Source organism: Meriones unguiculatus, chromosome 1 (genome assembly GCF_030254825.1).
Source record: "Meriones unguiculatus strain TT.TT164.6M chromosome 1, Bangor_MerUng_6.1, whole genome shotgun sequence".
NCBI classification, from domain to species: domain Eukaryota; kingdom Metazoa; phylum Chordata; class Mammalia; order Rodentia; family Muridae; genus Meriones; species Meriones unguiculatus.
Window position 1 is genome coordinate 29630676 of NC_083349.1, and position 143544 is coordinate 29774219.

At 40.5% G+C, this 143544-nt stretch overlaps 7 protein-coding genes and 1 pseudogene across 14 annotated transcripts; 2 read left to right on the plus strand and 6 right to left on the minus strand.

Moving 5' to 3' along the window:
* Positions 1 to 5791: 5791 nt before the first annotated feature.
* LOC110564603 (membrane-spanning 4-domains subfamily A member 4D-like) lies at positions 5792 to 38897 on the plus strand. 5 transcript variants are annotated; one of them, XM_060386819.1, is made up of 8 exons: positions 5792 to 5970; positions 8057 to 8116; positions 27704 to 27758; positions 30312 to 30437; positions 32902 to 32958; positions 34513 to 34635; positions 36609 to 36710; positions 37485 to 38283. In XM_060386819.1, the coding sequence occupies exons 3-8, from the start codon at positions 27720 to 27722 to the stop codon at positions 37671 to 37673; spliced, it is 636 nt and encodes a 211-aa protein (XP_060242802.1). In that variant the 5' UTR covers positions 5792 to 5970; positions 8057 to 8116; positions 27704 to 27719; the 3' UTR covers positions 37674 to 38283. The 5 variants fall into 5 exon arrangements, with proteins under 5 accessions (XP_060242802.1, XP_060242795.1, XP_060242808.1 ...); XM_060386812.1 differs by lacking the exon at positions 8057 to 8116 and having other exon boundaries at positions 5797 to 5970; positions 37485 to 38281; XM_060386821.1 differs by lacking the exons at positions 8057 to 8116; positions 37485 to 38283 and adding an exon at positions 38307 to 38897 and having other exon boundaries at positions 5818 to 5970.
* An 11791-nt stretch (positions 38898 to 50688) lies between these two features.
* Positions 50689 to 50814, minus strand: LOC132652017 (small nucleolar RNA SNORA17; annotated as a pseudogene).
* Positions 50815 to 54976: 4162 nt separating this feature from the next.
* Ms4a2 (membrane spanning 4-domains A2) lies at positions 54977 to 64587 on the minus strand. 3 transcript variants are annotated; one of them, XM_021662086.2, is made up of 7 exons: positions 64526 to 64587; positions 63593 to 63713; positions 62963 to 63097; positions 60745 to 60801; positions 59935 to 59979; positions 59488 to 59586; positions 54977 to 58654 (listed from the first exon to the last, which is right to left on the minus strand). In XM_021662086.2, exons 1-7 carry the CDS (start codon positions 64585 to 64587, stop codon positions 58556 to 58558), a joined length of 618 nt encoding a protein of 205 aa, XP_021517761.1. In that variant the 3' UTR covers positions 54977 to 58555. The 3 variants fall into 3 exon arrangements, with proteins under 3 accessions (XP_021517761.1, XP_021517760.1, XP_021517762.1); XM_021662085.2 differs by having other exon boundaries at positions 59935 to 60090; XM_021662087.2 differs by lacking the exon at positions 59488 to 59586 and having other exon boundaries at positions 63083 to 63097.
* Positions 64588 to 72453: 7866 nt separating this feature from the next.
* Positions 72454 to 82774, minus strand: Ms4a3 (membrane spanning 4-domains A3). 2 transcript variants are annotated; one of them, XM_021662098.2, is made up of 7 exons: positions 82645 to 82774; positions 81184 to 81327; positions 80192 to 80329; positions 77452 to 77508; positions 75741 to 75899; positions 74334 to 74435; positions 72454 to 72697 (listed from the first exon to the last, which is right to left on the minus strand). In XM_021662098.2, the coding sequence occupies exons 2-7, from the start codon at positions 81319 to 81321 to the stop codon at positions 72611 to 72613; spliced, it is 681 nt and encodes a 226-aa protein (XP_021517773.1). In that variant the 5' UTR covers positions 81322 to 81327; positions 82645 to 82774; the 3' UTR covers positions 72454 to 72610. The 2 variants fall into 2 exon arrangements, with proteins under 2 accessions (XP_021517773.1, XP_060248872.1); XM_060392889.1 differs by lacking the exon at positions 77452 to 77508.
* Positions 82775 to 86143: 3369 nt separating this feature from the next.
* Positions 86144 to 92039, minus strand: Oosp2 (oocyte secreted protein 2). The gene is made up of 4 exons (XM_060392936.1): positions 91976 to 92039; positions 89742 to 89923; positions 88331 to 88434; positions 86144 to 86365 (listed from the first exon to the last, which is right to left on the minus strand). Exons 1-4 carry the CDS (start codon positions 92037 to 92039, stop codon positions 86275 to 86277), a joined length of 441 nt encoding a protein of 146 aa, XP_060248919.1. The 3' UTR covers positions 86144 to 86274.
* Positions 92040 to 95873: 3834 nt separating this feature from the next.
* Positions 95874 to 100849, minus strand: Oosp4b (oocyte secreted protein family member 4B). Its single transcript, XM_060392985.1, has 4 exons — positions 100670 to 100849; positions 99713 to 99810; positions 96994 to 97138; positions 95874 to 96163 (listed from the first exon to the last, which is right to left on the minus strand). The coding sequence occupies exons 1-4, from the start codon at positions 100847 to 100849 to the stop codon at positions 96074 to 96076; spliced, it is 513 nt and encodes a 170-aa protein (XP_060248968.1). The 3' UTR covers positions 95874 to 96073.
* A 15689-nt stretch (positions 100850 to 116538) lies between these two features.
* On the minus strand, positions 116539 to 124595 carry Oosp1 (oocyte secreted protein 1). The gene is made up of 5 exons (XM_021662097.2): positions 124520 to 124595; positions 120991 to 121172; positions 119724 to 119821; positions 117438 to 117557; positions 116539 to 116995 (listed from the first exon to the last, which is right to left on the minus strand). Exons 1-5 carry the CDS (start codon positions 124593 to 124595, stop codon positions 116914 to 116916), a joined length of 558 nt encoding a protein of 185 aa, XP_021517772.2. The 3' UTR covers positions 116539 to 116913.
* A 5189-nt stretch (positions 124596 to 129784) lies between these two features.
* On the plus strand, positions 129785 to 138419 carry LOC110564600 (oocyte-secreted protein 3-like). Its single transcript, XM_021662095.1, has 4 exons — positions 129785 to 129863; positions 133652 to 133797; positions 136026 to 136123; positions 138326 to 138419. The coding sequence occupies exons 1-4, from the start codon at positions 129785 to 129787 to the stop codon at positions 138417 to 138419; spliced, it is 417 nt and encodes a 138-aa protein (XP_021517770.1).
* Positions 138420 to 143544: the final 5125 nt, after the last annotated feature.

Genomic DNA, 143544 nt, shown 5'->3' on the forward strand with positions numbered 1-143544 from the left:
ACAGAAATTGTGGTACATTTTCATAATGGAATACTACTCAGCAATTAAAAACAAGGAAATCATAAATCTGCAGGCAAATGGTGGGAACTAGAAAAGATCATCCTGAGTGAGATATCCCAGAAACAGAAAGATACAATGGCATATACTCACTTATAAGTGGATATTAGAAATATAGTATAGAATAGTCATACTAAAATCTGTACACATATGAAAGCTAATCAAGAAGGAGGACCCTGGGTAACATGATCAATCCTCATTCAGAAATGCAAACTGGATGGACATCAGAAGAGGGAGAAAACAGGGAACAGGACAGGAGCTTACCACAGAGGGCCTCTGAAAGACTCTACCCAGCAGGATATTAAAGTAGATGCCAAGACTCATAGCCAAACTTTGGGCAGAGTGCAGGGAATCTTACGAAAGAAGGGGTTGATGAAAGACCTGGAGGGGACAGGAGCTCCACAAGGAGAGCAACAGAACCAAAAATTCTGGGCACAGGGGTCTTTTCTGAGACTGATACTCCAACCAAGGACAACGCATGACGTAGACGTACCCCTGCAGAGACGTAACCCATGGCAGTTCAGTGTCCAAGCGGATTCCCTAGTAAGGGGAACAGGGATTGTCTCTGACATAAACTCAATGGCTGGCTCGTTGATCACCTCCCTCTAAGTGGGGAGCAATTTTAGCAGGCCACAGAGGAAAACAATGCAGCCAGTCCTGATAAGACCTGATAGGCTAGGGCCAGATGGAAGGGGAAGAGGACCGCCCCTATCAATGGACTGGGGGAGGAGCATGGGAAGAGAAGAAGGAGAGAGGGTGAAATTGGGAGGGGCGAGAGAGGGGACTACAGCTGGGATACAAAATGAATAAATTGTAATTAATAAAAATAAATTAATTTAAAAAATAAAACTTTATGGTTATCTTTAAAAAAAGAAAGAAGTCAACTATCACTATTCTCAGATGATATGATAGTAAACCTGTGACCCTCAAATTTCAACCAGAAAACTTCTACAGCTGATAAACACCTTTAGCAAAATGGCTGGATGTAAAATTAACCCCCCCCAAAAAAAGTAGGCCTCCTTTATACAAGTGATAAATGGACTGAGAAAGAAATTAAGGAAACAACAACCTTTTGTAATAGCCACAAACAATATAGACTATCTTGCTGTAACTCTAACCAAGCAAGTAAGAGTTGTATGAAAAGAACTTCAAAAAAAAAAAAAAAAAAAAGAACTTCAAGCCTCAGAAGAAAGAAATTGAAGTAGATATCAGAAGATGGAAACATCTCCCACGGTAATTGACATAGTAAAAGTGTCCATCTTACCAAAAACAATCTACAGACTCAAATGCAATTTCCATCAAAATTCCAACACAATTCTTTACAAATCATCAAAGAGCAATCCTTAACTTCATATGGAAAATTAAACACCCACGTTAGCTAAGACATTTCTGTACAATATAGGAACTTCTGGAGGTATCACCAACCCTGATTTGAAGCTGTACTACAGAATAATAGTAATAAAACCCACATAGTATTGTCATTAAAACAGACAGGTTTATCAATGGAATTGATAAATTCAATGGAATTGAATTGAAGACCTAGAAATAACCCTACACACTTCTGAACATCTGCTTTTTGACAAACAAGCCAAAACTCTACAATGGAAAAAAGAAAGCTGGTTTAACTGGATGCCCACATGTAGAAGAATGCAAATAGATCTATATTTATCACCCTGCACAAAACTCAAGTCCAAGTGGATCAAAGACCTCAACATAAAACCAAAATATTAAATCTAATAGAAGGGAAAGTGGGGAATAGCCTTGAACTCATGGAAGACAACTTTCTAAACAGAACACCAACAGCTCAGGAACTAAGATTAACAATTATAAATGGGACCTCATGAAATTGAAATGCTTCTGCAAGGCAAAGGACACGTTCAATAGACAGCCTACAGAAAGGGAAAAGATGTCTACCAACCTTACATCTGACAGAGGGATAATGTGCAAAATATATAGAGAACTCAAGAAATTAAATACCAAAAAAAGCAAAAACAAAACAAAACAAAAAAACAAAAACAAATAACCCAATTTTTAAAATGGGGTACAGAGTTAAATAGAGAATTATCTATAGAGGAATCTCTAATGGCTGAGTTCTTAAAGAAATGCTCAATATCCTTAGTAATCAGGGAATTACAAAACAAAATAACAGATAATCTATCTTACACCCATCAGAATGCCTAAGATCAAAAACTCCAGTGAAAATATATGCTGGAGAGGATTTGAAGCAAGGAGAACTCCATTGTTGGTGGGAGAACAAACTTGTACAACCATTGTGGAAATCAATGTAGAGTTTTTTGTTTCTTTTTTTTTTTTTTTCATAAAGCTGAATAGATTTACTTCAAGACCCAGCTATACCACTCCTGGTCATATACCCAAACGATATACCACCATACCAGAAGAACAATTGCTCAACTATGCTCATAGCAGCTTTATTCATAATACCCAGGAAATGAAAACAACCTAGATGTCCCTCAACTGAAGAATGGATAAAGAAAATGTTGAACATTTACACAATGGAATATTATTCAGCAATTAAAAACAACGAGATCATGAAATTATTGGCAAGTGGATAGAACTAGAAAAGTTCATCCTGAGGTAACTCAGACCCAAAAAGACAAACATGATATATACTCACTTATAAGTGGATACAAGCCATAAAGTACAGAATAACCTTGTTACAATCCAAAGACCCAAAGAAACCAAAGATGGTCCAAGGGAGGATTCTTGAATCTTACGCAGAAGAGGAAATAAAATAGATATCTAAAGTAGATGGAGGAAGAAAACTGGTTGGGACAGGGGCTGAAGAAGCTATTGGGTGGAGAAGGGGAATCTGGTGTGAGGACATCAGAGTGTGGGAGAAGAGGACTGGAAAAGAGAATGGAAATTAAGGGTGAAGTACCTCTGGGACTGAGGAGGCTCCTTGGAGTCTATGGGGGTGACCCTGAGACTCCTAGCAGGGGGGGTTAAAGAGCCTGAAGTTGCCATCTCCTGTAGCCATGTGGGACTTCCACTGGAGGAAGAGGGACAGCAACCCACCCATAAAACCTTTGACCCAAAATTTGTCTTGACCTCAAGAAGTGTAGGCATAAAGATGCAGCAGAGATTGATGGAATGGCAAACCAAAGACTGACCCAACTTGGGATCCACCCCATGGGAGAAGTCAACCCCTGACACTATTAATAATACTTTGTTATGATTACAGACAAAAACCTAGCACAACTGTCTTCTGAGAGGCTTCATCCAGCGGCTGATGGAAACAAATACAGAAACCCATAGCCAAACAATAGGCCACGCTAAGGGAATTTTGGGAAAGAGTGGGAGGAAGGACTGAAGGAGCCAGAGGGGTCAAGGACAGCACAAGAAGACCTACAGAGTCAACTAACTTGGGCCCATGTTGCTCACAGAACGTGAACCAACAACCATGGTTGTTGGACCTAAACCCAGCATGGGCTGGACCTAAACCCTCTACATATTTATACCAGATACACAGTTTGGTAAAATGTAGGGCCCCTAACAATGGGAGCAGGGGCTGTCTCTGACTGTTTTCTGCCTTTAGATTCCTTTCCCCTAGCTGGGCTGACTTGCCTGGCTTCCGTGGGAGAGGATGTGCTTAGTGCTGCTGCAATTTGAGGAGGAGGCTGGAATCAGGTTGTAAAATGAATGAATGAATGAATGAATGAATGAATGAATGCATAAATAAAAGAATCACAAATCTAAACTTTTTAAAATGTTTTTATTTCTTTATATTAATTACAGTTTATTCATTTTGTATCCCAGCTGTAGTCCCCACCCTCATTCCCTCCCAGTCTCACCCTCCCTCTATCATCTCTTCCCATGTACCTCTCCAAGTCCACTGATAGGGAAGGTCCTCTCCCCTTCCATCTGACCCTAGGCTATCAGGTCTCATCAGGACTGGCTGCATTGTCTTCCTCTGTGGCCAGGCTAGGCTACTCCCCCTTCAGGGAGAGATGATCGAAGATCCAGCCATTGAGTTCATGTCAGAGACAGTCCCTATTCCCCTTACCAGGGAACCCACTTGGATACTGAGCTGCCATGGGCTACATCTGCACAGGGGTTCTAGGTTATATCCATGAATGGTCCTTGGTTGGAGTATCAGTCTTAGAAAAGATCCCTGTGCCCAGAATTTTTGGCTCTGATGCTCTCCTTGTGGAGCTCCTGTCCTCTCCAGGTCTTTCTATCTCCCCCTTCTTTCATATGATTTCCTGCACTCTGCCCAAAATTTGGTTATGAGTCTCAGCATCTGATTTGATACAATGCTGGGTGGAGACTTTCAAAGGCCCTCTGTGGCTCCTGTCAGCTATACCACTCCCAGACATATATCCCAAATATGTTCAAGTGCCCCATAAGGACATTTGCTCAACCATGTTCATAGCAGCTTTATTTGTAATAGCCAGAACCTGGAAACAACCCAGATGTCCCTCATCTGAGGAGTGGATGCAGAAATTGTGGTACATTTACACAATGGAATACTACTCAGCAATTAATGCCACGGACCAGCCCAGTCGGGCTCCCGGCATCCTCAGGAGAACAAGGCTTTAGACAGGAAGACACAGATTCGGCGAATTGACAGAGACAAGTTGAGGCTTTGGAATCTGTTGCAATTTTACTGAAGTCAAGCTAGTATTTTTATAGTGATCTCACAAGGAAGCACCTTAAAATTGGCATGCTTTCCAGAACATTCAGACTTTTACCAAGGATACAAAGTTTATGTTTTAACATAGGGCAGTGCCCACAAGAAATCTTTGCCTAGAAACTTTGTGATCAACGCAAACAAGAAACAAAAACCTCAAACTATGGTTTCATTATCACTGACTAGTGAAGAGGAAAGTCAGGAGCTGTAATAGTCCTCTGAGCCAAGTCGAATACCTGCCAAAGTCTAAACACACCTTTGTCAACCATCCTCCCTTATGTCCTGCTAGAGATTTATGATCTTCCCTAGGAACAAGATGCTGAAGGGAGGGGTAAACTCGTGCCAGCTGTACTTCTCATGTTATTTTTTCTTAAGAAGGAGCCCATTATTTCTTTTACTATTCCTATAATGCCTTTTGATACTGAATCTAATTTATTACTTTTCTTAAATTTATTCTTTTTACATTTTATTTTTATTAAAGCCTTTAATAATTTACTAATGATAAATTTCTTTATAAAATTAGTTGTACTGTTTCAGGAGGAGTCACAGAGAAAGATCAAAAAACTCATTAATCCAGCCCCAGAACCGCAACTGTAAAAGTGTAAAAATCTCAGAATGTGTCTCTTTGCCAAACGGGGGGGGGGGGGGTCTGCCAGGGACCATCCAGGGAGCGAATTTCCGAAGAAAGTGTGTCTCCCACCCTGTAGCACATGCTACTATGGCGACACTGGTGTGGATGCAGCAAATTAAAAACAAGGAAATCCGGAGATCTGCAGGCAAATGGTAGGAACTAGAAAAGATCATCCTGCGTGAGGTATCCCAGAAGCAGAAAGACACACAGGGCATATACTCATGTATAAGTGGATTTTAGACATATAATATAGGATAAACATACTAAAATCTGTACACATATGAAAGCTAATCAAGAAGGAGGACCCTGGGTAAGATGCTGAATCCTCATTCAGAAAGGCAAACCGGATGGACATTGGAAGATAGAGGAAACGGGGGAAAAAATCTAAACTTTTATATAAAGCAGTCATTTCTACTTTAAATCCTTGGAATGCATGTCCACTCATTAAGCTGGCTGAAGTGGAGGGGGAGGGAGAAAGAGGAAGAATCGAAACTCTCTGCCTCCAGGTCAGTGAGGGAAATCCTGTCACTATCAACTAACTGGTCTGGCAACCACAAAGCTGGATCAGCGTCCAGTGGAAATGCAAGCAAAGCTTCTCCTGGAGTAAAACATCGGGTCCTTTCCACTGCTGGTTAGTAGGTCTTTTTATTTTATTAGAGGTTTAAAAGTAAATTTTATTTTTAAATGTTTTTAAAGGACTTATACTTTGTTCTGTGATATATGATTGATAGCATTAATTATGGTTTAAAATATGACGAGGAGATGAATATTTATAATCTTTACTTTGTAGGTTAAATATTTGAGTCTTTAAAGTTTGATGTGCTCTCTCTACAATTGCTTTTCCTTGGGGATTACAGAGCATGACAGTGGACTGTGAGATATTGAAAGACAAACACCATCTTCTTTAAAAAGCCTCAGTGGTTTTTTAAACCCAGCACTAAGCGAGGCAGAGGCAGAAGGATCTCTGTGAGTTTGAGGTTAGCCTGGTGTACAAAGGCTACACAGAGAAACCCGGTCTTGAAAAACCAAAATTAAACAAACAAACAAAAAGCGTTAGTGGTATAAACAGGAGCATTGTCTGTTTTTCAAAGCCCTTGTAAACTTGTAAAACAAATATTCTACCACATCCTTGAAAGTTTCTCCGGATCTAGCAGAAGCACAGACGACATGAGAACAAGTACGAATCACAGGGGATGAAGTGGCATGGGGAGAGCACACACTGGGGCTGGAAACGCTGAGCAGTTCCACAGGAGCACAGGAGCAGCTCTGAGGGGAAGATGAAACTGAAAACAGAGCTCAGCAGGAGTGGAGTGATGTAATGTGTAGCTCTGCTGAGCTGCCTGCAGAGAGAAGGCAACAGCCCTTGTCAAGGAATCAAGTTCACTCTTTTCTTCATGCACAGGACCAGGAGGCATAGAAAGAGCTGGAGCAGGCCCCACAGAGAAAGGGTGACTCCTAGACTGAAGCCAGGCTTACAGCTCTGGGGGCTAGGCAAGTAGAGCGAAATGAGCAGAAAGAAATTGTGCAGTTTTAGTATGAAGAAAAACCAGGACTACATATAGTGAGTTAGTACGCAGAGTAAAAGGCTTACTGTTTAGTCTCTTAAAGACAGTAATTAATGCCATCAGCTCCACCCACTGTTTAGAGGTTTCTTGCATGGGGAAAGAGTCTTAATGACCATCAGTGTTTAAAGCAGCCAGACCTGAGGTAGAGCCAACTATAAACAGCAGCACTGCAGGAGAACAGGACTGATCTGGTTCTGGGAGGGTTAAAGAAGCCTTAGTTTCAGGGTCAATTCTCTCAAGGACTTTGGATCAGCTTTCCTAGGAGGTTGGCAAATTATAAAGACTATAATTAAGTTGCGGTTATTTTTCCAAAGAGATGAATCTAATTTACATCTCCAAGGAGTTTTTGAAAATCACTTAGGGTTTTTAAAACCCCAGTAATCCACCCTGAGAGCACAGCACAACATAGGTCCCTTTCTTTTCACATTTTTCAGGATGCATTAGGATGGCCAAAGAGGCCAGTCAGAAGTATGATACTTTGCTGCCTTCTCCTCCAAGTTAAACTCTTCTCCAAAAGTCAGTTTCTCGTCTCCTGCTCCATCACTATCCTGTCCTGAGCTATCTTCACTGGGAGCCTTTATCAAATGAACAATATGATTTTTAGATCCTGAGGAAGGGGGACAGCAAGGAAGTTCCCTCATGGGCAGCAGGAGCAGAAGCTGGCACCGGCTGCTTATCACTTGCCAGTGCTGTGTAAGCACACTCCAATAGCAAATGCAGCAGGAGGCATGACTTTACCTCCATGCTTAGTGTACTAATCTTTAAAATCTATTCCTATTGTATCCTATATTTCTACATCTAAACTTCTTTGGTCTGGGAACCAGGGGCTGGCTGACTGCACAAAATGGAGAAAATCTGAAAGCTGACTAGTATTTGCCTTAATTCCTCCTTTTGTAAGTACATACTGGATGATCCCAATAACCATTTTTCTGTCCTTAGATTCACTTTGTTCCATACTGAGGGAAATGGCAGCACACAATCACACAAGAATCAACTTAGATTACTCACTTGTCCTAACCTGGCACTCAGTGTGTGTGTGTGTGTGTGTGTGTGTGTGTGTGTGTGTGTGTGTTGTGGGGGGAGGGTTGTCCTGCCACACCTGAGGTGTAAAAATAGTCTCCGTGCCCTGAATAAGGAGCTTACTTTCCTCAGGTCTCTGTTGCAGGAACCAGATGCCAAATATCAGCCTTGACATCCACAGGGTAAACTAAGGTAGGACATGATGTTGGCACTGATCACTCGCCAGACTTTTTCTCTGAGGAAAGAAAGCTTGATTCTCTGGGGCCTGTGAAGTACGTCCCAGGGCTGGTGTAAACCTCTCTTTGGGGACTGAAAAGACTCCCTGGGGCTACAAGAAAGACCCAGGGACCAGAGAAACTTTCTGGGACAGATGAGAAAAAAAAAAGGCGGGGTGGGGGGGGGGAGATTTATAAACACACACACACTTTGTGGAAGAAGGTTATGAGTCTCAGCATCTGCTTTTATACATTGCTAGGTAGAGTCTTTCAGAGGCCTTCTGTGGTAGGCTCCTATCTTATACACACATATATGCATGCATTTGGTGGATGGAGCAAAGAGCCAACAATATTCATTATATACATATATACATACACATTGGGTGCATGGAACAAATTTCCAACAACTTCACACACACACACATATACGTTTGGTGGATGGTGGAGAGAGCAAAGCTCCAACAACTTTGTTCTTTTCTCCCACATCTTATATATCCCAGCATATTCCAGCAAACCTTTCAAGCAGTATCAAACTTACAATATGGTTACATTCTATTTGCCTTTAAGTGAACAATCACAATGAGTATAGTTAGGCAAAAACATGTTTCCCAATACCCTCACCTGATTAAAAGTAGTACATGTTATGGGTGAAAAACAAATTATTCCAGGGACTCACATACATTTGTAACTAAGGAACTTATTATACAGTAACAAAATATAAGCAAGCAAGGTAATTTTTCTCAAGCAGTTTCTCTTACTAACAGTCTACTATTCCTGGTTACAAAGTAGTACTTAATTGTTTTATTATTTATCTTAAAAGTTAATCTTTTAAAAGCCTTAAAAGAATCACAACTGTACTCTTTTTTTCCCCCATCCCCTCTCAATCGCACCCTCCCTCCCTCTTCTTCTCCCATGCCCCTCCCCCAGTCCAAAGATAGGGGAGGTCCTCCTCCCCTTCCATCTGACCATAGTCTATCAGGTCTCATCAGGACTGGCTTCTTTGTCTTCCTCTGTGAACTGGTAAGGCTGCTCCCCCTCAGGTGGAGGTGATCAAAGAGCCAGCCCAGGAGTTCATGTCAGAGACAGTCCCTGTTCCTATTATTGGGAACCCTCTTGGATATTGAGCTACCTTGGGCTACTTCTGTGCAGGGGTTCTAAGTTATCTCCATGCATGGTCCTTGGTTAGAGTATCAGTCTCAGAAAAGACCCCTGTGACCAGATTTTTTGGTTCTGTTGCTCTCCTTGTGGAACTCCTGTTCCCTCCAGTTCTTTCTATCACAATTGTACTCTTATAAAAAACAGTCATTTTTACTTTAACTCCTCAGAGGGCACATTCACCCATTAATGATGGCTGAGGTGGGAGGGGAGGAAGTGGCAGAAGCAAAAGTCTCTGCCTCTGAGACAGTGGGAAAATCCTGCCACAGTCAACTGGTCTGGCAACCACGAAGGTGGACAAGTATCCTGTGGAAACACACGAGCAAACCTGCAGCTAGAATAAAACAGCCCTTTCCACTGTCTACTTAGTAGGTCTTTTTATTTTATTAGAGGTTTAGGGGTAATTCTTCTCTCCTTTTTTATTCTCTTTATATTAATCACTGGTTATTTACTTTGTATCCCAGCCATAGCCCCCTCCTCCTCCAATCCACCTTCTCTCACTCCCTTATCTCCTCCCTGCCCCTTTCTGCCACACCCACGCCAGTGTCGCCATAGTAGCATAAGCTACAGGGCGGGGGATATGATTTCCCCGGAAATAATGCCCCCTGGAAGGTCCCTGGCAAACTCATCCCACTTGGAAAAGAGACGTGTTCTGAGATTTCTACGCTTCTTCAGTTGTGGCTCTGGGGCTGGAATAATGAATTCTTTGATCTTTCCCTGTGACACCTGAAACAGCACAACTAACTTTATAAAGAAATTTATTATTAGTAGATTGTTAAAGGCTTTAATAAAAATAAGTTTAAGGAAAGTAATGAATTAGATTTAGTATTAATAGGCATTAAGAATAGTAAAATAATAATAGGCTCCTTCTTAAGAAATAATAGCATGAGAGGTGCAGCGGGCGGGAGTTTCCCCCTCCCTTCAGTGCCTTGTTCCTAAAAAAGATCATAAATCTTGGGCAGGACATATGGGAGGAGGGTTAACAAAGGTGTAGTTAGATTTTGATATAGAGAAGGACTTTGGCAGGCATCTGACTTAGCTCCTGACTTTCCTCTTCATTGGTTAGCAATAATGAAACTATATTTGAGGTTTCTTTTCCTTTGTTTGCTCTGATCAAAAAGTTTTTAGGCCGAGATTATTTGTGGGTCCTGCTTTATGTTTGATTGCATTTTGAGTTAAAATGTAAACTTTGTATTCTTGGTAAAAGTCTGAATGTTCTGGGAAGTATGCCAATTTTAAGGTGCCTTTTGTGAAATCATTATAAAAATACTAGCTTGATTTCAGTAAAGTTGCAGCAGAGTCAAAACCATCAAGGTGTCTCTGTCTGTCAATTCTTCGACGAAACCGTGTCTTCCTGTCTAAAGCCTTGTTCTCCCGCGGACGACGGGAGCCCGACTGGGCCGGTCCATGGCAGGTGGCGCCCGAACAGGGACCTGGGACAGGTAACTTTCTCTTCTCTTTCTTTTCTTTTATCAAGGCACGGTAAGGCTCTTGTCAGGATACTGCAGGTCCGCTGACAAGGAGGTCAGTTATAGACGAGTAATCAAACATGGGGCAGTCCAAATCAAAGCAAGAAAAAATGTTCCTTTCGGTTTCAAAGCATATGTTAGCAAGTCGAGGCTTTAGAGTTTCAGAAAAAGTCTTAAAGGACTTTCTTGATTTTATTAAGAAGGTCAGCTCTTGGTTCCCGGCGGAAGGCTCCCTGACCTTAGCTGATTGAAAACGAGTGGGTAAAGACATGAGAAAATATGTACAAAAACATGGAGAAGGGGAACTCCCCAGTCATGCTTATCCTCTTTGGCTACAAATGAGAGAATTATTAACTGATAAAACAGATTTTGAAGGTCTGGTTCATAAAACCTCGTCTCTGTCTCTAGATCAGACGAATGAGATGAAACCTATTAATCAGCCCACTAAATCTTATGAAACAAAAAGTAAGCCATCTTTAAAATTTGATTATATTAAACATGAATCCTCCTCCTCGTCTAGTGAAAATGAAAATGATGATTCTTCTGATGGTGATGATCTGGAGGATGAGGCAGCTAAATATGAGCCCTTTGAGGAAAAGGATCATTTTCATGATCAAGACCCTCCTCTGGTGGCTCTGGCCTCTAAAAAGCAAAGAAGGGATAAAGTTAGCAGGAGGAGAAAACCTCTGGCACCTGTTGGTTTTCAGGGAGCGGTGAAAAAAGCTAAAAGAAAAGGAGATCTAACATTCACCTTCCCAGTAGTGGAAGGAATAGATGATGAAAAATCTATTTGGAAACCTCTCTCCTTAAAAATTTTAAAAGAGTTACAAACTACAGTGAAGACTTTAGGGGTCTCCGCTCCTTATACTTTACAGGTGTTGGAGATGGTTGCAAGTAATTGGTTAACCCCACATGACTGGCATCAGACTGCAAAGGCTACCCTGAGTCCTGGAGACTATGTTCTCTGGAGAACTAATTATGAGGATAGATCAAAAATTACTGTTACCCAATTTACAAAGAAAAAAGGGCCAAAACCTGGGCTGGATATGCTGCTGGGTATGGGAAAATATACTACTCCCCAATCTCAAGTAAAAATACCAAAAGAGATCTTGGAGACAATTACATTAAATGCTGTCCAAGCATGGAAAAAGTTGCCACCTCCTGAAACCAAGGGAACTACTTTATCAGAAATTAAGCAGGCAAATGAGGAATCATATCAAGATTTTGTGTCTCGACTTGAGGAAGCAATTAATAGGATGCTACCTCCATCCAAAGGAACAGAAATGCTATTAAAGCAGTTAGCATGGGAAAATGCAAATTCCCTATGCCAGGATCTGATTAGGCCTCTAAAAGGGATGGGGACTATTCAAGATTACGTAAAAGCTTGTGTGGATGCCTCACCAGCAGTCGTGCAAGGCATGGCATATGCTGCAGCTATAAAGGGTCAGACGTATAGCGCCTATGTTAAGAAAACTTATGGAGGAGGGAAAAGAGACTCCTCCAAACCCACATGTTTTAAATGTGAAAGGACAGGGCACATACAAAAGATGTGTCGAGGAGAAGATAAACAGAAGAGGTCAAGGAAAGGTCCTACTCCTGGTATCTGTCCCCGATGTGAGAAGGGGAGACATTCAAAAAGCAAATGCAGATCCAAGTTCCATAAGGATGGAACTGCTCTGACAGAAATAAAGGAGAAAAAGTCAGAGAATGAGACAAAAAACTAAATGAGGGGCAACCTCTCAGCCCCGAAGCAAAAAGAGAGGAAGAAAATTGTGAATCAAAAGGTTCACTTAATCCTGAGGCTCCAGAATTTACTATTCATGATTTGCCTAGGGCCACTCCAGGAAGTGCTGGTCTGGATCTCTCAGTAAATAAAGATACAATCCTCTCATCATGGGATGGAGTATCTCTAATCTCCACCTCTGTTTTAGGGACTTTACCTCAAGGCACAGTTGGGTTAATTATTGGCCGAAGTTCAAATTACAAAAAAAATTTTGAGGTTTTGCCTGGGGTAATAAAATCAAATTTTCAAGGAGAAATAAAAATAATGGTAAAGCCGTTAAAGGAAACTATACAGCTACATAAAGGACAAAAAATAGCTCAATTGTTGTTGTTGCCATATTTAAATTTACCAAATTTAATATTAAAACAGGAAAGACAGCAAGGTCAGTTTGGCTCCTCTGATGTCGTGGCCTGGGTGCAAGACATAGGTTGTGAAAGACCATTTATGACAGTTAAAATAAATGAAAAAATCTACAAGGCCTTATGGATACAGGGGCAAATAAAACTTGTATAGCAGGGAAGGATTGGCCTTCCTCTTGGCCCTGTAAAAGGACTTCTTCCTCTTTACTAGGGCTGGGGTTGGCATCTAATGTGGCTCAAAGTTCTCAAATGTTAAAGTGGAAACTAGAGGGAAAATCAGAAATGATTCAGCCCTATGTTATACCATCCTTGCCATTTTCTTTATGGGGCAGAGATATGATACAAAAGATGAATGTAAAATTGGTTACCTCAGATAATTTAAGCGATCAGCATTTTTCATAGGGGCCACTGAGAGCTCACTTTATGCAGATAAAATTGATTGAAAGTCAAAAGAGCCTGTATGGCTCAATCAGTGGCCCCTAACGGAAAAAAAAATACAGGCTATAAAACAATTGGTAAAAGAACAGCTAGATAAAGGACATATAAAAGAGAACAATAGTCCTTAGAATACTCCAATATTTGTTATTAAAAAGAAATCAGAAAAATGGAGACTTTTACAAGACCTTAGAACTGTTAATGCTACAATGATTAATATGGGGGCATTACAACCTGGCCTCCCCTCTCCTGTAGCAGTCCCTAAGGGATGGGAGATAATAGTAATAGATTTGCAGGATTGTTTTTTCACAATTAAGTTACATCCAGAAGATTGTAAAAGATTTGCTTTTAGTGTTCCATCAGTAAATTTAAAACGTCCATATAGGAGGTATCACTGGAAAGTTTTACCTCAAGGGATAAAAAATAGTCCAACTTTATGTCAAAAGTTTGTAAATAGAGCTTTAAAGAAAGTCAGAAAAAAATATAAAGATGCATATATCATTCATTAAATGGATGATATATTGTTGGCCCATTTCTCCAGGGAAGTTATACAAGAGCTTCTCGCTTATACTATTGAGCAATTTACTAAATTTGGTTTAATTATAGCTCCAGATAAGGTTCAAAAGAATAGGCCATTAAGTTATTTGGGTCAATTAATTTATGATGATTATATAAGTTCTCAAAAGATATCAGGCTGGATAAGTTACAAACATTAAATGACTTCCAAAAATTATTAGGCAATATTAATTGGGTTAGGCCTTATTTAAAATTGACCACAGGAGAACTGAGTCCTTTGTTTCAGTTGTTACAGGGGGACTCCAATCCAAAGTCTCCCAGAAATTTGACTCCTGAGGCTATTAAAGCCTTGGCTTTGGTGAAAGAACAATTAAATAAAACAAAGGTTAAACAAATAGCTTATAATCAAGAATGGGATTTAATTATTTTCAAAACACCATATACTCCTACAGGATGTTTATGGCAAAATGGAATTTTAGAATGGGTGCATTTACCCCATACTCAAGCAAAAATGCTTGCTTCCTATCCATATATGTGTTCCTTAATTATAAGCAAAGAAAGGATGAGATCAAAAAAATTTTTTAAAAAAATACATAATATAATTGTTCCATATAATAAAAAACAAACAGATATATTATTAATAAAAGATAAAGACTGGGGAATAGCGTTGCAGGGCTATTCAGGACAAATTAAATATCATTACCCCCGACATCCCTTAATAGAATTTTTTAAAGAAACAGAGGTAATTTTTCCAAGAAAATGTTCTTTACAGCCTATAGATTGCGCTCTTTGCATTTTCATAGATGGTTCCTCTAACGGAAGGTTTACAGTTTATGTCCCAGGCAGAGAACCGCTAATAAGACAAGATGTACAGACTTCTGCTCAAAATGCAGAGATTAAAGCGGTTATTTTGGCTTTTCAAACCTTCTCAGAAAAATTTAATCTTTATACAGATTCAAGATATGTAGCTAGCCTTTTTCCCGTAATAGAAAGTGCTCTTTTGTCGGGGCATTCTCAAATTATTCATTTGCTTCAAGATTTACAAATTTGAATTAAAAATAAGACAGAAAAAATTTTTATAGGCCACATTAGAGGGCACTCAAAATTACCTGGTCCATTAAGTCAAGAAAACTATATGGCAGATGCCTTAACAAGAGGAATAGTAATAAATATATTAGAAGCTCAAGAAAGCCATGCTTTACATCATCAAAATGCATTAGCCCTTAAAAGGCTATTTCATATTACAAGAGAACAGGCAAGACAAATTGTAAAAAATTGTGGTGATTGTCCTCAGGTGTACCATCCATTAAAAATGGGGGTTAATCCTAGAGGACTTAAAGCTCTATCATTATGGCAGATGGATGTTACTCATGTTCCAGAGTTTAAAAAATTAGCATATGTCCACGTTACTGTGGACACATATTCTCATATGATATTTGCCTCAGCAAGAACAGGAGAGACAGTTAAGGACGTCATTCAACATCTAATCCAATGCTTTACAACTATGGGATGTCCAAAAAAAAAATAAAAACTAATAATGCTCCAGCATATACATCAAAAGCCCTTACAGTATTCTTACAGAGCTGGAACATAAAGCATGTGACAGGTATATTATATAATCCCCGAGGACAGGCAATTATTGAAAGAACACATCAAACATTAAAAAATCAAATTATCAGACTTAAACAAGCTCACACTTATTTCTCGCCTGGTCATTTGCTGAGCCATTCATTGTTTGTATTAAACCATTTAAATACTGATGAGCAGGGCAATACTCCTGCTATAAAACATTGGTCTGGGCTTAAAAATAAACAACTTCCACAAGTATATTGGAAGGATTTGTTATCCGGATCCTGGAAGGGACCGGATGCTCTAATTTCCTCTGGAAGGGGATATGCATGTGTGTTTCCACAGGATGCCGACTCCCCCATCTGGATCCCAGATAGACTCATCCAGCCGGCTAATATCGAGACGGCAACAAAAAAGACAAAAACAAAAAAGAAAAAAAATAAAAGCGAAGCTACAAAAACTCTCGTTGATGCCCAAAAAAATGACAACATGGACACAACTAAAACACCTGATAAAAAAAGCAGAGAAATTGGTAAAGGCTCAACAAAAGCCTAAAACCCCTAAATTTATATTTCTGGCTGTATTGTCATTACTTATGTGTCAAAATGCTGTTGTGCATAGTAAAAGTTATTGGGCTTATGTACCAAAACCACCCCTTATACACGCTGTGGGTTAAATGGATCCAGATTATATAAAAGTACTAACTAATGATACTAAACTTCTCGGAGGTTTCCAGAATTATGAGGAAAGAATAAATAGCTCAGCTTATTTAAATTTTGAGGACAAAACTGATTCGCTCCCCATTTGCATTGCCCTAAAAGGATCTCCACCATATGATTGTCTGCCTATAAATTATCAAACTTTTCTTACAAATGCTCCTGATTTGACAGTTAAAGGCAAAAAAAAAAAAAAATGATAAAAGATTAATGTGGGAGCTTCAAATTTCTACTTTGGGGTACCTTAATTATAATGTAACTTTTAAAAAGGCTCCTTTTATGCCTCTCCCTCTTTGTGCAGAGAAATTTAGAGATAAAGATGAATTTTAAAAAAGTAGCCTTACAGGTGCCCCTAAATGGTTAAACTGTGGCTTCCCTCAGGCTACAGCTAAATATGTGCCTGTAGGGACCCATATGGAGGTTTGAGATTTTTCAATTGTTTCAGGTAATTATGATTATACTGAATATTTAAAGAATAATTCAGATAAGTTCAATGGATATATCCCTCCAGGATTGGGACAAAAAGTACAAAGATGGTTTTCACCTGGTTATGTGGAACCTATTTGGGTCTCTAGAGATCCTAAGACCAATGCTACAGTTTCACATCATGAGTTGTTTAGATTGGCAGCTAGTGCCAATATGATTTTACAAAAAAGGCCTAAAAGAAAAAATTCTGTGCCTTTGGCAACCAGGGCATGTGTTGCTTATCCTTTTGCTCTTCTTATGGGATATACTTCTCAAATTAATATAATTCATGTTAAAAATTCTTATAAAATTCATTATATAGCTTACAGGGTTACTAATTGTATTGATTCTAGTTTGGATAAGAACATTGCTGTTATGATTTTAGTTAAGAGACCTGCTTATGTTATGCTTCCTGTTGATTTACAAAAAAAAAAAAATGGTATAAAAATACTGCTTTAAAGACTTTAAAAAAGCTAAGTAAATTGATTAGGCCTAAGAGATTTGTTGCAACACTTATATTAGGGATTTCAACATTAATTGCAATTTTGACCACCTTTGCTGTTGCTACTACAGCGTTAGTTCAAGAGATACATACAACAAATTTTATTAATGAGATAAATAAAAATATTTCTTTAGCCCTTTTAAAACAATTTATTATAGATAAAAAGTTAAAATCCAAGATAAATGCGCTGGAGAAAGCAGTTTTAGCCTTGGGACAAGATATGGTTAATATTAGGACGAGGATGGAAACTCGATGCCATGCTGCCTTCTCATATATTTGTGTTACACCTTTACCATACAATGCTTCTGACCAATAAAAAAAGGTAAAAAATCATTTACAAGGAGTTTAAAAAGATACGAATATTACTCATAATTTAGATAGTTTGCAAAAAAATATAACAGCTATTAGCAAGGCTCATTTGGATGAAGCAAGTTTGAGTTCCTTAGCTTTTGATTTAGAGTCAGAAATTAAAAATTTAAATCCTTTAAATTGGATTCATTATTTAGTGATGATAGGGGCCCTGATTTTATTATTTTTATTGGTTGTGCTCCTGTTTCCTTGTCTTTTTAAATTACTGCTCCACTCCATCCGCACTGTAGAGCGAAATTTGTTTAAATTGCGTCTTAAAAACAAAAAAGGGGGAGATGCCACACCCACGCCAGTGTCGCCATAGTAGCATAAGCTACAGGGCAGGGGATATGATTTCCCTGAAAATAATGCCCCCTGGAAGGTCCCTGGCAAACTCATCCCACTTGGAAAAGAGACATGTTCTGAGATTTCTACGCTTCTTCAGTTGTGGCTCTAGGGCTGAAATAATAAATTCTTTGATCTTTCCCTGTGACACCTAAAACAGCACAACTAACTTTATAAAGAAATTTATTATTAGTAGATTGTTAAAGGCTTTAATAAAAATAAGTTTTAAAAAAGTAATAAATTAGATTTAGTATTAATAGACATTAAAAATAGTAAAATAATAATAGGCTCCTTCTTAAAAAATAATAACATGAGAGGTACAGCTGGCGGGAGTTTTCCCCTCCCTTCAGTGCCTTGTTCCTAAAAAAGATCATAAATCTTGGGCAGGACATATGGGAGGAGGGTTAACAAAGGTGTAGTTAGATTTTGATATAGAGAAGGACTTTGGCAGACATCTGACTTAGCTCCTGACTTTCCTCTTCATTGGTTAGCAATAATAAAACTATATTTGAGGATTCTTTTCCTTTGTTTGCTCTAATCAAAAAGTTTTTAGGCCAAGATTATTTGTGGGTACTGCTTTATGTTTGATTGCATTTTGAGTTAAAATGTAAACTTTATATTCTTGGTAAAAGTCTAAATGTTCTGGAAAATATGCAAATTTTAAGGTGCCTTTTGTAAAATCATTATAAAATACTAGCTTGATTTCAGTAAAGTTGCAGCAGAGTCAAAACCATCAAGGTGTCTCTGTCTGTCAATTCTTCGCCAAAACCGTGTCTTCCTGTCTAAAGCCTTGTTCTCCCGCGGACGACGGGAGCCCGACTGGGCCGGTCCGTGACACCTTTCCAAGTCCACTGATAGGGGAAGTCCTCATCTTCTTCTTTCTGACCCTAGTTTATCAGGTGTCTTCATGACTGGCTGCCATGTCCTCCTCTGTGGCCTAGCAAGGCCACTTTTCCCTCAGTGCGGGGGTAGGGGGAGGAGGTCAAAGAGCCAGCCATTGAGCTCATGTCAGAAATAGTCTCTGTTCCCCTTATTAGGGAAACCCACTTAGATACTGAGCTACCATGGGCTACATCTGAGCAGGAGTTCTAGGTTATATCCATACATGGTCCTTGGTCAGAGAAACAGTCTCATAGAGGACTCCTGTGTCCTGATATATTTGGTCCTTGTGGAGCTCCTGTCCTCTCTGAGTCATACTAACTCCCCTTTCTTTCATTTGATTCCCTGTACTCTGCCCAAGGTTTGGTTATGAGTCTCAGCATCTGCTTTTATACACTGCTAGGTAGAGTCTTTCAGAGGCCTTCTGTGGTAGGCTCCTGTCTTATTTCTTGTTTTCTCCTACTTCCAATGTCCATCCCATTTGACTTTGACCTTCTAAGTTAGGATTGATCATCTTACCCTGGGTCCTCCTTCTTGTTTAGCTTTTTTAAGTGTATAGATTTTAGTATGTTTATCCTATCTTATAGGTCTAGTACCCACTTATAAGTGAGTATATATTGTGTGTGTCTTTCTGCTTCTGAGATACCTCACTCAGGATGATCTTTTCTAGTTCCCACCATTTGCCTGCAGATTTCATGATTTCCTTGTTTTTAATTGCTGAGTAGTATTCCATTGTGTAAAAGTACTACAATTTCTATACCCATTCCTCCGTTGACGAACATCTGGGTTGTTTCCAGGTTCTGGATATTAGAGTAAAGCTGCTACAAACATGGTTGAGCAAAAGTCCTTGTTGTGTACTTGAGCACCTTTTGGATATATGACTAGGAGTGGTATAGCTGGATCTTGAGGAAGCAGTAAACCACACAAAGACCCAACAAAAAAGAGAACTTCAGACCTATCTCTCTTATGAACATTGGCGCAAAAATACTCAATAAAATACTTGCAAACCAAATACAAGAACACATAAAAGATATCATCCACCATGACCAAGTAGGCTTCATCCCAGGCATGCAGGGGTGGTTCAATATATGGAAATCCATCAATATAATCCACCATATAAACAAACTGAAGGAGAAAAACCACATGATCATCTCCTTATATGCCAAAAAAGCATTTGACAAAATCCAACACCCATTCATGTTTAAAGTCTTGGAGAAATCAGGGATACAAGCCACATACCTAAACATAATAAAGGCAATATAAAGGAAGCTTTATAGCCAACATCAAACTCAATAGAGAGAAACTTAAATCAACTCCACTGAAATCAGGGACAAGGCAAGGCTGCCCACTGTCTCCATATCTATTCAACATAGTACTTGAAGTCTTAGCTAGAGCAATAAGACAAGTAAAGGAGATCAAGGGCATACAAATCAGAAAGGAAGAGGTCAAAGTGTCACTATTCGAAGATGATATGATAGTATACCTGAGTGATCCCAAAAAAATCAACCAGAGAATCCCTTCAGTTGATAAACACCTTCAGCAAAGTGGCTGGATACAAAATCAACTCAAAAATATCAGAAGCCCTCTTGTATACCAAAGACAAAAGTGTTGAGAAAGAAATCAGGGAAATAACATGCTTCATAATAGCCACTAATAACATAAAGTACCTTGTGGTGACTCTAACCAAGCAGGTGAAAGACCTGTTTGTAAATTTTATTTTTAATTTTTTTTTAATTTAAAACATTTTTTATTTTTTTAATTTTTTTTATTAATTACACTTTATGCACTTTGTATCCCTCCCCTGTGAACACCTCCCTCCTCCCCTCCCAATCCTACCCTCTCTTCCCCTTCTCCACCCATGCCCCTCCCCAAGTCCACTGATAGGGGAGGTCTTGCTCTGCTTCCTTCTGATCCTAGTCTATCAGGTCTCTTCAGGACTGGCTGCATTGTCTTCCTCTGTGGCCTGGTAAGACAGCCCCCCCCCCCTTAGGAGGAGGTGATCAAAGAGCAGGCCAATCATTTCAGAAAAGATCATCCTGAGTGAGGTATCCCAGAAGCAGAAAGACACACATGGTATATACTCACTCATAAGTGGATATTAGACATATAATATAGGATAAACCTACTAAAATCTGTACACCTAAAGAAACTAATCAAGAAGGAGGACTCTGGCTAAAATGCTCAATCCCTGTCCAGAAAGGGAAAGAGGATGGACATCAGAGGAAGGGGAAAACGGGGAACAGGACAGGAGCCTGACACAGAAGACCTCTGAAAGGCTCTGCCCTGTAGTGTATCAAAGCAGATGCTGAGAGTTATGGTCAACCTTTGAGCAGAGTGCAGGGAATCTTATGAAAGAAGTGGGAAATAGTAAGACCTGGATAGGACAGGAGCTCCACAAAGATAGTAACAGAACCAAAAAAATCCTGGGCAGAGGGGTCTTTTCTGAGACTGATACTCCAACCAAGGACCATTCATGGAGATAACCTAGAACCCCTGCACAGACGTAGCCCATGACAGTTCAGTGTCCAAGTGGGTTCCATCGTAATGGGAACAGGGACTATCTCTGACCTGAACTATTTTTAATTTTTTTAAAAAGACTTATACTTTTTCCTGTTACATTTTATGATTATTAACATATAAAGCATGATTTAAAATATGATGAGATAAATATTTGTAACCTTTATTTTGTAACTTAAATATTTGAGTCCTTAAAGTTAGATATACTCTCTACAATAGCCTGTGCTTGGGGAATATAGGGACTATTAATGGAGTATGAGGCATTGAAACCCAAACACCGTTTTTTAAAAGCCTTAGAGTGATAAACAGGATCATTGTTTGTTTGTTTTTTTTTTAAGCCGTTGGCATTCCCCAAATTGTAAAACAAACATTCTACCACATCTTTGAAAGCTTCTCCAGATCTAGCAGAAGCACCAAGGACAGGAGAAGTGTGAATCTCAGGGGAGAGCATGCACTGGGGTGGGTCACGCTGAGCTGAGCAGTTCCTCAGGATCACACAAGCTGACTTACGGGGAAGAGGAAACTGAAAGCAGATTGCAGGCTGCCAGTCTTCATATTCCCTGACCTCAAAAAAATCCCTCCCTCAGTTATCAAGAGTGTGACTTTATGAATTTTCAAATTTAATAACTTTTTAACAACTTTTCAAATTGTTCTCCAGGATTCCCTAAGTCAAGGCTACTAAACAAAAACATTTTAACCTAACTTTACTAACAATCCACATCCCCAAATTCCTTTTCTTTTCCGGATTTGCTGGTTTTTTGGAGACGATGTTTCTCTGTGTAACAACCCTGGCTCTCACAGACTCAGTTTTTAGATTTTTTTAGGTCTGGAACTCAAAAGATCCTCCTCCCTCTGCCTCCAAAGTGCTGGTATGAAAGGAGTTCCCCTCCACACCTGGCTCTAAATTCTTTCTAAGGGTGTTGGTTGGATTATTAATCTGCTCCAGCAGTAATACTTAAAAAAGATCAGTCACTACGATTGTAAGTGCAATGACACTGCCCAGTGAGGGGCTGGAAGCCCCTTTAGAGTTTTCATACAACCCATGGATTATGAGAGAACTTAATGACCACAAAGGTAATGAGCAGAGCAAAACTCCACAACAGCATAAAGTCCTCAGGACAAGTAGTACTTGGAGCTTTGCCTTTTCAAGGTTCACCCATCACAGTTCTGCTATCAGTTGGGCCACATTCCAAGAGTTCTAAAGCTGTTCCTCTTGAAGGGTCCCCAACACTGTTTGTAGCTTTTTGTTTTATGTCTGTTTGTTTTAAATAGTTTAAGAAGGATTGATGGGCTGTAGCTCTTCTTCAAAAGTCTGGTATAACTATGTTGTGAATTCATCTGTCCTGGATATTTTTTTTAAGTTAGGTGGCATTTTATTACCATTTTAATCCACTCATATAGATGATATATTTGTGTGCAGAAATGAAATGTTGGTCACACCAAAAGTCACATTTCCTAGATTGAGATGGCATGGTGTTCTGTCACTCAGAGAAATGGCAGTCTTCTTCCTAGGGCTGTGCGAATTTGGCATTGCACATTGGATTCTTAATTCTTAATTTTCTTGCCTTGCAGAAAAGGCAAGTCACGAGTCTCTGAAAGTATGTGAACGAGAGATAGCCTTGACTGAAGCAAAAAGTTGCTCCTTCAAGGACTTGTTCTGACATAGCTTTTACTTCTGAAAAGCTGGAATTTGGCTGATATGTGTGACGCTACTCTCTAGACCAGACTACAAGGGCTTCCTGCCTTGCTGCCACCAGAATAGTCTCGTGGGCTCTCTGTTACAGAGTACTCTGCTTCCCCAGTGTGTGGAGACATTTCTGAACCCCTCCCTGCCTCTAGGCCCAGCTAACACAAGCTCCAGGGTCATTGCTGAGTGGTGTTTCAACAACTGGGTCTCCAGCTGACTCCATGCCCTGTGAGATCCAGAACCTAAATTACAATTTCATCCATCTCTCCGTGGATCCTGCCTCTGCTTCCATAGGCATGCTTGGATCTGATATTTCAGCCAATGTCAGAGTTATAGCACTACTCTTCCCCCAAACAACTGGGCACCTGGCATTCTCCAGAGTCTCATACTGTGTGTGCAGACCAGACTGTATCACCCTGGAGAAAGAACAGAATCTAAATTCCAGATAAGAATAGCTTGATGGATTCCAGACCCTGAACTTGGTTCCCTGGCTCTGCAGCTGCTCTGGAAACCTGTGCTTTGGAAGTCAGCACAGCTGTGATGACTATTAGGATAAATTGTGATATCAAGGGAACCTTGGGCCTTGCTCACTCTCTCTCTTTGCCATGCAGTAGTAACCTCTCTCATTTCCAGCATTTGACCTTTTACATTGTGACTCAGCCAGATAACCCTCACAAGAGCTGTCAGTTTCTGTGGTCATGCTTTTGGTTATGCCCCCACATAATGAGTTAAATAAATCCCCTTTCTTTATAATCACTCAGCATCAAAGAGTTCATCAAAGTAATAGGAAGACTTTTGATTTTATGTGAGGAAACTTAGACTAACAAGAACATGCAATAAATGACTATGGTTGAGTTTGTTTTAGAGGATAGGCCTTTTCTAGATGCTTCCGAGACCCAGAAAAGCACTGTATTCATCGTTGCTATGCAAGGATGATGCTCTCATGGTGAGTCTCCAAGAGCGGAGTTTCATGCATACTTAACACATTTAAACTCTCTATATACAGTTCTCTAGAAAACAAAACAAAACACTTGTGTAGATATACCACAATTTGTGCATCCATTCCTCCACTTAGGGGCATCTGGGCTGTTTCCAGCTTCTGGCTATTACAAATAAGGCTGCTACAAACATGGACAGAACCAAAAAATCTGAGCACAGGGGTCTTTCCTGAGAATGATACTCCAACCAAGGACTATGCATGGAGATAACCTAAGACCCCTGCACAGATGTAGCCCATGGCAGTTCAGTATCCAACTGGGTTCCATAGTAATGGGAACAGGGACTGTCTCTGACATGAACTGATTGGCCTGCTCTTTAATTACCTCCCTCTGAGGGGGGAGCAGCCTTACCAGGCCACAGAAGACAATACAGCCACTCCTGATGAGACCTAATTGACTAGAATCAGAAGGAAGGAGAGGAAGACCTTCCCTATCAGTGGACTTGGGGAGGGGCATGCAGGCAGAGGGTGGAGGAAGGGAGGGATTGGGATGGGAGGAGGGAGGGAACCACAAAAGGGAAACAAAGTGAATAAAGTGTAATTAATAAAGAATTTTTTAAAAAAATAAAAAAACAATTAACAGCAATGTGTAAATTTTGCAAACAGATTTTGAAAGGCCATGTAAATTAAATTAGTCAGAGTGTATTGTCTTTAAAATTGTATATTTTGGTATGTCTTCTTTGTTTGGTTTTGATTTTGCTTTTATTAATAGTTACTATACAAAATAATGGGTCATACATGTTTATATAGTATAGAATTTTGTTTATATTCCTTTGACAGAGTTTTCCAAAAGTAAATCTTCAAACTTATCACCACAATAAACAATATTATTTTCTTGTGAAAAAAAAAAAAACCTATTATTGAGTGCCACCTTTTTTGAGTATATTTCACAATAAATATATACACTCTGGTTGAGGAATCGAAAGTTAGTTAAGTCTTTCCATAAAAAATAGGAAGTAGCTGTTTTTTTTTCAGAAGTTGATACCACAGCCTTTATAATCTACAGAGATGCTAGGAGAAACATGCACATTTAAGCCGAGTGAGGTGCTGGGTGTGGGGTGGTCTCTAGCGCTGAACAAACACTCTGAGGTGCCTTCCCAGAGCCTGGCCCTCCGCAGACACCGACAGCAGCACTGCAGCCTGGAAGGAGGTAGGTGCAGGGATTTGCCTCTCTAGCCTTTCAGCATGATGGGTTTTAATTTACTAGACAAATATAGGACATCCAGATGGAAAAAATGAGAACAAGGAAATCACCTTTCCTTATACACACTAGTGTTCTGGATTGGGGTAGTGTACACATTTAAATGCACCTTAAGAGGCAGATTTTGATGCAAAGAATAAGACAAGGAAAAGACAAAAGGTTGGCAAAGTGGCAGCAATATATTTTCCTCCAGGGTCTATGACCTCACCAGCCACAGGCAGGTGGTTAGATGTACGGTACCAGGAATAAATATTCTCTTATTAAATATTGTTATAGATCATTTAGGCAATTCTTGGTTACCTCCAAGATATAAGTGCCACTATTGTATTCTTGAGCGTATCTTGCCATGTTCACCCTTAGATTGAAAAAAAAAAAAAAAACTATAGGCAATTACTGGTTACTAGAGAGGAAGAAACAGTCTTCTCCAGCAACAAGCTCCCTGATGAATTATCCAATCCTAAGAGCTCATCCTTAAACACATATACATATGAGCAAAATATGTATATGGAGCCAACTGTGTATGTGTAATCATATGCATATATACCAATAATAATTAAATAAAAAGGGGTCATGATTATGAAAGGGAGTGTGAGAAGAGGGGAAAAGTTGATGGGAGAGGAGGCTGGGGTGAAAATGATGTAAATACAGTACTCAGGTATTAAATTGTCAACAGTAAAATAAACAACATATGTAAAAGAAAAGAAGAGATAAAGGCTTTAAGAAGGCCCCAACTGGGCATCATATGAAGTTATTTTAATTTCTATTTTTTCTCTACTCCCTGGGTATCAAAAACCTGAAAGCAATATTTAAATTATTGACTAATCATTTCAAACACACTCTTAAAATCTTCTGTCATAATATTAATCTTCGTCTCCTACATATTATTTCAACAATCCACCAGTTAAGACAATCTCTGCTCCATGCATATTTGGTGGAGATGCATAGGATGGAGGCTGAGCCCCCAGCCTAACATGCTTAGTCTGCTCCTGAGATGGACTGCGATCTGGACTAGGTCCCAAAGCATTGTTGGCTTTATTGGGAGACACACAGGCCAGGAGCTGAAGCTGCTGATGCAGATGTTCATGAGAGAAGATATGGGAAAGACTCTCAGCAGCGTGAAGATCAGACAGAAGTTTGGGGACAGTTGTGCCCAACGCACTCTTTCTAAGGCGAAGCCCCAGTAATCCAGAGAATGCTAATAACCAGAAATTTACCCCTTAATAAAAACTTTAGAAAGACATCCAGATATTGGACCTTTTATGTGTACAGGTGTTTTGTCTGCATGTATGTGTTTGGGCCACATTCATGCCTGGTCCCCAATGACACCAGAGGGCTGTAGGATACCCAGGAATTAGGGTTATAGATGGTCTTGAGCTGCCATGTAAGGGCCACGAATTGAACCTGGGTCTTCTGGTTCAAGTTCTTCAACACTGAAGAGCCATCTCTTCAGCCCCCAGATTATCGGATCTTAGGCCATGCTCTTCCCTGTTCAAATTTTATTTTTGTATCATCATTAATTACCAACAAACCGTTGGGATTTAGCTTTTTACTGTCTGTATTTTCAGTTTGAAAAAAAAGACTCACTCTTTGTCCTCTAGACTCCTCTTTTTATGTTTCCTCTGTAAAAGCATATTTTCCTTCGACACTCCAGCCCCTGAAAACAACAACTCTGAGGCTTAAATATATTGACAAATGCCTAGCCGGATATAGCTGGGCCTGTTCCCTGACTTGCTCATATATCCCGTTTGACCTATCCTAAGTTCTGCTATGTGGCTGGCTACATCTGCTCAGTTTCATAAGTCCACCTTTTTCAGAATCACAGGTCGACTCCTCTACCCATGACTAACTCCCAGAAATCTCCTCCCTCTCTCCAGAACCCCTACCTCGTTTCCTGTCTCGGCTAACAGGACATTATCTTTTTATTGACAGGCGATGCTTCCATACAGACACAAGAGAATTGCTTCTACCTTCCTCTTTAGTAATTGTGACTCAGGAGGGGAAGGATAGTAGACAACTGAGGATGTCAGATTATCACAGAGGTCTAAAGGTATTTCTGAGATGCATGGCAGAGGCTCTTTGTAAAAAGAATAATAATATTAATCATAAGTTGTGCTTTCCAGTGGACTAAACCCTTTGCCTTGGGTTTCCTTAAGAATACCTTTGCCTTCTGGGACATGAAAGGAAAGAAATAGAGACTGATTGAATCCTCCCTTGCATTGTAGGTGGAGTAGTTCACAGGCAGGAGAGAGTTGTATCTGCTGGAAGCCAGAGACTGTGGGAGGAGAGTTCCCAGATGTGATGGGTTTCTTCGTTGTGGGAGCAGATAAAGAAGTGGGGGAACACCTCGCGAAAATGAAGCCAACTTGTGCAAATGCTCCAACTACTGATTTGAAAAAATGAAGTCCAAAATATTTGTGGCTGTAGAAAGAAAAGTGTGAGCATTCAAAATAAGGCTGAGGAAATAGAAATGGAAGAGCTTCTCTTACCAAGGGTTTGAAACTGTTTTTGTATCTTATCTAAGCTAGATGATGATGATGATGATGACGATGATGCCACAGGAATCAGGAGCCTAGCACTGAGCCATTTCCAGGAGTTGATCCAAATTTTCATTTATATTTCAGCACTGTTTCTGCTGCCATGGAGGAATTCTTGAAGGGGGAACCCAAAGTCCTTGGGGTAAGACATCTTTGAATCTTAGAGAGAATGATACTATAAATATCTAAATGATTTTTTTAAAAAAGCTGTGTTCCACTAGCCTCGTGGTACATGAACACCTCCCAGGGGCACTAGCATTCGATTTTCTAATATATCATTTGAAAATCGGTATGTTTGTCTATCACATCAGACCTGCAGTTTATTTTTAAAACAGAGATGTCAGGTATGTTCTAGGCTGTGGATCATCCAAGATGATCATATCTAACTCATGGCAAAGAAAAAGCTGTGCAAGCCGCACTGTGGTCCAGCCCCAGGCCTGCCCCTGGGACAAACCCATAGTGCTCCTGCACATTTCCAGTGCCTTTCTTTAGCCTGCTACTGTGATGATGAGAAATCCTCTATCCCCCATTTACCTCTGTCTGCAGGAGAATGCTCCCAAGCAATAGAGAACTTCAAAGAGTAACATCCTAGGCAGGTTAAAGGTCACCAAATGCAGAAGATACTAACGGGGCCAAGCTTCTAACCACTGGGAGGTTGTCATCAGACAGACATGTTTCTTTTCTACCTCACAGTTCTAAATCTTACAAATTGTGAAGAGTGGTCATTTTTCATGACCATTTTTAACATGGAATATGTGTATCTTAGATATATCAATAAGAATTTTTAAATTGAGAGCAGTTTTACACGTACAGTCAAATTGAAGGGAAGATAAAGGTATACACACTCTCCAGTCTTCAGGCTTAGTTCATTGTGGCCTATTAATCCCTTTAAATATTAATTAAGAAAAATCATAATAACAAGCAATATCAATTCCTCTCAAATTATTCTAGCTTAAGACATAAGACTATTCACAGTGGTATTTCTTTTTCTGAGGTTTGCTACATGGTCTTCTCAGGCATTTCTGTCTTTCCTCTGTTGTTGAATTGGTTGGCCTCTTCTCGGGTTTCCCACAAGTGCTATCCCCTGAATGATTTTTGGTAGAATTAACTACTTGTCTTCTCAGTGAGCTTGGCTAGCAAGTAATAGATTTTTATCTATCTTTTCCCATTAATTTATTTATTTATTCACTTTCCATTCTTATCGCAGCACTCCCTCTCTCCTCTTCCCCCAGTGTTACCCTCACTACCCCTCACCCCAGTTTTTCCTCTGCGGAGACGGGGAGGCTCCAACGTGGCACCAACCCACCCTGGCACATCAAGTAGCAGCAGGGCTAAGCATGTCCTCTCTCACTGACAAGGCAGCCCAACTAGGAAAAAGGGATCCAAAGGCAGGTGACAGAATCAGAGGCAGCTCTACTGCAATAGTCAGGGAACCCACAAGAAAAACAAGGTACGCATCTGCTACATCTGTATAGGGGTCCTAGGTCCAGCCCATGCATGCTCACTGGTGGTGGGTCAGTCTCTGTGAACCTTCGTGGGCCCAGGTTAGTGGACACTGTAGGTCTTCTTGTAAGGTCCCTGACCCTCCCAGCTCCCTCAATCCTTCCCCCAATTCTTCTGTAAGATTCCTGGAGCTCAGCCTAATGTTCGGCTGTGGGTCTCTGCATCTGCTTCCATCAGCTGCTAGATGAATCCTCTCAGAGACAGTTACGTTAGGCTCCTATATGCAAGCATGGCAGAGTATCAGAAGAAATAAGCCTTAGGTTTTGTAGTTTATTTTTTTTCCCAGTGACTCTGTTTTCAATTCTAGTGATTTTCATTGCATATTTGTTTTTTCCTCGGGAGCAAATTCTTGACATTTTTTGTTCCCACCAAATGAAAAGTATAGGGAACTAACTCATCTGAGATGTCATTTTTCATTTTAAGAAATTAATTAATATGTGGCTACACCTTTTCCCTCCTCCTTTTCCTTCCACTAGCCCACCGTGTTTTAACTCTTTCTTTCAAATTCATGAAGATTTTCTTTAAATGTTATCCTTACATATACACACATATGAAAATAAATATGTAAATGTGTCTTTTCCAATATTTCCGTATAGCCCTATTCCTTCTACCTCTATGCACTGCTCTTATTTCTTCCCATACATCTTCATAATTTGTTCTCATTTTGTTTGAGCCTTTATTATAGGGGTAATTATAATAGAATTTCACCATTTTTTTTTTTACTCACCATATTCACAGTGCTTGCTCATACGCCAAGCCCCCAAAGAAGATTATGTATGCTGTTCATTTTTTCCTTGTTCTGAATATAATTATATTTCTCCAAATTGTTTCTTGCTGGAATAATTTTTTCCTAATTCCTGAGTCTTTCTTATGTGAGCATGTGACAAAGGATGACAACAGTGGTAAAGATGCACCATGGGTATCGTAAAAGCACCTCTGGAAAGAATCTCACAAATTCCACTAACTGTGAAATTACTGAAGTGTGTGTGTGTGTGTGTGTGTGTGTGTTTCCAAGGGATGAATTATAAGTTAGTGCATGCTATCTGTATATGTATGAAGACAATTGACAAAAAAGTATTTCAAAAGTTATCTGTTAATATTAAACGTGGAGGCGGAGGTAACTTAGTGCTTTGATAGGACTTTCCATGGACATAGTTTTGTGGTGGATAATGCTTTACTTTCTGGTGTCTAGGCTGTACAAGTTATGATTGCTCTCATAAACCTGAGCATAGGAATAATAATGATCAACATACCATTCGATCATCGTGAACCAGCCATTTCATTGATCTTAGCGGCCCCAGCTTGGGGGCCACTGATGGTGAGTAACATACCAACTTATGTGACTGGAGGTAATAACACCCTGTTGAGACTATACTAACTCTGGGTGGAACCTTCTCTCAATGCTTTCAAGCAGTCTATGAGGTTGAGCACAACATACTTAAACCTTATTCGGCTTTTCCTTGTTCATGCTGCAATATCAACATACCATTCATGTAAATGAGGTGGACTGATTATTTAAAATGTCACTTAGGATATATTGTGACAGCATGTAGTCATGCACTCCCCCAAGAGTTACTTAAACCTTGACACAACTGATTTCCTCGGGAGTCTATGGCTAGTCATTCTTAGGAATGGTTATTTGGTGGTACAAGAATGTCACCACATCTTCATGACAGCAATTTGACTTGTTGACATATCTGTTTCACTGCTCCTAAGACTTTCACAAGCATATTCTCAAACCAAGGATAATTGTCTTGCTGTCCTTAACTTGAAGAATTGAAATTCACTTCTCCAGCTGGGAAGGGATCACTAAACTTTGAAGCTCATAAAAAAATTAATGAAATGAGGGAGGGTGTTGTTAGCAATTACAAGGAGACAAAGCTGAGTAGGTGACTAAGAGCATCTAGCTAACCAATCTCAATAAATGCTTAAGAGAATAGGAAACTGTAGACAAGTTTTGTTTCAATTTTTTAATAAAATAACTAGCCAAAAAAATTAAATAAGAATTTTTAAAAGTTAAAAAAGTTTTCTCTATAATAAAAGCTAAGAGGGTTATTTTTTTAATTCAGAGTGTCAATTAAGTATAAAATGTCAAATATTTTCTTACCTATGTATTATGAACTGACAAGTAGAAAATAAAATGCACAAACCTGGCTATTTTACACTTGAGAGTCCCATTCAAGTGTTGTAAGGTTTCCATTTAATGATAAACTTGATAATGAGAAAATTTAGTTATTTTGTAGACCTGGTCCTTTAATTTTTCCTTCCTATTTTATAACAGGTGTTTAAGATTTGAAGACATGCCAATAACAATACCAATGATGATGATGATGATAATGATGATACCGCCAGTAATACCAGTAATAGCTTCCACTGCATTATAATCTGAGCACATTACTAATTGTTTTGTATGTAATGTTCCACCTCAACCAATCATGACAACTCCTGAGAGATTTTGCCTTCATCATTGTATCACTGAAGAAAAAAAAAATGAGACTAGGGAAGGTTAATTTACTCAGGATGCATTCAGTCCATGAATGAAGACTCCAAATCTCATATATTTCCTCATTGTGGCTTTCTGCTTCAATAACTATTTACTACTCAATAGCATCCTGGAAAATAACACCCATAGTTCATGATGGAGGGTGGAACTGAAGGGCTCAGGCATGCATGGGAAGCAATCTACTTGCACCCTTCTCCCCAGACTTACATCTACATCTTCATTTTAGTTTCAGTGATGTGATCCTACTGATGTCACCATTACCTTTTAAACCTCCTAAAATAAAATTTAGGAAGCAAATACTGGCATCCATGTCTTTAGCTGGATAGTGTGAAGAGTTCAATTAAATCTAGTTGATGGCGGTTGTTTAGAATAAAATGAAAATATTTCCCAAATTGGTAGACCCAAATGAGCTACAATAATCTAGTCATCATCTACTGTAGAAATTAATTTTTTCACTAATTTATTTATAGTTTCCAATATGCATTTTTCAACAAGGATATTTTTTTTCTGTTTTTGTTTGGTTAACTTCTTCAGTTTAGGGTCATGTGGGCAAAATCTTGTCAAAAGGATTGGGGCGCTTTAGTCTTCATTGCTCTTAAACAATTTTGGTAGGTTGACAGTTGCATCTTTTTCTTTAAAAAACTTCGATAAAAGTATGCAAAAGAAACTGATAACCTAAAATTCAAAAAGTTCTCAATTTGTCTTCAGGTCTATGAAATCTAATCTCAATTCAAAATAGCCTGACTATAAAATAAACTTCCCTGGAATAGGAGATGTCAGACAGCTTTATCAGTGTTGTTAGAAAGATTAGCATTCGAGCCATCGATCTTTAAGAAGTAAAATTACACCAAAGAGGGACATGACTTATTCCTCTACACTAAAGGCATAGAAGAAATATTACAATTTTGAGCCATACTCGGGGGCTCCCACCTGTAATCCCTTTCCTCGGAGGCATGAGCAGGAGAATCACTTCAAGAACAAGCCTAGCCTGACTTATGTAGCTAGCTTCCAGCCAACCAGAATCTTGTCTGAAAAATCCAAAATAAATGAATCAATAATCTGTTACAAACAAGCCTTAATGATTCCTCCATGGGCTCACTTTACTTTTACTCTCTGCTCTGGTGGCTGAGGGGAAAGTAGATGACAACTGAATAGGGCAGGTTTTTAGACGATTGCTCCCTTTCAGAGACTCGGTTGATTTAGAAGTAAGTTTTGGTATGCTGTGATTTATAATAACTGTTTAAAGATTTTTAACGTGGATGCTTTCTCTTATGACCAGTTCATAATTTCAGGATCCCTGTCAATTTCAGCAGGAATGAAACCTACAAAGCGCCTGGTATGTATTTTGTCTTATTTTGCTATCAAAAGAGAACAATTTTATCAAATATGCATACTGCTAGAATGTAAAGGGGGTTCATTCTATTTTTCTGAAGCCGCGGCTATTAGTTTGAAAAGACCTGACTTTCAAAAGTGTATCTGAGCTACTGGCTCATAGTGGGTTTCATCGCAACTGACTAGATACCATGTCAAGGCAGTTGCTGGGAGAATCTTGGAGCTGGTGCAGTGAATTCTGGGAAAGAAATATCAAGTGGACTTTACATAGAAGAACCTTGAAGCTACAGATCAAGCCCGTGATAATGACACCCAAATATATGCTGTGGCAAAAAAGAGAAAAATCATTGACTTACAGATTACAATAGCTTCTACAGATGTATTCAAAATAATAGATTTAAAAAAAATTTGTTTACAGAGGCTAGAGAGATCTCTCAGAGGTTACAAGCACTTGTCGCTGTTACAGAGGACCCAGACTTTGCCCCAAGCACCCACTTGGTGTCTCACAGACATCCATAACTTCAGTTCCATGGGATCTGAAGTGCTCTTCTGACTTAGGCAGGCACCAGGCACGCACATGCTACATATACATGCAGACAAAACATTCATACACATAAAGCAATAAACAATTTAAAAAAGACATTTACAACAAGATCTCTGTCACAAATCTGATGAAAGGCAATAACCAAGAATTCAACAATTATTTCATTAACTAAAAATTCATTTAAATTTCACTAATGGCAACAGGCAAACATCAACTTCTGTAGCACCATCAAGATGACCTTTCTCAACCCAGAATCCTGTCTGCCTCCTCAGCATCTTTAACCAACTCTGACCCCTACAATGTACCTCATGCTTTAGATGAGGCAAACTTTCAGTTTCCTGAGTATTTTCACTTCTCACAATAAAGTCTTCTTTTTGATCACTTTGCTCGGGCCGGGCTACCTCACCAGTCCACAGGGAAAGAGGAAGCACTCAGTCCTCATGCAACTTCATATGCTGGCATGGGTAGGTAGGTGGGTCTCCTTCTCTGAGGAGCAGAGGAGAAGGGATAGTGGAAACAAGGAGGGAGGGGACTTTGATTGGGATGTAAAATGAATAAATACTTTTAAAAAAAAGCTTATTTAAGTGAACCATGAGAAGAAAATTGGGAAGCCAGATCTATCACATGGAGGGAAATAGGCAAGAGGGTCATGGCCATGAGTGGCTCCAGCATTTACACAAGGGGAACAATCAAGCATTTGAAGCAGAGTTTGGTGGAAAGCGACTGATGGGACTTTACAGATAATGTGTCAAAGATTTTGAAATTTTTTTCCAGGAAATTTGAAGAGCATCATGTGGCCTTGAGATTTATCTGGAGAATTTAGTCTTAGGAATAACAGTACTGTGTTTTTATGTTGGCAAGGGATTAGAAATAAAGCTACTGTAAGGGAAGACATAGAGTCTACTTTTGGCAAAAAGAGGAAGAATTGCATTAATAAGGTCATCATGTGCTTTGAATATTGGAGGGGCTATACCAAGGATGCTGTGGAATTCATTGACTCCCATTCCTTTCTAGGTCACCATCAGTCTAGTTTTCAACACCATCAGCGCTGTGCTGGCTGCAGCCGCAAGCATAATGGGTGTCATCAGTGTGATTTTGGGTTTGCGTTCTCCCTTTCTTAAAAATGAAGTTGAAACAGTAAGTGCTTCCTCTGCTGATGGGATGCCCTGGTGGGGGCAAGGGCTCATGGGCTCTTGCAAAAGCAACAATCGACACTCTGATTCTAGAATCACTTCGGGAAGTTGGAAAAAGTAAAGAAGTAGGGTAGTATTTACTTAGGGATCAGGTGACATCTCATTGAAAACCACTAATGTGGCTAGTTCTCAAATATAGGGGCCAGTATACCATGTCAGATCTTAAGTAGGTACCCTAGGGAGACCGAAAATAAAGCCAAGTTCCTAACGGTGGGAGGCTCCAATCCTCTTGGGAGAAAAAGATATACTGTGTAGCATATCATTTTACAAAACAGGTTTAAAAGAGTGCACTCTTTGTAACAAAGAACAAATTAGAGTGCCTGCTACCTGGAACCATCAGAACAAGCCACATGAAATTGCCAAAGATCAGCCAAAGTGACCTAGAAAAAGAACAATTCCTACAGGTTAAAGTAGTATATATAATACATATACATATATACACACACATATATATATGCTTCTTAGGTCAAAACTCTACCTTTGTTTTGCTTTTGTTGCTATTTTCACTTTGGATGTTTGTTTGATATTTCTGGAGACGGGAGTGTTGGCTACCCTTAGATTAAAAACCACTCTCTCCTCTCAATGTTGGGATAATGGTTGTAAACTACCATTTGGCTCAGCCTGTACTGATTTATGTAAGTTAAATGATATGTTCTGTGTTGCTTATGGATCATGGAGAGTGATTGGATGCTTGTAAGGGGGAAGATGAAGCGTGCAGACCTAACATCAGTACCCTCTAATCCTCAGAGGATCTCAACCTACCTATCTAGATGGTCACATTGCTCAGATTAAGACTACCATATCTTCTACTTGCTGTTCTCTATTTGTGCCTGACACAACACCTGCACAGAGACACTATTGGATCTGTTGAGGCAGGAGCAAGGATAGCAACAACAAATTCAAATATTCCCAGGGCCTATGAACTAGTATGTCTCATGTGCCCAGCTCCCGGTCATTTGACTAATTCACAGCAGAGGGATCATCTCTGATCCCTGAAAGAAAAAACACAGGATATTTAAACCAGCAATTCTAGGCACCATCAAGAAGGAAGAATTTAGAACAATGTGCCCTTTGTTCCTCTGTTTTGGTCTGTGGTTTGGTGAAGATACAGGCAAACCCACATGCTCTGAACACTACTAAAGAGCGTGGTACTCAGCACTCCAGTGCTATGCCATATCTGTGACAATCGCTACCAAGTTAGTGCACAATCCAGATGTATTTTATTGCAGGGTGACAGAAGATCAAAACCAGTCTCACTGCATAAAATCAAAATGTTGGCAGAGCTGTTGTCCTCCCTGGGCGATTTAGGGGAAAGTAATTCTCTTGGCTTTTGTGTTTCCACTTTCTGTCTACTTTTCTTGGCTCATCATTCTGTCCTCTGTTTTCAAGGCAAATACTGAAGCACCCCCATTCTCTTGGACTTTGATTACTCATCATCTTGTGAAAATGTTACAATAACTTAGAGTCCCTGCACAGGCCAAGATATTCTGCTTATATTACCTAATAAACAACCTTTGTTCCCACAGCAAACTAGGATCTCCCCGTTCTGGGGCTTGGTTAGAAACACAACCTCTTTACATATGCAGTAGTGCTATTGTTTTCTCCACATGAGATGTCAAGCACCAGAGCACGGTGACCCCTTGGGGCAAGGGGTCACTGATCATTTTTTATTAGTAAAACAGTGAGAAAATAAGTGACCTTTAGGAGACCAATAAATTGTATAAGGGCTGGACTGTATCAAAAGCTGATTTCCAAACCCCTTGCCAGAGCCTTTTTTTTCTCTTTGACATGTTAGCCTTGGTTGTGTGTGTGTGTGTGTGTGTGTGTGTGTGTGTGTGTGTGTGTACGTGCATGTGTGTGCATATTTCAAACTTGTAATATCCATCTCTCACATTCCTTGTATGAATCTGTTTCTAGGGTATAGATTCCTTGATGCTCGTTTTAAATTTGCTAGAATTCTGCATTGCGGTGTCTGTCTCGGCCTTTGGATGTAAAGTAACCTGTTGTAACAGCAGGGAGGTGAGTGGCACTCCCTTCAGGAGGATGTCAGTAGGTCTATTGCCCCAGAACCAGTTGCAGGAATCTAGTAGGTTATAAGGACACATTTTCATTGTCTCCTTTAACTTTCTCAAGTCAAGACCATCAACAGCTTAGCTGGGTCCTCTGCTCAGCTCTGTTACCAGGGAAACTGAGGTTCCCTTTGGGGTTCATGATTTTATTAATAAAAGAGTTTAGAAACAGACTCAGAAGGAAGCTCAGGGACACGGTTATGTCAGTTTGTGAAAGAGGAAAAAAATAGGACAGACAATCTGAAAATACCTGCAGCCTCCATGCAGAGCAGAGGTGGAGAGAAAGTTGGGGAAATACTTTCAGGAGTGCCAAGCCACAGCTCTGAGTTCAGAGGTTCCCGAATTCCAGATCCCTGTGCTGAAGAGCAAAGGACCCAGAGACCCAGCGTTAGAAGCAGAGACAGTGTATGAAGAAAAGAACAGCATTTCCAAGACAAGAAGTGGGCTGGGGAGGTTTAGAAAGAGCGTGAAAAGGTGTGCAGCCACAGAAGGTAGCACCCTCTTTAGGATCCTGCATACCCTGCCTCTTTTGTTTGTGCCTGGAAGACTCACTGCCCCAGATCCCTACGCAGCATGCTGTTTTTCAGGTGAAGACCAGGTGTAGAAGGATTTAGACTCTTCCTCCATGTGCTGGTTTCTTTCATGTGCTAACCTCTTTTATTGTTTGAGAATGCCATACCTGCATATAATGTGTTTTAATCAAATCCAGCCTCATTTTCCCCAGTCCATTCCTCCATTCCAGCCCCCATTCTCCTGCCTAAACCGTGCTCATGGAGGTGACAGGGCCACTGTTTATCAGAAACTTTCAGTGGAGGACTGCTTGAAGATGCTCCTGAAAAGCGAGGAGGAAGGTCAGGTAGATATAAAAAGTGACAGACTTAGGCAGATAAAAAGGCCAGGCAGGAGACCATGAGAACGATATGGCAGGTGTGTCCTCAACGCTGCAAGCAGGGAAAGAAGCTAGTGAGAGCTGTCACCTGCTCCCCAGAACTGAGCAATGCTGTTCCTGCCGACCTCCTGTGTTAACCGGGAAAGCAGCGCTTTGGTGCATGTGTTGCTCGTGTATCACATCGTCATTCTCCTGCTGCCCCACGTCACCTGAGTTTGGGAAGAAAGAATGTTCCCAAGTATTACGATACTTCTGCCATTCTGGGCCACCGTCCTATATGCAGAATTTGTTCACGGCCTCCATGACAAGGTCTGGATGTGCTGCTATCAGCAGGAACAAACTAGTTGGAAGGAATATCATTGTCATTTTTTTCCCATAACTCCTTTGTTCAAGTAATTCTCATGGAAGACTGATGCTCTAAGATGCAGCTGCAGATATCAGCTCCTCTGGTCAAGCTCTGCCACAGAATGAGTGTCCTAGGAGTACAATGCCTGATCCAAGCAGCTCCCGAGACACTCATCTTCCCCCACCCCACGGTGATATGTGGTTCAACTCAGTAAAGACAATGTAGACACTAGTAAAAGTGACATTATGGTATAAGGAAAAGAAGCTCTGAGTATACTGGGTAACTCAATGATATTTGGATTCATTTCACAGGTTGTTGTAATTCAATCACCAAATCCTGGTATGACAACAATGCTACCTTAACCATTGGCACCACCAGAATACTGAGGAAAAACGGCTCCAGAAAATCTATACAAGAACCCCACCGGAGAACGAGTCTAATTTCGACTGTGTGTGTGTGATTTCAGAATCATGTTCTCATTATTTGTTTCTCTGGAAAATTAGCGCTTCTTTGCACTGGCTTTTGGACAGAATAACAGACATGCTATTAATAGATACATTAAGCATTTACTAGGTCAATAACACTTTACCATATTCCACTCATTGTATGAGCAAGGGGTATTGAATTGGCAAAGATTTTGAATACAAACTGAAAAAAAAAATGTGTTAGTGAAATAAGCTCTCCAAAGAGTGAAGACTGCAGTTCATATTTTTTTTGAGGCTTTTACTAAATAAGTAGATTTAGCTGCTCATGCTCATAAAAAGATGCATTATTATGTAAGACAATAGGTATGTTAAGTTACTATGGCAGCCTATGATCTCTTGTGCATGTGTGTTACATAACAACACAGTGTGTACTTTAATTGATGTGGTGAAAATTACAATAAAGAGAAGTAACTGAAATCTGAGTACTGATCCCTAAGTACCCACATATACATACATATATACTATACTTATATATACAAAGGCATATATCTACATCTATATCTATATCTATAGTGCATCTCTGTGTATGTAGAGTTTATGTGTAGTATAGATATAAAGAGTATAGAGAATATACATACACATATACATGTGCATAATATATATGACCTAAAAAAGCAATTCCTTCTTGCTGTGGATTGAATCTGCCGTGTCCCCTACAAGCTCACATGTTTGAACACTTAGTTCCCAAGCGGTGCCATCTTTTTGAGAGATTGCCGAGCCCTTTCATATACGAGGCCTGACTTGTATAACCAAGTCACTAAAGGTTGGCTTTGAAGGTTACACCAACTTCCAGTTGAAAGTTCACGTCACCTTTCTGATTAAAGAAAATTCAAAGACGTTGCTATCAGGCTAAATTTCCCAGAAAAAAAAAATTGTCAGTAAATTTTTAGATAAATTTATTCTAAACATGTGTTCATAGTTATTGTACATTACAGAATAAGTCTAGATCCCGCGTTGGTTTGACATGACACGGTTTAGATTATTTGCGTATTACCAAGCAGCCATGTGACATCTACAGGTATTGATGTCTTTCCGCCCCATGGCCCTTCCCACAGTCCATTTCTCAGGCCTTAGCTGAGCTTTGCTCAGCTCACTTCACTCCCTTCACCTCACACATGTACTCAGAATAACACTCCTTTCCCATCCCCTACCCATGGACGCCTCAACCACACAGAAAACGTGGGTGGAGAACTTCATTCCTTACACACTACCTCTCTCAGAATCTCATACACCCAAAGGTGAGTGTGGAGGCCTTGTTCTCGGGGTCAGGTAGGCTTTGGTGTCTGGAAGTTCTTATGGTTGACTATAACTAGGACTATGTGGAGATGGTGGTAGACAGGATTCTAGACATGTGACTATGGATATTGTCATTTGGGGAAACAGGGTGAGGCAGAAAGAAACAGAGTGGGACTAGATGTTGGTAACTTGAGGCCTCAGTGCCAGAGGTCCTTGGCCTCTCATTGTTCTTGATTACTCAACTGCAATATTCACGTGGGATTGTATCTCTATGACATTATGGTATTAGAAAAATGATAAACTTTTCTCAATAGTAGATTTCTTTCTTCTTCAACTTATAGAAAATGAAAATTGAGCTAAGACCTGTCTGAAAACTATGGTGATAGGTAGGCATTTCCAGGGTGCACCTGTATTGCTCTGACTGGGATTTAATTTCAGGCCACTTATATTTTAGACAGATTGTATAACTCACTCAGAGCTTGGAGCTTTTGGATGCCACTTTCCACAAATTGACTAAAATCAATTTCTTGGATGCTTTGAACAACAGTTGCAATCAGGATGCTGACAGTATGTCTGCTCTTAGAACAAACTAGGTTTACTCTAGCTGGCATTCTTTTATAGTCTCCAGTCACTGTATAAAAAGAACCTTCTTCAGCATAGGGTAAGCATCTTTCATGAGCCTTATGGTATTTAGAGAATATGTATATTCTCAGTTAATTTTAGTCATGGTATTGTACCACAACAATGGAAAAATAATTAATACTCTTGTGTATTTGGGGGACTGGCTCAGTCAGCTCTTACTAACCAAATCCCTAAACTCTGGCATTACATTGCATTCTCTCCCATGACTTCCTGAATCAACACTTCGAGGAACGTGAGTTGACTGAGGACTGGGAGAATCTTTACAGATTTTAAAAGCTTCTTTCTGTAGTCCATCTTTCTTCTCCCCATGACTTCAGATTTCTTTTGAAAAAAAAAAAAAGTTATAAATAGGTAAAGAGGTATTCTTAGCTAAAACAACTACTGAGACTTTTAGAATTCAAATATTCTGCTTCTCAGTTGAAAAATGTATACTCAGTTCCAGCAGAAACGTTACATTTACAGAGACACAGATGAATGATGATTCTCACATGATCATTTTTGTATGGGAATTCTCACAGCTTTTAAGTGGTGAGATTATGTAGTATATTCACAACAAACACAACTCCTTAACAATAAGGACATTAGCCTCACTACCAAAGAGTAAAATTTGAAAGCTTTTATGTTATACTTTCTGCTGCCATGACAAAATCCCTCACACAAACAACTCAAGCAAAAAAATATATATATTTGGCTCAGTTTCAGAGGTTCAGCCAGCCATTTAGGGACACATGTGGCAGAGCAGAGCAGCTCACAACATGGTGGTCAGGAAGCCTAGTGAGAGGATATCTGTTGTTAGGCACATTTCGTTTTTTCCTTTTTATTCCACCTGGGTCTTTATCTTAGAAAATAGAGCCAAATCATTTTGAAAGTAGAACAGCTCCAGTGGTATGTTTTATTAGTCAGGTAGGTGCTTCTCAATCCAGTCAAGCTGATGATCAAGATTAATCATCAAAAACTGTTGCCTATGCATTGGCATCATAAGAAAGCAGTATTTTTACATAAGATTCCTTGTCACTCTTCTCAGGATCAGGCACACTATGATTTTGATCACTGTGATAGGAAGAATTTACTCTCTACAGGGATAAGAAGAACCCAGAATCAGCTTACAAATAGAACAAGTAATCACTGTAAGCTTAGCTTGTAACTTTCAATATGGAACGCTTAGCCCTGACTTGTCTGCTCTGGGTCTCATGTTCATCAGTTCTGGGTTATGGCTCTTGTACTCGCCAATGCCTTTGTTGACTTGTCTCTGTGATTATGGACAGAATTCCAGATGATAAACTGCTCAGACAAGAGGAACGCATGGTCAGGTCAAGGTGGACACAGTTTACTCTCTAGTATTTATGACAAAGTCCCATGGAACTAATGACACATCAGCTTACAGAGGTGTCTCTTTGTACTATTCAGAAAACACAAGAAAAGGTAGATAAGAACAGAAATCTATCCCATTAAATTTCATAAAGACTTAAAGAAATAGCAAAACCATATTTTGTTAATTGGAAAAGAAAATCATTTGTAACAAGATGATTTTACTGCCTCAAGCATTGTTTTCCTGAGAGAAAGAATGTAAAATAGCTATGGGAGGGGATTCAAGAGGGCGGCGACCAGCACACACCATATCTGAGAGGCAGAGGATCTGAAACTCCAAAATTGGTGAGTGGAGGGGCAACTGAAGCCAGAAAATTGACACTGAGGCTTCCTGAATGAGAGGGGACATCACATGAGCTGAGACCATTTAGATTCAGGTCACCCACGGACTTCTCTGGGGACTAGAGTGGTGAACGTTTGAACAGCTTGCACTTCCCCTTTTCAAGCCTCCCGCCTCCTCAGCAGAGCCAGCCTACAGTGCCAGAGAATCACAGTAAGACCACCAACTCCACAACAAAAGGAACTAACATTCATTGGTCACTATTATCTATCAACATCAATGGACTCAACTCTCCAATAAAAAGACAGAGACTAACAGAAGGGTTGCATAAACAGGATCCAACATTCTGCTGCATCCAAGAAATACACCTCTGCAACTAAGATAAACACTACCTCAGAGTAAAGGGCTGGAAAAAATGTTTTTCAAGTAAATGGACTCAGAAAATAACCTAGGGTAGCTATCCTAAAATCTAATAAAATAAACTTTCAACCAAAATTAATCAAAAAAGATGAGGAGGGACACTTCATTCTCGTCAAAGGAAACAGGAGGACATCACAATTTTGAATATATATGCCCCAAATACAAAAAAGCCTACATTTGTAAATGAAACATTATTAAACCTGAAATCACACATCAATTCCAACACCTTAATAGTGAGAGACTTCAACACTCCATTCTCACCAAGGGACATACCATGCAGACAGAAGCTAAACAGGAAAATAAGAGCACTTACAGAGACCCAAAATCAAATGGACCTAATAGAGGTCTACAAAACTTTTCACCCAAATTCAAAAGAGTATACCTTCTTGTCAGCACCTCATAGAACATTCTCCAAAATAGAGCATATAGCTGGTTACAAAGCAAGCCTCAGCAGATACAAGATTGAAATAATCCCTTGTATCCTATCTGGACCTCAACAACCACAGAAATAGCAAAAGTCCTACACATACATGGAAACTGAACAACTTGCTACTCAATGACAGCTGGGTTAGGGAAGAAATAAAGAAATTAAAGATTTCCTAGAATTCAACGAAAATGAAGGCACAACATACCCAAACTTATGGGACACAATGAAAGCAGTGAAAAGAGGAAAGTTTGTAGCACTAAGTGCCCTCAAGAAGAAATTTGAAATATCTCATACATGCAACTTAATAGCTTACCTGAAAGCCCTGGGGGGGGGGGGGAAAGAAGCAGACACACCCAAGAGGAGTAGACGGCTGGAAATATTCAAGCTCAGGGCAGAAATCAATAAATTAGAAACAAATAAAACAGTTCAAAGAATCAATGAAACCAAGAACTGGTTCTTTTCGAAAATCAACAAGATAGACAAGCCCTTAGCCAAACTAACAAAAGGGCAGAGAGAAACTGTCCAAATCAGCAAAATCAGAAATGAAAAGGGGGACATAACAACAGACACAGAGGAAATCCAAACAATCATTAGGTCTTACTACAAAAGCCTATATGCCACAAAATTTGAAAATTTAAATGAAATGGGAAATTTCCTTGATAGATTCCACTTACCAAAATTAAATCCAGATCAGGTAGAAAGACTGAATAGTCCTATATCCCCCAAGGAAATTTAAGCAGTCATCAAAAGTCTCCCTTCCAAAAACAACCCAAGGCAAGATGGTTTCAGTGCAAAATTCTACCAGACGTTCAAAGAAGAGCTAACTCCAATTCTCTTCAAACTATTCCACAAAATAGAAACAGAAGGAACATTACCAAACTTATTCTATGAAGCCACAGTCCTTTGATACCTAAACCACACAAAGACCCAACCAAAAAAAAAAAGAGAACTTCAGATCTATCTCTCTTATGAACACTGATGCAAAAATACTCAATAAAATACTTGCAAACCAAATACAAGAACACATAAAAGATATCATCCACCATGACCAAGTAGGCTTCATCCCAGGCATGCAGGGGTGGTTCAATATATGGAAATCCTTCAATGTAATCCACCATATAAACAAACTGAAGGAGAAAAGCCACATGATCATCTCCTTAGATTCCAAAAAAGCATTTGAGAAAATCCAACATCCATTCATGTTTAAAGTCTTAGAGAGATCAGGGATACAAGCCACATACCTAAACATAGTAAAGACAATATACAGCAAGCCTATAGCCAACATCAAACTCAATGGAGAGAAACTTAAATCAATCCCACTGAAATCAGGGACAAGGCAAGGCTGCCCGCTGTTTCCATATCTCTTCAACAAAATTCTTGAAGTCCTCACTAGAGCAATAAGACAACTAAAGGAGATCAGGGGACAAAAACCAAAAAGGAAGAAGTCAAAGTATAACTATTTGCAGATGATATGATAGTATACATGAGCAACCCCAAAAATTGATCCAGAGAACTCCTTCAACTGATAACACCTTCAGCAAAGTGGCTGGATACAAAATTAACTCAAAAAACAAAAACAAAAACAAAACAAACAAACAAACAAAAAAAAAAAAAACAGAAGCCCTCCTGTATGCCAAAGACAAAAGGGCCAAGAAAGAAATTAGGGAAACTACACCCTTCACAATAGACACTAATAACATAAAGTAACGTGGTGTGACTCTAACCAAGCAAGTCCAAGACCTGTTTGGAAAAAACTTCTAGTCTCTGAAGAAAGAAATTGAAGAAGATAACAGAAGATGGCAAGATCTCCCGTGCTTGTGGATTGGTAGGATTAACATAGTGAAAATGGCCATCCTGCCAAAAGCAATCTACAGATTCAAAGAAATTCCCATCAAAATACCAACACAATTCTTTACAGACCTTGAAAGAAAATTTCTCAACTTCACATGGAATAACAAAAAACCCAGAATTTCCAAAATGATCCTGTACAACAACAGATCATCTGGAGGTCTCTCCATCCCTGATCTCAAGCTGTACTAAAGAGTAATAGTAAGAAAAACTGCATGCTACTGTCATAGAAACAGAATGGTGGATCAGTGGAACCAAACAGAAGACCCAGAAATAAACCCACATACCTAAGAATACTTGATTTTTGACAAAGAAGCCAAAACCATTCAATGGAAAAAAGACAGCATCTTCAACAAATGGTGCTGGTCCAACTGGATGTCTACATGTAGAAAAATGAAAATAGATCCATATTCATCACCCTGTACAAAACTAAAGTCCAAGTGGATCAAAGTCCTCAATATAAAACCAGATACACTAAATCGTATAGAAGAAAAAGTGGGAGAGCCTAGAACTCATTAGCAAAGGAGACAACTTCCTGAATAGAACACCAACAGCACAGGCTCTAAGATCAACAATCAATAAATGGGACCTCATTAAACTGAAAAGCTTCTGTAAAGCAAAGGACACTGTCATCAGAACAAAACAACAGCCTACAGACTGGGAAAGGATCTTCATCAACCCTATATCTGACAGATATCCTATATCTGACAGAGGGCTAATATCCAGTATATATAAAGAACTCAAGAAGTTAAAAAGCAACAAATCAAGTAATCCAATTAAAAAATGGGGTACAAAGCTAAACAGAGAATTCTCTGTAGAGGATTATAGAATGGCAGAGAAACATTTAAAGTAATGCTCCACATCCTTAGTCATCAGGGAAATGCAAATCAAAACAACCCTGAGATTTCACCTGACACCCATCAAAATGGCTAAGATCAAAAACTCAAGTGACAACACATGCTGCAGAGGATGTGGAGAAGGGGGAACTCTCCTCCACTGCTGATGGGAATGTAAACTTGTACAACCACTCTGGAAATCAATCTGACACTTTCTCAAACAATTAGGAATAGTGCTTCCACAAAATCCAGCTATACCACTCCTAGGCATATATCCAAAAGAGGCTCAAGTACACAACAAGGACATTTGCTCAGTCATGTTCATAGCAGCTTTATTTGTTTTTTTTTTTAACTTAAAGATAGATTTCATTAATCAATTAAAAATATCCATAGATAATTTGCACTCCTCCAACAGTGTGTGATGGTTTCCTAGTCCCACATTCATGCCAGCATTTGCTGTCTTTTTCTTTTTTAACTTTTATTAGTTACACTTTATTCACTTTGTATCCCCCCCGTAAACCCTACCCTCCTCCCCTCCTAATCCCACCTTTCCTCCTCGTTCTTCATGCATGCCCCTCCCCAAGTCCACTGATAGGGGAGGTCCCCCTCTCCTTCCTTCTGATCCTAGTCTATCAGATCTCATCAAGAGTGGCTGCATTGTCATCTTCTGTGGCCTGGTAAGGCTGCTCCCCCCTCAGGGGGAGGTGATCAAAGAGCAGACCAATCAGATTATGTCAGAGGCAGTTCCTCTTCCCATTACTATGGAACCCACTTGGACACTGAACTGCCATGGGCTACATCTGTGCAGGGTTCTAGGTTATCTCCATGCATGGTACTTGGCTGGAGTATGAGTCCCTGGAAGGACCCCTGTGTTCAAATTTTCTGGTTCTGTTGCTCTCCTTGTGGAGTTCCTGTCCTCTCCAGATCTTACTATTTCCCACTTCTTTCATAAGATTCCATGCACTCTTCCCAACAGTTGGCCATAAGTCTGAGCTGGAAACAACACAGATGTCTCTCATCTGAGGAATGGATACAGAAACTGTGGTACATTTATAACAATGGAATACTGATCAGCAATTAAAAACAAGGAAATCATGAAATTTGCAGGCAAATGGTAGAATCTAGAAAAGATCATCCTGGGTGAGGTATCCCAGAAGCAGAAAGATACACACGGTATATACCCACTTATAAGTGGATAGTAGACATAAAAGATAGAGGATAAACATACTAAAATCTGTACACCTAAAGAAGCTAAACAAGAAGGAGGACCCAGGGTAAGATTATCAATCCTCACTTAGAAAGACAAATGGGATGGACATTGGAAGTAGGAGAAAACAAGAAATAGGACAAGAGCCTACCAAAGAGGGCCTCTGAATGACTCTACCTAGCAGTGTGTCAAAGCAGATGCTGAGACTCATAACCAAACCTTTGGCAGAGTGTAGGGAATCATGTGAAAGAAGGGGGAGTTAGTAAGACCTGGAGAGACAGGAGCTCCACAAGGACCAAATATATCTGGGCACAGGGGTCTTTTCTGAGACTGATTCTCCAACCAAGGACCACACATGAATATAACCTAGAACTCTTGATCAGACCTAGCCCATGGCAACTCAGTATCCCAGTGGGTTCCTAGTAAGGGGAACAAGGACTGTATCTGATATTAGCTCAGTAGCTAGCTCTTTGACCTCCCCCCACTGCCCCAAGGGAGGAGCAGCCTTGCTAGGCCACAGAGGAGAACATTGCAGCCAGTCCTGATTAGACCTGATAAGCTAGGGTCAGATGGAAGAAGAGGAGGATCTCCCCTATCAGTGGACTTAGAGAGGAGCAGGGAGGAGATGAGGGAGGGAGGGTAGGATTGGGAGGGAATGAGGGAAGGGACTACAGCTGGGATACAAAATAAAGTAACTTTCATTAATATAAAAAAATAAATTTAATTAGAAAAAAATAAAAATAGCTATGGGGTTTTTGTCTTTCCTTTCATTAACAGAGTTATGGCACTCTGATTTGCATATATAAACCATGCAAACTTCATTGGCATTAGAATATGAGACTTTAAGGTGAGGGTGGACATCAGGTAGGAAAACATTCTCTGTCACCACAGAGCCTTGGGATCTACAGAATGGGAACCCAGAGTGAAGAGCCTGGGGAGCAGGCTGGAGATCCTGGTTCTGTGTTGTGGTTGGCGGACTTGGAGAAACGTAGAAAGAAGTTTCCACATTCAAGTGCTCGAGAGTTGAAGGGAGGGGCTGAGATGCCTTCTGTTTCTACAAGAGAGAGCAGGAGACCTGCTGACCATGGCCTCACAGCCACCGCTGGCCAGGAGCAGTGAGAAAGGGTCTTGAGCATCCTGGGGCTTCAGAGACAGAAATACCTGAAGTTGGCCAAAGATGTGGCAGAACCACACCTCCTCAGAATAAACTTTCCTCTTTCTCACTGGAGAGCTTTTACGGTGTCTGTGAGCTCCCAGCAACAAATGTACACATAAAACTTGTAGAAGTGAGCTTTCAAAATGGCTCAGCAGGCCAAGGCACTTGACTTCAAACTTGGGCCTGAGTTCAATCTGGATCCACAAAGTGGAAGGAGAGGCATATTGCAAGCTATCTGTAACCTGCAGTTTTGCTTTGACACATATACACATACATGCATACACACAAGTAACTGTAATAAAAAGACTTCTGAAATATAGCATTCTTCATTTCCATGGTCCTATTGTGTTCAAGCGCACTGGCCCTTATTTTGATGAGTTTTAGCTTCAAGTCGCTCTACCAGTCTTGAGATATGATTAAGATTCCATCTTTTCTTTTCTCTAATTCACACTGCATACTACTCAAACTACTAAAAATTCTTTGTTCAATTTTTTTGCCTAATAGTAATATTTTTAGCATTTGCCCAAAATATTTTATTATATTTTAGAACCCTCACAGTAATTCTGTTAGTAAAGTCTTAATCAGGAATGAATTTCAAAGTTAAAACTATGTGTGGAGATAACGCATGGTTTTATAATAACATAGACTTGGTGTCAAATAAATATTTAAATTCTCGTTATTTGCCAGTCGCCTACACACTGTTGGGTGCTGCACCCCAGCTGTCTCTGACTCGGGTTTCTCTCCTTGTTTTTCCACCTGCCAATGGCAGCCTGTGCCTGAGTCACTTCATTGTGGAGAAGCAGCTGAATGCAGTTGTGTGTGAAGTCCTGGAGTCATAACCTGAGGTTCAAGGTCAGAACTGTGTCCTTGTGAGTTGGAAGGAGCGAGTTGCTTGTGGAACCGGTTTCTGAGCTCAGCTTGGCTCTTTCTCTTCTGTGCCACTCTCGGTCCTTAGGCTTCCCATTTAGTGAACACCCTGAGAGCCTTTGCAGGGATAAGAGCTCTGCTCCTGTTAATCACGTGACCTTAGGTCAGCGACCACCAAGATCATGCAGGTAGAAACAGCAGGGACAGAGGTAAGCCGGATGCCCCATCCCTTTGCCCATTTAGTTCTGAAGTGCCTCGGTGTCTCCATTGCTTTCATGAACATAACCAAAATGTTAAGAAAAACTACAAAGGTGTCCTTCCCGGCTGGTTTGTTTCTGCTACTGACAGCATCGCCTCCAGGTCCTGACTTCGCGCCCTTGAAGGGGGCTCTATACCATGCTGGCCCACAATGGTACAATATCAAAAAACTAAGAAAAAAAAATTGTTCTTCCCAAACTCGGGTGTCAGGAAACTGGTTGTGTTACAGAACTCTTATGGAGTCAAACAGGATGTCCGCAGGAGCAGCATTTCTCAGCTCTGTAACTACTCCAAGGCAGAGGAATCGTGCATGGGCTTAAATACTAAGATTTACAGGGAAATAAGGAGTATTCTACATATTCAAATGCTTTGATCAATGAATTTACAAAATATTTAATTATTTCTGAGCTCAAAAACCTAGGCACTATTAGAATATGGTTGACTAAGTCTTTCTATGGTGGTTAGGGAGTTATCAGAAAACACCTCCAATAAACAAAAGGAACAACAACAACAAAAAAGACATGAACACCCAATGGTCTTATGACACTGTTGTTTTTTTTTAACTTGTTATTGGTTCTTTGTGAATTTCATCTATGCCCCTGCCATAGATGGCAAGGGGCGCTCCCTCACCCATGCTGCTGTGCACCAGACAAGGTGCAGGGCTAGCTCTCTCTCTATTCCATGCAATACCTCAGGGCCAGCTCACCACCACCACTACCGTCAGCTCCACTGTGCTGCCCAGGAGAGGTGTAGGGCCCACTCTCCTGAGTTCTGCAGCTGGTGAGGGGCAGGGTCAGTTCTCATGTTCTCCTGACCTCAGGGTCAGGTCTCCAGCCTGCCGCAGGTGGTGAGGAGAGAAATGGGAGGAAGATATCTCTCCCTTGTTCACACAATGCACAGGAGATGGGTGGTAGGGCTCTCGCGGGTGCAGCTCACCAGCAACTCCAACAATGTATCAGTGGCTCTCCCAAGTACTGCGGCTGACTAGTGGCAGGGTTGGTGCTCCCGCTCTCATGCCCCCGGGGCCAGTTTTCCCATGATTCCCAGGTAAGAGGAGGGGCCAGTTCTACACAGCCCTCAGACATCAACGTGTCCTCTGGCGACAGCTCAGACCAGATCTATCTGCCTGTCCTTTGGTGGTAACAGACCCCTGCCATTTCAGAGCTATAGACCCAGATGCGGTCCCTCATGGCAGCACAGGCCTGGACCCCACCATGGTCCCAGGTACTCACATCAGGCTGTTCCTCACTACCCTGGAGTCTCCAGTTCTGCCTCTCTCCATTGTGTCCACATCCTTCTCCTTCTCTTTCTCTTCCATTTCTCTGCCACTTACTTGCTCCTCTTAGTGGTGCCCAGGGTCTCTGAGTGTCTCAGGTCATCCCAGGAGTGGTCTCAGGAGTGCTAACCCCACTCATGCATTATGCCACCAGGCAGAGGTCATCTTGGTCATGGTCTGCCCCTCCAGGTGCTGGACTGATGGTCATCTCATGACACCTGTCTCATGGCTCCTTGAGAGGGTCATTTGTCTCAGGCTCACTCCTGCCCAGGGCCCAAGGTCCCAGGCAAGGTTCTTCTAGTCTCTATCCTGCTCCCCATCCTGGGAGCCCATCTGGACATGCCTAGCACCGGACTGGAGGTCATCTCAAGCTCACTTTTTTCATGAAATATGAGGCTATTAATCATTCAGATGTCCATAGGACAGAACACTCAGATAGCATCTCTCCTCTCTGCCTACAACTGATGCACCTGTGACACAGTAGACACTGTTATTGTATTATTGGTTGTGAGCCATGTCTGTCTGTCCCTGGATTTGGGGGTAATAAAGTTAGTGAGCAGCTCTGGGGCTTACTAGCCACTTCACTCAGGAACCATCAAATCATATAGGACACAACCACCATACTTTTTCCACAGTCTACTTCCTGCCGTTTCCTGCTTCCTTGTCTCTCTCGGTGACCTTCTTCCTGCTTATCAGCCAGGAGGATCCTCTGCAGGGTTCACAGTAAAACGATGGCCAGATGAGCCAAGACTGAAAGAGAACTTGGATTACTGCTGTTTCTTTCAGTATCCCAGAGAAATTTATTGCAACAAGACATTGGAGTACTATCTAGAAACCTCTGGGATTCTCACCATCATGGAATGTTCATGTCTTTTGAAGGGGAGTTATGGAAAGAGCATCTTTTTGTTAGCCATTGTGCCACCATTCATGTCAAGATGACACTTAGTAATCCACACTAATATTTTCTCTTCATTTGTGTGGGGCAGGCTTGTATATAAAATGTGATACCACTTCTATGAGATGGTCAATGTCTTAGTCATAATTCTCTAGAGGATCAGAACTGGGAGAATGGATACATTTTATGAAGAGAATTTGTTAGATTGATTTACGTGATATGGGATTGGTGGTTGAATAATGCTAGAGAGACTGCTTGGCCCAGGAAACTGGTTGTCGCTACAATTCCAATATGGCACAGAGAGCTTGGGGGATTCCTGGAGAAATGCTGGTCTTTAGTCTGTGGTAGAAGGCTAAAGAAGTTGGGTTCTGTTGGTAGTCAATACTGGGAGAAGCAGCAACGACAACAGAACAGATGCACAAAAGCATACCAGCAGGTAGCACAACCCTTTCCTGGGACCCCTCCATTTCTGGATTGATGAGGGAAGGTATTTCCTATGGACAATCAGGAAGGGTCTTCTCTCTCCGATCCCAATTTGAAATCCCCTGGAAGACTGCCCTCCAGTATCTCTCTAAGTTGGATCCAGATCTGATTAAGTTGATGAAAAGATTAATCATCAACCTGATCAGTTGAGTTTGATTCTATCATAAACGATATTATTATACATGAACTCAGAATAACTATGTGAGCCAATTCAAAAAAAAACAAGCTCTGCCACTTATTTGCTCCTCTTAGTGGTGCCCAGGTTCTCTGAGTGTCTCGGGCCATCCCAGGAGTGGTCTCAGGAGTGCTAGCCCCACTCATGCATTATGTCACCAAGCTAAAATCAGTCTTATGAAACATACAACTTTATTTATAAAAGCCTCAAAACACTTGACATTTTTGCTTCTCTATTGTCTCAAAAAAAAAAAAAAGCACTGTCATCCATCCTAAACCAGAAAAGAAATGAACTCTGCCATGTGAACATTTATGAGGGCCAGAATCTCCCTAGGATACCACAGTCCAGCCAAAGATATAAGCACAGCCTAAGACTCAGAAGCCAGGACTCAACCAAACTGTGTCCCTACATTGACACATGGAATCTTCCAATGCAGGCTACTATTTACCCTACTAGGGTTCCAATGGGTCACTTTGAACCCAAGGACAGAGGGAGATCAGCAACACAGGACTCCAACAGATTTTAAATAGCCGCAAAGAATCCCTATCTTTAAAATAAATTCATGCAAAGGCATGTGATAAATGCAGTCACCAGGCTCAAAGAGAAAAAGCCCTGCCCAGGGTCTGGATTTGACTCTTGACATAGCCCAACTCCTAGCCAGTTTTGGCCTCTTGAGTGTCACTTGTTCTTTCACTTTTTCACAGATCCCTGACCACAAGCTCCCCATGCTCTTATGCCGACAGAGAAACTGAATATGAGAGTGCTGTAAACTTGGAGATGGAAGCCAGCTCCCTGCAAGTGGTTGTCATATTGACTCTTATGGGACCTGAAATTCTACATAGCTGAAGCAATATGATTTAACTGACTGTAGAAAAAGAAGAATCTCTCAAGTGACCCTTCCATCCAAGCCCAGAACATGGGCTGTGGTGCTCCGGTTGCACAGTGTAGGATGTTCTAATTTGCAGATGAAATGAAGGCTTGTTTGTTTGTTTGTTTGTTTAGTTGGTTATGATTTATTTGTTTTGTTTTGTTTTTTAACGGCTGGCATGGGCAGATTATCTTGGCCAGTTCAGAGGGTTCAAGTACCTAGAACATTGTCATCAGTGGAAGCAAGATGCTGACAAGTCAAAGTGCAAGAAGCTGAGGATCCTGCAGTGCTGGACTTGGAACTAGAGGACAGATTGATGAGCCATGATGGAGCTGCTCCCTCTGTTGTGAAAAAGCTAGTAAATCAAGACCTCGGCTCCTGAGAGCATCTTGGGAAAACTTCTACTCATCTTTTTGCTTTCTCTATTCTTCCCTCCAATAGATTGAGAGCTATAGTGTTTCAGGCATGATTGCAGGACCAGAACCATAAGATAATTCCCTAGCCTTGGCGACCTGTCACCTGAACAGATAGGTGATGAGCTGGCAAAATTTCTTTAAACAGCAGATGGGCTACATGCTAGGTCTATAGTCTCATGTTTCTAATTGCAGCTATTTGATTCTGCTGTCATAAGCTAAAATCAGTCTTATGAAACATACAACTTTATTTATAAAAAGAAGTGCAAAATAAGCATGGTGGCTCATTCTTGTAATCCCAACATTCAGGAGGCTGTGGAACAAGATTGTCATGAATTTTAAGCAAGCCATGGCTACATAGCAAGTCCCAGTGGTAAACAAACAAATATATGAGAAAAATAGACTAGATTTGCAACAAAATTAGTACATGCACACACACAATATTAGTTTAAGCTGTATGAAGCTGCTATCTTTCTAGTTCAAATTCACGTTGATTATAGGTAATGCACTCTCTGATTGTTTGTTCCTGTAAGGAAATCACTTTTGCAAAGCCTCTTTTTATAACTATAAACTATATATCTTTAACATCTCCAGGCTAAGAAGCTACTTTCCAATCATGCAACCCTAAGACTTGACAAAATATGGGCTTCCATGTCTGTGAAATAAGTGTACCGGGTCCAGCTAGGAATCAACCTGGTATTTTTTATAAGGCAAGAGGCCCTTATGGGGTCCTCTGCTGTAAGTACCAGAAAGAAAATAAATATCCACAGAATTGAGGGAATGGGTTGTTCTATGATTATGGCCTCAGGGAGGGGTGAAGCTGGAGATGGAAGAAAACAGCTGGATATTTTATGATGCTTCATGTTTAAAATCATTCTTGGCATTTTTAAGACCTCAGCCACAGAACACGAAATTAAGCATAGGGCTTTTCCAATCAGGAAGGTCTGTCAGAATGTGCAGATCTCAGAATCATATAGTCACCCTATGAATCCGGGCCCTCTCAGAGATGAGTGAGTGTCACCATAGCCCTGAAGTCTAGAAGAGAACAATTCTTCAGAGACAAAAATCAAGGTCTTTTCAGCCACATCGAGAAAAAATGACAAGTGGCAAAGAAAGAGGCAGAGAGTTCTAGAAGCTAGTCTTGCATTTTCCATGCTGAGTGATTTTAGAAAACTGAGATTCACAGAAGGCAGTGTTTGTTTTATTTGAATGGTTCGCATAAAGGCAATTAATTTAAAATTGTTAAAAAATATCAAGCTGAGTAGTTAAGTCAGCTATTTGGGTGTTGGTGGTTTGAATGAGAATGTCATCCCCCATAGGCTCAGATATTCTAATTCTTGGTCCCCAGTTGGTAGCACTATTTGAGAAGGCTTAGGAGGTATGGCATTATTGCATAAAATATAAGTCATTGTAGATGGGCTTTGAGATTCACACTATTTTTAGTTCACACTCTATTTCATTCTTATTGTTCAAGATATGAGCCCTCAGTTTTCTGCCTCTGCCACCATGCCTTTGCTCTATCATCATGGACTCTAATTCTCCACTACGATAAGCCCAAATAAACTCTTCCTTCTATAAATTGCCTTGGTAATGGTGTTTTGTTACAGTAATAGGGAAAATAACTAATACCGTTGTGAGTAAATAGCTCCCAAACTTGGATGGGATTAACATAAGAATGAGTAAAGCAATACAGTTTACTCTAGGAAATGTTATTTTCTTATTTATTTACTATAATTTATTCACTTTATATTCAGATTGTAGCCCTTCCCTCATCTCCTCCCAATCCCACCTCCCTCCCTCTTCCCCCATCCCTATCCCCTAGACCACAGAAAGGGCTCCCTCCTCCCCTACCATCTGACCCTGGCCTATCAGGTCTCCTCAAGACTACCTGGATCCTCTTCTGTTGCTCTCCTTGTGGAGCTCCTGTCCCCTCCAGGTCCTTCTATCCCCTGATTCTTTCACAAGACTCCCTGCACTCTTGGTATACACTCACTTATAAACAGATATTAGCCATATACTACAGGACAATCATACTAAAATCCACAGATCTAAAAAAGCTAAATAACAAGGAGGAACCTAGAGAGAATGCTTAATTCTCATTCAGAGGACAAACAGAATAGACATCAGAAGTGGTTGAAGAGAGGGAACAACAGGATGGGAGCCTACCATAGATGTCCTCTGCAAGACTCCACCCCATAGGGGATTGAAGCAGATGCTGAGACTCACAGCCAATCTTTGGGCAGAGCACAGGGAGTCTTGTGGAAGAAGGGGGTCATCGATGGTTTGTGTTCCAACAGGTGAGAGAAGACAGCAAAGTTAGTAACTTAAGAGCAAACCTGGAAGCCCCTGCAGAGGGAACACGACAGCCAGTGTGTCAGCGGTGACCATGGCTGGTCGATGTATTGGGCAGATTTAGTTTTGTTTTGGTCTTCTTTGGTGTGCTATGGTGACTCATGTCCTTACACTTAGACAAAGCCTAAATTCAAGATGCTTTACTGCCTACTAGATCTTGGGCGATAGAGCAAATAGAATAGCATCTAAATTGGGACTGAAGCATAAAAAGAATAGTAAAGTACAGGGTGGGAGGTTGAAAATGCATCATGTGACAGACATCAAGGTTTGCTGACCTTGCAAGAACACCTGGAAACGATGAGAAAGGCAGAGGGCTACTTACAACTTCTGGGGTAAAGTTCAAGCTATAATTTCTTTTTTCCTTAAGCTTGTGGGCTGAAGAGATGGCTCAGTGAGTAAAGTGCTTGCCACGTGAAGACATGAGTTCAGATTCCCAGGATCCATGTGGAATCAGATACCACTGTGCCTATGGAAAGACGGGAAGAGGAGAAAAGCAAGAGGCTTCCTAGAAGCTCATGAGTTTGCCAGCATCGTACAGGTAGTGACAAACAAGAATCCCTCCCTCAAAGTGAAGAATGACACATGCTATAGCATCTGTGTGCTTGTGTGCACACATACACCATACACTCACAGTTTTTTTTAAGACAGATCCTCCTAAGAAGCACTCACAAGAGGTTGAGATATTAAACTACTGAAAAAAAAATCCACCATTTCATTGTCATAAAATAAAAAGAGAAAGGCTGGAGAGATAACTCAGTGCTTAAAAGTGCTTCCAGTTCTTTGAGAGGACCTGAGTTTTGTTCCCAGGACTCACTTTAGGAATCTCACAACTGCCTGCAACTCTAGCTCCAGGACATCCAATACCCTCTTCTGATCTTCTTGAGCATTCTCACATATGACACATAATCACTGACACATATAAAAAAATTAAATCAATAAAAAAATAGGATGATCCTCACTGACATCATTTCTCCAAATGATGTAAATATAGAAAAGTGGAGAAATGAAGTTTTAAGGAGAAATGTAAACACTATAGAAATACTAGCAAACGCTGCAGAAGCACAAGTTCAGTATCAGAAACTAGATGTAACTGGATAATGCATAATAGCCCCTGGCAAGAGGTGAGGTCATTTACTTTTAAAAGTGTGTTGGATAAAGTTAGCTGTCTCATTCTCTTCAAGAAAGCAATAAGAAGGCATTTTATTCTGACACCAAAATGTCAGAACTGTTTCCACAAGAGATTTGCAGCCCTGTCCCAGGTGAGTACACAGGACATGGAATCTGGAGCTGAGTAAAAAGCAGGCAAGAGCCTGAGGAAAAGTCAATCCGAATAATAGACTGAGGAGTAGAGGGAGGGAAAGCTGTAGTCAGGATATATTGTATGAGAAAATAACTTATTTTAATAAAAGGGAAATGGAAAAAGAAAAGAAGGAAAGAAAGAGAGAGAAAGAAAGAAGGAAGGAAAGAGTAGAAAGTAATTGTGGAATTCATTTCTAAAAGATAGTCCACAGTTTACCCTCCTGATCTAGGATTCTGTGGAGGAAGACCAAACAGGGAGAAAGAAGCAAGTGCCTTTCTCCCAGAGGACAGAGACCTCAGGTCCTCAATCCCTGTCTATAGTTCCTCACTGTCCCAGATGTGGGCTCACATAACATACCATACAAGACAAAAAGAAAAAAGAAAAAACAAGAAATTATGAAATATGCTCAACTACGCAACAAGGACATTTGCTCAACCATGTTCATAACAGCTCAATTTGTAATTACCAGAAGCTGGATACAAGCCAGATGTCCCTCAACAGAGGAATGGATGCAGAAATTGTGTTACATTTACACAATGGAAAACTATTCAGCAATTAAAAACAAGGAAATCATGAAATTTGCAGGCAAATGGTAGGAACTAGAAAAGGTCATCTAGAGTGATGTAACCCAAAAGCAGAAATAGACACATGGTATACACTCACTCGTAAGTGGCTATTAGACATATAATATAGGATAAACATACTAAAATCTATACTCCTAAAGAAGTTAAACAAAAAGGAAGACCCTAGGGAAGATGCTAAATCCTCATTCAGAAGGGCAAACATGATAGACATCAGAAGCAGGAGAAGACAGGGAACAGGACAGGAGCCTACCATAGAAGGCCCCTTGAAAGACTCCACTGATTGAGGTATTGAAGCCGAGGCTGAGACTCATAGCACAACTTTCGGCAGAATGTATGGAATTTTATGGAAGAAGTGGGTGTTAGAAAGACATGGAGGGTACAGGAGCTCCAAAAGGAAACCAACAGAGCAAAACAAACAAACAAACAAACAAACAAAATGGGCCCCGGGGGCCCTGCAGAGACTGATACCCCAACCAAAGACCATGCATGGAGAGGACCTAAAATCCCTGCTCCGATGTAGCCATAGACTCAGTCTTCAAGTGGATTTCCTAGTAAGGGGAACAGGGGCTTTTTCTGGCATGAACTCAGCTGGCCACAGAGGAAGACAATGCAGCCAGTTCTGATGAGACCTGATAGGCTAGAGTCAGATAGAAGGGGAGGAGGACCATAGGGAGAGAAGAAGGAGGGAGGGTGGAATTGGGAGGAGATGAGGGAGGGGACCACAGCAGGGATACAAAGCGAATAACTTGTAATAAATAGTAATAATTAATAAAAATGCAAAAAAAGAAATTCCATGGGGAAGTGTAAGCAGATATCTAACATTTAAGGAAACTAACACCATAAAGACAAAAAAACCAAATTATTGAATCAAGGATTTTCATTTTTAACATATTTTTGTGACCACTCTACATGCTCCTATTCCCATTTTTGCACTGTTTTTCAAGTGACTGAGTTTTTAAGTATGTTTCAGTGTTTCACTTTGTGTTGAGCTGCTTGTGAATGAATGAAGTTCATGTGTACCAAATGGATGCTGTAGGAAGCAGCTAACTCAGAGATGCTTTTTTTAAAAACCTAATTGTATGACCGGCAGAATGTGGAGCAAATGGAAATTTTGCCATAATGCTGTGCAAGTCATTTAGCAATTGACTCTCAGGATTCAACAGATGATTCTGGTCCTTTGATTCTTATGCATCAACAGGAGAAAGTGTCTCCCCTTTGTCCTCCAACTCGCTGTAAATGGGTGAATAAACATTTAATTCTTCATAAAGACGCTCATCTGTGGCCTGATAAGGAAAAAAAAATCCTATATCAATTATCCAGAACTTTCCAATTCTAGAAGTCTTGTCACAGATCTATCTCTTCTTCTGTCTTTTGAATTTCACCTTCCTCTCACAACACTCCAATTATTCCCTTAAGGTCCAGAAACCAAATGAGATGTCCAGTGGGGGCTAACAGAAACTGTAGGAGACAATTTACTGAGGTTCTGCTGTGTCTGAAGTGTTGTTTTACTCTGTGACTTGGGACAGTGGTCATAAGAAGTGGAGAGACTGGGGTGTCTGAAAGTGAACATAGAAGGTGGTGGTGGGCTCCATTTTTAAGATGTAAGTTAGTAATAGCAGGTGATAATATAACAAATACGCGCAGCAGGTGAAAATGCAGTTGCCACCATAAATCAAGAGGAAAAGAAACTTCAAGGCTTATGTAGAGCAGTTAAAAAGTGGAAAGAAAAAATATTTTTTTTTAATAAAAAGAAAGGGAGAGAGCAGAAGAAAATATAACACGCTCTTTGGGGATAAAAAAGGAAAGTCTAACCTCTGAGTGTTTCTGTTGAACGCTGCTGATAACTCACTTCCCACATGCAACCCCTTTAAAGCACCCACAATTTCTGTAGTTATAAAGATTCCATTTGTCTAACCTTCACAGGACTGTGCTGTGACCATGTGTCATTTCAGCGTGTAAAACAAGATTTGCAATATAAGATATGAAAGCCAGTTTTCTTTTTTTTTTTTGAGAAATAGGTTTTCAGGGAAAAATAATAATAATTCCAGAAAATTCAGGCCATGTTTTAAAAGAATGAAAGCACAAAATAGCACACTAGTCAGGATTTCCTACTGACCTTTTTCCTTTCAAATTCTTCTCCAACCTTATAGATAGTGAGCAACACAGCACTGAAAAATGCCAGGACAGTCAGAAACAGCATCATCAACACCATTTCCTGTCGAACAACAACCATCCAAAAGGCAAAATTGCAGACAGATGAACTCCCTTACAGGAGCCCCTCCTTTCACCCCCGTTCCCAGAAGCATACATTATAAACTGACACACACACAGGACACCAGGAAGTGGCTCCTTGGAGGTGATGACTCCAAGCTTAAGAAATGTGGCCAGGAGTAAGGCCATCACCACCCACCCAGCCAGCCACCCCCGGAAAGTACAGAACTGTATGATACGAGACGGAGATTTCAAAGGGAGGGATTGGGCCTCTGGGAAAACAAAAGAAGGGATGAGTGGGTCATAATAAGTCAGGAACCAGAGCGTTAGCGTTTTCACTAGAAATACATACTGTGATAAAAGAGGCCACAAAACATCCGTCGTCCTCATTTATATCCTTACAGTAGTTCATATAAGCGGAGCTGTTGCTCAGATTGAGGATCAGTATGACCATCCCTGCCCCTGCGACGATGCTGCTGAGGGTGTTTGCTCCCAGGCTTCCTCTCACCTGATGGCGAAGAACATTCAGCCTTAGGGTTGCATGTGGCAGCAGGCTATCAGCTGCTCTGGCCTTCAGAGCTGGCCCTGTACAGTAACTCAAAGCTGGTTCAAAACTCTAGTTAAATAGGGAACTCTTGCAAAGGTGCTCACCATCTGGCAAGCATCTGTTTCCCTCTGAGATTAGTTTTCCTCTGAAAAGCATGTAGCTCAGCAGTGGACCGCAGGGTTAAGCATTGCAGAGGGTCAGAGGCTCAGTCCCCAGCATCTCTCTCTCTCTCTCTCTCTCTCTCTCTCTCTCTCTTTCACACACAGACACACACATGACTCAATCACGCGTAGTCTGCACTCAAGTCATCGCTGTTGGAAACTGATTACATAACTAATCATAAGACTCTATTTAAATGCACACAAGGACAATATCAGTTTCTGCCTCTTTTAAACAATGTCAAAGTGATCAAATTTCACTGTTTATCCACACAATTCATGTTTCTAACGATTTTATCCAACTTTTGCTTCAAAAAGCCTTTCAGCACAAAGGGATTGAGAAACCCACATATCTACACTCTATTATAGAGCTGATACTGATGTGCCTCTCTTAACAGCCCTAAAATTCCACTTTTCTTGCCTTGGAAGAATGAATGAAAATGTAACTGCGACTCACCAGATACAGTATGTTCTTCCTTTCAGACATAATTGTCAAAAGTCCAGACAAAATAAACTGTCCAAAGAGAAACAGAAGAGAAATCAAAATGAGTCAGTGCTCTCTTGGTGTATTCCTTCCCCACCCTTGAAACATAAAAGCAGATTGTAGGGGTTCCGCAAGGCTAGAAACCTCCCGTGAGACCAGCATTTATCGCAATTTCCTATAATGCGCTTCTCAAAGCCAACTAGTTATACAAATCATGCGAAAGCCTTGATAAAATACAGGTTCTGAGCTGAGGGGCACATGCCCGCTATCCCGGCACTCAGGAGGCTGAAGCAGGAAGGTTGTAAGTCTGAGGAAAGCCTGAGCCACACAGAAAGAAAAAGGAAAAGAAGCACTAAGGCTCTTAGCTGCTGTACAGCTTTAACAGTCTTCTTACTTATTGTAATGTTTGATTAATATCATCTGTCTTACACTGTCAGCCTGGCCAGAAAAGGTGTCCACGCCCTGTGTAGCTATGGAGTCTGATATGCAGCACATGGCTGTATAGTTAGCTAGGAAAATGGATGTTTGCCAATATTTGGTAAAAATAAAAAATTGAGACCTCAAACTCAGAACACCCTCTGAAAAAATGAGATTTGTATGTCCAGAGTCACTTAAAGAGCCAAATATCTGAGCCTAGGAGATGCTCCAGCAGGCAGAGTGTTTGAACACAACACAGGCTCGATGACCCAAGTTCAATTCCTGGATCTCACATGGTAGCAAAAGAGACCTGACATGTAGGGTTGTTCTTTGACCTCCACATGAGCACCATGATGGTCATGACATACACACATACACATGCAAAAACACACACACGAACAAACACACACATGCAGAGAGAGTGGGGAAGAGAGAATAAATAGATTTTAAAGCTAAATGTTTGAAAACAAAATAAAAAGTTCAAGGAAAACATGGTAGATGGTCGAGAATCTTCTTGATCACATGACCAAGAGGTCTAAGAACTACACACTTAGCAGTGTATCAAACCAACGTGATAGTTTCCTTAGATTTAAATATAGCTCCATAACTGAACTATAATACACAATAATTTTGTGGAATGAAGGAAGGTAAGTGTAAGAGACATTGCGGCATACAATTCCATTTCTACATAGCTCTATACATGGAAAACTAATGTTCCATTATAGTGATTGCTTCAGGATGAAAAGTCAGGGATCAGAGAGAGACGGACGAATTGTATGGAAGCGAATGGAACTTTCAAAATCATAAATAAGCTTGTTGTTTTGAGGGTGGCATATGAGGTAATATTTGTGTGTGTGTATATATGAGTCAAATTTTATCAGATTCTACACCTTGTATACACAGAATTATTCTATACACTGGCTGTGCTCTTTATTGTATGTGCACCATATATTTATAAAGCTATATGTCCTTGTGATCTCATTCTGTCGACCTGCTTTCCAGAAAGTACAATGTTGAAAAGGAATTTAGTAAATTAGTGGCCCAAAGGGCTCGACAGATGTTCATCCAATATTGTTAATCTGTTCTCACATGAACAATATCTTCCCTCTTCTTATGTATAACCTTTTATGCTATTGTGGGTTTTTTTTTTTTAGATTTTTTTAATGTATGTGCAAGTGTGTGTATATGTCTGTGTATCTTTTGCCACATGTGTAAAAATGCCCAAGAAGTTTAGGAGAAGGTTCTTATTCTTTTGAGCAGGGAGTTGGAGGTGGTCATGAACACATGACATGGTGCCAAGAACTGAACCAAAGTCCTGTGGAAGGGCAGCAAGTACCCTTAACTACTAAAGCCTCTCTCTAGTACTAACACATCTTTATTAACAGATAAAATGAATGTACTTATAATGTAATTTTATTAATAAATAGTGTTAAGGGTATTTTCTTGAATGCAAGTCTTATGCAAATCTTTTAACTTTTTAAATATTTATGCACTTATTCTCTTAAATTTTCATACAGCCACAAGTTTTTTAGCCAATAAAGCTATGTTAATGGCTTAAAGCACATTTAACTGTGGTAAGAATGTTTTAATGTTAATTGCTCTTGTTAATGAGTATATACATAGGAAGAGTGTTTTGGAAGCTACATTTATGCTGTGTACATCTGAGCGAAGAACTGTAAATATTGTTGAAACGCCAGACATAAGTACTTAGATTTGATCAAAATACTCTCTCTGGTCAGCATTACTTCAAAAACAATTACAGATATGTTCTCACCAGAACCGCTCCCCAGAACGGATAGCCCGTTCTGTATAATAAAAGCACTTCCTCATCAAAGTCTGAAGTGTGAAGCACAGAGCAGACAATTATTCCAAAGTAAAGACATATCAAACCAGCCAGAATCTGTGTCACCTGTGGGAAACATGAATTATATAAAGTTAGGATATATTTTCTCAAAGTTGTAATTTCTCTGTAAGACTGAATCTGAGAAATCTCTTTAGGGTCATAGGCTTCCCTTGGATTGACCTAAATGTGAGATTATTCACTATGAAAAATAATTGAACTCTGACTAGTAGAATCTAATGCATACATTGTCAGCACATGTGACAATCTTTATTTACACAGTTTTGATGAACTTGAGTAATTTTTCTATCTAATTAACAACAGACGTTGAGTGTCCTTCATTCCTGTTCTCCATTCGTGACCCAGTAACTTAAAGTCTTCAAGAGAAAGGGCTTCTCTCTTCTTCCCAGAGTGTGTAAAATATACCATCAATTCCTCACCTAAAAAGAATCCTATAGGACCTATCACTCCTCATCAGCTCACGAGAGATAATGTTAATACAACAAAAAACTCTTTCCTGGAGCTGGCCTGTATTCGAGTTGAGAACAGAAGCTATGCACTCACCCCCAGGAACTCCAACTCTCTCTTCAGTAATGTCTGCCATGTCTGCCGTGGAGGGGGCAAGACTGGCTTCTCTGGAAGAGCTTTCTCAGGAGATGTTTCCAAGAGTTCAATGTCAGGCACACTGAAATTTACAAAAATCCAATCATACAAAAATCCTCTAATTCCCCATGTGATGCGGTTAACTGTCAAAAACTGGAGCGTTGCTCGTTAATTGCTTTTTTAAAGAATTCTGTAGTTGAACTCTTTGGTATAGTGTCTGAGAAAAAGGCTCAAAGAATCAAAGCAACCGACCATCGACACTAGAAAGTTACCCAAGTATTTACACAGACCATAATAGAACAAAAGGCACATGCTCTTGTTCGTCCTTGGTTTCCATTAGTTTCTTTCTACCCCTCTATATCTATAACTTAAAAAAAAAAAAAAAAACAACCAAATATGCTTGTCTGTTAACCTCAAAGTGACTTTAGCATGGAAATGTATCTGAATGCTTTTCATCAGTGCATACAACTCCATACACAAAAGACTGTTTTTAGGGACTAGCTCAATCTCCATTCCTATTTTAACCTTGGGTGCAGAATCCCACGCCCTAAGTGTCACAAAGGCCAACCAAGAACAAGGTCATGTGTAAAGCCTCAGAGCCCTAAACCACACATCAGACACAGAGGAAAGAGATCTATATGTTCAAACTCCCTGTCTCATACCCCGAACCACGAATCCCTAGTGTTAGAAAAAATCTCGTATTCCCAGTTTTCAGGCCAAGTAAAAATCTTGCTCCCAACTTCTGAGAGACAAAGAGACTACGAAAGTTAAGTAATTTACTTGAATCTGTGCATAAACCTATAAAATGGCATTTGCCTGCCCAGCACTGTGAATTTCTCTAGCTTGATAAATAATTACAGTGGGGAAAAAAAAAAAACTACAGTCTTTGCTTACCTTGGGGATTCTTGTGGGTTTGGGAGAGCAAGATCTGCTCTGCTCACATTTTCTGTGTCCATCTTTTTCATGAATTGGTCTATCCAGGAATGAAGGATACTGTTACCCAGGACGTGGTGTGCTCTGGGTGGGCAGTTAAGATGAGTTGATTCTGATTATCTTCGTGCAGAACCTACTCATCAGATAAGTCTCCAAGATGATTGATATCTCTCTTGCTATAATGTTACAGAATGCAAAACTGAGAAATCTACTGAATATAAAGCAGAATTACTAGGGAAATATGAGCACTTCACAGCATGAATCTGCCTGAGACATGGGATTCAGGGAAGCTACTGTTGAAGCACCTAGGCACTGAAAAAAATAAAAGAAAGCAGAAGGAAAAACAAATGTACTCTTTGAAAGCTTCACCTACTATACCTGTCATGAGTTGTATTTTATTTTATTTTATTGTTCTTTATGTATGGGCTCAAGGATGAAACATGTGTATTAGCATTAGTCTCAATGTCCAAATGTATCTCTGACTTCACTTCTTCACCTTCCCCTCCATCTCCCTCTCCCCTACAGCTCCTCGTTCCTTCTCCTTCTCCCTGTCTCCTGGATAGTACTGACTATCTGCAGCAGATGATCTGGAAACAGCATCAGCAGAGTTCGAACTGCTGTGAACCGAGTCACTGGAACTAAGCAACGTACTATTTGATTTAAGAAATACGCCTTAATCTGAATGTTTCCGTAGCAACTATTGCACTCTTTGTAATGGCAGGAACAAGGCGAGGAAAACATGGGCGGGTGTGAACGTCATAAACAGAAATGTAACGAGCAAGCCTCAATGGTGAAAACCGAGCAGCGTCTCTCCAGACAGTGTTCGCTCAGCTATATCATAGCTAACTTCGCCAGAACTCAGTGAACAAGAGGAAAGCCAGAGGTCTGCCTTGCTTATATTTCAGTTTAATTCTGAGTGCTTTTTCATAACTGCAAGATACTGTGCATGATACCCTAATCACCTAAGTTATTTTCCTGAGATAGAATAAAATCTCTCACATGAACTTAAGCTATATATGTGAATAGAGGATTATAATGTACATATTGGCTTATCTTTCATAATAAAATGTTACTGCCCCAGCTACCTTCTTTCCACTGTGTCTTTGGGGATCACTGCATCTAACAGATACACTATTTGAATTAAAAAATAAGCCCTATCTTCATATTTATTAATGCAGAAAGGCCTTAATGCTTCTTGCTTTTGATTGCTCATGTCGTGCAAGCACCTCGATCCCAGTCTTACCTAGCACACAGATGAGAAGAAAGAAAAGTGATTATTCAGAAGATCAGAGGCTGCTGGAACAGGAAGTTACGATAGTGCTACCTGATAGAGAACTCATAAATTTCAGAGATGGAATTCCCAGGGAAGGTGATTATCTGAGCCCAGCCTTAAAATGGTTGGCTTAGAAATTTCATTCCCCTACCTAACCTTTGCAAAACCACATATGTCTGCAGGAAAACATCCTAAAGCAAGGTAATGGTCCTTTACGGTGGCATTTCCTAGTTTCCTAGAAACATCTAATGGTTTATGCTCCACAAAGCATCAGGAATCCTGTTTCAGATTGTTAACTGTTTGGACAGTTAACAGACTGAGAGTGTCCTTCTGTATTTGGACGTAATGCTGCTCTGTGGGAAACTGTCAACAGCACCTCATAAAATGCAAATAGGATACGAATATGTGACTTCTGACCTCCCAGTTATTTCATCAGAAGCTTCATCCTTCCTCCTCCTGAGATACTTAGCACATTCTGTACTCATATCCCATTTCCCTGAAGCCACGTGGTACTGCCTCCCACAACAGTATCAGAGCTTAGGATCACATGACTTCCTTTTGGGCTGGGTATTATTATCAAGATGGGTTTTAACAAAGCATGTGCCTGGAAGGAAGCGATAACAGAGTTAGCATTTCTACCCCACCACGCAGTTTCTTCTCTGGCACACACAGGCATTCACGGGTCTTGACTCTGGCTTTCTCTTTGACTGTCAAGTTTCTTTGCTTAGTTTGTTATAGCCTAGATATTTTTTTTCATTATATTTTTAATTTTCCTTCATTTTCATAGAAGATGTTTTCATCATATTCTTTTTCCTCCCCCAAGTTCTCACAGATCCTCCCCAGGTCCCAACACACCCAACTTCAAGCACTTTGTCTCTCTTTTCTGAGACAAGATTTCTCTGTGTAGCCTTGGCTGTTCTGGACTCACTTTGACCAGGCACGGGCCTCAAACTCACAGAGATCGCCCTGCCTCTGCTGCGATTACAGGCATGTGTCACCATACCAGGCTCCTTCTCTCTCTCTCTCTCTCTCTCTCTCTCTCTCTCTCTCTCCTCTCTCTCTCAAGAAACAAACAAAAAAAAACATCAGACCATAAACACAAAAGAACGCACACACAAAACATACAAACAAACATGGAGCCTTTTTAATGTTGGTCATCTAATCTGAAGCATGGGCCCTTCCCTGAAGAAAACTGATTATCCATCGCTCAGCAGCTATCAATTACAAATAGGTTCTTGGTTAGGGGTGTGTCCCAAAACTCAAAAGAAACTTAATTATTTTTTAATTTTAATTTTTATTATTTTTAAATTTTATTTATTTGTTTGTTTATTGCACTTTATTCACTTTGTATCCCAGCTGTAGCCCCCTTCCCCATCCCATCCAAATCCCACCCTCCCTCCTTCATCTCCTCCTATGACTCTCCCCAAGTCCACTGATAGGGGAGGTCCTCCTTCCTTTCCTTCTGACCCTAGCCTACCAGGTCTCATCAGTACTGGATGAATTGTCTTCCTCTGTGGCCTGGTAAAGCTGTTCCCCCTTCACGGGGAGGTGATCAAAGATCCAGCCACTGAGTTCATGTCAGAGACAGTCCCTGTTCCCCTTAAAGGGAACCCACGTGGAGACTGAGCTGCTATGTGCTACATCTGTCCAGAGGTTCTAGGCTATCTGAAATTGTGGTACATTTACACAATGGAATACTACTCAGCAATTAAAAACAAGGAAATCATGAAATTTGCAGGCAAATGGTGGGAGCTAGAAAAGATCATCCTGAGTGAGGTATCCCAAGAGCAGAAAGACACACATGGTATGTACTCACTTATAAGTGGATATTAGACATATAATATAAGATAAACATACTAAAATCTGTACACCTAAAGAAGCTAAGCAAGAAGGAGGGAGGACCCTGGGTAAGATGCTGAATCCTCATTCAGAAAGGCAAATGGGACAGAAGAGGGAGAAAACAAGGAACAGGACAGGAGCTTACCACAGAGGGCCTCTGAAAGACTCTACCCAGCAGGGTATCAAAGCACATGCTGAGACTCATGGCCAAACTTTGGGCAGAGTGCAGGGAATCTTATGAAAAAAGGGGGAGATAGAAAGACCTGGAGGGGACAGGAGCTCCACAAGGAGAGCAGCAAGAAATCTGGGCAAAGGGGTCTTTTCTGAAACTTAACTTTTAAGTCCCTTCTGAGCAAATGTTTTCTCAGAGTAAATATTAACTTTACCTAAAATAAAATACTGATGACTTTTCATGTCAAAGGTTTTAAGCTAGGTTGTCTTTAGAGGGTATTTTCTGATACCTCCCACCAAGGAATCACAACCCCTTGTCACTCTCATCTCCCATTTTCCTTTTTCCACAGTCCCCTTCCTTCCTTTCTAGAGCCAAGTCTGGGTTTTAAATATGTGATTAAGGGACCTGATAAGATTGTTGAGTGGATAAATATGCTTTCTGCCAATCCCGGGGCCTGTGTTCAATCCCTGGAACTCACATGGTGGAATTAGAGGGCTGACTCCACAGAGCTGCCCTCTGACCTCCATACTCACACCATGGATCTGTCCACTCATGCATACATGCAAACAGCAAATAAAGAAATGTTTTACACACACATGCAATATGATTTCAGCAGTTCAGACTGACACCAAACTTCAGTGTTTCATCATAAATATGACTATAGAAATGATAATGGGACAAATGGCTCTAAAGGCTCAAGTGCCAAGTGCAAACTTTGAGGGAAAAACCTTTATTTTTTTATCCATATGACTTCAGAAATGTTCAGAGCAGGAGTCATGATGATCATTCCAGCTCTAAAGTTTCCTTGAATCCTTCCTGTAGGGAGCTTTTTATCAGGTGTTATAGCCCATGACGCCAGTTAACTACCAGGATGATTGCCTAATTCATACTAACTCTCATATGTCTATATATACTCTATCATACAAAACTATGCTTTTCGTGAGGAAAACATGCATAAAATATGGTTTTACTTTAAGGATTAACATCTCCTGATGGGGAATACCATGAGCTACAGACTATCAGGAAAGGTTTAGATATCAGCTGTCACATCGTGTCATAAACAGTTGTCATGACAGCTTTCTTGTGTCAAACATTCTCCTACCTACGATCCTGAAACCATTACATTTGAACGGTTAACCGAATCTATTTTATTTTTTTCCACTATAATTCCAGAACGTTTAAGCAGGTTTTTTTTCTATTCTATTTGGCTTGTTCTTTAAATCAAAAGTTTAGCCTACAAAATGCTGCACTCATGCACTCGTTCCCACTATGGATGCCTGCACTAGATCTGATAAGGTCAAGACAAGATCAGTCAGAAGACGATGAGGCAGCACTAAAACGGAGCCGGCAGATTACAAAACGAAAGAGAGAAATAGAGAGAACATGAATATGGGAGAGGATATGTTAGGGATTGTCCAGAAGGAGCGGGAAGGGAGAGTTGGGGGTGGATTTCAGCAAGATAAATGGATAAATTATTCAAAAAATAAATAAAGGATGTTTTTAAATTGTTTTTAGTCAAAATTTGAAATATAACCAGAATGTTAACAGGTAATTTTAAAAATTAGATAGAGAATGTGGATCAGATACCCATATGAATCATGAAAAGTTATATACAGAAGAAATTTGTCCTAGGTAGTAAGAACCATTATGTTATATTATTAACCAAAAATGTATTATCCTAAAAACAGGGAGAAATGTCACAGGAGTAGGAAGTTTCCAAAGAAATGTGTGTATAATTCTATATCTGAATATGGCAATATTTTAGTGAAAAGTTCTAGAATTGTTAGCTTCCTACAAGATGTTTTGATAATAACAGTACAATAATGTCATTCTCTACAATCAAAACTAGGAGTCATAATAAAAACATTGTAAATATAATAATAAAAAGTGAAACAATATCTGAGACTGAGGAAAGGAAGTCTTTTTTTTTACAAAATGTGAAATACATAAATCATACTTTAAAGTTAAATTGATCACAGCAAAGGGTTGGGAAAACTTGAAAAATTGAAAGAAACAAAGAAACAACAAAACGGGACAGACATTGGAAGATGGAGAAAACAGGGAACAGCACAGGAGCCTACCACAGAGAGCCTCTGAAAGACTCCCCCCAGCAGGGAATCAAAACATATGCCGAGACTCAGAGTCAAACTTCGGGCAGAGTGCAGAGAATCCCTGGAGGGGACAGGAGCTCCTCAAGAAGAGCAACAGAACCAAAAATTTGAACACAGGGGTGTTTTCTGAGACTGATACTCCAAACAAGGACCATGCATGGAGATAAACTAGAACCCCTGCACAGATGTAGCCCATGGCAGCTCAGTGTCCAATAGGTTTCTTCAGTAATAGGAACAGGGACCATCTCTGACATGAACTCAGTGGCTGGCTCTTTGATCATCTCCACCTGAGGGGGGAGCAGCCTTACCAGGCCACAGAGGAGGACAATGCAGCCAGTCCTGATGAGACCTGATAGACTAGGGTCATATGGAAGGGGAGGAGGACCTTGCCTATCAGTGGACTTGGAGAGGGGCATGAGAGGAGATGAGGGAGGGAGGGAGGGTGAGAGGGAATGAGGAAGGGGGCTACAGCTGAGATACAAAGTACATAAACTGTAATTAATAAAAATGTAATAAAAATTGAAAAAGAAACAACAATAAAATAGGTTATTCAATAAAAAATACATGTGTGGTGAGCTAAGTCAGTTCATAAAATGCTTCCCATGCAAGCAAGAAGGCACGGTTGCAAGCTGGTTGTGATGGCACAGCCAGGTACACCCAGCAGTGAAGAGAAGTTGACAGGCAAATCCCTGGAGCTCCTTGGCCAGCCAACTGATGAGCCCTACTTCCAGAAAGAGGTCCTGTCTAAAAAATAATAATGATTTTTAAAAAGAGGATAGTGCCCGAGGAGGCATGACACCTAGGAGTGTCCCCTGACCTGAACATACTCACATCAAGAGGCATCAGATTCTAGATACAAATTCCAGGGGCGGTTAAATTAAAGTCAATATCTATTTTCTGAATTTCTCATGTGTGGACCTAGGCTTAATTATTCAGCAAACTTAAGTCATTATCACCTAATGTGTTCGATTTCCAGTCCTATTTGAGTCACATATTTTACGAAAAATAAAGCCTCCTGCTTAGTAAAGATGGTTTCACACTAGAGCCAAGCCATTGTCTGTGGAGATGTCATGAACTAACACAACAATCCAGATAAGTATCTAGAGTCTGTACCTCAAAGTGACAGTCAACTCTACCAGAATCTGAAACTGGCTGTCATTCAGGATGTAGAGAATTCTTAGTAAGAAAGTCACAAGATCCCTGTACACTGTTAACATGTTCTAATAAAGGATACTTGAAGATATATTCAAATAAAAGAAAGTGGATTATCTGTAACTTAACAGAAGTAGAATTAACAAAAAAAAAAAATGGCATACAGATGCTAGTCACTGACATTATATGAACGTGAACTCTTGATCTGTCAAATTCAAAAGTCCTGTCCTTCACATCTCTGCTTTGTAGTTTCCCAAGGTCATTTGAAGAACAAAAGCCACTAATCCAATCAACCATTGTATTGGGACATGTATGACTACAAGAAGCTGATGAAAATAGAATCTGAATCTTAGAGCATAAATTAATCACAATGATTTTCTTTTTACTTGCTAGGCTTGTCATACGAATGTCAGCCAAAATCAAGATTTTTTTTTTCTGTGCTAAAAAAGCCGGCTCATTCTCCTTCCCACGTGCCTTCGTCAGGGTTTCTATTGCTGTGATGAAACACCATACCAAAAAGCTAGTGGGGGGGGGGGGGAGAGGATTTATTTGTCTTGCATTTCCAGATCATAGTCCATCGTTGGAGGAAGTCAGAGCAGGAACTCAAGCATGGATGGAAGCTAGAGACGGGAGCTAATGCAGAGGCCGTGGAGCAGTGCTGCTTATGGGTTTGCTCTCCACGGCTTGCTCAGCCTGCTTTCTAACATAACCCAGGGACTGCTAGCTCAGGGACAGTACCACCCACCATGGGCTGGGCCCTCCCCCATTGATCACTAATTGAGAAAATGCCTTACAGCTGGCTGTCTTGGAGGCATTTTCTCAACTAAGGCTTCTTCCTCTCTGATGACTCTGACTTGTGTCAAGTTGTCACACAATACCACCCTGTACACCATGAGATGGCTGCAACATGGATTTTATGGAGAATGCACGCAATAGGGCTTACAGATGGGTGTGATGGCTCACACCTGTAATCTTAGCAGACGAGAGGTGAAGGCAGGAGGATGGTGAATATAAACTATCAAACTGAGTGTGCTTGTGTGTGCCTGTAATTCTGAAACTTAGGAGGTAAAGACAGGAAGGTCAGGAGTTCAAAGCCAGACTTGGTTACATAGATTGTTAGAGGCCAGCCTACAGGACATGAGACACTCTGCTTTAAAAAAAAAAAAAGAAAAGAAAAGAAAGAAAAAAGAGAAAGAAAGAAAATTAAATCTTGTATGTTCTTTCATCCTTAATCCTCACACAGCTATGGAGTAATAGAAAAAAACAAAAGAGATTCAATTTCTGGAAACAACTTTGAAAAAAATGACCATAGAAGTTGCAAATCCAAGAAGCCTAAGGAAATATATTTATTCATCCAGATCTAGAACAGGCGAGTGGATTTACAGGGAAGGGAAAAGGATTGGGACAAATGCACAGGTTTCACATAAATATTGCCATGAAGGAAGAATTGCATTTCATCTGCTCATGCTCTCCTGAGTTCTCATGAGACGTTCTCACTCTTAGGTGACTTGAATGTTCGGGTTCTCGGAATCATTTCCATCAGGAGGCATTCCCGATTCCACAGAATTAGGAGGTGAAGAAATTGCCTAGAAAATGAGACATTGGTTATCAAGAGGAGGAGCATCATCTCTCTTCTCCACTCCATCCTTTCTCATCACAATCACTACCACAGATCCACAGATATTCCTTCATCGGTGAGTACCCTGTTAAGCCCTGAATTATGATTATATGCATATGGATCAGGAAGCAATGGAAACATTTGTATTTTCATTTCTGTGGGTTGCTGCTACAGAAGTGGTTGCAGAACTAAGTGTGGAGATTGGGGGTGGGGGAGGTCAAATGCATAACAGATCCAAGGGGCTCCTGGCCACGGTTGCCCCTGTTGAATTGCACGCATGCCTTCAGTGCAGACGTGGTTCCAAACACACAGCATGCTGCTGCCACACCACAAAAGTCGGTGAATGCTGCTTCGGTTGGATACTATTTGTTTGTTACCAATGCCAGCAACCTCCCTCTCTTGAAAGCGTTCTAGCGTAATTACAGAAAACAACTACCTCTAACATTTTCTACTATTCTTCCTTAGCACGGATCAAATTAGTATATTTTGGGGTTGTTTTCTGTTAGAGTGCTTGATTTTAAAAGTTGCTGTTTGGACTGTTGACTTGAGTTTCAAAAAAACATTGTTGAGTGAATTTTGGCTTGGGATTAGGAAAAAATTTCCAGGATTTTTCAAAATGGCCGTAAACATGCTAAATGTTTCTGTTGTTTTGTTCTATATGATAATGCAGAGCACTATTTCTCAGCCTTGACAATAATAAAATCAAAACATCAACTTTCAGAAATGTGAAGATGAGCTCCATCCTGCAGCATCCAATATTTAGCCAGGATTTAATTGTTATGAAAAATAAACAAGCACATTCATTTCATTAGTACGCAAATCAGCTTTGGTCTTTAAGAGGTGGTAAAATTATGTATCAACCAATTGTTTAAAACAAATTTCTTTATGATTTACTATCTACAAATGTTTGATCTTCATACCTATTTTGGTTTTTTCTTTTTATTTATTCTTTTCTCATATAATACTTTTTGACTGCAATTTCCTTTTCCTTTACTCCTCCCAGTTCATGCCTTCCACCTCCCCTCTCCCCCAGATCCACTGCTCCCCCATTTCCCTTCAGAAAAGAGCTCCTAGGGATATCAACCAAAAACAGCATAACAAGATGCAATAAGCCTAGGCACAAACCCTCAAATAAAGGCAGGATAAGGCAACCCAGTAGGAGGAAAAAGGTCCCAAGAACAGGCAAAAGAGTCAGAGACACCTCTATGCTCACTGTGAAAAGTCTCAGTATGGTTTTATAAAGCTTTCTTGGGCAAAATGAAATTTCAAGTGGAAAAAAATTTAAGAAGATGAATTAGAAGATCTAAATGTCTATCACAAATATGTGGTCATTCTGAGTTATACACCTCAAAAGCAAAACCTTATAAGAAAATAATTAAAATTAATTTTAATTGCATTAAAATGTATATTAATATATAACTTGGATTTTCAAATCTGAATCATTTCCAGCCTTACTTCATCTCACACATTGATTGAACAAATAATTTCCAAAACCCCACAAATCATAACTACATAAAAGTTTCTTATTCTAAAAGTCGAAAATAACTTCAACCATTGTGGGATTTACAGACAATGGAACTTGCTCATCACTTACAAAAACTCACCTCTTTTGAACCACAAACATTTCCCAGGCACCACATGGCTGAGATAGAAATGGCCAAGGCCAGCTGCAGCAGGGTGAGAATCAGCATTAGAGACACCAGGCCCTAGGGAAATGATGTCTCAGATCAAATCAGTGGAAACATTCAGAGGGAAAGATTGTCAGCATGAAACCAGACTGAAAAACCCTCAAAATGCAATAAGGTGTAACACATTAGACTTAAGATGCAGACACACAACTTCTTAAGAAGGGCTCCAGCATCAATGCCAAATCATGAAAGTCTTGTCTTGGAAGAAAGATGTATGTTATTTCTGAACTAGTCAAGGGAAGAAGAATCATAGAAGAAAAATTCTGACACTATCACTAACATTTAAAAAATGTAATAAATTACAAAAATTAATACACAGTTTAGTAAAATGGGCAAAATAAATTATCCCTTCATGATTTCACCTACAGCATTTCAGGAGGTAGGCACAGGCATTTACATTAGGTTTATAGACCAAAACACAATGCTGGGAGAAATACAACACAATACTCCCAATATTGCTGAGGATCCAGAAGAACTGCATAATCCAATTTCTATGTAGGGAAAAATACCACTTAATCCAGGAAAAATAAACATGGATAAATACAAACTTAGGTGTTTAAAATTGTAATAAAGGAAGAAGGAGAGAGATGGCTCAGCAGCAAAAAAGCACCTGTTGGTCTTGCACAGGACCCAGGATCAGTTCCTAACACCAATATGGTCTGTCACACCCATCTGTAACTCCAGTTCCAGGAGATCCAATACCCTCTTCTGACTTCTTCAGACATCAGGCACGCGCACACACACACAGTATGCATACATACAAACATATATAATGTAGGAAACATAAGCAACATAATCACATTGTCATACAAAATCTAGTCCCAATAATTAGATAGATGGATAGATAGATAGATAGATAGATAGATAGATAGATAGATAGATAGATAGATACTTAGATAGAGCTAAGTTGATAGTGTGTGCCTAATATGCACAAACATTACAGATCACAGAATAAGTGGTCTGTCTCTGAAGTTTGTTTCACCAAACAAAAGATATGTGAAATGAATCAATGTATTTTCTCTGTATAGTATAGGAAATAGTAATAATAACACAACATGATGGCTAAGCACTGTTTTCACTACTTATCAAATATTGATATATTGAATTTTATAGCAGTCCATTAGGTGGGTGATACTATTATTATCTTCATTTTGAAGATAAGAAAAATAAAACAGACGGATTGTCTTCGGTGTCCTTCATTAAAAAAAAAAAAAAAAACCTAATAAATAGCAAAGCCAACATTCAAGGTAACATGTCATACAACATACTGCTTTTCTGTTTAATTTGAGTAGTTTAAAATATATTCACAGTTTTAAAACATACGTTTGATGAGGAACCCAGGTAAAAGCATAAGTCAGGTGACTGTGAAGACTGGCAAGCCTGGAATGTCTGGGTACTGAATTCCAGGTGCATAGAAAGGAAAACAGTGCCAACAAACGCAATTGTCGCACTGGCAATGCTCATCCCAAAACTGTTCTGCATCTAAAACAAAACAAAACAAAAGTCCATTAATATACGTAGAACAAGCCGGGCATGGTGATACACACCTTTAATCCCAGTACTCAAGGAGGCAGAGGCTCATATAGATCACTGTTAATTCGAGGTCAGCCTGGTATAAAGCAAGTCTAGGACAGCCAGGGCTACACAGAGAAACCCAGTCTCAAAAAAAGTGTGTGTGTGTGTGTGTGTGTGTGTGTGTGTGTGTGTGTGTTAACCCCTTCAGAACATTCCATTTAAAGAAACATCTATTTACACACCCAACAGCATCTTAGCTACAGGGCAATCTCCTGTGAACAAAGATTTCTCCTAAGCACAAGGAACTTAGATGTAGCAACAAAGACAGGGAAGGAGTTAGGATACACAGCTCAGTCGGTAGACTCTTGATTAGCATGCAGGCAGCCCCAGGATCAAACTTTAGTACTGCATAAACTGGGTGTTGCTGAGGACACCTATAATTCCAGCACTCTATGGGTGATGGCAGGAATTACCATTTAAAACTAGCCTGTAATATATGAGACCCTATCTCACTTTAAAAAAAAAAAAAAAAACCTACAGACACACTAGTATTTAAATTTAAATTATGACAATTTTTAAGTAAGTATTGAGGCTGAAAGAAAGGTATAACAAAAATGGAAATCTAGAGAAAGAAGTAGAGGTTTGTGACATTAAGTAGTAACATATAGAGACAGGAATAAATAACTGGGTACTTCGCTAGATGGTCCAGAGGAGGTCTGGATAAAGACAGTTCAGAGTTCCATAAGCCACAGTGTTCTCAGGAAGCAAGGAAAGCAAGGTGGATAAGATTAGGAAACTGAGTAAGAATTAACAGAAAATATATATTATGTAAAGCTCTGGGATTCATAAAAATTTCTAGTTTTAATAATGATAAAGATACTTATTAGGGTGATGAATTTATATAGTGGAAAAGGACATGGACTAGAACACTCAAGTAGGGGTATCAGCTTTACAGAAAGTCAGTGAGTTCCTCCATGGTAAAGGTAGAGGACACATACGCTGGGACAGATCTATTGCACACAGCAGATGTTATAGTGCTTGTGTGTGTGTGTATGTGTGTGTGTGTGTTGGGGGATGTGTGTGTCTGTCTCTCTGTCTGAAAGTCTCCTCATGGCTTTGGTTTCTCAGAACAGGTTGCAAACTCATCATCAGGGAGTGGGGATGAGAGAAAGAGATTGGTGTTTGAGGATGGAATACTCTGAGGAAAAAGCCACGAAGTGGGAGGGGAACTGACCAGAATGGGGTTCAATGGCTAGATAACTCAGAGAACACAGAGGGTTACCAATTTCGTAACGAATAATTAAAAGCATAGAAATTTTTGTTTCCAAAGTTGGAAGTAGTGATGAAAGACCTTTCACGAAGAATAACTTGTTAAACCTAACAGCACACAAAAATCTTGTGCATTAAATAAGCATTGGTTCTTCCGCTGGCTTTACCAACCTCTGCTTTCCAACCGTTGGCGGGTATTTTATTTCTGCTCCTCTGGTCAGAGAGAAAAAGAGGAAGATCCGGCACTTACCAGCATTCTTGTGGGTTTTCTCCCTGCTGCCACAGTCAAAGAGCCTGAGCCGATAAACTGTTTCAAATAGGAAGTAGGACAGATAAAGGGACATTTTTTCTTGACCACTTTCTCCTCAGCGTTCCTCTGAAGTTACACACGTTGCTTTGTTCAATTCACACTAAAGTATGCTTCATACTATGCATTACTTCACATGACTAAAATGTTTAAATTGTTCACATTCTAAGTCATTCATTATAATTTTATTTTGTTTATGTCTAGTTTTAATGGGTTTATGTATGGTTAATAAATAATGAAATACTATAGTTATATTTATGTTAATATAAATGATAAATATTTTAAATTGATTATATCACTGCCCATGCTTCAATTATATCTGATTTGTTGGTCTAGATGCTTCAGAAAAGCATTTGAAAATCTAAACACCCTCCTCTGTATTCTCTAGCTTTTAAATCATCATTTTAATGTGCTATTATCTTTAGGAGTATAGATTTTAATATGTTTATCCTATATTATATGACTACTATCCACTTATGAGTGAGTATATACCATGTGTGTCTTTCTGCTTCTGGGTTACCTCACTCAAGATAATCTTTTCTTGTTCTGACCATTTGCCGGTAAATTTCATGATTTCCTTGTTTTTAATTGCTGAATAGTATTCTATTGTGTAAATGTACCACAATTCTCGTGTCCATTCCTCCATTGAGGAGCATCTAAGTTGCTTCCAGATTCTGGCTATTACGAATAGAGCTGCTACAAACATGGTTGAGCAAATGTCCTAGATGAATACTTGAGCATATTTTGGATATATGCCTAGGAGTGCTATAGCTATCTTAAGGAAGCACTATTCCTAATTTTCTAAGGTCCAGACTGATTAATGTGCTATTATTTCTATGACTCTAATTTTGATAATTTAGATTTTCTATATATTTATGATTTTCCAGTTTTTTTTTCATATTTTAAGTTGGTAATATTTTACAGCCCTTTTCCAAGTTATCAAATTTTAGAGAACAAAGGCTTGCTAAGTAAAATTCAGCCACTGAAATCTGCATAAAAATGCGGGACCAGGCTTCAAGTTCTGTCTCAGATAGCAGAGATCATCATAGGGCTTCCCATCACTGTACTCTGTGAATGAGCACCTTTGTTTTCAATACCAGCTCCACCCCAGCTGGAATTCTGGGTAGATCACTGAGGCCTTTTCAACTCCGCTTCTTCCCCCAATCTAACATGGTATCTCCGTGTTACTATCACCTACTAACAGCTGTGTGGTACTAAAATGAACATACATACATAAGGGAGGCGCATGCTTATCCAAGTTACAGAAAGCATCCAAATTAGTGATAACATACATTTCTCGTTTAATTTCAGAGATCCCAAAATAAGATCCTTTTGCTATTTCTGACTTCCTAGTAAGGAAACTGGGGGTAAATGTTCATGTCTAATCTTTAAACCACATCCTTGATAGGATTATAAAAGATGAAGCAATAGAAAGGACTGTATAGTGTGTACACAACAGAAATGTTCATGTTTCCAGGAGTTGATGGCTGCAGGCAAAGACAGACATGGAGAACAGGTCATATACCTTGGACTTGCCCTGAAAGTATACTGGAGCCAGAGAGAAGCTTCTAGAATTGGAATAGGTGATCAAACCTTTTGGCAATGCTAAAGCAAATAAGATGGCAGCTCCCTGTTTCCTCCCACTTTAAAATTTTATTTTATGTATGTGGCCTGCATGTGTGCCCCTATACATATGTGTAGTGCCCATAGAGGTCAGAAGAGGGTGTCAGAACTAGAACTGAAGGTACAAACAATTGTAAGCCTCCATGTGGATGCTGGGAATGGAAGCTGAGTCCTCTGGGAGAAGAGCCACTGCTCTTAACTGCTGAGCCATCTTTCTGGTTCCCCTTTTTAAACAAACTAATATCACTTTCAAAACCAACCAACAAACAAACAAACAAAAACAAAAAACCTCAATGCTTCTGGAAGACCTGAAATTCTTCATTTCTGTCTTTTTCTAGAATGAAGAGAGTGAAATTCCTCATTTGGGTTGTCAAGATTTATTATGCAGAACAATTTAGGAATATTTCAGAGTTTAACTCTTCCATCAAAATTTTATCTTAACTCCCCCAGAATTTCAGGAATGTCAACTTCAAAGTTCATGCTTTACACAGCGAGTGGAAACTGCACACAGCCTCTTTTCAGACTGAGAACTAATGCTGACCCTCAATCTACTTTCACATCGTATGTCACTGCCTTTTGCCCCTCCTCACTCCCTTGAGACCTCTTGCCTCCTCTCCCGGACTCTATTCTAACTTCACAACTTCTGCCCACACCCACACATACATATGGGCACATATATGAAAATTAAAATCTAGGAGCTACAAAGGAGAGAAACATACACTTTTTGCCTTTCTGAGTCTAGAAAGCTTTGAAGCTATAGGTGTGTGTGTGTGTGTGTGTGTGTGTGTGTGTGTAAATGTAGTACATCTATACTTTTATTCAACAATAAAGAAAAGTGAAATCATAATTTGTTTAGGAAAATGGATGGAACTGGAAATCATTATAGGAAGTGAAGCGGTTCCTGTAATTAGACAGGGGCTTTTGCCCACTTTCGTCAGAAATTATAAATCAAAACCGCAGCTGGTAATCTTCAAAGAACATACAAAGAGAGCTTTCATACTGTAGCACACTGACCATGCCGGGTAAGGGATGGCCTGCAGCTGAGGGAATGAATACTCACAAACAAGCCGCCCCACAGCGGGTAGCCCGTGTAGAAGGTGAAGAAGAAAAAATGCCTGAAGTGGTGAGACAAGTATTGCAAACAACCCAAAAACACACCCAGAGCCAGAATCAGTATTCCATCCAGGATCTGGATGCCCTGTAAGAAAAATAATAATAATGAAAGATAAAGGCACAATGCTATTTTTATTTTCCTTAGAAAGGAGATGTCATGGCTTTAAATGGTTGAAATGCTAGGCCTAAATTAACTGAACAAGATCTTGTTTTAAGAAGGTTTTGTTTAAGACCATAGTATGGCAAAGTAAGCAGCTGTTAAATTTTCATTTTAAAATATTTTTATTTAAAATATAGAATATGGTTATCACTGGTGACCCAGGCCTGTGATCCCAGCTACTTGGGAGAATGAGGCAGAAACATCTATCTGGACTATAGAATGAGTTCAAGGCCAACCTATGTGATTTAGCAAGACTCAGTGTAAAGAATGTACAAAGGAGTGGAGCTGTAGCTCAGTAATAGAGTGTTTTCCTGGTATGCCTGAGGACCTGTTCTTATTCCCAGCACCACAGGAAAGAGAAAAGAAAGGAGAATGGAAGGGGATGGAGAGAGAGGGGAGGGGAAGGAAAGGGGAAGGAAAAATGGAAACAGAAGAAAGGAAGGGAGGGGAGGGAAATGAAGGGGAGAGAAAGGGCAGGAAGGAAAGGAAGGGGAGGGGAGAGAAAAGGGGGAGGAAACATCATAGAACTCAACCTCTTGATATAAGTGATCAGAAAGTACCAAGAAACAATGAAGAGCCTTAGAATAAACTCTCTAAGGTTAACTGGAATATTCTACCCTATGAGAGACTCATTCTCCATTTCTGCCTCTCAGGTCTCCATTGCCCTATCTTGTCCTTGATGACTTAAGTGAGAAATAACTCCAAAATGTCTCTTTTGAGCATACAGGAGGGTATCCAAGTAATCTTTTCTTTCTTCTCTCATAAGCCAACTTACTTACCCCGAGGGCTTGCAGTACTCCTGTTTGAATACCATGTGATTCATCCAAGGGCTGATAATCAGGACCACCAGTCTCTTCTGGCTTCATATGACTGCCTGGTGAGATACCACCTTCTGAGGTCCCCAGTCGGGAGGCCATTTGGGGCTGTCATGGGAAAGAACCCAAAGGCTTGATGCTTCCTTCAACCACTTTCTAATAATATGTTTTACTGCAACAGTTTTGTCTATGCATCAAGGTTACTCTCCTGAGTGATAGAAGTCATGCCCTGCTCCATCCCTTTCTACCCTAGAACTGTTACCGTCACAAAGCAAATCCTCCTTCCATCTTCACTGTAGCCTGGCCTGGATATGGCCAAAATCCCAGCCCATGAGGCAAACTTTCAAGAAACTCCTTTTAGTCCTGGCCCAGTCTGAATGATGAACCCTTCCTGCCTGCTCTGAGAACCCCCTCAGCATCCCTTAACACCCCTTTAACAGTCTGAGTTCAATGTTAAAGGTGCTTGTTGTGTCTCAGTGTGCTTATCATCTTTGCTCTATTGTTTCACTGTCTCACAGTTGATACCCAGCTAATACATACTTCAGAAATAGCCACGTCTACGAATAATAACAGAAAAGCCACCAGCAGGCACTGGATCTTTTCATACTGAAAATACAATAGAACAGCTTTGGAGACAAAAATATGTAATATGATACATCATTGACCTTTTTAGAAAGAATCAGAGATAAGATTGAGCCTTCAGGTAAAGCAAACCATGTTCTATAAAATACGGCTCATTTTGCTTTTTTAACACATCAAGACAATGTAGGCTTCCTAACATCTCATTAAATACTTCATCTCCCCATCTCTAGCTGAGCAACAGACATTCTCCTGGGTTTTTTAATCATGACAACCAATTCAGTTCTCAGAACATCCAATGGTACAGGCATGACCCTTTCCATTTTACAAACCGAAGAATCTAAGAAGCAGAGCATTCAATAACATCCCCAAGTCCACGAGGCAGGGATCTCAGAAGCTTCTTAGCTGGTTTTCAGCACACTCTTCTTCTGAGCCCATGCAGGAGCTATCTCACCAAATCTCATCCATACTTCAGGAATGTCTAGACCACCCCTCACAGCCAAAACTAGCCACCAAACTCAGAGGAAGCCTCTTAATATATCAAAGTGTGTGGGTGTGTGTGTGTGTGTGTGTGAGAGAGAGAGAGAGAGAGAGAGAGAGAGAGAGAGAGAGAGAGGGAGAGAGAGAGAGGTCTATCAGTCTCTACATTTTTCTAATAAATAGCTATATTATGCCAAAAGTAATGGCATCAGAGTACCATCTGCATTCTAAGGGCAGTTATCCACAGTTAAAAATTCCAAACCTCTACTGAGAAACCAAATAGAAGGCTATTGGGCTTCCCAAGAGGGCTTTAGGGAGGCACCTTTAAAGGAGGAATCCTATAGGGAAAGAGCCTGTCCTGTTTACCTTAGAGACTTCAGGCTTTGACAGAGTCCTTTCCCTGCAAGTCCATCTCAGTACAGGAGAGGAAACAGTAATGATCACCAGAGTCTGTCCCCCAAACCAACAGTCTCTTTTTCCTTGGGCTTAACGGATCTCCCCCTTGCACAACACCTCAGCAGAAGTTGTGGAAGTGTTTTTGCTGGTTGCCTGGAAAGTGTGCTAATAACGCCTGTTTTTGAGGGCACTGATGGCTCATCCACTTCCCCAAGAATACCCATAGAGAAGGAAGCTGGTATCAGGAGCCACCATCTTCTGGCTCTAAGATGTTGTTTTCACACATTATTGGAGCAAGAAATAGAAACAGAAAATATGGGTAGGTCAGTGGGAAGGTATTGTGGAATTGGGGAAGAATAGGCCTACCTATGTAATAAAGGGTGAAGCCATGCAGAATGAATAGCGTTGGAAGGAGGGACAGCAAACCATAGCCACCACAGGAGTGTTTACATAATGCACCAGCGATGTTGCTAAAATTGTTTTTATATGCATAATATTTAATCTTCTCATGCCAAGCAAGGTTAGTTCATAAATTAAAGTAATGGTAATTTAAATATATTGTGGTTAGTATATATCAACTTCTGCTTGCTGTTCAGTTTGCTTCATGTGCATCTATTTCTTCTATCCTCAGGATAACCCATGACCTAGAGAGCACTACTAAATCAATGATGGAAGACAAAACTGGCATAGAAAAGACAATCAGGCCAAGTGTGATGGGGCACACCTGTAATCCCAGCACCCAGAGAGGTGGGGGCAGGGAGATCTCCCTGAGTTTAAAGCCAGCCTGGCTTACAAAGTAAGGTCCAGGACAGCCAAAGTTACACAGAGAAACCCCATGTTTCTCTGTGAAATGTGTACAATGTATAATATTCTTGTGGAATGTACACAATTTACACTTGTTCATTCAAATGCTTATTTCTCTACTCCACTGTCTGGTTTCAATCTGGACATTGCATTGTGATGCTTAATCTAAGCATCATCTATCTCAAGTTTGTGCAAACTTGCTACCATTTGTTCTCTGTATTGTCAATAAAACAACCAGCCAATGCTGAGCAATGGAGAGAATAGGGTGGGACATTCTGGTCTGGAGAGGAGGAGAAAGAAGGAGTGGGAGGAGAGATCTGAGAAGAGAGATCCGAGAGGAGAGAATCAGGAAACATCAAGAGAAATGAGCCAGACCTAATATACAACTAAAAAGCAAGTACAATGTGGGAAATCTGAATGGGAGGAAACTATGTGGGCTTGGCAGTTTAGGATGGAATAACTATTGGCCAGCATTGTGCTCTAGGTTCATTAAATAAATCTTAGTCTCTGTGTGGTGATTTGGGTATACAGCTGGTTTAGGAACAACTACTGTTTAACTAAAAGATAAATCAATATTAAATATTAATAATCATCAACACAACAGAAAAGATAATCAGTTTCTCTCATATAACCAGCTATATTAGTTCACTGCCTGATGGTATAAGAGAATATTACTGATGGGATGAGTTATAAAGAATAAAAGTTTATGTTCCTCGTGGTCACAGAATCTGAGAAGTCCAGTCCCAGAACACTGGCACCTGCCGAAGGCTGCTAAGCTATGTCATAGTATAATAGGAGCAATAAAGAATACGTGAGGGAAACCCATCATCTGGGAAGTAAAACATAACTCTGGTTATTCTCGTGAGAGACTTTAACTCGAAAGATGACTCCTGATTATGAGACTCAACATCCCATGGCTGAGCCCCCGGGGCTGGGTGAAGAGAAGAGTGAACTGAGAGCCAGCATTCATCTCCCCTTGGTTCCTGACTGCAGGGAGTGTGACCAGCTGTACTGCGCTCCCACTGTCGCAGGCAGAGCAGCCCTAGTCCCCACATTTGGCAGTTCACCTTCAAATCGTGAACAGAGATAAAACTTCACTTTCCTAAGCTGCTCTTGTCTGGTGTTTTGTCACAGCAATAAGAAAGAAATAACGAGCAGGAAAGCTAAACTCCATCCTCTATGAGGAACCTATGTCTAACTATACCTCACTCCCAGGATAGAGCTGAAAAGCCATAAAGGGAGCTTGAGGTTCCCATTGTCTCCTTTGTAAGTTGAAAACTAGGGCACCCATTTCAGCAAACAGTACTAAGTTCAAAGTGCAGAACACATGTAAAGCTCTTATGTCACTCAAAATGACATTTTATAGGTCAAAATAGGCACCTTCGTGTGCTTTTAAACCAGCTCATATTTTTCTAATAGAAAAACTGCAGCCATGATAATTGGAGGAGGTTAAATAGTTGGTAAAATGAAGAAGGAAACTGGATTTGTTTCTGGCTCATCCTTAAGTGTCCATGTGCATTTAAGACACATTGCTTCCCCACCTGAGCCTCACCAACTGGACTGAGACATCTAGCATCAGGGTAAGATGTTTGGCAATCCTCTTCCTGAAGCCTGGCTGTTTCAACACTGCTCATCTTATACCCTAAGAATGCTGAAGAGAGAAAACATATCGCCCCTTCTATTAGTCAGCTTTCTATTGCCATGACAAAGAACTCGAGAAACATCCTTGAAGGAAGCTATATATTGTCTCAAGGTTTCACAGACATCAACCAGTACTCACCTGCCTTTGTGCTTATTGGCTTGTGCTCTGAGGCCAGGCTTGAGAGAAAAAAAAGATAGAAGTATTTGGCAATAATAGTCTTCCAGTGACTGGCCTCCAGAGGATCAGTCCATTTTTCAAATTCAGATGAAACATTACAGAAGGAAAGGAGGTATCTGACACCAAACATCAATGGTGAGAGTTTGGGCTTAAATTCAAACCATGAATTGAATTTTCTTCTAGGTTAGTTATCTGAATATGTTGTAACCTTGCACTAGCTTTAGAATGCAGGCTTGTTTGTTTGTTTGTTGTTGTTGTTGTTTTCATTAGGATACTACACAAATTAAAGTATCTGAAAACAAGATAATTTTTTTCTTTTCTGTGAGTTAGCGTGTTAAAATTTAAACTAGGCCCAAAGTTTCTATTCTGACACATTAATACACTTCTCCCCATTCATGATTCTTACTGAAAACATTTCGAGCATATTTCTATTAGGTCAAAACATGTGGGCTAGTAGGATGGAGCAGCAGTTAAAGGTGCCTACCACCTATCCTGACAACCTGTGTCTCATCCCCTGGATTCACGTGGTTGAAGAAGAGAAGTCAGCCGCCACCGGATGTTTTCTGCCCTCTACACATGCATTATAGTATGCATGTAAGCGTGCACACATGTGTTGTGCGACACATACACATTTAAAATTTGAAAAAAAAAACTTTAAATGTTCAAAATTGCCATTAAGGACATATTCTTGAATCTGGATACAAAACAGAAAACAAAATTTAAATGTATATTATAAACTGTCTAGTAGATAACATCTAATTGGCAAGGCATACACGCAAACACAATTATCAAAGAATACCTCATCAGTAGCAGAACCTTTATTTAATTGGTTTATAGGGATGTTATGATATACCAAAGGAGAAAATTATTCCAACATTGTTTTTCTTATTGAAAAAAAAATGGGTTTGTCTTAGAGTAAAATTTATGATCTCAGGAGTGTCCTTGTCCCCTCTTCAGGGAGGAGGGAGGGTATTGACTCAATAACCACAACTCTTCTCGTGGACTTTGACGTCAGCCATGAAGTGAAGCTTAATAATTTTGGGGTCTTCATGAAGCCCCACTGACTTCCTAAAGAAAGAGGGACCAGAGGGAATCAAGATTAGAGTTCTTGGTGCCACGTCTTGCCAAGTCAAAATTCGAATCAAATCATTCTTATCTATACTCAACGCCATCATTTTCAAAATGATGACTGAGGAATCAGACAAAAGAATCATTGCAAGTTCAAGTCCAGCCTGGTCTACATAGTGAGTTTCTAGTCAGTAAGTGATGTACATTTTTGAATGTTAGTGAATGGATGTGTGTTTGTGTGCAACCTTAAAATCTACGCACCAAAATTCTGATCATGCATGTTTGTCTGATTAGCCATCATTTTTTTAAATTTAGATTTATTTTGTGTGTATGAGTGTTTTGCCTGAAAACATGTTCATGCCTTGGTGCCTGAGGAAGTCAGAAGAGAACTTTAGATGCTTTAGAACTGAAGATATGGGTGGCTGAGAACAACATGTAGATGCTGAATTTGAACCCAGGTCATCTGCAAAGCAGTAAGTGCTCTTAATGGCTAAGCCACACTTTTTCTAAGGTAGGTAAGCCAAAAGCAGGAGAGTAATTATTGTTGACAGAGGAATGCCCATTCATCTCTGTTAATCTGGGAAGTCCTCACCATGAGGCAATAGGTTAGAACTCTACATTACAGCCAGAATTTGGTGGTATATGGAAAAGATGTATATATTTATGTATGAATACAAATGTGTGTATATGACTTAATCAAATTTGGATTTTTATTTGGGGTTCTGGTACTACCTGGAATGTCGCTAAATCTCTCAATCTAGTTTATCTTAGGAAAATATTTATATGGAAGGTCAGAAATATTAGCAAGGTAAATGTATTTTCTGCCATTGAAATACACACTTGAAGTTGGTAAGTTTTATCTTATGTATATTTTATCATAGGTGAAACAAAAAAAATCAAACATGATTTGCCATATTAAAAGATATTGCACATTTGCTCTGAGCTCTAAATTCCTTTTTTATATCAAGTATTTTTATATATTAGACAAGATTAAAAGTTGTTTTATGGTTCCTACATTTGAACCCTAATGTTTTATAACACCCAGTGTAAACATAGCTACGACATGGTAAGTAGTTCATCAGGATCCTATTGCGTTTCATCTCAAAGTTCCTATGGGGAACTTTCTGGATCCAATATTAGTTCCATAAAATTTCAAGCAAGTGCATTTAATCATACAGGTGAACAAGCCCTTCTTCATTCTCCAGTAGTTCATATGAAAAATGGCAGCTTGGTTTTCCACTCATATTTTAGTAGTATAGTCTCCTAACATGAAATAAAATTTATCAAGAGAAGCGTATAAAAGATGTAACAGCAAGTAGCACATATCTCTTTTATAGTAACTTAGATAACTGTATAAAAGAGATAAAAGCAAATAACTACTTTCAATAGTTTTTTTTTACTATAAAAGATATTACAGTAAAATACATTTATGCCATGAGCCAGCAAAATGGCTCAGTAAATAAAGGTGCAAGCCAGCAAGTCTTATGACCTGAGGTCAATTTCCAGGCTGAAAGAAGAACAACAATTCCACAAGCTGTCCACTAACTAACCTTCACACAAACACTGTGGCACATGTGCCCAAACATATACAAAAAATAAATAAGTAAATCTAAGACAAACTAAATTTCAGATTTCCAACTTAATCTATGTTTCTCAATGCCTAATTCTTCTGTTAAAGATAATGACATATTTAACTATGTTGATTTGTAGCTATAAACTACAAAACTGTAAACTAATCTCAGTTCACTAGATTGTATGTTAGAATCTTTCAACTCTGTAATGCTTTGACTCTAAAAAGTAATATATTTAATTTTTTAGATGAAAAATAATAGAATATCTAATGAAGTGTTTTATAAATAGTAATTTAGGGTGTTTGAATTATCCTCTTGGGTAAGTCAGGACGCAGTCTCTGAAATCTCCACTTCTGTAAGAGCAGCTCAAAGGAGAGAGATCTGCAGTACTCACCGAGATGCAAAGCAGTACAAATGGATCATGTCGGGTTCACAACGACTGTATCTTGGAATAAAGTACAGCTCAGTTTCAAAACCAACAGTTTCCTCTGAGATAACCTAGGAAAGCATACAGTTTAGAGGAGGATGGTATCCGAGCAACAGAAGAGGCACTCACAGATGTGAACACCAAACAGAAAGCACCAATATTTCAAAAGATGGCTTCTGCCATGCTCAGGTGCAGGTGAAGGGCCAGCCACTTAACAGTGGCACAGGAAAAGAGCACTGCACAGGTGCACGGAAAGTACTTTCAGGAGCATTCTAAGACACAGAAGCCAACAAACTGTTGCCTCACAGTCTTTGTAACAGAATATTAATGAAAAGCTTTCAACAATTCTGTCTGCCTTTGTCTCTGTCTCTGTCTCTCTCGCTCTCGTCTCCAGCCCTCAGCAAGTTTTTTGAGTAACACAGTTTAGAGTCACATAACAAAAGTGGTTTGAAGCACAGGTTTTGGAGGGCAATCAGTCTTACTTGATAATGTAACCTCATCAGCCCATTAATTACCCCTGGGCCAAGTGAGTCAATACCACCTGATTCTCCAGGTACCTAATTTTACAAATACAGCACCCTCCCATAGGGGAGAAGATAGTCAGTGAATGGTCCCAAATATTAGTATACATATAAAATTTAAAATCTATAATAAAAAAAAGTCCCAAAATTAAAGTACAGTTTTAGATTCATCGCCAGCTGGATAGCTAACAGATACTTAATTCCAATGAGAATCACTCCCCGGTAGGCACACATCCTAAAGAGGCATGGGTATAGTTCAGATGACCAATTGAATTGAATATTGCATTGAACATTGACTATCATGCACTTTGCTAGGATTGATGGCCTGGCACATTAGAAGTATTGAATCAAACTTAACACTGTTGGCCATGGGGCTTGGACGATGGCTAGGTGAGTACTTGAGGCTCTTGCAGAGAACCCAAGTTTGGATCCAAGCACCCATGTCCGGAGGCTCACAATTGTCTGTAACTCCAGGGGATCAGATGTCCTCTTTGTGTCCTTCACAGACACCTGGATACATGTGCACATACTGATGTACAAATACGGACAAACAAAAATAAAATCCTGCTCAAACACTGCTTGCCAGGCTTTTGTGAAATACACTAGAACCTTTTAAAATTATTTAAACATCATTGCCCACATCAGTGAGTCTGCCGATCTGTGCTATTCTGGGCATGAAATTGACTCAGTAAGCAGTGGGGAGGGAGACGGTAAGTTTGGAAGTTCTCACATGCTGTACTCATCAGTTAGTATCAGAGGGCTCATGGATTCCATTTGATTAAAGGACCATAACACTAACAGTAAGCAAATCAGCATGACAAAACATTTAGTTTTTTTACAGACACCAGTATTCTCACCTTCGTCCTGATGCCACATTGAAAAACAGGGTATACAAAACTATACTGATGTGGCTGTATTTCAGTGGCAGGACAGCCCTGTCCCAGAACTAATTCATCAGCGAAAACATATGGATAGGTTCTGCTCTGGGTAGCCGAACTAACAGAAACCATCATCCAGTCCTGGGTACAATTTAATAATACTGCAAAAAGACACATGAGAAAAGGTATGTATTAACTTCAGGAAGGGGCTGATTTTCTATCAAAGGTAAACATAGCTTTGAAATGGGCCTATGGAGGACCTTGAGCTCATTATTATTTTCAAAATACACCTGCTTAATTACTCTCACATACACAACTGTCTGATATTTCACAGGTAAAAAAAACCATCAACATACAAAGATAACAAAATGAAATCAACCTATGATATTTTTTTCCTACTGAAGAACTGAGATTCCACAAAGGGTGCTTTATTCAGGAGTATGTGGAAGGGGGTGATGTATCCCCACCACCTTTGAGAGGGAAGAAGGAAAAAATATACTCTAGAGAAACTCAAAACGGCCTCAACTGAGAAGGGAATCTGAGGAGAGAAAATTCCCCCTCCTCCCAGCTTGGAAATGCTGCAAAAGCCTTGTTGTAAAAGCCACCCTTAGCCTCTACACTGAAATCTTCAGGAAGCCAACAGCTAATGTGGCTTATGATGAGAACAATGGGAGGAGCTTCCCATAATGGATTTTCCCATAATAGAAAATACATGTGGTTGATGAGTGTATGGGCACAGAGGCCTCCAAAAATCAATGGGGCCGGTGAGGTCTTGTCCTTGAGATAAGCAACCATCAAGAAGAAAAGGTGAGTTTGGGGAAATTAAGGGCTTGAGAAGGCAGGTGTTATACATCATTGCACCTTTGTGTGTTTAAAATATTATTCTAATATGCCCTAAATAGAAGAATCAGGAAGAGATTCCTTAAAAGAAAAAATATGTATCTTAATACCTGAGATTAAAACTGGGTTCAAAAGAGAAAGTGGACTTGGGCATACTGGAGGTCCGTGCTTTTAAGCTTAGCTATTGCTGCCCGGCGTCACATTTCAGTCAGTTTGATGCTGCATAACGGTCCCTCCAACATCTGAGAAATTACTGAGGACCACACATAACTGCTGGCTAAATTAACTGAAAGCAATTCTTCCCCAAACAACAACTAGGACGGGGACACATATGCCTCATTCATTCTGTCCTAGGGAGCAGGGAGCCTGCCAGCTATCACTTCTCTGAACGTGCTGTCTATTTCAGCCATTAGCTGCTGCACTGATCTAGCTGTGCTAGCCTAAAGGCTACGTCTTAAAAGGAAAGGGTATCAGAAGCTGTAAATGATCCTCACTCCAGGCTGTAAATGCTCCTCACAAGGTTTCCAGGTCCAAATAGATAAAAGAAAAGAAAAAGAAAAAGAAAAAAAAGAAACCAATACATTACTTCTAAAACAAACTGCACTTCCAACAGAGGGCAATAGACAAGCCGAGTTTGTAAATAATAACACAATAATTCTGCCTTAGAAAAACTAGCACTTAGATCTTAAAACTAAGAAACACCTTAATTCCAGGTAAAATAAATCAAAATGAACTTGTAAACAGGACAAAATTGATTTATCTCGACCTTGATGGCTTCCTAGTACCATCAGCAATCTGACGTAGGTGACCTGCAGAGCAAAACTTTTGTATGCATGTTTCTGGTGGCCAGGCAAGCCTTGAAATCACTATTAGCCAAAGATCACTTTGAACTTCTGGTTTACCAGCTTCGCCTTTGCAAGAACTAGAATTATATAGACTTGTGTCATCACAACCAACCAGGCAAATTTTTAAAAAAAACATAAGCAATATCATCATCATCAAGAAGAAATAGAAATATTTTGGATACAGAAAGATCAGTTTCAGAGACACGAAACAACTAATTTCAATACTATCAAGTATAGATAATTACCAGTAGGTTTGAAAATGCAGACTGAGACAGAGCCATGGAATATTTCTGTAAACAAAAACATGATGGAGAAAAGACCAAAGCATAGGAAAGGAGGATGTCTGAGAATTCAGACATTGGGCAGAAAGAAGAAAAATGTAGGTTCAGTCTACTTGACCTGAAAGCATTCGTCCTCCAGAAAATTTAGAGCAACATGACAGTTATGGAGGGAGGAGAGGACCTGAATGGAAAGCAACCACTGCACACTACCCTTTCTGGGAAGAGGCATCTCCAAATGCTCATTTACCATCGATGTCCCAAGCATGAGCACAAAACAAGCCAGCAAGGAGAATCAAGACCTCTAAAGCCATAGAGACCTTCTCTTGGTCAGACTTGCAGCTCAGCACCACCCAGGAAGCAAGGGGAAAGTCAAGGCTGCTTTAAGTGATTTTGTATGGAAGCCTAGGCTCAGCTGCCTTCATTCTCCTACTTGTGTGGGTAGCCAGTGGGGCTGAGGAGCTCTCATCACTGTGCTAACTACTTAAAACTCGGGTCCTCCTGATCACACCACAAAGCTCAAAGAGGCATACCTGATAGGTTGATCATGCTCCAGTGGATGGTCCTACACCTGTCAGCACAAATTAGATGCCCTTTGCTATAACAAAAAGAAGACAGAAAGATGGAGGGAATTGAGAGAGGGGTAGACCTGAGAAAGATTAGGGGGAAGAGTCAGGAGTAAATATTATCAAAATATACTGTGTAGTACATGGAATTCTCAAATAACTAATTAAAACATATTTTTAAATGTGTCAGTTGACAATCATTTGCAGTTGTGACTGTTAAAATCACCTAGACGTCATGGTGTAGCTGAGGCTGACCCTGAACTTCTGACTCTCCTGCTTCCACCTCCCAGGTGCTAGGATTTCAGGCGTGCACCACCGTGCCTGGCTTTATTTAAGCAATTAAAGTCGCTATGTGGTTCTCGGAAATGTGGTGGGCTTTACACACTAAAACTGAATACTATTTTTCCTGTTCCTGTGGGTACGGATGTGCTACTGCCTGCTCAATGCCTCTGGAAAGCATCCCGCGCCAACTGAGGCCATCTTTGTGGTCTTCATTCCTCTCTCCTTGTTGTAAAGAGAGAAAGCTGGTTTCATTTAAGACCCGAAGCAGTAAGAGGTACTTATTAAGTGCCAGCCCTAACTACAATCCTCTCAGTGCTGTGAACGGCCAAAGGGAAGGCACACAGAAGGCATTGCAGCTGCACATTTGCTTGTAGCACATACTTGATCAACCATTCGATGATCTAGTGGATTTGCACAGGAAAATGGATGAAGTGTGTATTTTGAGGCAGGGCTAGGGGGTAGAGCCTAAGCTAGAAACACAACTTAAACCTATGAGTGCAGAGGTGCCATTTCATGTAGCTAAGATGGATGAGCTTACCAGGGCGGGGATCATAAGGACATAAGATTAGCCACTAGGGAGCTAACCTTTAACCCCAGAAAATGGAGAGAGATTTCAACCAGCTCCGGAAGCTGGTAGTCACTAAGGAGGAAGGGTCGCGTATTGTGGAAGTGTGGAAGTCTTATGTTTTTCCAACAGGAAATAATGAAAGGTCCCTGGCCCCGCTGCTAAGACTGAGTGAGACTCAGCTTCTGGATTTGCCAATATGGAATTCATGAGTTGTCTTAGTTGAGGCTTGACTGAAGTGAGTTTAGCATGTCGGAGTCCATGTCAGAAAGCTGTGAACTGTGGGTGGCTCAGAGTACAGGATGGTCTTTCCACAAGGTAGCCTGCTAGAAAGAACCGCATAAACTGTTACAGGGAAATGCGCATAAAGGCAAGGGCATGAAGGGAGTGCGCCGGCGTGCACACGTGGGAAAATGAAAGGCCTGAAGGAACAGCCATGGCTCTTTTCAGAGGTCTGAGAATGTAAAACATAACATCCAGTGTACTCCCTCAGTGTGCTTGCATTTTGTGCTAAAGCTCTCTGTAAATGTCGCCTCCTGGTTTGCTTGCTTTAACAATAAAAATGAGAGGTGCTTAGTTTGCACTATTCTTGAACTCAAATGCCTGGAGTCCCTTGGTTACCTCACGCAGATCTTTTGGCATATCCTTTGACCTGTGGAGACTTAGGCTTGCTGGTTTTGGTGGGCTGATATAATAGATAAATAAAAATAAATAAAAAAACTGAGTGAGGTATCCCAGAAGCAGAAGGACACATATGGTATATATTCACTTATATACACCTAAAGAAGTTAAGCACGACAGAACCAGAAAATTTGAACACAGGGGTCTTTCCAGAGATTCATACTCCAACCAAGGACCATGCATGGAGATAACTTAGAACCCCTGCACAGATGTAGCCCATGGCAGTTCAGTATCCAAGTGGCTTCCATAGTAATGGGAAGAGGGACTGCCTGTGACATAATCTGATTGGCCTGCTCTTTGATCACCTCCCCCTGAGGGGGGAGCAGCCTTACCAGGCCACAGAAGATGACAATGCAGCCACTCCTGATGTGATCTGATAGACTAGGATCAGAAGGAAGGAGAGGAGGACCTCCCCTATCAGTGGACTTGGGGAGGGGCATGCATGAAGAAGTGGGAGGGAAGGTGGGATTAGGAAGGGAGAAGGGAGGGGTTTATGGATACAAAGTGAATAAAGTGTAATTAATAAGAGTTTAAAAAAAAAAAAGAAGTTAAGCACGAAGGAGAACCATGGATAAGACACTCAATCCTCATCCAGAAAGGCAAATGGGATAGATATCTTTGATCACCTCCCCGAGGTAGGGGCAGGCTTACCAGGCCACAGAGGAAGACTATAAAAGACAGTCCTGATGAGACCGATAGGCTAGGGTCAGATGGAAGGGGAGGATGTCCTCCCCTATCGGTGGACTGGGGAAGGGGCATGGGAGGAGATGAGGGAGGGAGGGCAGGATTGGGAGGGGAGGAGGGTGGAAGCTATGGCAGGGTTACAAAGTGAATACACTGTAATAATAAAAAATTATATTAAAAAACTACTTAGGGTTTAGTAGGAAAAATAATTATAGCAATAATATACCCTGAGGTCCAGTCCACTAAATGAGAATTATTTCCATTAAAAGTAAGCACCAATAATAAGCCCCTCTATTTGGAACAAAGATGTCAGTTTCAAATGACATCTTTGTTTATCAAAACACCATAAAGAATTCAACAAGTATAATAAATATATATTAAAAAAAAAAACTGAGCACTTGCCAGGCATGCCAGTCCATGCTTTTAACCCCAGAACTCAGCAGGCAGAGGTAGGAGAATCTCTGTGAGTTTAGGAACAGCCTGGTCTGCATAGTGAATTCCAAGACAGCCAGAATTACATGGTGAGGCCCAGCCTCAAAGACAAAAGTGACATTGATTGATTTGGATTTATTGATTGTGGTGGCTTGAAAGAGAATTACTTCCTACAATCCCTTGTTTGAATTCTCGGTCCCCGTTGGTGGAAGTGTTTGGGAAGGAGTAGGAGGCGAAGCCTTGTTGGAGCAGGTTATGTCACTGGGAAGTAGGCATGGAGGTTTCAGAAGTCCATCCCATTCTCCTACTCTTTCTCTGCTTCTTGCTTGTGGATCCGGTGTGAACTCTCAGCGACTGCTCAGTGCCATGCCCACCTGCCTGCTGCCATGCTTCCCGCCGTGACAGTCATGGACCCAACTACACTCTACAACCATGACTCCCTCCACCCCTGACAAAAATTAAATGCTTACTTTCATAAGTTGCTCTGGCCCCGGTATTCCTCCTTAGAAACAGAAAAGTAACTCAAAGAATTCTGTTTTCAGTTTTCCTCATACCTGCATAGAATCTGTAGAGGGCATCCCACTGGCACTTACTTAGACCCATTTGCTGTGTTGTAGGATTCTGGAGAGAGCTCGGGGCTGGACTTTGATGCTAACAACCAGCGTGCTTTCTTTCACTTTGTTAGTTGTAAGTCATTCTCATGTGATCTGGGCCAGTTAGAATGAGTTTGTCCCAACACTCATGATGACGTGTACTCAAAAGCACAGGATTTCATGGTAAAGATATACTGGATCATTTAAATTCACAGATGAATTAGAACCCTCCTTTCAAGCCCAAATCCAAGCTGAGATAAGCAAACTCTTGAGTGTGTTTTATACTTTAATGTGGGAGAAGGAGGCATTATGCAGCCTGATTTATAAGCAAACGCTCATACAGTGACAGCTTTATTGGGAATTCAGCCTTCAAGTAGAAAGTTCTGATGACAAGTCCCCTTAGAATTAATTCAGTAAAGCATTTAAACACGACACAATAGAGCTATAGTATCCCAAATCCCAGAAGGCATTTAAACAGTTTAACCAAAGTAACTACTGGTCTTGAAATGGGCGAAACAACAGTGTGGCTGAAACTGGGTCCCAGGCTACTGTGCACCATTTGCTTCTCTGTCTTGGGGAACAAAGGGAATCTTAACAGAGGAATTGCTAATCCAGTGTTTCACTAGCAGTTGGCTCTGCGGGTTAAAGAGAACATAGTTAAAATCACTTGCATAGACAGCTAACCCAGCATCTTTTCCAGAAACCCCAGATGTTCAACCTGAAGCTGTCGGAAGAATCAAATCTCTGTCCTTAAACATCATTCTCTGACATTACCCAAGTGTACCAAATATACAAATATTTAACTGGATCATTTAAAGTTATTGTCAGCTAAATTTTTCCTAAACAACTGTTTTCTGGAGACATGGACATCACATATTTAAGTCATCTATCCCTACTTAGCAAGACTGTTATATTTCTAAAACAGAGTTCATTTGCTTATGACATGCCTCCATCAAGGCCATGGTCCGTATACAAGTTTTATGACATGCTTTTAAAACAAACTCAGAAAAAAACCTGGGGGGGGAGGGGAAACACCCACAAGTAACAAATTCTTCAAAGTTTTCAAAATTTGCTGATTTCCCTACATCTATTACTCCCAAATCATATATGTATATTCTGAGATGCTTTTCTGTAGATGTTAAGAAATCAGAGACCTACAGTTGGCTGTCTATGAAAGCAATTTCTCCTTGTCACAGGCTCTATTGAGAACGATTTAGTGCTTGTGATAAAAATGTAAGGAACTAGTCTTGTTTTTGTAAATTGAACAAAAGTACTGTCTGTTACAAAAGACAAAAAAACAAAACAAAACAAAACAAAAAAACAGTGCCCAAGCCTAGAAGATCTATTATAAAATGCAAGCATGCTGAACACACAGAACTCCAATGGGGATTTACACAGGTCCTTCACTGAGATTTTCATTAACAAATTGCCATTAACCATGAAATGATGGATGGACCCCTCTTACCTTATGAGAACTGGTGAAATCAGGTGCACATGTTTTACTTTTCAAGGAATCTGACGCCTGTTGTCCTACCACGTGCGTGCCAACACTGAAAGAGCTCACACTATACCAATTTATTCCAAAAGGCTTTACAGGCGGCAATTTAGGCCTAAAAGCAAAGAGAAAAAAGAGCAGAGTATCGACAGCTGCACAGACAATCTCAGAGAACACATAAATATTTTAGTGGCTTGTGTGCGACTTTTAAAACTGATTGGAGAGAAATGGAGGCTATCTTAGAGAATATGAATATAGTTTATAATACAATCTTAAGTTAATACTTACCAAGATGACATTGATGCAGCATTGGTCTCAGGATTCCAAAATGAGGACTTCAAACAGTATCTAATGCAACAAATACTCCATCTAGAACTCAAAGACTATGATTCCACACCAACTGCAACTATCCTATGCATGCACACGCACACACACACCACAGCAGCAGCAACAACCTAGTATCGGTGGGATTGACGTAAGAAATAGACTTCCATGTAGAAAACAAGTCTACTGTCAAACTCAGCCTGCTGGGAAGGAGCACTGTCTGATTAAAGTGTTAAAAGAGTTCGGCGCCATCCCGGCCCACGGAATTCTACGTTAGGAGTTACAGTGTTTGAATGAGAGGAAGGCACGCTTTGTATACACCCCATTGCCTGTAACTGCTCTGTAGCTGAAGTTCGCAAATAAGAGCTAAACCTGGATTAATCACACGAGAGATAAACACAAGGTTCTCACAGAAAAAAAAAAAAATACAGCAGCTGTTATTGCAGCCACTGGGGTTGAGGGGAGGCGGAGAAAATGGTTCTCGGGCTGAAGGGACTGGGCACGTATCTGACGCTGTGCCAGGGAGTGTGCAGACATCCTACTAGTTTGAAGACGTTTTGTATGACTGGAGAAGCATACCTGTTCCTCAGAAAAACAAAGCCGACCCCCAGCCTGGATGTAGGGAGGGGGTGGGCTGCAGTTGCCGTTTCATGCTTCATTTGTAGAAGACCAGGAAGAACAGATTGCCAATGACGTCAGAAACACGGATATAATCTGACGCCCGTGAAACAGCTGGACGCTGGCTTTAATGTGTTATAAGGTTTCCATGTGTAGGGCTGTTACAATGCCTACAACTTCACTGAGAGGAAAGCTTACAGGACATGCTTCCAGAATGAAGACAATGCATGGTGATTGAAGAAGGCCTTCGCCACAGCAGCTGGAGCATCAGAAATGTTCAACGGTGCTACAGTCCTATGATCCACGTCTTGCTCATTACTCACCCTTCAAATCATGTGATGTTTCATCTTCATCGCTAGTATTATAATACACCTTAAAGGTCAGCTATCATCAAAAAAACACAGGACTGGGAGCCAGAGAAACAGTTCATTGGTTGAAGTCATATATTGCTCCTGCAAAGAGGCCGAGTTTGATTCCGCAAAGAGGCCGAGTTTGATTCCCAGCACCCATATTGGATGGCTCACATTTACCTGACAGCCCATCTTGAAGGAATCCGACACTTCTGGCCCCACAAGGACCGGCACACATGTGTAGATGCACACAAAGAGAAACACATGTACATGAATAATTTAAAAAATATATTTTTTTAAAATATAAACTTTGAAGAAATGTCATTTAAAGTTCAGAGGCACCTCAAGGGAACCCTAAGTGTTTGTGATGAATCTTTGGCTACCATCCATCTAAATCATGTGTATTCCCCAAAGCGGCAGTAAATATAATGTATGACAAAGGCCATATTCTAAAACTGCACTGTAAGCAGACAGACATACTGTCACTGAGGCCGGGGGAATCTTGTTTGGCTAAAGAACTCAATTTTAGCTTTGTAGAAAGATAAATGCTACGTGTGACGCTCCAGGTTACTGTGTTGGACAGGATGATGGGGAAGTAACTTAAAGTTTGAAGAACACAGAACTTTCCCAGTCTGATCCTTTCCACCCATCAGGAAACACGGGGTTAGAGTGACAATCTGTGGAGAAACATCGTGAAATGACTGAAAACGACATTGCTTAAGTCACAGGATAACCTAAGAGTAGTAGATGCCATGACATTGACACAAAGATCAAGTACCTCAGTGGAACGGAAAAGAGAATGTAGAACACAGGACATATTTGATAAATACTTATAATTGTGTATTTACAGATTTGATTGTACATGAAATTTCTGCAAATAAATGTTGGGTTTCCAAATTACAGGGGAAATGATTGTGCTTTTAATTTGAAATGATAGGGAACCACATACATAATAAAGTTTAAAACTGGCCAGTGGGATGGCTCAGTGAGTAGTGCTTGCCACCAAACCTGACCACCTGGGTTTAACCCCAGAGAACAACATAGTAGGAAAGTGACTCTTTCACATTGTCCTCTGACCTCTACATACATGTTGTGGTAATAGTATACTTGCACACACCTACACCTACACACACAGATGCACACATTCACACACATCGAGTGTATTTTAAAAAAAAATAAATTATAGAATCTAGGTGATATGAGACTTCCCTACAAATTCCTTTCAATTCTTCTGCACACTTGCAGTCTTTCCTAACAATCAGATGTTCTAGGAACCATAGCTGTGCAAGAGGCATCCTCTGTGGCATTTCCGTACATACACCTGTCCACAAAACACCCACCCATCAACAGAAAAATTTAAGAGTGTGTAATTAGAGTAGTTGTCTACCCACACCTACCTGTTCACGAAGCAGACCACCTGGAAATTATGGGTAAGATCCAGCACTGGCCTATACCTGATCTTGGATAATATGAGAACATAATTTCCCTGGAACACCTGAAATGATGAGGCATGGAATTGTTTGTGTGGTTCAATAAAATGAGTATATTCCGTCAGTTCTAGAAATATGGGAAATTTTAATTTTACATTAATTTTGAAGAAATGAAAGACATGAAAAGAACATTTGCCTCTGTCTCCACAACCAAACAGAAAAATAAAAGACATCGGGAGCTTTTTCAGTTTTATTATCTCCATATTATTAAGCACAATATATTATAATTATTCACATGTATTGTGTGTATTGTGTGTGTGTGTGTGTGTGTGTGTGTGTGTGTGTGTGTGTTGCCTACATGGCTGTGCAGTGCTCTTGGAGGTCAAAGATGGTTCTGGACCCTCTGGAACTGAAGTTGTGAGCCACTGTGAGTCCTGTCAATCAAACCCTTGTCCTCTGGAAGACTCTTAACCGCTGAGCCATATCTCCAGGCCCAAAGTCAAAAACTTTAAGTTATGTTTTCTCTTTCCAAAATAGTTCCCCACTCATACTCTTCTATTTGCACTGTGGACATTATACAAATTTGACAGAAAAAGGTGTGAATAAATAGAGAGGATTTAAGCCATGACTGTAGACTTTTACAAAACCTGATAGAGTAAATGTCATCACTATATGCCTAAGGACCAGACTCTCTTCAAGATACAATCACATGAGTTATAACTGTGCTGAACATTTGTAATAATAAAAAAAAAAAGTCCTGATGCTGGCAAGATGGTTCAGTGGGTAGGATACCTGCATAGGGTGGCAAGGCCATGAATCCAATGCCCAACAGGGTAAAGGGGAGAAGAGACAGAGAAGAAGGGATTATGAAACTGTGTATCCACAAAATATGCAGGAGTAAAAGAAAATCATTGTACCACTTACAAATCTGCTGATCTCACAGGACACGAGAGGGTAAGAAAACTCATAGTTGAAGCTCAGGATTCTGGTTACAGAGCAGTTGTTCCCCAGGTGAATGTCATCAGCTCTCACTTCCGTGTCGTTACCAAATGGTTTCCTTGGCATTCTCACTATCAGCCAGTCATCAGAACACATCGAAGTCATTGCTGTAAATAAATAAAAGTACACCTTATTTGGCTTTGGTGGGAAATGTATCTTTGCTGCTGCAAAAATAAATAGTACATGCTGCCTTATGAAGAATTTGACGGACAAGGTGGCCAGCACAGTACTGGCCGTTTTAGAATTGAGCTTTTGGAGTAGGAATGAAACCCACCCAACAGTCCTTTGCCTAATAACATAATTATTATGATACAATTGCTATGACCAGGTCCAAACAGAAATAATAATTGTCCGTTTTTCTTTTTCTCTAGTCCAAGTTGCTGTGAACTAGGAAACTCAATGATGGACACATTTACCTTCGAAACTAAACCACTCATGGGCAGGCTAGCTGTCATTCTTGGGAAGAGAAAAAAACATCCCACCGCATGCTTGCCTTTCTCCTCACATTGTGTCGTGTTCTACTGTTTGTGCTACAGCTCCTGAGCCAACACACCATAGCTCTCCTACTGAGTACAAGGAGATCCCTGGGTAGGACAGGTCACCTTCCATGTCCCACACTAACTTCCTTTAAACTAAGCTTAACTGAAGACGCCACCAACCCTCACTGGTTAACGATCAGTGAGGGAAAGAAAAAGGTTCCTTGGAAGTGTCTTGTCTCTTTAAATCGACATTTTCCAGATATTTCTTATTTATACCTAGCTCAAGTCCAGAAACATTCCAAAACAACAGACAGAGGAGGAAGAACCCGCCTGACATGGCTGTAAGCTCCATGACGTTGAACTCTGAAGCACTGCAGCCCAGGAGAGTCAACCAACAGGAAACAGGACATGGCGTCCTTCAGAATTTATACACCTCTGGCTAGCTCAGCTGTCTGCAGTTACCCTCCTGGGACTGGAAACTCTTCAGCAGCCTGCTGTTGCTCATTGCCTCACGTGCAAGTCTGTTAGAGTGAAAAATACCAGGTTTCACAGGATAGGATCGATCATAAACTGCACTTCAGCAAGATTTCTAGGTAGTTCACAACACACACATTAAATCTGACAGGCACTCATCTGAGCACACACTTAGCCTAGACTACTAGTGTTTATTTTTTAAATTGCCTTGGTATTGGAAATTACAGTACAAATAAATATAATTGATCCACCCAGCACCTCTCTGTATATAAATGTCCTTGGGTGTCGCTCCACAGACTCCTCTCCTTCTTGTTACTTACGTCCAAAGGAACGAGACTGACAAGTGTGAGGAAGCTGATGCAGGTGGCATGTTTCTGATTGGCTCTTTCTCTCATTCACTCAGCTCAACCTCACAACCCAACTATGTTCATAGCAGCTGTATTCATAATAGCCAGAATCTGGAAACAACCTATCTGTCCCTCAACCGAGGAATAGATAAAGAAATTGTGGTGCATTTACACAGTGAAATACTACTCAGCCATTAAAAACAAGGAAATCAATGAAATATGCAGGCAACTGGATGGAACTAGAAAAGATGATCCTGAGTGAGGTATCCCAGAAGCAGAAAGACACACATGGTGTATACTCACTTATAAGTGGATATTGGCCATATAATCTAGGATAAACATACTAAAATCTACTGACCTAAAGAAGCTAAACAACAAGAGGGCCTTAGGGAAGATGCTTAATTCTCATTCATAGGGAGAACAGGATAGTCTGTCTGTCTACCTGTGTGTGGAGGTCAGAAGACAGCTTATAGAAGTTGATCTCCTCCACCATGTGACCTCAGATCACTGGGCTTGGTAAATGCCTTTACTCGCTAAGCTACCTCCCACATTGTAAATAAATATGGCGAATATCTTCTACCACGTTCGTAGATGTGATAGTAAATTTCTTGGCAGTTTGACGGGCCATCAGGTGCCCCAATATTTGAGAAAAATACTATCCTGGGTGCGTCTTGGAGGTTCTCTCTCTGTGAGACTAACATTAAATGAGTAAGACACATGTCCCCGCTCCTCCCCTCCCTGCCTGGCTGCAATCCGTGACATTGTGCTTCTCCTTGAATGTGGACTAGAACCTGCAATGTGCACTGTCTCTTGGTTCTCAGACTTGGGACTTGGAATAGACCATTGCTGTCACCTCTCCTGATTGCCAGCTTACTAACATCAGTTCAGGAATCTCTGACACTCCATAATCACATGAACCAACTCATTTCATATTACTGTGCACATTACACACACACACACACACACACACAGAGAGAGAGAGAGAGAGGATTAAGTTCTGTTTCTCTGAAGAACCTAGCTTAACATAGAGAAACTTAGTAAACAGAAGAATTTTACCATATGTTCTACTCAGTCTTTCCCTTCAGTTTACTCTGTAAATCTTTTAATAAGCATTCCAGACCTGGAATCCATAAAGGTTTTTCCTAGTTCACTGAAAGATTTAAAGTGTTATTTGTCATATTTAGATTCTGAAAATGCTTGATATTGATTTTAAAAAACATTTTAATTAAAAAAACACAAAAACTGAGCCCCCCCCCCGAAGAGAATGATACACCACCAAGGACAATGCATAGAGAGGACCTAAAACCCCAGCTCAGATGTAGCCATAGACTCAGTCTCCAAGTGGGTTCCCTAATAAGGGGATCAGGAGCTTTCTCTGGCATGAACTCAGTGGCAGGCTCTTTGATCACCTCCAGCTGGGGGGAGTACAGCCTTGCCAGGCCACCAAGGAAGACAAGGCAGCCAGTCCTGATGAGGCCTGATAGGCTAAGTTCAGATAGAAGAGGAGGAGGACCTCCCCTATCAGTGGACTAGGGGAGGGGCATAGGGAGAGAAGATGAGGGTGGGATTGGGAGGAGACAAGGGAGGGGGGCCACAGCCAGGATACAAAGTCAATAAATTGTAATAAATGATAAAAAGAAAAAACCCACCATATGGCTATCTTTCTAGCTTGCTTATTTGAAAATGTGATTGCACAGATCTGCAGCAGGTTCTCTGTGTATATATTATATCTTTCAGCTCAGCATTTTTATGGGACTCATGAAGATGTGAACAAATGGATCTCTCATTCTTGTTCCTGCTTTTGGGGCTCTTTTCCTTCAGTTGGATTGCCATGCCTAGCCTCTTTTATATCTTATTTTATTTTGTCTTGTTTGCTTGTTATCTCTTAAAAGCCCGTTCTTTTCTAATAAGAGACAGAAGGGGAATGTATCTAAAGAGAGAGGAGGTGAGGAGGAACTGGGAGAATTAGTGAGAAGAAAGTGTAATCAGGATATATTGTGTGAGAAAAGAATTATTTTCAATAAAAAAAAGAGGTTGGCACTTTTTCTCAATTAGAGGCTGAAAGCACAGGTATACCCTATAATATGGCCTTATTTATTTACTTAGATTTTGGGGAACAGAGTTTAATATAGCCTGGGTACAGTTTGGACTCACTATGTAACTGAGGATGACTTTGAACTCCTTATCCTTCTATCTCCTACTCTCCAATGCTTGGATGGCAGGCATGTGCTTCCATATCCAGCGTTTATATTTTAGTCAATAAGTGATTTATTATTCAAAAATTATGAAGAAGTTATGTTCTCTTCTGAAAGATATACAATTGGTTTGTTTTTTTTTTTTCATACTTAGGCTCATGACTGCTTCATATGATAACGTTACTTTCTCGGTGTTGCCAGATATTCCGTCTAGAACCTCCAGCTGAATCAGTGTGGTTGTTACAGCTACCTTGACCTCACAGGGGAAGTGATCATCATTTCACTATGAAAATCTATAATGTTTGGTGTAGGGTCTTTTGACCTTTACCACAATAAGTAAATTTTATATTATCCACTAAGTTTACTATCATTGGCTGATTAATGTATCAAACATATTTCCTGTATCTACCTGACATGACTATTCTCCATTAATCTGATATTGTGAGAAAATCTAATTTTTCCCATTGTTTAGTCTTAAATTAATTATCTAGATTACAAGTAAAATTAAGTTACCTATTGTGTATTATTTTTGGTCATATATTTCTGGATGGGTTGCCCAAATTTTAAACTTTTTACAGCTACCTTCATCCATGGAAATCGTGTATTTCCTTCTTTAATTCTCTTCAAGATTATCTTGGTGGGCTGGAGAGCTCAGTCAGTAAAGTGCTTGCCCCACAAGCATGAAGAGTTGAGTTCGGCTCCCAAAACCCACAGAAAAAGTGGTTTGATTATATTTTCCTATATTTCTGGAAGGGATTTAGTCATTTCCTGTCTAAAGGCCTCTATCACGTCATAAGATTAGATTTAAGGTCATATTCTTGTGATTCAGATGTGTTAGGATATCCAGGGCTTATTTTAGCTGGGCTCTGGTGGTGCCATATTGCCCTGGGATTTGTTAAGTGTGTTCTTATGCTTATGCTGGCCTTTAGCCATCTGGTTGATCCTGGCATTGGCAGGCCTGGTGGACCCTGATGGCAGTAATTTGGGGTTTCAGACCCAGGACAAGTGGCTGGAGTACATATTTAACATACCAAAGTGGATCTGGCCTCCAGGTTCTCCCACCATTCCTCAGTCCCTACCTGGCATGCTCAATCCCAGCCTGACAGGGCATGGGTGGCATACTTGGCCCTCTGCCCTGAACTTTCCAGGGCCTGGGCTTTCCTATATAATCCAGACATTTTGATTCTCTTGCTCTCTCTGCATTTTCTCTCCCCCTATATGCCCATGCCCTTTCTGTTTCTCTTCCCCCTTTTTTCTTTCTCCCTCACCATGGTGACTTCCCTGGCCTCATTCTTTGAGGCCTGTGAACCCCTCTCAGAGCTGCACCCAATAAATATGCCTTATGCCTTAATACGACTTCAATTGGCTCCTTTCATCAGTGGAGAAAACCTATTAAGTACACCTCTGCGATTTCAGGTAGAGCTGGTTCTCTGCTGGCTGCCAGCCTCTGAGATTACAGATAAGCTGAGGCCCCAGAAACGGCCAGTTATTCTTTTTTATTATTCTCTCACATGTTACATTCCAACTGCAGTTTCCTTTCCTTCTCGTTCCCTTACCTTGCCCCCTACTCTCTACCTCCCCTCTCTTCTAGATGTTTCCCCACACCTCCCCACAGAAAAGAGCAAGCCTCCCAGGGACATCAACCAAACACTGCATAACAAGCTAGAGTAGAACCAGGCATATCCCATCACATCAACTGGAAAAGGCAACCTAGCAGGAGGAAAAGAGTTCCACAAATAAGCAAAAAAGTCAGAGACAGCCCACACTCCCGCTGTTATGATTGCCACAAGGATACCAAGCCACTCAGACATACATATGTGTAGATGACCTACAGTTTCCCTGATCTCTGAAGTTCCAGTGAGTCCCTGTCAGTTGATTCTGTGGGCCATGTTCTTCTAATTTGGCTGTGGTACTCTGCATCTGTTCCCATCAGTTGCTGGATACAGTCTTCTCTTGTCTCTTAGATGGCAATTCTGCTAGGCTCCTGTCCCAGCACATTCCAAGTGTGAATATCAAAACCATACCAGTACTCATGTTGTTTGCAACATTATTTATAACAGCCAACATGTAGAAATGATCTAAATGGCCACGACCTCAAACATTTGGATTCTAGCTATTTATCCAAGATAGTATCCGAGAGTGGTTACCAGCTGAAAATGGAATCCTCCCTTAAAAATCTAGATGCTACAAGATCAATTCAGCTAATGTTCCATCATGGATGGGGGAGGGACTCATGAGGCTCTGCCTCTACCTAAAGCATTATTGGCAATTGATAACTACTGAGGGAGAAAAAGTCATTTTTCTTTAGGGGTATGGCCATAAGAAGGCTCAGGTTCTTGTGAATGGCCCAAACCCACGCACTTAGAAGCAGCAGTAACTAGACTCAGTGAATGATTTAAAAAAAAGAAGAGGACATGAAGGTGGAAGGAGGCATGGTAGGAGAGACCTAAGCAGCTAAGGGTGCACATGATTGAGATATACTGAATACATGTATAAAATTTTCAATGAAGAAATAATTTTATTCTTTGAACTGGCTATTCTTTGTATTCTAGGTACTAAAATAAAAAGCAACAACTAAGAAAAAGACTAGAGCAAACAAAATAGGATGTGGTAAAATTATATTCAATAGAACACACTCTTGTCTAGATTGTTCTGGTCAGAATTCAACAGTTGGAAAGATTTTCCCCTGTGTAGGTTCCCAAAAGCTCATTCATTCAAAATCTAAAATACTGTATACTTCAGTACAAAAAGCATAATATCTAGCCAATATTATCTTTTAAAATAGAACAATTATTGTTAACTGGACACAACCTAAAGTCACCTGAAAAGAGGTTATCTCAAATGAAGAATTGTTAAGATTATGTTGGCTTGAAGCCTGTGAGAGACTGTCTTGACTGATGATTGATAGGGGAGGCCCAGTCTACCATGGGTGGTACAATCCCTAGGCAGAAAGCCAGGCTGTTTAAGCTAGCTAGCTGAGAACGGAGGTGAGCAATTCAATAAGCAATATTCCTCCATGGTTTCTGTTTGAGATTCCTGCCTTGAGCTCCTGCTTTGTCTTTCCAGGTTGTGACCTGGATGTATATGCAGGTAATACTTTCTCCTAAATTGTTTTTGGTAGAAGTGTTCTATTACAACAACAAGATTCAAACTAAAACAAACAATACCAAATTTACAAAACACATAAACTTCAGAACAATTATTTTTGTATTCACTAACTTGAGATTTCAATAATCCTGATCCATTCAAATTTACATACCTGACATCCTAAAGATACCTCCACTTCTTCACATTGTAGGGAAAAATGTAGAAATTTTCAGCATACAAGATCTTGAACAAGAAAACTGACTCTCTTCCACAATTCTATCAGATCCCAGAAAATGTGAAAACCAGTGAGACTCACTGTGTCCTTCATTGTTCACACTGGCAGAATCAGCTGAATTGTTTTAGAATTTACTCACGGCACCAGACAGAGCTCTGTAGAGCAAGATGGACTTAACTTCAACATCCTGCCCCATAGGGAGACTCTCTGAAGAACACTTTGTAGTTAACTAAAGTCAGATAACATTAGTTCCAGTAGTCTAAGATACCTACCTTTGTATATAGAATGATAATAGCAAGTGGTCATTAATATTTGACCAGTGGATGGCCCCACCCCCATGCATATATGGGAGGTACTAATTGAACACAATAGATTATAAATAGAATAAAATAAATATGTTCAAAGTTCATATGAACTCACAAAGACTGAAGCAGTTGGGGGAAAATGCAAAGAGGAGGGATCTAGAAGGCATTGGAGGTGGAAAGTAAGGATGATGAAATACACTGTATGCATATATGAAATTCTCAATGGATAAAATTAAAATAAATATTTAAAATGTAGTATTCAAGAACACTTGTTAGTATCCCAAATAGCATAAAATCTAAATGCTATCTTAATATTTCCTCTTTGAGTGACAAAAAGAATTAACTTAGCCCATGACTAATATTTTAAAAGAGTTGGGGAAAATTTTATGTTTTAGTATTACACAGGACATATGTATTACATATTAAATAAATTCAATTTCACTCAGTTTTGTACAAATATATTAGCCTGGGTAAACAGACATTATGAATATCTATCTAGATAAAAAGCTTTATTACACTGCAAAATACCTATTTATCTGTTTCCAAAATACTATCATGCCTTTCCCCTTCTCTGGGTTGATCTTTCTTTCCAGGTAGTTTCTTTGCAGAGGGGTGGAAAATTTAAGCCTCAGCAGCTGTCTGCTTTCAGACTATCAGTTATAATGTAAATGAAGGGGGCAGAAAAGCCTTTTCCCCAGAAAACTCTAAGAAAGCCTTACAAGGACTCTACTAAATTTAGCAGTCTGAGCTGAGTAGCAGTTGCCATGGAGCTTTTGTTTATTGCACGGACATGTTTTAGTTAGACAGTGTTTGTATAATCGTTGCAAGACATCGGTTTTGGAAGGGACAGGAGCTGAAAGGTCAGATGGGAGGAGAAGGGAAGATACCATTAAGGGAGGGAATGCAGGGAAAGACAGCTGGAATTAAGGGCATTTGAGGGATGGTATGGAAACTTTCTAAACCATATGAAGGTGATCCTAATAAGGCCTCCTCATTAGGGGAGACAGAGTCCCACGTGACCATCTCTTGTTACCAAAGGAGGCTTCTAATAGCAGGACTGGGTTGCATCCGATTGTGTTGTTGTCCAAAGACGTCCCACAGAAATCCCCAAAGAACTCAAGCTGTTGTCAAGACAATGGATACTCTCCAAAAACTGACAGCAGGGCCATGTTGCCAAGGGTAACACCCTCACAACTCACTGAACATGGAAAAGTTGGGGCGGTGCCCACCCCTATGTTCTAATGTCTTTGGTATGGGAATGTACTCTGCAGGCTACCAGAAGAGAAAAGTATACAGCAGCAGAGCCAGAAATCCTTTGACCTACAATCTATCCTGCCTGCAAGATATGGTAGCACAATGGTAACACAGAACTTGTGGAACTAGCCAACTAATGTCTGATTTGACTTAAGGCCCACTCCAGGAGACAGAACCATAACTGAGACTGCCTGGGTGAGCATGAACCAGAGACTAGATAGCCCAGAGACTAGATAGAGATCTAGGGTAAAACTAAAAACACTACTGGTCTAAAAAGCAAAAGTGTCAATAAAAATTACTCCTAATGATATTACACTATACTCAGATCAGTGCCTTATTCAGTCATGATCAGAGAAGCTCCCTCCTGCAGCAGACAGGAGCAAATATGAAGACCCACAGGCAGACATTATGCAAAGGGAGAATCCTTGGAACACATATTTGAATGGGGTGTCTTCATCAAATCCCTCCCCTCGGAACTCAGGGAACCTTGAAGAAGAGAAGGCAGAAAATGTGTAAGAGTCAGAGATGGAGGGAACCCAGAAAAAAAAAGCCCTCTGAATCAGCTGAGCAAAGTTCATATGAACTCACAAAGACTGAAGCAGCAAGCCAACTCAGGCCCAAATGAGGTCCTCTGTATATATATTCTAGCTTTCAGCTTAGTATTTTTATGGGCTTCTGAGTGTGTGAACAAGTGGGTCTCTGATTTTCGTGCCTGTTCTTGTTTCCTTTGGTTGGGTTGCCTTGTCCAGCCTCAATGTGACAGGTTATATTTTATTTTGTCATATTTGGTTGTTATTTCTTAGAAGCCTATTCTTTTTTAATGAGAACTAAAATGGAATGGATTTGGAAGGGAAGGGAGGAGAAAACAAACTGGGAGCAATAGAGAGAGGGGAAACTGTATTCAGGATATAGTGTATGAGAAAAAGAACTATTTTTAATATTAACTTTTAAAACTCAACGTGGAAAAAAATGTGAATTCATTGTACAGGAACAGAATCCAAGTATACCTAGGAGTATCCTAGGTACTCCCAAGACACATGCACTGAAAATGATATGGTATAAGACTAGAAAGGAAAATGAAGCTGTTACTACAATCAGGAAAAAGTTATTGTAAAGCAAAGTCAACAGGGATGAGAGACAGCAGAGCATCACAGGGATGCTCACTTCCTTTCGTGCTATACTCCACTTCAGTGTGTTACTCTTAAGAGGGGTGTAACTAGTGACAGAATATACGAAGGTTATGGAAATCACAGGACACTAAGTAAAGTCTGTTGATTGAATACGAACAACCTGCTCTAGACACTGAGGAACCTGCCTGACTCCATTTTGAAAGAAGGAGCCATTATGCTGTATTGTTAAAAACTAAGTTTCCATTTACTGCAAGGGCTGAGTTTCTGTTTTTAAGGATCTGTTTCCTGAAACCTAATCTGCTCTAGCCCATGACCTTGACTTGCTTTTTGAGAACACCCTAACCCTTCCTAGTCACTGACCTCATGGTGATGGATGGCTTGTTTTTGTTTCGGGGATTTTTTTTATATTTATATATTCCTTCCTGCTCCATTGTTTCACTTCTGCAAACCTGCTTTACAACCAACTATTCATGATTTTACTCCCTAACAGGAGCCTGAGAAGGGCTCGGTGCTGCTCTCTCTCTTTAACCTGACTTAAGTGGCAGTCACTGGACAGCTTTCTGGTACACCCCATCAAAAACCAAGCTTGTAGTCAGACTTGGTGGCACACACCTTTAATCCCAGCACTCAGAGAGGCAGAGGCAGGTGGGTCACTATGAGTTTGAGGCCAGCCTGGTCTACAAAATGAGTTCAGGACAGCCAAGTCTACACAGAGAAACCTTGTCTTGAAAAACAAAAAACAACAAAAGAGACCAAAACAAACAAGTTTGCTTCAGAGTTGCCTCAAAAATTGTAGTAGTGGTCTTGTTCTTACCTCAAGGGGCATAAAACTGCTCAGTACTACTTATGTCTCTCACTTTGCCCTAAAATCTGCCCATCATAGGCAAGAGAAATGTGTGAGATGAAGCTGGGTGAATGAGTGCATGGTGTTTAAGGCCCTACATTTGACCTAATAATTCTTCCTCCATAAAACTAATAAGGAAAGAATGGGTAGATAGAAGCATTTTTACATTCCATATCATAAAGGCACGTTTGTATTCCATATTATAAAAATGAGTTTACACGTACATACTAATAGTAATCTAATATGCACACACTGTTAATGGTTAGTTATTTCCTGAGTTAACATACAAAGAGAGTCAGAGGCAGAGAGAGAAAAAAGAGAGATAGTGTATCATTACCCACACCCACAGGAATAAGGGTCCCAGTGAGGTGTCACATGGGAGGACCAAGATTGTGAAATAAAGAAGACAAACCAGGAAATCCTGCATAAGCTGATGACTTCGCAAGTTTATTAAGAAATACAGCATCTGATATATTAACTTACAGGGGGGAAATGGCCAAGGTCAGCAGAGAGCTAAATTAAACAATGTTGGCACAGAGAATGTGTGATACCTCAGACACAGCTGCCTAAGGACTGATAAGCACAGGGACTTGGGTTCTCAGAAGTGACAACTTTGACTCCTCCGGGGCCCCCCGACTCCACCCTAGATGGGCCTGGATGAGGAGACAGAACTGAAGTTGCCTTTGTCCTTTCATTTGGGGCCTCTGAGAAAGTCCTGGCTTCCCCAGGTTCCCACACGCCGCTGGAGAAATAGAAAGTTGCTAGTAGGAGACACTAACCACACCCTGGGTTACAAATGGCTGGACTCAGACACTCAGAGAATGCAGGAAGCGCCCGGGGATGAGGAGGAGAACAACGGCGCAGACATCGAGTCTCAGGAAAGTTTTTTTCCAACCTCACCACCCAAATAATCTGCTGACTGGCAATGGGATGGACAGCTGTTTGGGGGATGCTAGCCTGCTTCCTTTTCCAATTGCCAATTCTCCGAATACAATTTAAAGGTTCACGGGCCTCGGACAGGCGACAGGACTTTGTATTACAAAATAATCCGAACACTACAGCAACATCTCATATTGGATCAGCTCTAAAGCCAATCTAAAATTAACTTCGGTCATTTTAATAATGGACTTATAATGCCAATATAAAGCACGAAAGACTGTCATTATTTGGTGGGATTGCAGTGAGAATTTTGGTTTCTTTGAAAAATATGGATGTTATATAAACATGTTTTTGTTTTAATCCCAGGTGTGGGATATGAGGCTGCTTGTCCACAGCTGTTAACTACGATTGTCCACTGCTCTAGGAGGGGCATGATTTTTGCCAGCTCTAGATAGTTCAATTCTGGGGACTCTGGGAAGCGGGTAGACGGGAAAGCTCCGAGAGGGCCTGCAGCAGCTGCCCCCGCTGCCAGTTCCTGCTGTTCCATTTGCTGGGCTGCTGGGTATTTTGACAATGAAGATTAGACTTGTCCTAAGAACTCAAAACCCCTGATCAGCAGAGGTCTAAAGAGGTCTGTGCTCCCTTTCCCCTCTAACCTTCTTTCTCTCTTACCTAGTGTTGGGGGTTGGAAAGGTGGGAGATATAAAAACCTAATAAACTATCACAAAAAAAGAAGAAAAAAAAAGCACAACATGGGATGATAGCAGTTTTTCTTTGGTTCTAATCCCATGAGAAGAGGGAGGACAAAGGAACTCAAGATATTCCAACATCTTTCCACATCAGAGTGGTCAGACCTTAGATGCAGCTCATACAGCTGGAGCAGATGGTTATTCAAATACGGCCTCTGCTTAATTGTGACCTGAAGCCAGTATCCACTGCCTGTTATAGCTACTGTCGGTCAGCACACAGAGCTCAGAAAAGATTCAAACTTAAAACTGATGTGGAACTCAAGTCCAAAGGGGGTGAGGGGCAGAAGAAGAAAATACCGAATATATGTTTGTATTTCTCACTCCGAGGTCTTGCCTGAGTTATCTAATGTTTAGATGACTTAATTCTTCTTCTGAGGATAGAAAAAAAAAAACAAAACCCACAGATACTCATAAGGCAAATATCAACCAGGCTCTTTGAGAGCTTTCCACCCCACCTATAAGCAAATCCCAGCATCTTTGATCTGAGCCTGGCAGCACAAGCTTGTAAACCGAGCTACTCAGAAGCTAAAGCAGCAAGACCTTAAGTTTTACACTTATACCAAAAATTAATAATAATTGATAATAATGTGGAGAGGCAATCGAGGAAGATGCTCCTGCTCCTCACAGGTACACACAAACAGAAGAGGTAACAGCATCCTGAGGTGACTTTGTTGCCGTAGACTCCAGAGTATGCACAGTGGGGACAACGCTGGGTGAAAAACTGGCAAAAACTCACTGTTATGATGCAGGTGACCACCATACTGTAAAGCACAAACTCGCAGGGTCAGCAGTGCGTGGGGAGTGCTTGAAATTCCATCCTGCGGAAGGCCCTGCTTTACCATCCTCAAAACCTTGGGTGAATATACAAGGCACAAGGCGCTCAAGTCATGCTCTGAGGGTCTTTGTCATGTCACCACTCAGACTATGATGCTAGGAAAAGGGAAACTGAGCCAGGTAGTTTTGAAGTGTTGACTGCCAGGAATGATCCATTATCAAGAAAGCACTGCTGAAGCCCTTTACAACCCAAGTAATGCAATGATGAGACAATCAGAGAAAAGAGATTATGTATTTCAAGACTATTGACTCACTGTGTGTTCCCAAGCATGTGAACATGTTTGCAACTGGGCCTTATATAATGTTTGATGCATGACCGCTAGACTACAAAAAGCAATGATTTTCATGGTGATTTGGGAATCTCCAAGTGGGTATTCTAGAATATTTGTGAATCCATGGATGATACTGCACATCATACCCACTGTGGGTTCTTGTCTGGGGGCAGAGGAAGCACTGATTTTTGCCAATGAAGGTCTGGGTTGAGACTTAGTACACAGTTTTATCATAATAAAAGCATTGATAGGACAAAAAGGAAACCCACAAAGCACACTAAAAGTCATTTTAAAATTCTGAATTTCATCAGCTTTAAACAATAGTAATCTTAAAAAGCCAAGATCCTGTGTGTTAATAGTGTGATTTGTGTTTATGTTAAAAAAAAAATAGGATACAGTGAGCTAGATTTTTTTTAACTTTATTTCCTCCAAAGCTTATACAAAAGCAGAGAGAAGTATGTCCTCTCACAGATTATGTTGGTTTTTGTTTCTCTGAAAATTTGTATACTTTTACCTTTTTTATTATTCTTATTTCTTTTTCACAATTTATTCATTATATATCCCAACTGAAGCTCCCTCCCTCAACTTCTTCCAGTCCCACCCTCCTTCCCTTTTCTCCCCATCCCCTTCCCCTAGTCCACTAAAAGGGGAAGTTCTCCTCCTCTGCCATCTGCCCATAGTTTATCAAGTCTCATCAGAACTGTCTGAATCCTCTTCTGTGGCCATATCATCAGGAACGAGTGATCACAGAGCAGGCAACCGAATTCATGATAGAGGCAGCCCCTGTTCCCCTCACTCTGAGATCCACATGGAGACTGAGCTGCCAATCAGCCACATCTGAGCAGGGGTTCTAGGTCCTCTTCCATGGTCCTCAGTTGGTGCATCAGTCCCTGCAGGACCCCCTGGGCTCAGATCCTTTAGATTTGTTGATCTCCTTGTGGGGCTCTTGTCCCCTCCATGTCCCTCTATTCCCACCCCTCTCTTCCTGCATAAGACTCTCTGCACTCTACCCAAAGTTTGGCCCCGAGTCTCAGCATCCGCTTTGATTCCCTGTTGGGTGAATCTTTTCAGAGGACCTTCTACAGTAGATTTCCATCCTGTTTCCTCTCTTCCACCACTTCTGGTGTCTATCCTGTTTGCCATTCTGAATGCGATTTAAGCATCCTCCCTAGGGTCCTTCTTAGTGTTTAGCTTCTTTAGGTCTGTAAATGGCTATCCTATATTATACAGCTAATATACATTTGTAAGTGTATACCATGTGTTTTCAAGTGAATGCTTTGGGCAAAAAAAAAATAATTTTTAAGCATCTTGTTTATGAAAGCAAGAATACATCATTTGAAATCATTTGGGACTGGAGAGGTGGCTCAGTGGTTAAGAGCACTTGCTCTCAGAGGACCAGAGCCCAGCTTTATGAACCTCTGAGTTTACTGGGCCTCCATAAAGATACACAAGGGAAACCCCAAAACAGTTACATCACCGAAGAGTCCCACCCAGCCTAGGTGGTGAGCTCCCAAAGCTGTGTAGATGAAATCTTCCTTCTAATGTTCCGCCTCCTGGGTACATTAGCACCCCCCCCGCCCCCCCCAAAAAAAAAACACATGCAGTTGGGCAGGACCAGGTGCAGCAGGTGGGATGGGTGAGAGGGAGTGGCTGTCAGCTCAGCTGAGAGCCAGCCACCCTCCCCCTCCTCCTCCCATGAGGAAATAGTGACAGGCCCAGCCTTTGCTCTGGTTTTTTAAGATGATAATAGCCACGAAGGACAGCATTCCAGCCACCACACTTGGCCTCTTGTGGTTTCTAAACACACTGCGTAGGGTAGGAGAAGTCAGATGACCTTTTAGTTTAATAAATGAAATTTTACTGGAAGTGGAGGGAGCCTCACTAACTGCTGACCACTTTGCTAGGTAAAAGGAAAGTAGATACAAAGGCATCCTGATAATTTTCTTCAACAGGGAGAGTGCTGACTTTCTCTTATCTCAGTCTGCAGACAACAGTGTCATGTTCAAGTGGAAATGAAGAAAACAGTCCATTTTCTTACGGGAGAGATTGAAATAAAAATAATTATGGGCTGTATCACTTAAGTCAGTGTAAACTTGACACTCTTATCTTCAATTTACATTTTATTAATAAAATTTGAACTATGTGAGGATCCTACAAAAATATAGAATTATTAGGGGGTTGATAGTACAGAGTCCAACTACCATTCTGCTCCACCCTCATTGTCTGGTCGCTGTTCCTCCACCACTTCAGTCAAATTCAAATGGCAATAACTGAAGTGAAGGTAAAGGAAAGATAAGCAATGTGAGCCCAGTAAAGCAAGTCACTCTGTCACTGGTGCCTTCTCTGTATATAGTGGTCAGAGAGGAGCAGACAGCAACAGTGTCTTCTGGGCATGCCAGGAGCACTGGACAAATGGACTGTCTCAGCAGCTACATAAGACCTGTACAACACCAAATCAGTCAGCATTCCAGCATGGAGAGGGGAGGGGCTCAGGAGCCTCCACCCCTAAATGAGGAGCTACCTGCAGTTGATGGTTTCTGAGGAGAAAAAATATCAAGGCTTTATTTATTTATTTTTAAGAGTATGGCACCTGGAATATCAACCTTGCTCCAGTAGAAGGCCCTACACCCATATGAGTATATGAGTAGCATAAATTACACTTGCTAGGTTATAAAAAAAAATTAAAAATTAAAAAAAGGTCAAAGTTGGGAAGCAGTAGGGAGGTTGGAGGGTGGATCTTGGGGGTGCTAAGGGAACCACGGGAGCCTGGATAGGATCAAACTACATTGTACACATACATGAAATTCTCATAAAATAGTAAAAAACAAACGTAAGCAGCAAAATCACGATAAACATTGGGCTTTAAATTATGCACATTAGTTCTTCAATAATTAAAAACAGCATTAATGGAAAATGTTCATTCCTTAATCAGATTCTATTCAGCTAAAAGCAAGTACAGCTCCCTTCTTAAAATGAGACTATCTGAAGGTCAGATGCAAATTTAAAATGGCAAATTAATCTCTTTAAAATGAATAAGAACTCATCCAACCGTCTGCATTCTGGAGAAATGGAGAACTGATAACTTCTAATCTGTGAAGCTAGATACTTGAGCCAGCCCAAGCCTTCTGCTTCCGGAGGCCTGGGGTTCTTTATTTGATGTTGAAAAGCTGAAGAGATAAAATATAATGTCATGAGAGGACAGTGGTGACAACTATAAATATGTGTTCAGGAAGAAGGATATCTGAGTGGCATTGCTTCTTCTTTAGACCACCAACTGGTAGGTCTCAACATAGGTGCCACCTACTTTGAGGATGAGCCTACCGAACTCAGTTAATCTGCTCTAGAAACACCCTTATGGACACCCCCAGGAGCCATGTCTCCCAGACTCCAGTCTTCAAGTAAGACCAACTATCATAGTGCCCAAGAGGGACACCTCTAATTCCTGTGGAATCTCTACTGACTAGTAACAGACTAACAAGACCACTATTATCGTTAGCAATATTAACCTGATCTAGAAGCTGTTTAAGGACAATGTCCTTGACTGCTTCCTTGGCATATTTTAAGCCATGCCTGACAACATCAGGAAATATTAGTTTGGTGTCTCCTTACTTTGGCGTCCGTGTATCAGCAGCTTGCTTATGTCTGGGTATTGTCATATCTACTTCCCATGCAGGAGGATTGCCAGTGAAATCTCCGCGACATTCAGCATCACAGATAAGAGGATAACGGCTAAATGTGAGGGGGAAAAAAGAAAAAGAGAAATATCACAGGGGGCTGAAGATCTATGCAGACCTTGGAGTTTAGAAGGCTGCACTCAAGGCCAAATGCCGGTGATTGGTAGATACACTGATTCCAACTGGTTTTTCAAAACATTACAAAACAGTGATTGTTGAGCATGGGTTCATGCTCTGACTCCATCATTGACCAACCAACCAATGCCATTGGGCAAGAAATTCCACTCCAGTGTGCCACTTTCCTCACCTGGAAATTGATGTCATGGAATCTACGTCATTGAGTTGCCATATGTAACAGACTCATCATTCAAGTAAAGCGCTCACAACAGCGTAAGCCTATGATATGCTACATCAAAATCCTAGCTGCAGTGGGCAGCAGATAACATAGAAATCCCAACTGGTCAGGGCAGAAAACAAGCATCAGACAAAAATGAGTCATTTATATCACAATCATGTGCACGTGTGATTACACACACACACATAAGACTGTAAAGGAAGAGGGTATGGAAAGATGGTAAGAGCTAAAGGTCAGGGAGCATCAGACAGTGTCTCTGAAGATGACAGGACCTCTGCCCTCAAGAGCTCACAGTACCTGTGGTTACATTCATAAGACCCACATAACATCGAGCCACGTCACGGGTGAACCCTGGCCCCTAACTGAGGAGCTATGAATAGGTGATGGCATCTGGGAAAGGTAGTCCGGGTGTTTTGTTTTTGAGGATTTGGCTCCAGGTAGGTCAGTCATACCCCAGAGGACGACCCCACACTCATGAGTGTATGAACAGCACAAATTGAAGTTAATGAGGTATTTTAAAAATTAAAAAAAAAAAAAAGGAACACAGTGTTAGGGAATGAACAGAGGATGGAGGAGATAAAGAGTGGGAATAAATATGATACAAATACACTGCATCCAACTCTCAAAGAATTAATTAAAATATTGCACTGAAAGGGTTAGCTGCTATGGTGGGTATTACTTTATGTAAGGGAACAGGCAGGGCAGCTCTCCAATAATGACTTGAATGGAAAATACATTTTTTATCAAAATAAAATATTGAATGTGTTCACTCATATGTAGATCCTGAATCAGACACACAGGACATGAGCATGAAAGCATTATTTGGGTAAAGAAAGGGCATTAGCAGAAAGGGGGGCAGTAGAGGGTAATGGGGTAAATATGGTCTGATTGATTCAAGTATATAATATATAATAGGGTATATAATATATAATATATAATGGGGTATATAATATATAATATATAATGGGGTAAATATGGTCTGATTAATTCAAGTATATAATACACTTGAATTTACATATATTTATGAGCCCCTTTACTATAATCAATGAATATAGCCTAATAAAATGTTTTTAAGTGACCATAATAAAGTAAGGCAATTAGAGTGATGTTGTTCAAGTGATGAAGAAAAGTGTAATTAAAAATATAATATCACAACTTTATCGCCACATTTATGTGTACAACCATTTAAAACAAACCGATTTTAGATAGCTTTTTAAGTGTTCTTTAAATGATTTTAACCAGAAAAACCTAACACATTGCCACCTCCCCCAAAAAGCCAAGTTTTCATAACTTTGCTAAGACCCCATCAGAGTTGCTCATGATCTATATCTTTGACTTTCTCAAGTGGATCAACTAATAAGGTACAAAAAGAAGCTAAATATCACTGTGTGGGTCTGATTTGAATCTGCTCCCTCTCCCTATGGTTTGAGCCCCACCCACTCATGCTGCATTCCGATCTTGATTTTTCTGATGTATGCCTGTATCTTTCAGGGTTTTGTTTTTCCTTTCTGTCCTCAGTAAACTTAAATCTGGACTTATTTTTGCAGCAGCCTAGTTTGATTAGCCGAGTGAGACCTGGGAGGCTTTCCACCATTCAGACACCAGCATTAGAACAGTAAGTTGTCTTCCTCCTCTGCTCCAGCATTCTAACACTCTAGGAGACAATGGTAATTTTGACAATGTGGAGCCAAGGACAAAGATTTATATTCCCCTTAAGCTTTGGTTCCCCCACCACCACATCTACATCCACGTCCATGCCACGCACGCCCTGGGTTGTGTGATTTAACATTTGGGGGTTTGGGTCTCTTATCTAAAGTCTCAAGGTGCATCTGGGGCCTTGGGCAGTGCCTGCCCTATGGCACTCACCTATGCATTACGCAGGACAGCTGCATCTCAGCTCGGAGAGTGCCATTTCTAGAGATGTATATAAGTTTAGTCTCAAGCAGAATGACGTCATTAATAACCTACAGGAGCAAAGAAAACTTAAAATCTGTGTTTGTCTCACAGATCTCCAAACACTTCAAGGAATTTGAAGAACAGTTTATTGGTACTTCCAGTTCTCAAAGAGAAAGGGTCATGGGGAACTGGACCATTTTCTAAATGAAGAGACAGGTACACCTCCTAGATGTAAAAGCCACATAATATTTGCTTATTGAAACAGATCAGATCTTTGGTTCATAGTTTTTAAATTGTGTGCTCACACCTCCTTTCCACAAACACAGGGGAAGCTAAAGCACTGCTTATTGCAGAGAACACCAGCTTTCAGATCAGCTGAAACCCATTTTGGAATCCATGCTTGTGAGAATTTCATTAATTGTCTAGGCAGCCAGGCTAGCCTTGAACTCCTGATGCTTCTCCTGCCTCTGCCTCTCCAGTGCTGGGTTTGCAGGGGTGCTGCACCATGCCCACTTTCTGTGGCCTTTGGGATCAAACACAGAGCCTTGCGTGTGCTAGATGAGTACCCAGACAACTGAGATACATAGATACAGCCCCACGCACCCCGTCATTTCTTAAGAACAAAAAGAATCAACCCCCTGATAGCGTTCAAGTTCTTATCAGTTATCTGACTGGACTGTTAAAGCATCTGTAGGGCCAGTCATAACTGAGTTCATCACAGCCTAGCATCTCCTTTTGCACAATAGGCATTCTCCCAAGGGCACTTGATAAACACCCTTGTATCCCGCATCCACTGCTCCATATAAAATTGTCTTCCTGTGTCACCAAATCTGTCATTCATCTCAACCTGTCAAAGTTGTGCCGTTCTCTTAACAAGCAATGCTACAGCAAAGTCTCCCTGGTTTTCATTTTCTTAATCAACTCAAAATAATGTTAGTGATATGCATAACTTACCCTATCGGTGTCCCCCCATAAGGAGCTCTGAAGGCCTTTGTGATGTCTAACGGAGGGTACTCCCCTCCACCTGAGGCTAGCCAAACGATGTGGGCTGTAATGTGCAGCTAGTGTGAGAAACTACTTTGTGATGAAGAGAAAACAGTTCTCACCCCCTCAGTTAGCAACTTAATACCATGTGACCATTACAGACATTAACCCAGCTATGTAACAAATAGAAACTTTAGGATTCCCCTTTTGTAGATCCAAGGAAGGGATCATAAACAATAGTGTTTCTTCTTACTTTATTGACAATGCCGCAGGAGTAAGTACGGTAGGTAAAGTCATAGACATCATTTGGCCAGATGGTGGACACAGGGCAGCCGATTCCTAAAAACACTTCATCAGGTTCCATATATATGTTGAAAAATAATATAGCCTTAATCCTGAGATAGAACCAGTGATTGGTGCATTGCAGACGAATGACTAAGAAATAGAAAAGAGAACATTCCTGTTAATAGGCTGTATGTGAATCATTGCAGAGCATTTGAGCAAAGCTTGTTAACACACAAGTTCATCCCTTAACAAAACAAAACATGTTAAAGAGAGAAGCAAGTCTGTAAAAGATGGTCACATATTATTACTTCGTCCGTAAGACACTCTTATCTACCAAAGGTATTTTTTAGTGAATCTGTCAGGGGGATGACCCTAACTGGGACTCCTAGCAGCAGAAGATATGGAGTCTGAAGTCACCAGGTGAGACTTCCAGTCATGGGATGGGCACAGCAACCCTCCCATAAAGCCTTTGACCCAAAATTTATCTTGCCCACATTACAAGAAGTGTAGGGATAAAGATGGAGCAGAGATTGAAGGAATGGCAAACCAATGGCTGGTCCAACTTGAGACCCACCCCATGGGAGAAAGCCAACCCCTGTCACTATTAATGATACTCTGCTAAGCTTGCAGACATGAACCTAGCATAACTGAGAGGCTTCATTCAGCAGCTGATGGAAACAGATGCAGAGACCCACAGCCAAATAATAGGCCAAGCTAGGGGAGTTTTGTGGGAGAATAGGAGGAAGGATTCCTCTATCCTTCCTAGAGCTAGTGCGGGTCAAGGACACCACTAGAAGACCTACAGAGTCTAACCTGTGCACATGGGAGCTCACAGATACTGAACCACCAGCCAAAGGGCATGGATGGACTGGACCCAGAGCCTCTACACATATGGAACAGATGTGCAGCCTGGTCATCATGTGGGACCCTAGCAATGGGAATAAGGGCTGTCTCTGACTCTGTTGCCTGCCTTTGGATCCCTTTCCCCTAGCTGGGCTGCCTTGTCAGGCCTCAATGGGAAAGGATGCTCTTAGTCCTGCTGCTACTTGAGGTGCCAGGGTGGGTTGGTACTTCTTGGGGGGTCCCCTTTCTCTGAGATGGAGATGGGAAAATGGGAGGGGATGTGAGGGTTTGGCAGAGAGGAGAAAAAAGAAAAACTAAGTATCCAAAAAAAAAAAAAAAAACTACAGCCCAGCAATCAGGTGCATGAAACTTGAGGGAGATAACCATTATGCTTCTCCTTTTAACTCAGAATATCTAGAGACAATATTATACACATACATACACACATGCAAACATACACAGACACACACAAATTAGAGCCAGGCAATTCCAAATGTTTTATACTAAATAACACAACTGAAATGATAGAATTGTAAAAACATACAATTGCGGTTGGTCAAAGATTAAGGGCTGGAATGGAAGATGACAATGCGGTGGAGCATTGTCACCTGTGATCCAAGCACTCAGAAGGCAGAGGCAGGAGTATCTCTGGGAGTTCAAGGCCAGCCTAAACTACATAGAGGGTTCCAGGCCAGCCAGGGTACACGGTGAGACCCTGTCACCAATATACAAATAGATATGTGTAAAGGAAAATGGGATTGCCTCTTTTTAAAATGTGAAAAGCATTAAAATGAAGAGCAACACGGCCTGCCATCATGGTGATAGAGAAACTCTGAAATACCACAATGGCTAGTGTTATTTTTGAGTAAAACTGAGAAAAACATACTGATGTTTCTTGTATTAGTACTTTTTGTTTGTTTTATTTGTTTTTTGAGACAGGTTTTCTCTATGTAACAAAACCCCGGCTGTCCTGACCAGGCTGGCCAAAAATTCAGGGATCCGCCTGCCTCTGCCTTCCCAGTGCTGAGATTAAAGGCGTGGGTTACCACGCCCAGATCTGTCTTACTTCTTATAAATACTTCTGTAGTGGGAATTTCTAAAAATAAAAAGTGTTTAAAAAAAAAAAAAAACATAAGGGCTTGATTTACTTCACACTCACGGAAATCAGTCACCTGTGAGTATCAAATATTCTAAGAATGAAAAAAAATATTTTTTAAGGCAAGATTTATTTCTTCTCAAAAGACAAAACTGGAGCCATGATATCAGAAAACCAAACAATGTCTGCTCTATGGCCCCACAGTTCTATTTCTAACAAGGTAAAAAAAAAAAAAAAAAGTCACTCAGGGCTGGTGAGGTAGCTCACTGGGAAAAGGCACTTGCCACCAAGTCTGACTACAACACACATGCTGTGGGAACACACATGTATGCACACACACCAATAAATAACACTTTAGAAGTCCTAACAATAAGAACAGAAAAAAAATTTTTTTCAGTGAATCCATTCTATGGATTACAAAGTAGCAATTAAAACAAGCCAGTGCTACAAGTATCTTTAAATAATACTAAGCAAAAATAAAGCTGTAGAACAAACTATAAATAAAACTCAAGATGCCTGCAAACCATCCTTCTGCTTCTGTAAAACACGAACTGTGCAGAGGATCGGCTGATTAATAAGCTTCCATATGGACAGAAGGAAGACTCAGAGATCAGAGCAGACCACAGGGACTCCCATTCTAATTCCCACTGTTATCCCAAATAAACTTAAGCATGGGAAGAGAGTCAGCATGGAGACAAGAAGTCCAGATAATGAGGTAGTGAATACCCATTCAATTCCTAGAGCCATATTTTAAGTAGCTTCTAAAACCAAAGAAATAGATAAATAAATTAATTAATTAATTAATTAATCAATGTGTTTAGAGTCTTGCAACTTCATTAAGACTGGGTTATTTTGTTTTAAGTAGTTTGACAAAAATACATAACTTTTTGTTGTAATTCTAAACTTTAAAACTGTCTACACTCATATTCAGAAGACCAGCCATTCTAGTTTGCTTGAAGTAGAAGATGGATCAGTTAGTCACCCTACTAGAAGGAGCTCACCTTCCCTCTCAGATACTATGGCTCTATAATGGATAAGGACAAGGAAAAGGCTGAGCCTTTGCAAAGGCTCTCTTCCTAAATGCCACAGCAAGTCCTGAGTTCTTTTACTTATTTTTGGTTTTTCAAGACAGGTTTTCTCTGTGTAGCCCTGGGTGTCCTTGAACTCCCTCTATAAACCAGGCTGGCCTTGAACTCAGAAATCTGTCTGCCTCTGCTTCCTCAGTGCTGGATTGAAGATGTATACCACCAAACCCAACGATTCCTGAGTTCTTAACAGCCCCTGGACACCTCTGTGCTTTCTAGGCCACCCTACTTTTCTTATATCTAATTCATCTCAACTATTGGGCCCCCAGAAAGTGATGTGGTCTGGGAAGGGTCAAAAGAAAGGGGAGCTGGAGAAAGAAAGAACTCCAGTGAGGACAGTGTCTAGTCTCAGTAGAATTGTTGCATTCTACTATCAGGCATCTGAAAAAGACCAATCTCTATGGAAAAGTCTAGAAACCACATCCCTCAGCACATGTTAAGATATTCCAGTTCTCCAAAGTCACATGTGATACCTGTCCAATCATCAGCACAAGTCTTCATAAAGGGAAGAAGGGGGAGGAGTCCCCACAGGCCCAGGAAAGACTTCATTACTCAGAATGGAGATCCAACCCCACAGAGGAAACAAGAAACAGCAAAGAGTAAGAGGCCTTCTTATATGGCATAATAGATGACCCTCAGTTGGGAGTGATTAACTAGCACCTTTAACACAAGTGCCACTAAGCACGGTCAGTTCCTCATCTAAAATGTAACACTTTATTGACGTATTGAAGAACTAGACATAAAACCTGCCACTGGACTGTTCCCATAGCACACTTGAATTTCACACACAGCTCTCACCCACGACTGCTGAGAGAGGAGATCCCTGCAGGTGATTCGAAAGGACTAGAGGCAGGACCTGCATTAGAATCTCCACCATTATGTACAGAGTGGATTTATACACCAAGGTGTACTTTCTTAAAACTCCCCAACATCCCAAAATATCTGCGCCTCCATATCTGAACAATGAAGGAGTGAGTGTCTGAGAATATAATTGTCCTCTGGAGCTCCAAATGCAAAGACTCAAAGCCGTGAGGCTCACACACTTCTGCTTCGCCCCACCAATCAGAGCCACCTGCTGAGCAACCTTTTTAAACACACAGTGGCTGGATTGCAGCCATTCTCTTTTCTGATTCAGCAAGACTGGGGTGGGACTGGGAATTTACATTGCTGAGTCCGCATGGGACACTGATACTAATGTCCTCAGAATGGATGGGGCATAAGAACTTGCCTTCACTGAGCATGCTGTGTTGATGCTCGATAGCAGGGTTCGTTCGCAAACTTTAAAACTGCGATTATCACCTGTGTACCTTGTTAGACAGCAGCTTCTAACCCAGACGTGGGGATTAGAGCCAAAGATGCTGCAGTTGTAATAAACTCTCAGGTGATACCAATGATTCTCTATGACTACATTTCAAGTAGCAAGGCCTGAAAATAATTTACAGCACATTTACATTCCTTTCTTCCAAATGAGGGGTTAAAAATCTCCCTATGAAAAACGGCTTAGATGGACATTTAAGTGCTGGGAACGTAGCTCACCGGTGGGAAACTTACCTACCTCGTTCAGGCCTAGAAGTTTGATTCCCAACACCCAAAAACTCAGATTCAAGCCATCCTGCTTTTCCATCTCTAGATCTATTATTTGAGTTCAGAACTACATCCCATGATATTATAGCATGAAAGACAGAGCTATGAAAGGTGAAATGACTAGAGGAATGTACCAGCTCTTGACTGCATTGCCGGAAATGTATAATTGCACTAACAGTCTGTTCCAGTAGAGAGCTGAAGTTATAACTGAACTGGTAGACCTTGTACTTAGCATACACAAGCCCTTGGTTTGATCCTCAGCACGTTTCTCTCTTTTTCTTTTCTCATTTCTTTATTTCTATTTTTTCAATTTATTCATTTTATATCCTGATTGTAGCCCCCTCCCTCACATCCTCCTGGTCCCACCCTCCTTCTCTCTCTCCCCCCATCCCCTTCCCCTACTCCACTGAAAGGGGAGGAGACCACCTCCCCTGCCCTCTGACCCTAGTTTATCAAGTCTCATCAGGTCTGCCTGGATCCTTTTCTTCTGTGGCCTGGTAAGGCAGTGTCACCAGAGGGAGGTGATCAAAGAGCAGGCAACTGATTTCATGACAGAGGCAGCCCCTGCTCCCCTTACTAGAGAATCCACATGGAGACTGAGCTGCCTATCAGCTACATGTGAGCAGGGGGTCTGGGTTCTCTCCATTCAGTCTAGATCCTTGCTTTGTGCGTCAGTTTCTGCAGCCCCCACCCCACCTGGACCCAAATTGTTTTGGCTTTGTTGGTCTCCTTGTGGAGCTCCTGTCCCCTCCAAGTCTTTCTATCCTCCCCTTCTTCCATAAGATTCCCTGCGCTCTGTCCAAAGTTTGGCTGTCCATCTCTGCATCTGCTTTGATCCCCTGTTGGGTGGAACCTTTCAAAGGCCATCTATGGTAGGCTCCCACCCTGTTCCCTCTCTTCCACTGCTTCTGGTATCTATCTTGTTTGCCCTTCTGAATGAGAATTGAGCATCCTCCCTAGGGTCCTCTTTGTTGTTTAGCTTCTTTAGATCCTCAGCACTTTAAAAAAGAGATGTGATTATGCATGGGCTACATGAGATGCTATCTCAGAACAAAATACACACAAAAGTTGGTGTATTATTTATTAATAACAGTTCTACAAAGCCACTATGCCATGAACTCCTTAAGGCTAGAGAACATTCCATATATATTCTCATCTCCAGGGCTTAGGAAATCTGTTGCAAAAATGAGAGATAAAGATGTAGCAGTAGAGAGAAATGTAACTATTTACCACTTAGCAGTTTTTGTTTTTTTATCTTATCATAATTTCTTGTACTTCTTTTTTTGTTTCATTAATTTTTTATTTTGTTTTTTTATTATTATTAATTGCACTTTATTCATTTTGTATCCCCCCATAAGCCCCTCCCTCCTCCCCTCCCGATCCCACCCTTCCTCCCCTTTCTGCATGCATGCCCCTCCCCAAATCCACTGATAGGGGAGGAAGACCTCCCCTATCACTTAGCAGTTTCTTAAGGGAGTTAGTTCAGTGGTAGTGCACTTGCCTAGAAATCTCAAGATCCTAGGTTCAGTCTCCAGCACTGGGGGAGAAAAAAAGAAATAAAAAAGAATTTCTCAATCATTTTCAACCCACTTGAAGTACAGGCACATATTTCAACTTGAAAAGTTTTTTTTTATAACTTGCTGCCAAGTAAATGAACAAATCCTTTTGTGTACTCCTCCCCCCCCCCCCCGTATGAATGTGTGCGTGTGCGTGCATGCGTACACCTCCACACGCACGCATGCATGTGTATAAGCAAAGGTTCAATATGGAATACAATGCTATCGGCTTTAGTCTCCGTGCTGCATGTTACACTCTAGAGTTCATCATCTTAAATAACTGGAAGCTTGCACCCGGGGACCTACTGCTCCCCTTTCTTTCACTGCTATTTTTTATTATTTCTTAGTACAATAACGATGTAAGGCATCCAATCTCTAATTTTCCTTTTTCTTAAATTTGTATTACTTCTCAGTCTTTAAAAATTAGAGTATAGGAGTCTGGGATGATGACCTACAGACTCATCCTCTGTAGACATCACTAATGAAATGCTGTGGAACACACGCATATACACATCAAACACACATGTAATGCAAAACTGACTAAATTAATCTGTACATCTACAATATATTTCTGTGTGAATGCACACAGTACACATTTATACAGCATATATGTATCTATACATACACATGTACGCTTCATACACACACATACACCTTCTGAAAAACTTTACAAAGTATCACAATATCTATCATTCAAGACTATATTAGGTAGGTCCTTAGGTTTATGTCTTTTAACAAGTTTTGTACATGCATTTTGTATCATTTCATGGATTTTCTTTCATTTTGGTTCGGTTTGGCTTGGTTTGGGGTCAGGGGACTGAGACAGGTTCTTACTATGTAGTTCTGGTTGGTGTGGAACTCCTTGTGTAGACCAGGCTGGCTTCAAACTCACAGATATCTGCCTGTTCCTGTTTCTGCTTCTGTTCCTGTTCTTGCTCCTGCTCCTGCTGCTGCTTCTCCCTCTGCTTCCTGAGTTCTAGAATAAAATGTGTATACTACCACACCTAGCGAATAGGATTTCTTAAAGTTATCTGATTCACAGGACTCTGTCCCCTTTCTGCCTCAACATACTTAGTGTCAAGTTTGCTATACCTGATTTAACTTCTAAGTTATTGTGAAAACTTAATGGTATTTTCAGATCTATCTATCTGATGTCTCTCAAACTACCTCTGAAGTGGAAAAAACTGAACAGCATGGTGTAGGAGGTTTGAACTGGAAGTTACATGTTTTATTCTAGGTATACCCAGAACTTCCCTTTTATGCCACAATATCCTTTTCATGTGGATTAAATTGTTTTTCAGATAATTCATCAAACACTTCTCTTAATAGATTTCCCAGGACATTTTCCATATGCACATTTTATTGTTGATCATATAAAAAATTTAACACTAGCACCTTGAACTTGTACAATAAAATACTAGTGTAGACATTAATAAACATCCTTACTGATATACATAAAGAAAACTTAGGACTTTTTTGGTCTGTTGGTTTGAATGAGAATGGCCTCCGCAGGCTTTTATATTTAAATAGTAGGTTCCCAGATAGTAGAACTGTTTAGGAAGGATTAAGGGATATGGCTTTATTGGAGGAGGTATGGTCAGTGAGATTCTAAAAGACCGTTCCCAGTACTCATTCATTCTCCTCTCTCTGTCTGTCTGTCTCTCTGTATCTCTCTCTGTCTGTCTCTCTCTGCCTCCTAGTTGTGTCTCAAGATGTGAACTCTCAGCTACTGCTCCAGCACATGTCTGCGTGCCCACTGCCAAATTCCACCTCTGCCTGCCTGCTACCAAGCTCCCTGCCATGATGGTCTTCATCTCTGAAGTAGGAAGCTCCAAATAAACACTTTCTGGCCTTCGTCATGGTGTTCTAAGCACAGTGGATCACAAGAATTTCTAAAGCCTTTATATTAAACAGACTCTCCAGGAAGTACACAGCACTCTCCCAGAACATCTCCACGGTGCCTGGACCCTCAAAGTCTCTTTGGTGGTCTAGAAAGGCTCCTTTACAAAGAAATAAGAGATTAAAGGCTTAGACATGTCATTCTAGCAAGGACATTATGATACCCCTGAAGAGCATGGGGCTCTCTAACAGATGGGTTAGAAATGGTCAAGACTGGGTCTCTATTAGCCTCTCCTTCCTCAGTTGTTAATAGTGAGTAACTTCTGCTAAGTCAAGGAATTAACTAACTAACTAACTAACTAACTAGCCAGTTGAGCTAAATATGTATCACAAACTAGTGCAGATGACAGAATACACCATTGTGTCAGAGTCAGTGGCATCCCGGAATCTACTCATAGACTACCAAAAGACTGCCCAGCAAATTGACCACCTCATCAAGCATTTTGAGGCCTTACAACAAGCAATTCAAACGCACCTCATAATGTGTAGCTGTGTTCACTTGGCCAACACTGAATTTTTCTAGCCTGTATGTTAAAGAAAGACTCAGGTGTCTTAAAGGTTTCTTTTTTTTTTCCTCCTCTCTGAATTGTGCTCATTGAATACATCTGACTACAGCCTCAGGTATAAAAACACTTCCGGCTTGCCAGTTCCTCTCAATTACCAGATACCAGAGGAAGTCTCAGCCCAGGGTCTGGCACAATGAAGGCCTTTGCTGTCTCAGGACTGCTGTTGCTGCTGCTCGTGTCCGGGATATGGAGGTGTTCTGGGCAAGCGTCAGGTATCTGAACGGACCTTGACTGGTGATGTTTTCAAGGGGTAGTTCCTTATGACCATGAGTTTTGCGGCTCTTGGTTTCGAGGGATCTATTGTTCCATCTGAAAAGTTAATGACTTACTAATTCCTTGTCCTATATGTTATCTCCCCCTGGGTTACTAGCACATTATTGGCCCAGCATACAGGTTTCACAGACTTAGTCCTCATTGGCCTATGGCTTCTCTTCCCTGCTCACCATGAGTGAAGGTGTTCTGGTATCGAGGTGTTGATTTTGTTGAGAGTTGAGTTCCAATCCCAACCTCCATCCACACCCCCCCACACACACACATACACATTTTTTCCTACAGAAGCACTCTTCAATTTTCTACCAGGTCACCTTGAGCCGTCTGTTCTTCTGTCTGAGTCCCTCTTCCTGCTACTTATCTGTCTTTTCAGTTTCATACCTGTATTATTTAACCACACATTCTTTTTTCATTTTTTATTATTTTTTATTTTATTTTTATTTTCTTTTTATTTTTTCTTTTTATTTTTATTTTATTATTATTATTTTAATATTTTTATTATTATCATTTATTACAATTTATTAAATTTGTATCCTGGCTGTGGCCCTCTCCCTCCTTGTTCTCTTCCTAATTCCACCCTCCCTCCCTTTTCTCCCTCTATGTCCCACCCCTAGTCCACGGGTAGGGGAGGTCCTCCTCCCCTTCTATTTGACCCTAGCCTATCAGGACAGTCAACCACACATTCTTAATTAGCTTTATTTATGTAATCTCTCTTCCCACCCCACATCACTGGACAATTCTTTTAAAGATTTTTAAAATCTTCTGAAGATTGTAAACGCTCCAGTGTTTGCCTACAGCCAACCCAGTGATACATAGACCAGCCTTCAACATCCCAATCAGGCTGACCACAAGCTGCCCTCAGATCCCAGGGCATCTAACAGTTTCTCAAATAACTGAACAACCTTGTTTCACCATTGGCATGGTATCATGTTCCATAAGACAAAATGGGACAGAACTCATCTAAAATACCTTCAAGCCCTGCAGACCACCAGAGACGCAGCCCAAAGGAGTCAATTTAACTTAGAAGTTTTTCCATATAAACTGTTGTAGGAAGGAAGGAAAGTTGTTTATTATTATTATTATTATTATTATTATTGTAGTATTTGGAGTACAAAGGTGAATTCCTGGAGGCAGCACAGTTACTGGGGAGAATATTAGGAATGATACTGTCACTGCTTACAAGAAGGGTGGGGTGTTAGAGGGCAGGAAACAGTCCCTATTCTTTGCCTTTATATAAAATGAAAAGAGAATTGTGCAAAATGCCTCTTACAGTTGTGATACTCCAAGCTGATGAAATAGGACCAAAATGAATTAAACATTTCTTTTTAACTGGAAAAAATATTACTTGAAAGTAATATAAGGGGGGAAAAAAGAAAGTTAAAGTGCTAGACAGGGAAGTGGAGGTTTCTGAAATGGTAAGGAAGGAGTATAAGCAAGAGGATGCTTCCATCAAATGGGGCAGCTGCAAAGAATAAAAGAAATGAGATTGGAGGCAGTGAGCTTCTCCTCAGGGCTGCTGAGGTTGCCCCAAAAAGGGACAGTGATGGATTCTAGGGTATGGCCATGCAGAAATAGATGGGGGATCAGTTTTGAAAGCAAAAGTGAGATGACTCCATAGGAGACTATGTGGGAAGAAAGGGAAGCGGGAACGGGGACTCCATCCTAAGGCCTTTGAGCTTCACTGTTGGATAAGGGTGGTGCTGTTGGCTGGGATGGAGAAACACAGATGAAAGTGAAGTAAAAAAGAACATGAATTCCATCTAAAACATGTGCATGCTGAAGAGAACTACGTCAACCATCCTTTGTATATCTCATAGCTAACTGGAGCTCTATCCCATGGTCGGGAGAAGATTCCAGCAGAGGCAGAAATTGAACATTCTAATCTCCAGGGCGAGGCAGTGGAGTGGCTCCAAAGAACATAATGTTCAGTATTGGCTCTTGACTCATTCTTTGACCTTGAAAGACTCACATCTTCTCTCCACATGAGCTATATGTCTGCTACTATTTGCCACACAGCCATAGCCTGACAATTAAACCTGGGGGCTATGGAGATGGTTCAACTAGTAAAGTGTTTTCCATGCAAGCACGAAGATCTGAGTTCAGATCTCCAGCACCCACAGAAAGAGCCTGTAATCCCAGTGATGGGGAAGCAGAGATAAGAGGCTCACCAGGGTTTGTTGTCCAGCTATTCTGGCAAGGTTGGCAGGCTCCAGGTTCGGTGAGAAAACCTGTCTTAAAATAAATGATGGGATCTGGAAAAGATCATCCTGAGTGAGCTATCCCAGAAGCAGAAAGATGCACACGGTATATACTCACTCATATAGACATATAATATAGGATAAATCTACTAAAATCTGTACACCTAAAAAATATTAGTGAAGAGGGAGGACTCTTGCTAAAATGCTCAATTCCTATCCAGAAAGGCAAAAAGGATGGACATCAGAAGAAGGAGAAAAGAGGGAACAAGTCACGAGCCTGACACAGAGGACCTCTGAAAGGCTCTGCCCTGCAGACTATCAATGCAGATGCTGAGACTTATGGGCAACCTTTGGGAAGAGTGCAGGGAATCTTATGAAAGAAGTGGGAAAGAGTAAGATCTGGAAAGGACAGGAACTCCACAAGGAGAGCAACAGAACCAAAAAATCTGAGCACAAGGGTCTTTCCTGAGACTGATACTCCAACCAAGGACTATGCATGGAGATAACCTAAGACCCCTGCACAGATGTAGCCCATGGCAGTTCAGTATCCAAGTGGGTTCCATTGTAATAGGAACAGGGACTGTCTCTGACATGAACTGATTGGCCTGCTCTTTAATTACCTCCCCCTGAGGGGGAAGCAGCCTTACTGGGCCACAGAAGACAATGCAGTCACTCCTGATAAGATCTAATTGACTAGGATCAGAAGGAAGGAAAAGAAGACCTCCCCTATCAGTGGACTTGGGGAGGGGCATGCATGCAGAGGGTGGAGGAAGGGAGAGATTGGGATGGGAGGAGGGAGGGAACCACAGGGGGGATACAAAGTGAATAAAGTGTAATTAATAAAGAATTTTAAAAAAAGATAAGGGGGGGGAAGGCAACATCAAAGCCCCAAATGAAAAAAAAAAAAAGTCCTAATTATGAAGTTAGCTATCTGAGACTGGGAAACAATAAAATCCTGACTGAATGACTTTACCCTTAAATCTTACCAAGTAATAAAGACTATGTAATGTTTCTACCATCCTATGGAAAAAAAATTCAAGACAAACAAATGGGCTGCATTTTAAAAAATAAGCTTCTGAGAAAGACATACAACATCTTCCTCTGACCTCCATGTGTACCTATGCAAGTAGACACAAACACACACACACAGAGAGAGAGAGAGAGAGAGAGAGAGAGAGAGATTAAGTTTTACAGAGTCACCAAGGATTGGGGAATGTGGTACCCAACATTAGCACTCTGATAAAAGTACATACCTCTACTTTCATTCTAAATAGCCACTTTAGTTAATCTCAGGCAGAACTTCTAAGTGATTTGCAAATTGATTCCATCTGAGGGATATCAATGGGAAGTAAAGAAAAGGGGATTCATATCATGAAAGGAATCATCTTATTCTTGCATACCTAAACTAGATTTAAGTTGGATACCCCCTAATCCAGCTCAAAATCCGTTGCTACATATTTAGGTGGAGCAGCTGACTGCCTTTTCTTCTCTTTCAACAGTATCAGTGCAATGCAGTTAATTTCATGTTCATGTTATAGCTAAACCAGTACTGTTTCATCCAAGTGAACTTGAAACCTCTGATGAAGTATTCCTAGGGACAGTCTGCATAGTGACTTCTGTGCGACCAGATGGACTTGAATTTGTATATCCTACTTTTTCCTGTGGGATTGTTGTGGAGGTAAGAGAAGGAACTGTTTTGCCCACTGCCATCTGTAAAGTCTTTCCGTTTGTTGTTTTTATTCTTATTTTAATATGTATGCACATAATATGTATGCACACAGAGAATGCCAACCTAGCGCCACAGCCTAAAAGAAACACAATGTTTTTGTCACTTCTATTCATTCACCAGAGACTTATGTGTATAGGATACTTGGCGTTAATAAGAAAACGGTAGACTTTTCTATCAAAATGAATTAAGGTTCTGTTAATATGGCACACATTATTTCCTACAAGATCAGTTCTGCTTCCGCTCTTACAGAGTGAAGAATTGAGGATATCAAGGCCAGCCGTGTAACCAAACGCATGAAGTTAATAGATAGCAGAGCAAGGATCAAAGACAAGGCCAGCTGATGCCTGGCCCAAGTTCTGTGATAGCTCTGGCATGAGCAGAATAAAATAAACAATGACTAGGAAAATCCACAGAAAATATCCCTAGTGAAGAATCTTATTGTACTTGACTTATAGATCTGTCTCTGTCACTAAACTATGGCTTATCCCCGAGTGTAACATGCACTCCTCCTCCTTGGTGCTCAGTGCCCAGGCCTGATGTTAACAATGGCTCAGGGTCCAAAGGAGGAAAACAGAGGAGTAGTCTTTTGACCGAAGTTATCCCAGGAAGTTAAGGTGCAAGAATGATCTGGGATGGTCCTGAACTAGAAATAGATTTAATTTGTTCACTTGTAATGAATGTGTATGCATGTATTATGTATGTATGTATCATTGAAACCAATAGTACTTCAGCATCTATAAGGAAAACTGAAAGGAGACTTTGGCGTAGGGAGTTTCAAGCACATCCAAGGTAAATTTAAAACATTCCATTTATCCTGTCTTAATTTGCATTGCTGTAGTCATGGAAATAAGTGTGCCTTCTAGGAACCTAAACTTCATGTCATGAGCATAGAGTAACTTAAACAGAATTACACGAAGATCTTCCAGTCTTCTCTGCCTTGTAGTATATTGTCGATCTCAGTCTGTTTCTCAAGCCTGTGCCTACCTACAGCAAGATGCCAGACACTGATTTGTTCTTGTGCACCCATTAAAAGAAATCCAAAGGCATTTTGAGGTTTTTAGCAACTAAAAGCGAGTGTCATATATAGAGCCCTTCACAGAAGTGAGGCCCACAGTTATCAAATATGGACAGTCTTCTCCACAAGGGACACTGCACAATTTGGGGAGAGAATATTGATGCCTCCATCCAGAAAGAGAAGGGTGCAACTGGTATCCGGTGATGAGGAGCAGATATTCGGCACCTGCAGGCACAGCCCCCCAACACACACACACATATAACAGAGAACTACCTATCCTAAAGTGCAAGGGTCTCCGCTAAGAAACCAGTCAAAATACCCACACTGATATTCTCTCCTTACTCCTTGCTCTGGGCAGACAGTTTCTACAGTTGACACAGTCTAAACTGCCAACCAGTTTTAATAGTGTCTCACTTCTTGATTTGAAGGCTGGATGAGATGAATCTTTCAGACCTTGGCAACGCTATGGACCACCCAGTCTTACAGGACACTTTGCAGCTAATCTATTCAACAAGTTACTGACTTGGGAACCTCTCTATTAACTGAGATCATACAACATATCTAATGTGATCCCAAGAGCATAAATAATGGAGGATCAAGTTGTTACAGAACTAGAACCCAGTATGGCAAAACCATCGATTTAGAACTTATTTGTGAAATGTATATGCATTTCACACTCAGGAAATCCAGTTGGTCAGTACAAATACATCATTTTTTAGTTAACAGTCTTCCTTCTGATGTGCTTTTAAAAACTTGAACATTCAAAGTAAAGGCCAAATACTGTGTTTGAAGCCAGTAGTATCAGAAAGAATATCTCATTTCCTCATCTTTAAAATCCTCATAGAGCAAGTTTCCATCTGAGTAAGAAGGAAATACTTCTTATAATTTTGATTTTAAAAGTCTAGTGGAAAAGCTCCCAGGACAATGTGACCAGCCTCTTGCCAATCTGATTCACAAATCGTACGTAAAGTGTGTTGCTTTATTTTCTATTTGTTAAGTGCTTCCACAATGCAGAGAGAATGTTAAGCACATTAATTTGGCTGTCTTTATTTCTTGGGGTGGTAGACTGGCAAATGATATCTTTCTTAATTTCTTATTTGAATATATTAAAATGTGTTGTGATAAACCATATGTATACTTCAAAGATCTCTTATCTCAACAGATGGTAGCTGATAGCCCTGTCTTATATACGTGGCTCACCAATATGCCCAGATTTATGACTTTTTATGTTGAGCTTAACCTGAAGTGTGTGATTCCCAGGTCAGTGCAAACTCCTCCCCCCCGACCCGCCCATTGGCTCTTTGATTCAACTCCAACAGCTCCTGACCAAAACATAGTATTGCTGTCCACAAACCTTGAATTCTTATGTATCTATGTGTCTGCAACATGTCAGTCCATCTTAACCTCTACTGCAGCCCCAACTCAGAGGAAGAGGAGAAGGAGGAGAAGGAAGAGGAAGTTAGGGAGGGAGGGAAGGAAGGGAGACTGAGACTCTAGGTTATTCAAAAGTTAGAGTTCAGAAAGTCAAATAAAAATTAATTCCATCCTCTAAGTTTGAAGACAATTCAGTCCTAAATGACATGGAAGATTAAGCTTTTTGAAACCCAGACATCTGGTTTAAGCAGTAAGTTTATAATTCCTGAAGTAAGTTGGAATTAAAGTGTATGGCATAATCATTTAGGTGAAAAATATGACTCAGTCCTTGCTAATGACAGAAACCACTGAGCTCTGAGGTAAGCCACCCATAGCATCTGTGAACCCAGGGCACTTGAATCCTCACCATCAACTCTGTGTGTTCAACATGAATACTGTGTCAACTTAGTGACAGAAAATTAGGCACAAACACATCAAATAATTTTCCAGGTTCACATAGCCAGAAAGCCCCAGATTTAAATTTGGCAAAAGTGAAAACACTTTTTTTTTTAACGACACTTTTGTGCACTGTGCTGGCTAATGAGTTTGTAGAAGTCATGCTCCAGGATAACCTGCTGACATAGTCTGAAATTACAGCAGTTGGGGGCCAGAGAGGTGGCTCAGTTTTTATTATTATTATTATTAATTACACTTTATTCACTTTGTATCCCCCCATAAGCCCCCCTCCTCCCCTCCCAATCCCACCATCCCTCCCCCTTCTTCACACATGCCCCTCCCCAACTCCACTGATAGGGGAGGTCCTCCTCTCCTTCCTTCTGATCTTAGTCTATCAGATCTCATCTGGAGTGGCTGCATTGTCACCTTCTGTGGCCTGGTAAGGCTGCTCCCCCCTCAGGGGGAGGTGATCAAAGAGCAGGACAATCAGATTATGTCAGAGGCAGTCCCTGTTCCCATTATTATGGAACCCACTTGGACACTAAGAGCACTTCCTGCTCTTCCAGAGGGCCTGAGTTTGGTTCTGAGCACCCACATCTGTCATTTCACAACAAAGCCTTAGCCCCAGCTCCAGAGGAGTCTATAATCTCCTACAGAATCTGTGGGCACTGCACTCATGTACACACACATAATTTATTAATCAAATACAATCTTTAAATAAAAGTAATCAGACAATTAGCTCCTGGTAACCTGGTAGTTCAACTTTGGGAGATTCCCCTTCAGCCAGTTACTCTAACACAGAATTTTCTGGAAGTGTTTTTTGTTTTTTTTTTTTTTAACTGAGAATAATTTCTGTATCCATGAACTTATTAGCCCTCAGTGGAAGATACTGAGTGAGTCTGAGGCTATTGAACATGAATAACACAGCTAGGAAATCTACTCAGTTTTTAAGGCTACTGAATCACTAAACTGTTGGGTTAAGGCTAGCATTAAAGCCTAGGTATGGTGAGCTTTATGCCTCACACTGATTTCTAATTCTTGTTTTTATTATTTTGTTCTTACTGTGGAAACACTCATGTTTTTGATCATCTACAAATGGGCTTTCCTGATCGACGCTGGTTCCTGGTACAGAACAAACGCTGCAATCGTTGTGGCCGTCCCCTCTTAAGCGATATCTGGGTAAGAGTTTCTACAAGGGCCAAAAGTTTATATGTAAACATTCATAGTTTAGGATCAAAGCAAAAATTATCCATTACTTGTTGTACTTGTTTGAGAAATACCCTATGTTTATCTCAACCATGTTGTACTGAGTGGGAATGAGTCATACATAGTCACTGTACAACTTGATGAAAGGCTACAATTAGGTCCAGTTTCATCAGCCTCTCTTCATTCTTGAGTGCCTTTCCTTGACAGCAATATTTTACCTTAGAGCATTTGAAACTACACAATCGAATCCAAAGCCAATGTCTGTAATAGAAGAAAGGGTAGAAAAGTTCTGAACTTACCAATTTAAAACATTCTCTTTGTGTCTTTTCACAAGATAGTGCCCCTGAAAAAAAATAGTATGAGCAAAACATTTATGATTTACCACTGGGTGTTGTCAAATATATTCAAGATTTCTTTGAGAGTTGTTTTCTTTATTTTTTTCTGTAGGTCTTTAGAAAACGAGGTCTATGTGGCTCCCGCTCATAAAAGATGGATTATGTGCCACCATATCGCTCCTACTTTGGGGCCTAAATTTAACTAGCTCCAACTCAGAGAGCACTCAACTTTCAAAAATTATTCTTGACCCAGGAGGGTGGGATTCATGAGGCGCCACCCCTCTCAGAGGAGCTACTTATAGTTAATGGTGAAGAGAGTCAGTCTCTTCTGTGGAAAAGCCACTGGAGGGTTGCTCATGTTTCAGTAAATATTCCCTACCTTTGTTCATGCAAGCAATCCTAAGTAAACCTCTGTGTGTGTGTGTGTGTGTGTGTGAGAGAGAGAGAGAGAGAGAGAGAGAGAGAGAAAGAGAGAGAAGGACATACAACGTTCAAACAGAAAAAAAAATTAAGACATAAAAATAGAAGGGAGACGTGAGTAAAAAGGGGAAAGGTGATTCCAAAGGCATGAAAGGGTATGAGAGAAACTAATGGGTGGAAGAGAACAAAATACATTATGCAAATGTGTAAGTTTGTCGAAGAATAGTATATTTAATTTTTTTCTTTTATTAAGAGCAGAGGTTTTTTCATGTGGTACATCCTGATATGGTCTCCCTCCCCCTATTCCTCCCAGATCCTCCCCACCACCCCTCACATTTGGTTCTACCACCTTTCTGTCTCCCATTAGAAAACAGAAAGTCGTCTAAAGAATAATAATAAAGTAAAACAAAAGCAAAAACATCACAATAAGACAAAACAAACAGAAGGAAAAAAAATCCCAAGAAAAGGCACAAGAAACAGATATAGACATAGATCACCTTCATGTATGTGCATGTTTTAAGAAGCTTCTACTGTGTTATGTTTCCATACTACCCATCAAATGGCCCTTAATTTTAGCTATCTCTTCCTTTGTTCCCTCCCTCAATCTGCTCCCTACTTGATCCTCCCATTCCAATTGTTCATCTTTGTCCATCCATATCTATTCTATTTCCTTTTCCTAAGGAGATATATTTGTCCCCTAGTCCCTTACCTCTGTGGTTCTACAGATTGTAGTTTGATTACCATTGAATTAATAGCTAATATCCACATAAAAGTGAATACATAATATTTGTTGTTCTGGGCCGGGGTTACCTTACTCGGGATATTTTTTTTCTGGTTGTCCATTTACCTCTACATTTCATAATTTCCTTTTTAATGGCTGAATAATATTCTATTGTGAAAATGCACATTTTCTTTATCCATTCTTCTGTTGAGAGACATCTAGACTATTTCCATTTCCTGGCTAGTATGAATAGAGCAACAATAAACATAGTTGAGTAAGTGTCTTTATGGTAGGATGATGCATCCTTTGGGTATATTCCCAAAACTATATATGCGTGGCATAAATGGAACTTGTGGTATATCTCTTCCTGTCTTCCTAAGGAGCTACCACAGTGATTTCCATAATGGCTGTACAAACCTGCACGCCCACAGCAGTGGATGAGTGTTTCCCTCTAATTCCTTGCCATCATGAGCTTTCATTTGTTTTATTGATCTTGGCCATTCTTATGGGCATAAGATAAAATCTCAAAATCGTTTTAATTTGTATTTCTTTGATGACTAAGCATATTGAACATCGCTTTAAATGTTTCTCATCCATGTGAGTTTTTTCTTTTGAGAATTGTTTATATCTTTATTCCATTTTTGATTGGGTTGTTTTCTTGATATCTAGTTTCTTGAGTTCTTTATATATTTTGGATTTTAGTCCTCTATCAGATGTGTATTTTGTAAAACTCTTTTCCCATTCTGTAGCCTACCACTTTGTTGGAATGATAGTGCCCTTTGTCATGCAGAAGCTTCCCAGGTTCATGAGATCCCATTGATTAATTGTTGATCATAGTACCAGTGTTCTGTTCAGAAAGTCTTTTTCTATGCCAGTGAATTCAAGGCTCTTGTCCACTTTCTGTTCCATCAAATGCAATGTCTCTTTGATCCATTGGAGTTGAATTTTGTACACAGTGATAAATATGGATCTATTTGCATTCTTCTACATACAGACATCCAGTTTAACCAGCACCATTTGTTTAAACTGTTGTCTTTTTTTCCAGGGTGTATTTCTGGCTTCTTTATCAAAAATCAGGTGCCCATAGATTTTATCCACTCAATTAAATTGATCAACGTGGTGGTTGTTGTGCTAATACCATGCTGTTTTTACTACTATAGCTTTACAGCACAACCTGAAATGGGGAATAGTGATACCTCCAGCAGTTCTTTCATTATTCAGAATTGTTTTAGCTCTCCTGGGTTGTTCAGTGTTTCCATATGAAGCTGAAATTTATCCTTTCAATTCTGTGAAAATTTGTGTTGGAATCTTGATAGGGATTGCACTGAATCTATAGTTCCCTTCTGGTAGAATGGCCATTTTTACTGTGAAAACTTCAATTTGAAGAGGTTAACCACGCCAAGAAAAACTACAAGGAATAAATAATCCCAGCAGGGGGAAAAAAAACCACCTAATACAACAATAAAATAATAGGAATCAATAACAAACACTGTTCATTGATAACTCTTAACAGAGGTTTCAAGTCCCCATATGTGGTAGGTGTGTCTTGCTTGGTAGGGAATTCTGGGATCTTGCCAGGTGCTGCCACTGGGTGTTCCAGGGAGAATGTGTTTCTAGGTATTAGGAGTTGACATTTAGGAATGGAAAAGAAGGGCATGGGGCTGAGGGCCTCCACAGGAAGGATGAAAGCACGGTGTTCCACCAGTAACTGCTTAATCCCCCTTAGAAATGGTGGTGGAGAGTGAGGAGAGGCCACCACCGGTGATCTGCTACAGAGATTAGGATGATACTGGGGACTGGACTTAGAGGAAAGGAGAGAGATTGAAAACCTGTAGCTTACCTACCTGCTTAGCTGACCTACGTGCTTCTCTGGCAGGCTTAACTGGTAGGTTCCTTGCTGGAGTTGGGGGCTGGGTTAATAGGATGAGTGGGAAGAAGGAAGGTTAGAGGAGATCTAAGCACTGGAGATGGGGGCAGGGAGGGAGGAGAGGCTTCAGCAAGTGGGCTGTTACAGAGTTAGGGGTGAGACTGAGGGAATGGATTTAAAGGAGAGGAGGGAGAAGTGAAGATCTGCAGATATCCTACCTCCATTTACATTTTTATTTATATATTTTATTTAAAACAATTTTTAAATTTAAATATATTTTTGATCATGTTGTTCTCCCCCAGGTCCCTGGTCATAATTACCAACATATAAGGTTGTTGCATTAAAAAAAAAAAAATTAGGATAGTGATTGATATATATTGAAGAATCAATAGTGCTATTACTGTTACTCCATTAAAAATAAAATAAAATTTAAAAGCCCCTATAATGGAAGAAAAATATTCTTGAGCCTTGGGATCTTAAAATAGTAAATATCAGTTGCTGAACTTTTCCCCCACAGTCAAAACCTTCTTATGGGACAAAGAATCATTCTCTTCAAAGACCTTTCCATCCATCCTTTCACCATTGACTGACCACAGCGACACAAAGTTTAAGAATATGTCACAGCCTTTGATATTTATATAATTGCATGTTTTTATTTTATTTTAATATACTATAACCCTTTGTGATGCCTTTCAAAATAATCCATCAGTGTTTTTAACCTTTGGTGTAACCACAATCTATAAATAAAAGTTTTTACTGTATTATTGTGCCTCTAAATAGAGCTAATTCAGTTTTTATATTTCTAGGCTAAATTAACAGGAAAGTGGGAGCTGGGGCAAAGCAATTACCAGTCTTGTTTTCGCTAGTTTTTGATAGCTTGCCTATTGAGAACTGGTCCCTGCTGTGTGCAGTAATAAAGCCTATGAGCTTGCTCGGAAGAGAGTCAATGGAGACTGAGACCCACTAGAGAGAGGTCAGACATGTGAACAGAATGTCTACTAAGATCCTTCCCTGGGACTGTCTGACAGGAACTGATTGGCCTGCTCTTTGATCATCTCTCCCTGAGTGGGGAGCATCCTTACCAGGCCACAGAGGAAAGCAATGCAACCACTCCTGATGAGACCTGATAGACTAGGATCAGAAGGAAGGAGAGGAAGACCTCCCCTATCAGTGGACTTGGGGAGGGGCATGGGTGGAGAAGGGGGAAGGAGGAGAAGATTGGGAGGGGAGGACAGAAGGAGCTACAGGGGGGATACAAAGTGAATAAACTGTAATTAATAAAAATTTTAAAAAAAGAACACCATCCCCCCCAAAAAAAAATCGTTCCCTGGGCTGGAGAGATGGCTCAACAGTTAAGAGCACTGACGCTATCCCTGAAGACTTAGGTTCAATTCCCAAAATCCCCATGGCAGCTCCCAACTGGCTGTAACTCCAAGATCTGACACCCTCACATAGTTGTACATGCAAGCAAAATACCAATGTACATAAAATAAAAACTTAACTTAAAAAATCTTTTACTGCATCTGGTCTCTGGCACTCGGGAGGCAGAGACAGGCGGATCTCCTAGTTCAAGACTAGCCTGATCTACGAAGTTTTAACACAGCCAGGATTACACAAAAAAAAAACCTATCTTGGGGTTGAAAAAACAGCCTCCCCCCAGGGGCTGGGTAAATGAATCAGTAAATAAGGAGCTTACAGTGCCAAACTGGAAATTGGATCCCAAACACGCAAATTAAAGGGGGCGGGGCATGATGGCATGCATACCGTCCCAGTGTTCTGGAAGCAGAGAGACAAAGGATGCTCTGGGCAGGCTAGCTAACTAGACTGGCCAGCAAAAGGCCTGCCTCAGTAAATAATGTGGAGAGCAAGAAAGGAAGACACCTGACATCAAACCCTGGCTTCCACGAGCATGTACACAAAGACGCAGATGCAAAAAGATGGAAACAGCTCCTCCTGAACCAAACCATTCTATCACAGAAGTTCAGGAGCAGATGGTAAGTTCTGAGTCCACTGACACGGTGGTTCTCTCAGTCCTCCGAGGCTGTGTTAGCAACCTTCCCACTCCTCGTTCCATGGAGGCTGTGCTAATGGGCTGGTTTCTCCAGACACACAAAATACTGGCCATGCACTCGTGTTCCTCCAGTACTTTTGTCAATACTGTCATCCTTTCAAGCTAGCATCTAAGGAGTTGCAGCTGTATGCTGAATGGTGGCGATTCATACATTGTCACTTTATAATTTGGTAAGAGGGTGCATGACAGCTTTCCAAAGTCCAGACTGCCTACTGCATGCTTGTCTCAAATCTAGGTTAAGTTATACCTGGT

What these genes read in the sequence shown, in the direction of transcription:
- LOC110564603 (XM_060386819.1), top strand. Translation starts at nt 27,720, where the DNA reads ATGGAGGAATTCTTGAAGGGGGAACCCAAAGTCCTTGGG. An exon ending in TGAAACCTACAAAGCGCCTG is followed by an intron (nt 32,959 to 34,512) that starts GTATGTATTTTG and finishes ATTCCTTTCTAG; the next exon opens with GTCACCATCAGTCTAGTTTT. An exon ending in CCTGTTGTAACAGCAGGGAG is followed by an intron (nt 36,711 to 37,484) that starts GTGAGTGGCACT and finishes CATTTTCCCCAG; the next exon opens with TCCATTCCTCCATTCCAGCC.
- Oosp1 (XM_021662097.2), bottom strand. Translation starts at nt 124,595, where the DNA reads ATGAAGTCTTTCCTGGGCCTGTGGGGACTCCTCCCCCTTCTTCCCTTT. An exon ending in CTGTCCTGCGTAATGCATAG is followed by an intron (nt 117,558 to 119,723) that starts GTGAGTGCCATA and finishes CCTCACATTTAG; the next exon opens with CCGTTATCCTCTTATCTGTG. An exon ending in GCTGATACACGGACGCCAAA is followed by an intron (nt 116,996 to 117,437) that starts GTAAGGAGACAC and finishes TTATCTCTTCAG; the next exon opens with CTTTTCAACATCAAATAAAG.
- LOC110564600 (XM_021662095.1), top strand. Translation starts at nt 129,785, where the DNA reads ATGAAGGCCTTTGCTGTCTCAGGACTGCTGTTGCTGCTGCTCGTGTCC. An exon ending in GTGTTCTGGGCAAGCGTCAG is followed by an intron (nt 129,864 to 133,651) that starts GTATCTGAACGG and finishes TTCATGTTCATG; the next exon opens with TTATAGCTAAACCAGTACTG. An exon ending in CTGAAGTGTGTGATTCCCAG is followed by an intron (nt 136,124 to 138,325) that starts GTCAGTGCAAAC and finishes TTTTTTCTGTAG; the next exon opens with GTCTTTAGAAAACGAGGTCT.
- Ms4a3 (XM_021662098.2), bottom strand. Translation starts at nt 81,321, where the DNA reads ATGGCCTCCCGACTGGGGACCTCAGAAGGTGGTATCTCACCAGGCAGT. An exon ending in GAGTACTGCAAGCCCTCGGG is followed by an intron (nt 80,330 to 81,183) that starts GTAAGTAAGTTG and finishes TTTTTCTTACAG; the next exon opens with GGCATCCAGATCCTGGATGG. An exon ending in ATGTTTGTGGTTCAAAAGAG is followed by an intron (nt 72,698 to 74,333) that starts GTGAGTTTTTGT and finishes CTCATTTTCTAG; the next exon opens with GCAATTTCTTCACCTCCTAA.
- Oosp4b (XM_060392985.1), bottom strand. Translation starts at nt 100,849, where the DNA reads ATGACTTCGATGTGTTCTGATGACTGGCTGATAGTGAGAATGCCAAGG. An exon ending in CCTGTGAGATCAGCAGATTT is followed by an intron (nt 99,811 to 100,669) that starts GTAAGTGGTACA and finishes TCATCATTTCAG; the next exon opens with GTGTTCCAGGGAAATTATGT. An exon ending in ATTTCACCAGTTCTCATAAG is followed by an intron (nt 96,164 to 96,993) that starts GTAAGAGGGGTC and finishes TTTAACCCGCAG; the next exon opens with AGCCAACTGCTAGTGAAACA.
- Oosp2 (XM_060392936.1), bottom strand. Translation starts at nt 92,039, where the DNA reads ATGGCTTTAGAGGTCTTGATTCTCCTTGCTGGCTTGTTTTGTGCTCAT. An exon ending in AATGTGGCATCAGGACGAAG is followed by an intron (nt 88,435 to 89,741) that starts GTGAGAATACTG and finishes ATGCTTTCCTAG; the next exon opens with GTTATCTCAGAGGAAACTGT. An exon ending in TTGTACTGCTTTGCATCTCG is followed by an intron (nt 86,366 to 88,330) that starts GTGAGTACTGCA and finishes CTCTTTCTTTAG; the next exon opens with GAAGTCAGTGGGGCTTCATG.
- Ms4a2 (XM_021662085.2), bottom strand. Translation starts at nt 64,587, where the DNA reads ATGGACACAGAAAATGTGAGCAGAGCAGATCTTGCTCTCCCAAACCCA. An exon ending in GAGAGTTGGAGTTCCTGGGG is followed by an intron (nt 63,098 to 63,592) that starts GTGAGTGCATAG and finishes TGTTTCCCACAG; the next exon opens with GTGACACAGATTCTGGCTGG. An exon ending in GGAAGAACATACTGTATCTG is followed by an intron (nt 60,091 to 60,744) that starts GTGAGTCGCAGT and finishes CTTCGCCATCAG; the next exon opens with GTGAGAGGAAGCCTGGGAGC.